Here is a 121,896-nt window from a genome sequence, read left to right as displayed (position 1 = left end):
GAAGTGCCCACAGCGGCGGCGAAGGACCTGTTTGCTGGGGGCTCAGCAAGTCTTCCCACTACCCAGGCTCAGTCTGGGGCACCCAGGGGTCCGAACTGCCTGCACCTTGTAAAATTCTTTCTCGTTTTTTCTTCTCGTTTTTTGTTTGCGAGTGATTATTTGACTTATCTTTCGTATAAGTACATCTTATGTCCACAGGTTCATGAAAGTGCCTGCAATGAATGATCAGAAAATCTGGTGAGAATTTTTAAAAACCAGCTTCACTGAGGCATAATTGCCAGGCAGTGAACTTCATGTGCTTAAAATACACAATTTCGGTATTGATGTAGGGACATACCTGTGAAGCCATCAGCACAGTCACCCTCAAATGTTTCCTAGGGACACTTTTGTAGTCTTTCTGTCCCCGTGCCTCCCCCCCTTCCCCAAGCCACCTCTCATTTGTTTTCAGTCACTCTTTTTTAAAATAAAAAAAAAATTGTTTTAAGGTTTATTTATTTTTGAAAGAGAGAAAGTGACAGAGTATGAGTGGGAAAGGGGCCAGAGAGAGAGAGAGACGCAGAATCCTTAGCAGTCTTCAGGTGCTGAGCTGTCAGCCCAACACGGGCTCGAACTCGTGAACCTTGAGATCATGACCTGAGCCGAAGTTGGACGCTCAAGTGACTGAGCCACCCAGGTGCCCCTCTTTTTTTAAGAAAAAATTTTAATGTTTATCATTGAGAGAGAGACAGAGCACGAGGGGGGAAGGGCAGAGAGAGAGAGGGAGACAGAATCTGAAGCAGACTCTAGGCTCTGAGCGGTCAGCACAGAGCCCGAGGCGGGGCTCGAACTCACCAACCCTGAGATTCTGACCTGAGCCGAAGTCGGAGATTAACCGTCTGAGCCCCCCCGGGGGCCCCTCAATCATCCTGTTTTGACTAAGACAGTGAAGCTGTGGCTTAAACAAAAGTATTCAGCACTATTTGCTCGCAGGCCTTTCAGAAATTGTTCTTAAAGTTTCTGGAACTTTCCTGTCTGGAAAGTACAGGAATTACTGAGCTGCAAGAGGAAGCTTCTCTAGGACAACCAATGAGACGTTAAGCAGTCGTCGTAAAAGGAGTCCATGCACCTTCAGCAGGGTAACTCGGACGGTACAACAATCCCCTCCCCCTCCAGCTCAGGAGGAACATGCTTCCAAGCACTGACGTATGAAGAGTCAGACTGTTATTTGCTGTTAGAATTAGCTAATAGCAGTAAATCTCTGGCACGGATGTTACTGGCCCTTAACATCCTGTGATTTTAGGAAATTCTGTACATAGTTTGGATTTAATTCAACATATTCAGAAATTAAACCTGTCGAATGAGGTTTACTACTCTACCAGGATGTCTGCTGGTTTAGTATCCTTAAAAATATGTATATAATGGATGCAGGTAAATCAGAGTCTAAAAATATACTTAGAATATTGCATATTCAAACCCAAACCTAGATCCACAAAATGCCTATAGTTAAAAGCAGCTGAGGGGCGCCTGGGTGGCTCAGTTGGTTGAGCATGGGACTTTGGCTCAGGTCATGAGCTCACAGTTCATGAGTTCGAGCCCCATGTCAGGCTCTGTGCTGACAACTCAGAGCCTGGAGCCTGCTTCCAATTCTGTGTCTCCCTCTCTTTCTGCCCCTCCCCAACTCATGCTCTGTCTCTCTCTCTCTCTCTCTCTCTCAAAAATAAACATTAAAAAAAAAAGCAGCTGATGGAACAAAATCCAAAGTTATGACAAGGGAGACTCACTGTCACTAAGCTGTGTTGCTTAGACAACTTACAAAAGCATGTGCCCTTAATGCCATTTGAGGACGGGTAAGGAGACACCCTCTCCTCATTTACCGTAAGATTCCTATTGAGGATGGGCCAGAAATGAACATTTCTAAATATTCCAGAAAAGTCCACAGAATTGTTAAAAAGGAACGTCTCTCTTTCTGTAGCTGTGAGTAGTAGGGCACATCAGAATTTTTTTTCTTTAAATTTTTTTAAAAAATATTTATTTTGAGAGAGAGAGAGAGACAGAGTATGAGGGGGGAGGGGCAGAGAGAGAGAAGACACAGAATCTGAAGCAGGTTCCAGGCTCTGAGCTGTCAGCACAGAGCCCGAGTGGGGTTCGAACCCACGAACCACGAGATCTGACCTAAGCTGAAGTCAGATGCTTAACCAACTGAGCCACCCAGGCGCCCCTCATCAGGATTTTCTAATAGCACACAAAGGCAAGTCCATACCCTGGCTCAGATGTTAGAAGAATGGAGGCGGACTGTCAGGCAATCCTTAGCCAGAGCATCGGCGGGCTTTTTACTATATGCTCATCACCAGTCTGGGAATCGTCACAGAAGCCAGAGCTCCCACCCAGGGTCTTCTAAAGTTCCTCCTCTGGTGGATGTACTGTAAGAGACCGTCGACAACTAAGTTTCCGTTATTGTGGCAGATCCCTGCCCACATGTCCCACGGCTCACCCTCGGGGAGGGGGGGGCAGGCCCAAAGACTGGGGTGAGACCTCGAGAGAATACAAAGAACACATCGCGTGAAGAGGGGTGAGAGCACACCCCCACCCTGGAGAAGCTGTTGGAGAAGGTGACCCCGGCGAGTCTCAGCAAAGATACCTCCATTTGACAGAGTCACTTGATGGTAAGTCCGCCGGCTGGATTCTGCCCGAACCTACAGAGCGGCTCCTGAGCAGCAATATCTCCACAATCAGGAGACAAAAGCTTGACCCTGCGGTTCTGTCGCCCCCAGGGGCCACAGAAGTGCCTGCACGATGCTGGCCTGCTCAAATATGGAATAGTGATGTGGTCTCCGTTTGTCACTAAAGCCAAAGCTCGAGAAATCAAGGGTGATCACTCGATGAAACCTTAGGGTCGGACCTTCCAAATCTTGTACCAATCATAGCTGGATGCTGGAAAGCCACGTAAAAGCACAACGATCTCAGGACTTCCACCACACCCACAACAAAGTCTTGGTAGAAGATGCGCAGTCCCTTGCAGGTAAAAATTTGCCTGACGGTCTCCTGGAGTGAAGGGCAGGCGAAAGCTTGGGGGGTGGGGGGTGGGATATGCGGATAGGCCGCACGCAGGGGCACAGCCAGTAGCCCCACCTGAACCCACCACTCCCTCATCCTGATTCAGGTAAGGTTCCATGTTTGGGGAAAACGGTTGCGCATGCTTGCTTTCCACTTTACACGACGAAAAGGGATTGTAAGAGAATACGGTGAGTAACGCACACCCACAAATGGAGTCCTCTGGAGGAAATGGAAAGTTCAGGTCCAGTGATTCAGCAGACGGCCAGCAGGGGGCACACGCCAACACTGTAAAACTCCGTGCGCTGAGCCCCGACGGCCACAAGAGGGCGCGCGAACTCGCCCTTTCTGATCCGCGGAGCGCGCCTGCGCGTTCGGCCAGGGCTTTGGGCGCTCTGACCCCTGGACGGGAGGAAAGTGCTGGGTGTCCACCCCACGCCCGCGGCTGAGCGTGGGGCTCTGTCCCTCGTCCCACACGCCTCGGTGGACGGCTGCTGTTATAAAGCAAGCCTTGATAAACTATGACGCGAGGAAGTATACGATAGGACACACGAGGACACTCCAGAAAAATAAAAGCTTCTGCATTCGCTGTTTTGGAAAAACGTCCCTGGGAGTGTTTGCAAAATGCAGAGGGGGGAGCAGGGCGGACGGCGGTGGCGGGAGTGGGCGAAGTGTCGTGCCTTCCCGTCCCATGTAAGCCCCAAACCCGAGGGGAGCCCAGCGCTCTCAGAGCACGGAACGACGCAGCGCTTGGAAAGGGATTGAAAAATTGCAAAGGCAGAGGATTTAAAAGTCACGTGATTTTAAATTCATCTTATAGCAAAAGAAAATTGATAATAAATGGACCCTCCTGGCTTTAATGGAAACAAACTCATCAATGACTACTTTAAAAGTATACTTCTTAACCTGACCTCGTGTTCACTTGCCACGATTGACATGTTTGAAGATTGCTCATGACCCAGTGACAATCTCAGATGACTTCATTAATTTCAGCTTTTCAGCTTTCTCTCTTGGGGGGGGGGGGCCCATTGTGACCGGTAGTGGTTAGAAATTATGTTACCAAGTCCACTCCCTCATGTGAAAAAGAAATGGGTGAAATTGGTTTTCCAATTGCTTTTTGGAGGTTGAAACATTATCCTTTCAATTTCAATACCAACGATTGCATTGTTCGAGGAGCTGACGTTGAATCTGAGACCCGAGAGGTGTTATGAACATGGGGTGGGAGAACTGTTTGGGTGTCGGTGTGGAAATGAACTGATCACAATAGGGCTCTGTGTAGAGATAACAGCAGCGCTGGATTGTATTTGTGTAGAGGAGGGAGTTAAGGTTCAGTTTGGGATACATTTCATTTTAACTTTCTGTAGATGTAGCACTGCAGGAATGAAATATAGATCTGAGTGTTTAGACCCTGTCACCAGAGAGATAACAATGGAAGAAACTGAAGCAGTTGAAGAAATGCACGAGATTTCCAAGATCCTGTATAGTCGGAGGAGAGCACAGGGTTGGGGACAATCTTGGAATGGTTCAACTAGTTCTTTTGAGACGGGCCTTGCAGCAGACACTGGCAAGAAGTGTTTACGGTAGCTTGAGGACAGTCAGGAGCCTGAGATGTCAAAGGACGCAGGGGAAAAAGAACTCTCTCAAAAGGAGGTCATGGTCCACTTAGTGTTTGTTTCCAGATAACTGTGGATGAAACTGGGCAATAAAAAAGAGGAGAGGTGGGAACTCGTTCTTGAGAAGTGAATTCAGGGGCGCCTGGGTGGCTCAGTGGGTTAAGCGTCCGACTTCGGCTCAGGTCACGATCTTGCGGTCCGTGAGTTCGAGCCCCGTGTGAGTTCGAGCCCCGCGTCGGGCTCTGTGCTGACTGCTCAGAGCCTGGAGCCTGTTTCAGATTCTGTGTCTCCCTCTCTCTCTGACCCTCCCTCGTTCATGCTCTGTCTCTCTCTGTCTCAAAAATAAATAAACGTTAAAAAAAAATTAAAAAAAAAAAAAAAGAGAAGTGAATTCAATGCCCTGGGAGTTCCCATGTGGCCAGAGAACCTGGGACTGTAGGAATAAACCGGAAGGCTATCATGGAAAGAGGGAGGGATCTCAGATCATTGATCAGAGAGGTGAAAACCCGGTATAGACTATAGGGCACCTGGGTAGCTCAGTGGGTTGAGTGTCTGACTTGATTTCGGCTCGGGTCATGGTCTCACGGTTTGTGGGGTTGAGCCCGCATCAGGCTCTGAGCTGGCAGTGCAGAACTTGCCTGGGATTCTCTCTCTCTCTGCCCCTCCCCCATTCATGCGCACTCCCTCTCTCTTAAAATAAATAAACATTAAAAAAAAAAAAAAAAGAAAATTCTGGTGCGCCTGAGTGGCTCAGTCGGTTGAGCGTTGAGCGTCCGACTTCGACTCAGATCATGACCTCATGGTTTGTGAGTTCGAGCCCCGCGTCGGACACTCTGCCAACAGCTCAGCGCCTGGAGCCTGTTTCGGATTCTGTGTCTTCCGTCTCTCTCTGCCCCTTCCCCACTTGTGCTCTGTCTCTCTATCAAAAATAAATAAATCTAAAAAAAAAAAAATTAAAAGAAAAACAAATAAGCATTAAAAAAAAAAAAAAAAAAAAAAAAGAAAGACAAGATGGGTGATCCTGGTTCTTTGTCAGGGTTTGACAATTGGAAGTGAAGGGCGGCAGAATATGTCACCCAAAATATGCTGCTAAACAGCAGGTATAAGACTCTGACACTTACCCCCCCCCCCCCTTTCTTCCTGGAAATAGACGATAAAACCCATGTGAAAGATATCTTCCCTACAGAAGGAGGAACGAGACATTTTTATCACCACAGACTGGGAGTCAAGGCAGAGAGAATTCTTTGCAAACAGACCTTGTTGATAATTTTTATCTTCCCTTAACCTCCCCCTACATTTTAGTTACTTTTCCACAACTGCTTGTCTTTGTTCCACAATTTAACCTAGTTAAACAGCTTTTAGATTTTGCCATTTCTCTGGGTCTTTGTTTTCTTATGAGAGCTCAGGGGCCACGTGAAATTTACATTAAATAAATCCTCATTCCCCCCCACCCCCCTTAATCTGTCTCAATTTAATTCTCAGGTCCAGCCAAAGACTCTAAGAGGGTAGAGGTAAAGTTTTGCCTCGCCTACGGAGGAACACGACGTCCATCTGTCCCTCACAGTGGTCGGTAAAAAGAAAAAAAAAATTCCTTGGTAATAACTTTGATTACCCAGTGAAAGTTTTATCCCATATCTATAAGTTATAATGTCTTTTTGCCTGCAACTAATAAGAAGTGTGTGTTTGAGATACTTCAAGACAGTATAAACACCTTGCTCCTCAGTATAATTTCCCGCTGGTTCCCTAATGTTTAACATTCATGGATGATTCTTGCGTGATCCATTTTTACTATGATGATGGCAAAGCGATAATATTCCAACACTAGTAATTTCCTCAAGTTTACAAGTTGGCCCTTGATGTTGTCCTTTATGAGGGGGTCATTCCACATCTATCTGTGTGTCTATCTATTTTATAATCATCAGTATTAAATTATTTTTTTAAAGTTTCTTTTGAGGGAAAGAGAGAGAGAGAGCGTGAATGCCAGTGGGGGGAGGGACAGGCAGAGAGAGAGAGAGAGAGAGAGAGAGAGAGAGAGAGAATCCCAAGCAGGCTCTGCATTGTCAGTGCGGAGCCTGATGTGGGGCTCGAACTCACCAACCCGTGAGATCATGACCTGAGACTTGAGCTGAAACCAAGAGTCGGATGCTTAACTGACTGAGCCACCCAGGCGCCCCTGTGGATATTGTGCATTTTACAAATTGAAGGTCCGTGGCAAATCTAATGATGCCATTTTTTTCCAACAGCATTTGTTCATCTGGTCGTCTTGGTGTCACATTTTGGTAATTCTTGCAATATTTCAAACCTTTTCATTTATGATATTTTATGGTGATCTGTGAGCAGTGATTTTGCTTTGCTGGAAGCTCAGATGATGGTTAGCATTTTTAGTAATTAAGTATTTTCATATACTTTTAAAAGCTTATTTATTTTGTTTTGAGAGAGAGAGAGAGAGAGCTCGAGTTGGGGAGAGGGAGAGGGAGTGAGAATTCCTACCAGCGCAGAGCCTGATGCAGGGCTTGAACCCATGAACCGTGAGATCATGACCTGAACCAAGGTCAAGAGTCGGATGTCTGCTCAACCAACGCCTCACCCAGGTGGCCGGCAATAAAGTATTTTGAAATTAAGGTATATACGTTGTTTTTTAAGACATTATGCTATTGCACACTTCATAGGCTACATATAATATAAACATACTTGTATAGGCACTGGGAAACCAAAAAAATTCATGTGGCTGACTTTATTGCTGTGTCAGGAACAGAACCCACAATATCTCCAAGGTATGCCTGTACATGTTAATTTCATTTACATGTTATGATTTTTCATAGCCATGAAATTGCCGAATAACAATGCCAAGTACTTAACTAAAATTTCTGTTAAGGGGCACCTGGGTGGCTCTGTCGTTTAAGCGTCCAACTTTGGCTCAGGTCATGATCTTGCGGTTTGTGAGTTCGAGCCCCACGTCGGGCTCTGTGCTGACAGCTCACAGCCTGGAGCCTGCTTCAGATTCTGTATCTCTCTCTCTCTTTGCCCCTCCCCTGCTCATGCTCTCTTTCTCTCTCTCTCTCTCTCAAAAGTAAATAAACATAAAAAAATTAAAAAAAACACTTTTGCTAAATGGGGTGCCTGAGTGGCTCAGTCAGTTAAGCATCCAGCTTCGGCTCAGGTCGTGATTTGTGGGTTTGAGCCCTGTGTCCGGCTCTGTGCTGACAGCTCAGAGCCTGAAGCCTGCTTCGGATTCTGTCTTCCTCCCTCTCTGCCCCTCTCCCACTCATGCTCTGTCTCTCTCAAAAATAAATAAAGCGTAAAAAAAAATTAAAAAAAAATAACGATTGCATTCTTTAAAAATGTTAATGACCTAAAAGACAAAGAAAGGTTGAATCCCTGTTCCAGGTTAAGAGCTAAAGGCATGATGCCTATATACAATATATGATCCTTAACTGGATCCTACGCGGGAGAAAAAATACTACGAAGGACATATTGGTTCCGTTTTTCAAAAGTGCAATACAAGCAGTAGAGTGGATAAAAGTATTACATCCATGTTAAATTTATTGAAGTTGATAACTATACCATGGTTATGTAAAATAATATCCTTATTATTGGGAAATGCACAGTGAAGTGTGCAGAGGTAAGAAAGCATAATGCATGCATTTGCTGTCAAATGATTCAGAAAAAAATATGTATATAGAAAAAGGGTACATGATAACACAAAAAGAATAAAATGTTAAGAATAAGTGTATCGGGGCACCTGGGTGGCTCAGTTGGTTAAGTATCTGACTTCGGCTCAGGTCATGATCTCGCAGTTTGTGAGTTTGAGCCCCACATTGAGCTCTGTGCTGACAGCTCACAGCCTGGAGCCTGCTTCGGATTGTCTCCCTCTCTCTCTGCCCCTCCCCCACTCACCCTGTCTCTCTCTCTCTCTCTCTCTCTCTCTCAAAAATTAAAAAAAAAAAAAACATAAAATAAATAAATAAACGTTAAAAAAATTAAAACAAAAACGTTTGCAAAATGATTTGCCAATGATGCCTCAATGAAGCAGGGGAAATCACAGTTTTCAATTAAAAACATCAAGTCAATTGTTAACATGGTCTATATTAAGGTGTAACAAGATTACACATTTCAAAATAACCGTCTGGCCCTGGGTTAATATCAAGATGTTTTCCCACCAAGGACTTGCCCTTTTGAGTAAGTAAATGCGTGTCCTGAATACGATCCACATAGATGAGGGTGAAGGCTTGAACTACCTCCTCGCCTGTGTGTGGCTTAGGACTTAGGACTTCTGAAGTGCCTCTTTCCAACTGGTCTCCCGGGAAAAGAAGGATGCAAGCCGTGAGGGTCCAGCAACATGCTTTGCAATACCCCATCTTACAAAACCTCGTCCTGGGGATGCTTCAACAATCCTGGGACCTCATACCCGGTCAGAGTGGCTGAAATGAACAAACCAGGAGACTATAGATGCTGGCCAGGATGTGAAGAAAGGGGAACCCTCTTGCACTGTTGGTGGGAATGCAAACTGGTGCAGTGTGGAGGTTCCTCAAAAAATTAAAAATAGAACTACTCTATGACCCAGCAATAGCATTACTAGGGATCTACCCAAAGGATCCAGGAGTGCTGATGCTTAAGGGCACGTGTACCCCAATGTTTATAGCAGCACTTTCAACAATAGCCAAATGATGGAAAGAGCCCAAATGTCCATCAACTGATGAATGGAAAAAGAAGGTGTGGTTTATACATACAATGGAATAGTACTTGGCAATGAGAAAGAAGGAAATCATGCCATCAGCCATAACATGGATGGAACTGGAAGGTACTATCCTGAGTGAAATAAATCAGTCAGAGAAAGACACACATCATATGTTTTCACTGATTTGTGGATCTTGAGAAACTTAACAGAAGAACACGGGGGAAGGGAAAGGGGAAAAAATAGTTACAAACAGAGAGGGAGGGAGGCAAACCATAAGAGACTCTTAAATACAGAGAAAAACTAAGGGTTGATGGGGGGTGGAGGAGAGGGGAAATGGGTGATGGGCATTGAGGAGGGCACTTGTTGGGATGAGCGCTGGGTGTTGTATGTAAGCCAATTTGACAATAAATTATATTGAAGCAAACAAACAAACAATCCTGCACCTGCCGGAGTCTTCAACTGGAGCGCCACCTGGTGGTGATTGGACTCCGTTCCCCCTGGGAAGCTTCCTGCCTTCTAAATTTTTTTTTTTTTTTTTTAACGTTTATTTATTTTTGAGACAGAGAGAGACAGAGCATGAACGGGGGAGGGTCAGAGAGAGGGAGGCACAGAATCCGAAGCTGGCTCCAGGCTCCGAGCGGTCAGCACAGAGCCAGACACGGGGCTCGAACTCACGGACCGGGAGATCATGACCTGAGCCGAAGTCAGCCGCTTAACCGACTGAGCCACCCAGGGGCCCCAGCTTCCCGCCTTCTAGAAGCGACCCTTGCCCAGCCACCTGAGAGCCAGATGCAGGCTCCTTTGGGACACTCTCTCCAGACCCTTTTTTCTCGACCACGACCCCGTCTCCCTTCTGGTCGCGCACTGATAGCTGGCTGATGCTAAGGAGGTGCGAAGTGTGGGCTGCTGCAACGTGTGTGTGTGTGGGGGGGGGGGGGGGTGTCCCAGGGGCAGCCAGGGAGAGGGGAGCTGGTGAGTACTGGGGGGCTGGGTGGTAGCCATCAGCTCCCATGCTGGCTTCCCTTAGCCCCTTCCTTTCTGAATTGGTCGCTGCCTAGAGGAGCTGCACCGGTCTTCATGCTCCCCAACATCTCTGCCGTCCAGATTCTGCAAAAATTCCAAGGCAACCTTGCCATCGACACGCTCCAGGACAAGAGTCTGGATCCAGAGTTTCTCTCTCCCCTTCACTGGGGATGCCTGAATGGTCTCCCTGCCTAGACTTGGGGGCGAGGGATGGGAGTGTCCACGCAGCTGAGAGTCGGCTGGGACTAGAGGAGGTGTCTTTTTGGCTTGGAAGGTGCGGGCGAGGAATTGAGGAATTTTCTCGAGTTCCTAGAAAGTGGGAGGTGCTCCCTTGGGCCCAGCCCTTTCTCACAACTCGGAAAGGTCTGAGGTTGGTGAGGATGTCCTTTGTGTGTTCTCATACCTGTTCTAGGAAGTGGGTGGGGGGGCTCTGCTCCATTTCTCACCCTCTGAGTCTCTCACAGAGCCATTGGCTCTCTCTGGGCCTCCTCAGGGAAGGTCGGCCTCCCCAGGAGATTCTGGTTCAAAGGCCCGGTGGTCAGAAGGCTGAGGGCAGTGGAGGGTCGCTGGCGATAATTGGGTCTGTGTGGCCCCGGGTCTGGATTTCAGGCCACGTGGAAATGGAGACTGGGAGCAGTTCTCATCACAAAGTGACCAGAAAGGTCGCGGCAGCTGTCCCTCACTCCCCTCCCCTCTCCCCACCCCCCTTTTGCTCCCTCACCGTGAGGGGAACTAGCAAACCATACATATTTTAAGGAATGATAGAAAACAAAGTCACTCTATGATTTTTATCTCACGCCGGTGCCTGTTTAGAACGCCCTCCAAAGCGAATACTGAGTTCCATTTATTTCCAATCCAGATTCCTTGGAGCTCAAAAGCAGTTGGCTTAGGTCGTGTCAGGAGAGCATTCCTCTGGCTATTAAATAAGCAGTTCCCGAGTCCCAGGCTGGCTGGAGCTAAGTAAGCACCCTCACTGGGAGGGACCACGGGGCCACAAAATGGATCAAATACTGTGTGGAAATACTCTGCCATCTTTAAAGTTCCCTTTCCTTTCCTTTCCTTTCCTTTCCTTTCCTTTCCTTCCTTTCCTTTCCTTTCCTTTCCTTTCCTTAAAAAAATTAAAAACAAAAATTTTTTAAGTTTATTTATTTTGAGAGAGAGCACGCAAGTCGGGGAGGGACAGAGAAGGAGAGAGGGAAAGAATCCCAATGCAGGACTCGAACTCAACTCACAAACTGTGAGATCCTGACCTGAGCTGAAGTCAGCTGCTTAACGGACTGAGCCACCCAGGCGCCCCTAGAGGAATTAAAAAAAAAAAAAAAAAAGAAAAAAAGAAAAAAATCCAATGTGTTGGGTCAGGTGGGACAAACCTTTGAAAGTAAGTGTAAGGCATTTTCCCCAACTTTGTCTTTCTACTCTTCTGTACCTTTTCTTTCTAGGAAATGATACTTTGCCCAGAAAAAAAATACTCTTGCCTCGGTTTTTCTAGAAGTTTACGCTGATTCTGTTTCCTCAATGTTGGAGGAATAGGTACTTGTTCATCTGCAATAAATGAGCTGAGGGTTAAAACTGATGGCCGAAGATCTGCTTTTATAATACAAAAGGAGATTGTAATGGTCAAATGTTCTCCAACAAGTAGACCTTTTAAAATTTGATTCATAAATGTACGAAAAGAGAATTTTGTTGATTCACATGAGAGACTTGAAGGGCATTGGGAAAATGCTGAGATTAATAAGGTTTGCACGGAACTAATTCTTAGGCTGTAATATCTACAAAAGAGATTCTTTGGGTGTAAAATTCTTGAAAGGAATCTAGGTGTTTCCAAGTTTTTGTTTGCGTTCAATTAAAATGCTAATTATAGGAGATTTAAGTGAACAGAAAGGTGTTTTCTGTCCTAGCCAAGGAGGTACGATCCATTTCAGACGTTCAAGTTAAAACTCATGTTGAGATGCGGGATCTCAAGTACTGATTTCGTGGTTGTTTACTGGCTCACAACAGCAAGGGGACAACACAGGAAAGGGGGAGAAAACATCACTGCAATAAAACCAGTACGAAGCCTGATGAGGGGCTCAAACCCACAACCCACAAGCCCATAGCCTAGGCCCAAGACTTAACCTGCTGAACCACCCAGGCACCCCTAGGGCAGTGGCTTCTAAACTCTGGAAATGGGGTTGAGACCTCCACCTTCAACCTGCCCTCTAGCTGATCAGTCTGAGAAAGGGCGGAGAGCAGGACCAAGCTAGCCACATTCCCAGTTGACTTGCTGAGTCTAATTTCAGTGAGGAAGAGGTAAAAGCAAGTGTTGTTTGTTTAAAAAAAAAAAAAAATTATGTTTCACACCCAGTGCAGAGCCCAATGTGGGGCTTAAACTCATGACCACTGAGATCAAGCCCTGAGCTGAGATCAAGAGTCAAGATGCTTAGCCCACGGAGCCACCCAGGCCTCCCACAATGCCCTCTCTTTAAAGAGAAGTGAAATTGCAGAAAAGGGAATCCCGGATGACAGACAAATCTGAGAAGATACCCCCCATATGTAGGGAAAATGGGAAAACACAGGAAACACTTTGAGAGATTACAGATGCAGAGTACAGAGAAGCATAAGTATCTGTCCACATGGTGCTAATTAGCCACCATATGGAAGGGTGGATGGCATTTATGGGAAAAGTCTAGAACAAAAAAGAACAGAAGCAAAGTGGAAAAACACAGCAGAAAACTTTACTAAAATGGCTGAATGAAACATATTTCTTACAACTATTTTAGTTTCCTCCATTCCTGGGCTAACGTCCTTGTTCTCCGTTTCAGCGTCAAGGTCGTGAGCAATGCGATTTAATGAGAGGTTTTTGATCATAGGTTAGCCAACCTCATAGGTTAAAAAGAACTCATTGAAAGCTTATTTATTTATTTATTTATTTATGGGAGTTGTTTCTTTTCCTATGTTTAAAAACAATTTACATTTCATTTTCTGATAACTAGTTTTGTCCTGTACCGGTTTTCTATTGCTGTTGGCCTTAAAAAAAAAAAAAAAAAAAAAAGCTCTTCTGGTGACAAGTTCTGTGACGGGGCGGTGACGGAGGGGGGGCGAGGTGCACCTGAAAGTGGCCGGGGTGCCCTTCAGGGGAGTCCCCACCGAGCGGCGCCTCCTGCTGTCCCCAGACCAGCCCCCACGAGCTAGGAAAACGACACCGCTCCTCTCCTGAAGCTCAGGTCTCAGGCTTGTCTGCTGCAAGGAATTAAGGAGCGGGATTTGACCGGGAGTCAAGGGGCGGGGGGGGGGGGGGGGGTCGGAATTACAAACACACCTTGTATTTCCTTGCGTTGGAGAGAAAACGGAGAGCCTTGACCCCGACGTGACTTGAACACGCAACCTTCTGATCTGGAGTCAGACGCGCTACCATTGCGCCACGAGGTCACCGGACTCCCGTGACTTTTGATCTTTTAAGACTCTTCCGTCCTACACCTCCCGGTCTCGTACCTGCCGGGTTCCTTTGCCCCCCGGCGGGGAGGGGCCGCAGGGCGGACAGGGCGCAGGCGCGGGCGGAGGGCTGCACCCCGCGAGGCCCGGGGCTCCCCCGCCGCAAGGCCGGTATCCCCGGAGCCGCCGCCGCCGCCGCCACCTGCCGGTCGTGGTGCTTGATCTCCGCCTGGGACAGGCGGCTTCAGGGGCCCCAGAGCGGGCCGGGCTGCCGTCTCCGGGGGCCACCAGAGTTGGGGACCCGGCGGGGGCCCGGTCCCCGGGGGGCCGGGCAGCTGGAAGGAAGCGGCCGCACAACCCGCAACCGGGTCAGCGCCAAGAGGCGAGGGTTGGGAGGACGCTCGTCCCCACGGACAGGAGTAAAGGGAAAAAAAAAAAACCCGAGTGACTTTGGAACTTGGCATAGAGAATGCTCACGAGCCCCTCCCCCGCCCCCAGCTATAAAACGAAGTCTCAGTTTTGAAAATTTGGCTCTTCTAGAAAAGGGTAATAAAACTTGAAACCCATGATTTCTCGGATAGTATTTGGAAGTATTTCTTTCCATTTCCTTCTTCCCGGCTCCGCACAAATGCCCAACGTTTAAAGCTTGGTGACTGTTAAGTGCACCACCGTTTCAGAAAGCTGCACAAAACAAAGGTACGACTTAATGAATCATCATCGCCAAGAGGACACCCTGACCACCGCCAGCCAGGTCAAGAAACAGAAACTGCCCGCCACCCGCAAGGTCTGCGGGTGTCCACAAACGCCCCGTCTCCCCGCGGCAGCAACCACTCTCCGCCTTTATGCTAATCACTTCCCGGCTTTTCTTTACACCCTTTGTCACCCAGGGGCGCCTGGGTGGCTCAGGCGGTTGAGCGTCTGATTGCAGCTCAGGTCACGAGCTCACCATACGTGGGTTTGAGCCCCGCTCAGGGCTCTGTGCTGATGGCTCTGAGCCTGCTTCATTCAGATCCCGTGCCTCCGTCTCTCTCTGCCCCTCCCCTGCTTCTGCTCTCTCTGTCAAAAATAAAGATTAAAAAAAAAAAGTTTTTTATATTGTTATCACCCAAACGCGCATGCGTAAACACTACAGTTTCCTTTGGTTTGATGTTAAAGTCGCTTTTCATCGGCCGGTGGTTCCCCCTCCCTCCCTTTTCCCTTCACAACGTCCCCCCAACCCCAATGAAATGACGTCATGACCTCAGTACCTCCCAGTGTGTCTTATGACTTAGATCATTTACGTAACGTGGTTTCTGCTGTTTCTCCACCGTTGTGCTGTTTCTCTCTTTGTAATTAATAACCACTTGGGGGGGTAGAGGGGTCTGGGTGGCTCAGCCTGTTAAGCCGCGGACTTCAGCGCAGGGTGTGATCTCACGGTTTCGTGAGTTCGAGCCCCAGGACTGGCTCTGTGCTCGCCAGCTCAGATCCTGTAGCCTGCTTTGGATTCTATGTCTCCCTCTCTCTCTGCCCCTCCCCTGCCCATGCTCTGTCTCTCAAAAATGAATAAACGTTAAAAAAAAACCCCACAAAACTATTTGGGGTAAGTGCTCTGAAACCATGCAGAATATCCTCTTCCTCCTCCAACTTGCACCTGCTAATGTTTATCATCCATCTTGACTGCAGCAACAATTACTGTGGTGTTTGCCTCATGGTGATTTTCTATTTCTTTTTTCCTTCTACATTTATCAGCATAATCCTTCCATAAGAAAGAGCTGGTTCTTCTCTCCCATTTACTTAATACATTGTAGACTCCATTACTCTTTTGCATCAATACAGACTCATGGTTTATTTATTTTTTCTAATGTTTATTTTTTGACAGAGAGAGAGAGAGAGCAGGGGAGGGGCAGAGAGAGGGACAGAGAATCTGAAACAGGCTCCTCGCTGTCAGTGCAAAGCCTCACCAGGGGCTCGAGCCCACGACCCATGAGATCATGACCTGGGCCGAAGTTGGTCACTTAACCTACTGAGCCACCCAGGCGCCCGGGGATTCTTTAATCCTATGGGTTCAATCCACAGAATATCATTTCTTATTTTGTTTCCAAAATTATTCCAGCTTTGGTCTTCATGAGCTCCTTCAGGTTGGCTCAGGAGTTTTTTTGTTTGTTTGCTTGAGCACTTCGTTACTTTCCGGCACAAGATAAGCCAAGTTCATCTTGTAGGTTTCCCTTGTGGGTCCTGGAATCAACCATTTCTCCAAGGGGCCCTGGTTCTTGTTGGAGAGTGGTGTTTGAAATCAAGATCTGGGTGTTAGCTGTGCCCACTGAAGTTTGGAGTCGTTTCCCTTTTCCTTATCTGTGACTTCTCTCTTTGACCCTGAGAAGCCCAGCTCTCATTAGTTATAATATATGTACTTGCTGTAAATATATATGCATATGTATGCCTGTGTATTTATGCATGTATGCATATGTGTGTGTTTCAGAATTACTAGAGTGTATACTTGTAAGAAAAGATTCATTGAAAGGATTACCTTCGGGCACCTGGGTGGCTCTGTCCGGTAAGCGTTGATGTCAGCTCAGGTCATGATCTCATAGTTCATGGGTTCAAGCCCAAGATCCGGCTTTGTGCTGCCAGCTCAGAGCCTACAGCTTGCTTTGGATTCTGTGTCTCCATCTCTCTCTGCCTCTCTCCCACTTACGTGCTCTCTCTCTCAAAAATGAATAAACATTAAAAAATTAAAAAAAAAGATATACATACATTTACCATATGACCCAGCGATGTATATTATTTATACAATAAAAATGAAAATATGTTTACACAAAAACTTATACATGAGTGTTCATAGCAGATTTATTCATAGTAGTTCCAAAGTGGAAACAATCCAAATGTTCATCAATGGGTACATAAATAAATAGTGACATATTAATACAATGGGATGCCACTCATCAATAAAGGGGGATGAAATATTGACATACACAACATAAATAAATCTCAAAATTTAAGCTGAGTGAAAGAAAGTAGGCACAGAACAGTATATACAATGTAATTCCACTGGTATAAAATTCTCGTAAAGACAGTTCTCACATATAGTGACAGAAAGCAGATTAATGGTTTCTTGGAGTCAGGTGGGGAGAATTGTCTGGAAAGGGATATAGAACATTTTTGGGGTGATGAAAATGTTATATTTCTTGATTTTAGTGGTAGTTAAAGTGTGTATTTACCCCAACTCATCAAAATGTAAAGTTAAATTTAGTGCAACTTATTATATGTATAATTATGACTCAACAAAGGTGATAAAAACCTCTAGTGGATGCAGTGAAATGGATTCATATAGACAAATTTAGATTGTTAAATGAAAATATTAGCCAAAAAGAAAGGTTGGAAAACATCAATTATCTAAGACTTAAATCTCAAGACGCTAGAAAAAAAACCCAGTGGATTAAACTCAAATAAAATAGAAAGACTCGTGTGTTTAATGGTCATTGATATTTCTCTTTTGTGAAATATTTGCAAGTTTTGCTCACTTGAATTAGGTTGTTTTTAGAAAAGAGCATGAACCACTGAAAAAGAAATCAATTATATAGTAGTTAAGAGGTGACCTTTTGAAAAGATTAATAAAGTGTTAAATCCCTAGAATGCCTAATCAAGAAAACAAAGAGACCTCACAGATTACCAATACTGAGACAGAAAAGAGAATATCACTTTAGATTCTACTGATATTAAAAATATAACAAGCAGATATAAACTATTTAAAGCTAATAATTAGATATTTCAATGAAATGATATGGAGATTAAATAATATTTACCAAAAATGACACAAGAGACAGAAAATATCAATAGTCCTATGTCTATCAAAGGAATTGAACGTATAATCGAAATTTTTTCTACACAGGGACATCTGGGTGGCTCAGTTGGTTAGGCATCTGACTCTTGGTTTTGGCTCAGGTCATGAACTCACGGTTCATGAGTTCAAGCCCTGTGTTGGGCTCCATGCTGACAGTAAACAGCCTGCTTGGGATTCTCTCTCTCCCTCCCTCTCTGCCCCTCCCCTGCTCACTTTGTCTCTCTCTCTCAAATAAATAAACTTAAAAAAAATTTTTTTAAATAAAAATAAAAAAACAAAACTTTCCTAAATAGAAAATTCCTAGCCCAGATGGCTTTACTGATGATTTTTACAGAAAATATTTATGGGAAAAAGAATACCAATACTAATAATGCACAGTCTTACGCAAACTCTTCTGGGGGACAAAAAAGGGAAGTGATTCCCAATTAATTTTATAAAACCAGCATTATTCTGATAGTAATCTCTGACAAAGCTACCACAAGAAAGGAAACATACAAAACAAGGACGTAGACATAAGATCGTATATAAAAACTTAAAAATCTAATTCAATAATATATATATTTTATTTTTTTTAAATGCTTATTTTTGAGCAAGGGAGGGGCAGAGAGAGAGGAAGACACAGAATCCGAAGCAGGCTCCAGGCTCTGAGCTGTCAGCACAGGGCCTGACGCGGGGCTCGAACGCACGGACGGTGAGATCATGGCCTGAGCCGAAGTTGGATGCTTAACAAACTGAGCCACCCAGGTGCCAATAATATATTAAAAAGATAATATACAATGACTAAATGGTATCTCTTCCAGGAATGGAAGATTGCCTTAACATTCAAAAATCAATCCATTGGACAAACTTTGAGAACATTATGCTAAGTGAAATAAGGCCAGTCACGAAAGAACAAAATTTATATGAGGTTCCTAATGTAGTCCAATTCAAAATAATTAAAATAGAACAGTAGTTTCCAGAGACTGAGGGGAGGGGGCACAGAGGATTATTGTGTAATGGGTATTGGGTTTCAGCTTAGAAAGATGAAAAGTTTTGGATACGGATCATGGTGATGGTTGCACAATATGAATGCACTTAATTTCATTGAACTATATACTTAAAAATAGTTGAGGGGCGCCTGGGTGGCTCAGTCGGTTAAGCGGCCGACTTCAGCTCAGGTCACGATCTCGCGGTCCGTGAGTTCGAGCCCCGCATCGGGCTTTGGGCTGATGGCTCAGAGCCCGGAGCCTGCTTCTGATTCTGTGTCTCCCTCTCTCTCTGCCCCTCCCCTGTTCATGCTCTGTCTCTCTCTGTCTCAAAAATAAATAAAACGTTAAAAAAAAATAGTTGAGATGGTAAATTTTATGTTGTGTGCATTTCACAATTTTTTAATTAAAAAAAAAATCAATCCATATAACTCAAGCACATTAACAGAATGAGAAAACCATATAGTCATCTCAATAGATGCAAAATATGTATTTAGTGAAATTTAACCCCTCCCCATGATAACAAATCTCAGCAAACTAAGATTGGAGGAAAATTTTCTTAATCTGATAGAAACTATCTACAAATTTACACCTCATGTCACACCTAATGGTAAAACGTCTAGGGTTTTCTTTTAGATTCTGGGAAAAATGCAGAGATGTCCACAATCACTACTTCTGGAGGCCCTGGCCAGTGCAAAAAAGCAAGAAAAAAAAATGGTATAAAAATTGGAGGGATGAAGTAAAAAATTTTACTTTATTGCAGATGACATTTTGTATACAAAGTCCAATAAGATAAACTTAATTATAATTAACAAGTGAATTTATCAAGGTCACTGGATAGAAGGTCAGTTTGTAATATAATATGTTATAATAATTGTAATTTTTATGTAGTTTTGTTCATTCCTTTGGGTATAATATGAATCTATTACATGTTATATATATTATAATACATATAATATTATATTATATGTATTATATTATTATATATTATATGTTATATTATATATATAATATATTATAATATTATATATGTATATAATGTATATTATAATACATATAATATATATAACATGTAATATATAAAATATTTATATCATTTATACAGTTGCACCTTGAACAATGTGGATGTTAAGGGTATTGCCCCCCCAATCAAAAATCCACATATAACTTTTGACCTCCCAAGAACTTAACTAGTAATAGCCTACTGTTGACCGGAAGCCTTACTGACAACATTAACAGTTGATGAACACATATTTTGTATATTATACTATATACTATATCCTTATAATAAAGTAAGCTAGAGAAAATTAAGTGTTAAGAAAATCATAAGAGAAAATACCTTTACAGAACTAAAATTACTGATACTGTAAGTTTACATGGTCTGTTTACAAGATGAATCATTTGTCAGTACCTGTTAATATTGTCTTATATGATACAAAACACTGTGATGCTATATGCTTTACTAACATATCTCAAAAGCGAAATGTGGAAAAAATGTACATTTATTTACAGGTATTACAAATCATGCACTGAAAAAAAAAAGCAGCAATATGATGGCTTTATTGGTAGCCCAGCATGATTGTTTCATGGTAGCTTAGCCTGTATATTACTGAATAAATTGTTATAAAATTCTTATGACATAGAGTATTACAGTCATATCCATGATACAGTATTGGAAACATTGTTACATTTTTTGGAAAATTACTTCCCTGTGATGATAGGCTGATACACAGGTTCTCCAGCAGGAATGTATTGTTTCAGGATTGATGGCTTTCACAGCCTTTTCTATAACAGCAATGGCATCTTCAGGGGTGTAATCCTTCCAGATTTTTATTCTGTTCTTGGGGGACTCTCCCATAGCTGACAATCCTTTCCATAGAGTACCATGTGCAATAAGCCTTAAAGGTCCTTGTGATCTAGATGTTGCTGTGTTTGGGGGAGAAAAGACCACTTAGACTCCTTCAGTGTTGAACTCATGGGGTTCTGGATGGCCAGGGACATTGTCCAGTATCAAAAGAACTTAAGGGGTGCCTGGGTGGCTCAGTCGGTTAAGCGCTGACTTTGGTTCACGTCATGATCTCATGGTTTGTGAGCCCTGCATTGGGCTCTGTGCTGATAGCTAGGAGCCTGGAGCCTGCTTTGGAGTCTGTGTCTCCCTCTCTCTGCTCCTTCCCCATTTGTGCTCTGTCTCTCAAAAATAAATAAACATTAAAAAAAAAAAAAAAAGAACTTAAAAAAATTTTTAAATGTTTTTATTTTTGAGAGAGATAGAGACAGAGCATGAGCTGGGGAGGGGCAGAGAGAGAGGGAGACACAGAATCTTGGGCGGGTGGCTCAGTCAGTTGAGCATCAGGCTCAGGTCAGGATCTCGCGGTTCGTGAGTTCCAGCCCCCCGTCGGGCTCTGTGCTGACGGCTTGGAGCCTGGAGCCTGCTTCGGATTCTTGTGTCTCCCTCTCTCTCTCTCTCTGCGCCTCCCCAGCATGCACTCTCTCTCTCTCTCTCTCAAAAATAAATAAACATTAAAAAAAAAAAAAAAAAAAAAAGAATCTGAAAAAGGCTCCAGGGTCCAGCTGTCAGCACAGAGCCCAATGCGGGGCTGGAACTCGGGAGCTGTGAGATCATGACCTGAGCTGAAGTTGGACGCTTCACTGACTGAGCCAGCCAGGTGTCCTTCTAAAGAACTTTAAAAGGAAGTTTCCTTAGTTGCAAGGCGTTTCCTGACTTCAGGGACAAAGTACTGTTGGAACCAGTAAAAGAAGTTTTTTTAAAAAAGGGGGGATCCAGACCTTCTTGCTGTACAACCAAAAGAATGGCAGCTGCTAAATAGCTTTTCAAAGGCTAGCAGCTTTGGGGTGTCTGGGTGGCTCAGTTGGTTAAGTATCCGACTTTGGCTCAGGTCATGATCTCAGGTTCGTGAGTTCGAGCCCCCTTTCGGGCTCTGTGCTGACAGCTCAGAGCCTGGAGCCTGCTTCGGATTCTGTGTCTCCTTCTCCCTTTGCCTCTTGCCTGCTCACACTTTCTCTCTCAAAAATAAACAAACATTTAAAAAAACAATAAAGGTTAGCAGTTTATAGGTAAGGGCAGTCCTGATCATGAACCCAACTACATTTGCCCAAAATGTAGTTAGCCTATCCTTTCATGCCTTAAATCCTGGTGCTCGTTTCTCTTCCTAATAATGTGGATTCCCGCCCCCGCAGAATGGGGCACTTCCGTCTTTATTAAAAAGTTTCACTGACATTCTTTCTTCTCAATGATTTCATTAATGGTGTCTAGGAACTCATCTACTGCCTCTTGGTAGGCAGAAGCCACTTCTGTTGACATTTTAAAAGCCAAACCTCTGGAATGATCAAACCATCCACTGTTGGCATTAAATTCTCCAGCTTTAGATCCTTCACCTTCCTTTTTCTTTTAAAGTTGCCATATGGACTTGGCTTTTTCTCAAATCATAGTAGAGTCTATAGGTATGCCTTTCTTTTAACAATTCTACACCCACATAAAAGCTGCATTTTTGGGGTGCCTGGGTGGCTCAGTCGGTTAAGCATCGGACTCTTGATTTTGGCTCAGGTCATGATGTCATGAGTTTCAGCCCTGTATCGGGGTCTGTGCTGACGGCACGGAACTTGCTTGGGATTCTCTCTCTCCCTCTCTCTGCCCTTCCCCTGTGCTCTCTCAAAATATTTTTAAAAAAAAGCTTTATTTTCAGTAGGATAAAAAGGTATTTCACAAAAAGTGCAAAGTTCTCACACCGGCTGGCTTAGGGGCAGTGATGGCTTCATGAAAGTTTCTTTTTTTTTTTTTCTTTTTCTTTCTTTCTTTCTTTCTCTTTTCCTTCCTTCCTTCCTTCCTTCCTTCCTTCCTTCCTTCCTTCCTTCTGAGGATTATACTGGATTCATTTGTCTTGGAATGGCAGGCAACTGCAACTGTGGACCTTAATCACTGGTACGTATCAAGAAATTCAACTTTTTCTTATAATTTCATAACCTTTCTTTGCTTTTGGGGAGCACTGCCACATCATTAGTGGTGCTCCATATGGGTCCCCTGGTATTCCTCCAGGTTTACAGTATTTCACTTAGACATGATGAAAAATATGTGAGAAGTAGGGCAGATGACTTTTTACGGTGATATACAACTTATTGGAGATGAACTGCTCAGTGACGATTAGTGTCACAGGCATTTTAAGTAGATACTCACTACACTGGGCTCAACTCAACAGCAACAGGAAGTGGCTACGAAATTATTACAGTAGTAAAGTATGTACTACAGTTAATTTTACACAGTTCTCATTTGCTGCTGCATCTTTTTGTTGACATTTGCCTTGAATGCAAATGGTGCTATGTATGGTCTGCTTGTGTGCAGAAGTTTTGATAAATTTTAACTTTTTACAATAGATTTGTGTATATTTTATGGTAGTGATACAATAGACTATTATCTACATATATTTTGTACACTTGTACCCTTTTCTTAAATTTTCAATTATTTCTAGGCTACATGGTTCATCTGTGAGTTTTTTAAATTGTTGCAAGTCTCTTAAAAATTTTTCCAATACATTTATTGGGGGAAAAAAAAAACCCATCTATTACATGGACCTGGACAGTTCAAACCCATATTGTTCAAGGACCAACTGTATCTATTTAATAAATATTAGCAAAAATCAGAAAACTAAAATAATAGCATTTATAACATCAAAACCCCAAATACATAGGACTAACTTAATAAAAATGTTCAAAACGTCTGCACTGAAAAAATACAAAAATTGCTGAGATTAAAAGATGTATATAAATGAAAAGCATGCTCACAGACTGGATGTCTCAATATTGTTAAAGTATGCATTCTTCCACAATTATGTATTTGATGTGATACTCATTAAAACCTCAACTTTTTGGTGTGGAGCAATTGAAAAAAAATCATTCAAAATGCATGAAAATGCCAAGGATCTAGAATTGCAGTGGCAACTTTGAACAAGAACAAAATTAGAAGACATACACCACCAGACACCAAGACTTGCTATAAATCTGTTTACACTAAAAACATCTGGTGTTCCTTAGAATGTAACAGAATAACTTAGAAATAGGCCCCCATATAATATAATCATTTGATTTATCATAATAACACTACAACCCAAGGGGGAGGAGAGAATGTCTTTTCAATAAATGATGTTGAATACGTTGTATATTTGTTTGGAAAATATTAATTTGACCTCTACCCCAGACCACACATAAAAATTAACTTCAAATGGATTGTAGACCTAAAAATTAAAAGTAAAATAGTAGAAATGTAGAAGAAAATGTAGGAAAATATCTTTTGTGACCTTGGATTACGAAAAGATTTCTTAAACTAGGCACAAAAAGCAATAAGATTATTTTTTATTAAAATTAAAAACATCTGTTCATTGAAGGACATCATTTGGAGAGTGAAAAGGCAAGCTGGAGATGATGTTTGTGATATAAGTATCTAAAAAGTACCTTGTGGGGCACCTGCGTGGCTCAGTTGGTTGAGTGTCTGTCTTCGGCTCAGGTCATGACCTTGTGGTTTGCAAGTTTGAAGCCCACATTGGGCTCACTGCTGTCAGTCTGTCAGGGCGGAGCCTGCTTCAGATCCTCTGTCCCCTTCGCTCTACTCCTCCCCCACTTGCACTCCCCCCCCCCCAAAAAAAATAAATATTAAAAAAAAAGTTACCTTGCACCCAGAATATAGAAAGAATCCTACAAATGAACAGAGTTCCCAATGTAAAACATGGGCAAAAGTCTTAAAAAAAAAATTTTTTTTAACGTTTATTTTTGAGAGAGACAGCACACGAACAGGGTGGGGTAGAAAGAGGGAGACACAGAATCCAAAGCAGGCTCCAGGCTGCACTCCATTGAGCTGAGTTGAACTCAGACACTTAACCAACTGAGCCACCCAGGTGCCTCCCAAAATGGGCAAAAGTCTCGAACAGGCACTTCTCAAAGGAGGATATTCAAAAAGCACCTAAAAGGAGACTCAACATCATTAGCCATAAAGAAAATGCGAATTCAACCTATAATGAGATACTGCCATACATTAGAACCGGTCTTACCTCTCCATTGAAACTGCTCTTGTATTAAATTTTTTTTTTTTTAACGTTTATTTATTTTTGAGAGAGACAGAGCATGAACGGGGGAGGTTCAGAGAGAGGGAGACACAGAATCTGAAACAGGCTCCAGGCTCTGAGCTGTCAGCACAGAGCCCGACGCAGGGCTCGAACTCACGGACCGCCAGATCATGACCCCAGCCGAAGTCGGCCGCTTAACCGGCTGAGCCACCCAGGCGCCCCGAAACTGCTCTTGTAAAGGTAGCCTGTGCCATCTCTGTCCCCTAACCCTGTGGACACTTTTCAGTTATGTCATTTGAACCTGCTGACGATGCTCCTCTTCTTGAAATGTTTGGCTCTAAAGCAGGGCAGAGGGTTTTATGTGTGGTGAGGGTTAGGAGGTAGAAAGAAGCAGCCGACAGAGTAGGCATCAAGTCATGTCAACTGTTTAACAGCAAGGTTTCTTAAGGACAGTATGTCAAGGTGTAACTCTAAACTTTCCAATCAGAAACCCATACATTACATCCAAAGGAGGTATGTCTCTCGGTAACAATTCATAAATTCCATTATTAAAATTCAATCAGAAATGGTCATTTTAACCAGCGTCAAATCATTTACTTGTAATGGGAGGTAGCTCCTATCATTTATCCAATATCTCCTCCCCAATATTGGATATATACATATTCCAACATTGTGGGAGGAGTACTGGGGTTCTCTTTTCTTCAGCCTCCACTGAAGAATAGCTCATCATGTCTTGTCCTTTTTGGGTATCAGGTCCATGGTTTGTTATGGCCTTCTGATATCAGGGCCATAGCCTTTTGGTTCTCATCTTTGTTCCAGGACTCTTAGTATTTCCAGAACTCCCAAGACTTCCTTTTTTATGGACTCGGGTGTCTGGCTGTTTCCCCTCTCTCTATTCCATCATGGAATGTTCTATGAGGCTGTACATGGAACTTTTCATCACTGTGACCTTTTCTTTGGTGCCATGTTAAAGGTGGAGCTTCTCTTGAGGCTTGCAGTTTTCTGGTTTATAGCCTGAACATAAGTTCCAGATATTCTTGGGTACGTGTCTCATTTGTCTGAAATTACTACCTCTTCTAAATGAAACCGAGAGGGTGGGTGTAATGAGGTGCTGGGTAACTTGTTTGGAATCTATGCAGCATCAGAACAAATTCCCATGCTCTCAGATTCCTGACTGTCCCTACCCTGCCAATATATTAGGGTAATTCTTGGAACATAACAGGTGTCCAGTAAATTACCTTCACAAGTGAAATAGGTGTTTCCTGTTTATGTTAAATATCACATGCTTGTTGGGAAGAAAAGCTTATAAAATACCTATATAGAAGTACTGCATACTCCCCAACTCTAAAACAATCGAACTTTTTGGAGACCATCCTTCATTCATAGTTCTCAGAAGTTCATACAAATACAGTTTTACATAGAATTTTATGCCATACATGCTGCACTTACATTACAAAAAAATTTTTTTCCAGTCCTTTCCCCTACTTCTCTTCTCCCTTCCTTCAAGGTAACCAATAATAACAGCCTCGTATATATTCAGCCAAGTATATATACTTGTTTCCATGCTCATCACATACACATATATACATAAATGGGTATGATCATTTAACAAAAAATGAAGCCCTGTACACATAAAGCTCTGCAATAAAGCAATTAGTTATTAAAAATTGTGGAAATACCTTGAGATCAACTAGTGTAGATATAACTAACTTTAAAAATTACTCTCATGCTGTTCCATAGAATGGCCATATCACACTTTATTCAACCATTCCCCAATTAACGGGCATTCACTTAGTCTCCACTTGGTTTTCTACTTGGCCTCTACAAACAATACTTCAACAAAAATCCTGACTTATGTGTATTCTTATGCACTGATGCTGTTATTTCTGTGGGGAAGATCCCCAAAGTGAGACTGCTAGGTCAAAGTATTTTTATTTTAAAATGTTACTAAAATATTTGAATACATATTGCTTAATTGCTGGTGGAAACAGAAGTTGATATAACCGTTTGTGTTAAGAGTACATGGTTTCCCAAATCCCACTACCAAAAGATCTCTTAATTTTGCCAACTCCATTCAGTGGAGGTGACATCTCATTGGTTGTTTTAATTTGCATTTCCCTGAGTACTACCTTAGGTTCATAATATTTTCAGAGATTAATGGCAATTTGCTCTTCTATGACTAGCCATCTAGTTCAGACAGATTAAAGACTTTAATATAAAATATAAAATTAACAAAATCTTAGAAACAAATTTAGAACACTATGTATAACCGAGGGATTAAGGAGACTCTTTTAACTAAAAGAGTAAATTAATCTAAAAAGGAAAATAAATATCTATGAAAAATTAAAATGTGGCAACTTCTTTTACCATATAAAAAAGCATAAAAACAAATGCTAGATTAAAAAATTTTCACACACACATGACAAAGGATTAATATTTCAAGTATATAAAGAGCACCTCCAGATTTATAAGACAAACCAATAGAAAAATAGGTAAAAAATTATAGGCAATTCATTGAAGATAATTTAAGTGAACAAAGTATGAAATCTGGGTGAAGGCTTTCATTTGTCCATTATTTTTCTCTACTGTGAATTTGCTTGTCACTTCTAAGATTTAATGTGAGTTTTCCACACTTTTATGTTTATAAAGTATCCCTTAAGTGTGTGTTTTCTGGTGAATTGCTCCTGAAAGTTTTCCCACATTCATAAAAGACACGGTTTATAAGATTCTCCTTGTAGAGCTGGCATCTGGATGAATGACTTGTTACTTTTTATATTAACTGAGTTTCTCTCTGATGTGTTCTTTGATGTACAGTAAGGCTTGAGCTACTCCTAAAGGCTTTTCCACATTCATGACATTTATAGGGTTTTTCTCCAGTATGCATCCTCAAATGTACAGTAAAATCTGAGTTGGTTCTGAAGGCTTTTCCACATTCTTCACATTTGTAGGGCCTTTCCCCAGTATGAATTCTCTGATGAAGAGTTAGCTGTGATAGAGTGATACAACCTTTTCCACATTCCTTACACGTATAGGGTTTTTCTCCAGTATGTGTTCTCCAATGCACTGTAAGGTAGGAACCCCTCCTGAAGGCTTTTCCACAGACATCGCATTTATAGGGTTTCTCTCCACTATGGATTTTCTGATGTTCTGTGACGTGTACCATCTGGCTAAATGCTTTCCCACAGTCATTACATTTAAATGGCTTCTCTCCAGTATGTGTTCTCTGATGGGTATTAAAGCCTGAGTTACTTGTGAAAACCTTCCCACACTCATTACATTTATAGGGTTTTTCTCCAGTATGCCTTCTTTGATGTACGGTCAGTTGCGAGGTGTTAGTGAAAGCCTTTTCACATTCATTACATTTATATGGTTTTTCCCCAGTATGGGTCCTTTGATGTACGATAAGGTAGGACTTAGTCCTGAAAGATTTCTCACAATCATAGCATTTATAAGGTTTCACTCCAGTATGGATTTTCTGATGCTCCTTGAGATTTACCATTTTGGTAAATGCCCTCTCACAGTCAGTACATTTATACGGTTTCTCTCCAGTATGAATCCTCTGATGCACAGTTAAGTGTGATTTTATTCTGAAAGACTCCCCACATTCATTACATAGATAAGGTTTTTCTTCAGTATGAATCCGCTGATGTATAATTAGGGATGAAGAACGCATGAAGGCCTTTCCACATTCATTACATTTATAAGGTTTCTCTCCTGTATGCATTCTGTGGTGTACGGTAAGGCATGAATAATTAATGAATGCTTTTCCACATTCGTTGCATTTATAGGGTTTTTCTCCTGTATGAATTCTTTGATGTTCTGTGAAATTTGCTATGCGATTGAATGCTTTCCCACATTCATTACATTCATAAGGTTTTTCCCCAGTATGAGTTCTTATATGTACAATAAGGCTGGAATTACTTCTATAGGCTTTCCCACATTCGTTACATCTAAAGGGTTTCTCTCCAGTATGAATTCTCTGATGAACATTAAAAATTGTGGTATTCTTGAAAGATTTCCCACATTCATTGCATTTATATGGTTTTTCTTCAGTATGGGTCTTCTGATGTACACTAAGATAGGACTTATTCCTAAAGGCTTTCCCACAATCATTGCATTTGTAGGGTTTCTCTCCACTGTGAGTCTCCTGATGTCTTGTGAGTTTTGATTTATCACTGAAAGCTTTCCCACATTCAGTACATTTATAGGGCTTCTCCCCGGTTTGAATTCTCTGGTGTTGATTAAGGCGAGCACACTGGCTAAAAGATTTTCCACAGACATTGCACTGATAAGGTTTCTCCTTAGTATGAATTCTCTGATGTACCATAAGCGATGAAGAAGCAATGAAGGCCTTTCCACATTCGTTACACTTATAGGGTTTTTCTCCAGTATGAATTTTTTTATGTTGACTGAGATATGAAGGCTGGCTGAACATTTTCCCACATTCGTTACATTCATAAGGTTTTTCTTTAGTGTGCGTTCTCTGATGTTGAATGAGTAACGACCTGTAACGAAAGGACTTTTCACAGGTACTACATTTATAGGGTTTTTCTTTATTATTGTATTTTTTTCCTAAAGTAAGTTCTGAAGTAGGCCTTACAGCTTTGCTGCCTTCTGTATCCTTGCAGATTTTCTTTCCTAGATGGGTATCTGTAATCAAATCTAAATTCTCAGTGAAATTTTCATGTGTTTGGCATTTGCTGTGGGGCCCTTCTGTGATAACTCCTGCTTCTGGAAAAACAGATCCAAATCTAAATCCTCTTTGACCAGTGGAAATTTTCTTGTGAGTAACTATTCTTCGACTCAAATGATTTTCCTGACTATTTTGCAATCTCAATATCCTTTCATTCCATTTCCATAATCCTCCCATTCTGGGGTTCCACAGACTGTTCTCTGTGAGTTTATCTATTATGGTCTCTTGTGATACATCTTCAGAAGTATTTTCTGTTGATACAACATTCTTGGCTGCAGGTTTGGTCTCCAGCTCTGGGGGGAAGAAAGATAAAAATCAAATCAAATGACTCCTATTTCCTAAGTTAGGAAGATCTCAGTAAACAGGATAATAAAAGGGAAACCTGAGCTGATAATGAATACAAAGTTTTAACTGCTTCCAAACTGGCCTTATTTTCTAAGGAGGAGATAGGTTTGAGGGAGACTGGTTGAGCCAAGAACCAAAGTAACAAATTCAGAGTTTTTCCCCTACTAAACAAATTCATTTACGGTAACCCCCTAGAATCTAAGCCTCTCAAATACTTCTTTTCTCATTTCCTTTATAGTCAGCATTTATAGAGCATTCTTCATAGTCACGACTACTTCCTTTCTTTCCATTCACTCTACAAACCAGGCAGTTGTTTCCAACCATACTTTCTATTTGTTTTCATTCTTTGTTTGCTAGCTTTTTTGTATGACGGCTTTCTCAAATTTTCATGTGAGATCAGCTTATTCAAGTCTTTGTATGTACTTATTAATCAAATGTTTACGGAAAAAGACACTTTGATTCTTCAAAAAGTAGTCCGAACAGTAAGTTAGTAAAAAATGGTATTTATAGCTATTAATATTCTAAATAGTGATAATAATTATCACCAAGGGTAGTTTTGCAACCTTTTTATATCTTAACAACATTCCTGTATGTCTGTCAAAAATTGGATCAAAACTACTTATACCTTGAGTTTTAAAGTAAAAAACTATCTACAAAAGGTTTTGATCCAGTTTGTTTTTTTAAACATTGAGAAAAAATTGCCTATAAATGAGTTTGCAAATTTATAGAATTTGCAAATTTATAGTTTGCAAATTTATAGAGTTTGCAAATTTATAAATTTTTTTTAAGTTTATTTTGAGAGAGAGCATGAGTGGGGGAGGGGCAGAGAGAGAGGGAGAGCATCCCAAGCAGGTTCTGCACTGTCAGCACAGAGCCCAACGTGGGGCTCAAACTCATGAACTGCAAGTTTATGACCTGAGCTGAAACCAAGAGTCTGACGCTTAACACACTGAGCCATGCAGGCACCCACGTTTAGAAATTTAAAAGAACTATAATAGTAAAATTTTACATTGTATATACAAACAAGTTGTAAGACCACCACCCTGCAGTGTAATCTTTTTCAAAATAGGCCAAGTTTTAAGTTTAGGGCCACCAAAGAGGACAACTCTAGAACCCAGCTCTTTTAAATGTCTAATTGAATTAAGGTAACTGAGAACTGTTAGAACCTTTATCCTGGCAGCCTGCCAAAAGCAAACAATCCTCTATGAAAAAAAGATTACACAATCCAGAACCTCAAATTATTGTTATAGGTTTTCATATCAATGCTTGACAGTGAAAAATAATAGGCATACAAGGAGACAAAAGTCTAATTAGAAAAAAGTCAAGAGAAGAAACAGATCTAGAAGGAATCCAGACAGTTGAGGTCTCAGACATAAACTTACAAAATAATCATGATTAGTATATTCAAGAAAATAAGACAAGACCAGTAATCTCACCAAATAATTGGAAAGTATAAAATAAGAACCAAATGGTGATTCTAGAACTGGAAAATAACTCAAAGGATAGGCTGAAAAACACAGATTTGACACGTGAGTGTTAGCAAAATGGGAAACAGGTCAGTAGAAAATATGCATATTGAGGTACAGAATGATGAAAAACTTGAAAACTTAATTTCAAAAGACATTAGAGACACATGGGATAGAGTGATAAGGTCTATCACAGATGTGAAAGAGTCCCAGAAAGCTCGAAAGAGAAGTGAGAGAGAATGGGATGAAATCAAATTCAAAGAAATAATGCTGAAGCATTTTCCAGAACAGAATCAAAAATATCAAGCCATAGATTTTAGAAGCCAAATGATGTATGGAAACCAATTTGACAATAAACTTCATATATTGAAAAAAAATAAATAAATAAAAGAAAAGAAAAGAAAAGAAAAAAAGAAGCCAAATGAATTCTAAGTGGGAGAAATACAAGGAAAAAATAATGGAAACTAAAAGATTTTGGGGGCACTGGGGTGGCTCAGCCGGTTGAGTGGCTGACTTAGGCTCAGGTCAAGATCTCGCAGTTCCCCGTGTCAGGCTCTGTGCTGACAGCTGGGAGCCTGGAGCCTGCTTCGGATTCTGTGTCTCCCTCTCTCTCTGCCCCTCCCCTGCTCACGCTCTCACGCTCTCTCTCTCTCTCAAAAATGAATAAACATTAAAAAAAAAAAAAAAACCAACTTTAAGAGTTCTATCAAGGAGCGCCAACAGATCAGAGGTTGCAAACTACAGCAAATCTGTCCCACTACATTTTCGTGTGGCTAGTGAGATAAGAATATACATTCTTAAATGGTTGAAAAATATATTAAAAGGATAATATATTGTGGCACATTAAACTATGAATTTCAAATTTCAGGGTCCCTAAATAAAGTTTTAGTGGAATATAACCACATTCTTTGGTTAACATTTTGTCTTTGGAGGCTTTTGCACTTACAATGGCCGAATGGAGTAGTTGCAACAGAGGTATTATGTCTCTACAAAGCCTAAAATATCTACTGTCTTGTCTTTTACAGAAAAAAGTTTACTGACTCCTGAATTAGACAGATGACTGACTTGTCAAGGGAGTCGATGTAAGACAGGAAACAACGGAATGATACCTTCCAAAATGCTGAAAGAATGTAAATGCCAACCTAGAAGTCTATTCTCTAAAAATGAAGACTGAAGATATTTTTAGACAAAAAAGAAAATGGAGGGAGTGTGACACTAGAAGATGTGGGTAAAATAAAATATTAAAGGGTACTCTTTAAACAGAAGAAAAATAATCCTAGATACAAGCTCAGAAATGAAGAGAAATAGGAGGAGAAAATATAGGCAAAAACATAGGCAAATCTAAATGAACACTGACGGAACAGAACATTAATAATGCTCTTATGAGATCTGACATATAGACACAGTTAAAATACATAATTTCAACAACATATAAATCAGGTTAAATGAAATAAGTGGTTGTAAGATTCTTGTGTTGTTTAGGAAGAAGGACAATTTACATTAGACTTCTGAATGAAGGATGCATGCTTTAATCTCAGAGTTAACCACTGCACAACTAATTTTGGAAATTTATAATTACCAAGTAAATAGAAAAATAAGATAATAAATCTAAATGCATGCATGGGGGAAAAAAGAGTACAGAACGTGCAAGACACTTGCACAGTTAGAGGATAGATTTAAACATTATGTAACTGAATTATATGTATAGGAACTAAATACTCCAAGAGATAACAGACTGTCAGATTGGTTAAAAGAAAAATCTAACAATATGCTACTTATCAGAGAAACAAAATACAAGGATATATAACAGATGACCGTGACCAGAATTAAAATGATATACGATAAAACAATAACCAGAAGAAAGATGCTGTAATAATATTAGGATGAGGCAAAACCAGTACAGAGATAAAGACACTTCATGAGGATAAAAGGTCCATTTTAACAGAAGGATGTAGCAGTCATAACTTTGTATTTACCTAATAGGACAGCTCCAAAATACATAAAGCAAAAATTAAAGCAACTAAAATAAGAAACAGACAAGTTTACAGTCTTACTGGGAGACTTTGAAAAACCTTAATAACTGACAGAATAAGCGGACAATCGGTAAGCACATAGATTTTAGCAACATAATATATTTGGTATAACTAAAACTGCACTTAATACCAATAGGCTACACATTTTCTCCAAGTGCACATACAAATGTTTTCAAAAATTGGCCGTGTGGTAACGCAAATTTTAAGAAACTTATAAAGACTGAAATCATCCATAGCATGTTTTCTGACCACAGGAAAAGTTAAGGTAACAAGAATACTCCCTGAACTCCAGAGTTCAGATATCTCGGTGTGTATTCTTTCTTTCATAGCAATTATAGTTCTTTGCATAAGTTCATAACAATCTGTTTTCCTGGGGCACCTGGGTGGTTCAGCTGGTTGAGTGCCTGATTCTTGATTTTGCCTCCGGTCATGATCTCACGGGTTTGTGGGCTCGAGCCCCGCACTGGGTTCCTCGCTGACAGTGTGGAGCCTGCTCGGGATTCTGTCTCTCTCCCTTCCTCTCTGCTCCTCCCCCACTCATTCTTTCTCTCTCAAAATAAATAAATAAACCTAAAAAAAAAAAAAAAAAAAAAAAAAAAAGAATACTAGAAAATCCCAGATGGTACAAGATGAAGAAAAATGCTTCCAAAGAGCACAAGGGACAAAGACATCACAATGGAAATTATCAAACGTTTTGAACTCAATAATTATGAAGCTGCTACATTAAAAAAAAAAAGATGTGATGTAGTCTGCTTTTCTTTTTTTGGTTTGTCAAGAAGAGTTTTCTCTTGTCTTTTAATGGGGTGTGATGCAGTCTAGATTGCCTTAAATAAGCTATAAAAAAAGAGTGGCTGAAGATCAACGATATAAGTACCCAACTCAGGAAGTTAAAAAAGATCAGCAAATGAAATGCTAAAAAGGTTAAAAATAATAAAAGTAATAATAGAGAAATCAAACACACAAAAAAGTTATTTTAAAAGCCAAATAAGATTGGGGCACTTTGGCTTAGGTCATGATCTCCTGGTTCGTGGGTTTGAGTCCCACATCAGGCTCCATACAGACTGAATAAGAAAACAGAGAGATTAAAAAAAAAATCAGTATCAGGAATGAAAAGGGAAACATTACTTCAGATCCACATAGACATTTAAAGGAGAGGACAGTATGCCAATAAATTTAAATTTTAGAGTAAATGGATCAATTCCCAGATCCATATAATTTACTAAAACAGAAAGAAATAGGAAATGTTAATAGTCCTATAGCTACAGAAGGAATAGAAACTATAATTAAACTCCTTCCCTAATAAAAGCATGAGGTCAATGTGGCTTCCCTAGTGACATCTATGTATCTTTTGTTTTTAATTTTAAGCTTTTTTATATGTATCTTTCCCTCTCTTACAACTCTTTCTTATCCTCACTATAAGCTGGTGGCCTCGCTTCATATTTTACTGAGAATTCAGAGCCTATTAAAATCGAATGCCTTGATCTTCTCACCACCATTTGACCTTTTATCTACGCCTGCCTTCTCCATCTTTCCTAGTGTTATAACAGAAAAGGTGGCCTCTCTGCCTATCAGTGGTGAAGCCCTCCTTCCTTTTCCTTTCTTGAGTTTATCCTCTTTAACCTCCTCAGACATGTGAACTCTTCAGTGATCCCACTGGTCTTCCAAAGTCAATTTCTCCCTCTCCATCAGGGTATCTTTCTTATTACTCAGTCATGCCATAAATACTCCCATCTTAAATACAAAACAAGAGTTTTTTCCCTCATTCCACACTTTCCTGTAGCCACTGCCCCATCTCTCTTTCCCTCTTCATGGGGGGAGGGGGAAATCCTTCTCTAAAGAGTCGCCTAAAACTGTCTCCAATGTCTACTTTTCATTCACTCTTTTAAAAATATATAGTATTTTCAACAGTCAACGTTAACGAAAGGAACGGAAGATGATACATGGGTTGGAAGAGCCAATATTGTTAAAATGTCTATACTACCCAAAGCAGTCTACAGACTCAATGTAATCCCTGTCAAAATACCAACAACGTATTTCACAGAACTAGAATAATCCTCAAATTTGTATGGAACCACAGAAGACCAGAAATAGCCAAAGCAATCCTGAAAAAGAACAGAGCTGGGGGTATCTCAATCTCAGATTTCAAAATACATTACGATACAGGAGTAATCAAAACAGTATGTCACTGGCACATAAACAGACCTAGATCAATGGAACAGGATAGAGTCCAGAAATAAACCCATGGTTGTATGGTCAATGAATCTATAACAAAGGAGGCAAGAATATACAATGGGGAAAAGACAGTCTCTTCAACAAACAGTGCTGGGAAAACTGGACAGCTACGTGCAAAAGAACGAAACGGGACCGCTTTCTTACACCATGCACAAAAAATAAATTCAAAATGGATTAAAGACCTAAATGTGAGGCCTGAAGCCGAAACATTCCTAGAAGAAAATATAGGCAGTGATTTCTCTGACATCAGGCATAGAAACATTTTTCTAGATCTGTCTCCTCAGGCAAGGGTATCTAAGCAAAATTAAACTACCAAACTAAATACCAAACTAAAAAGCTTCTGCACAGCAAAGGAAACCACCAACAAAACAGAAAGGCAACTCACTGAATGGAAGAAGATTATTTGCAAATGACGTTATCTGATAAGGGGCTACTATCCAAAATACATAAAGAACTTGTACAACTCAACACCCAAAAGACCAATAATGTAATTTAAAATGGGCAGAAGACATGAAGAGATATTTTTCTAAAGACATCCAGATGGCCAACAGACACATGAAAAAATGCTCCACACCACTACTCATCAGGGAAATGCAAATTAAAACCACAATGAGATACCACTTTACACCTGGCAGAATGGCTAGAATAAAAAACACAATAAACAGCAAATGTTGGTGAGGATGTGAAGAAAAAGGAACCCTCACACACTGTTGGTGAGAATGCAAACCGGTACAGCTAATATGGAAAACAGTGTGGAGGTTCCTCAAAAAAATTAAAAACAGAAATACCATATGATCCAGTAATTCAACTACTAGGTATTTACTCACATAAAACAAAAAAACTAATTTGAAAAGATACACGCACCCCTATGTTTACTGCACCACTATTGACAATAACCAAGATATGGAAGTAGCCCAGGGGTCCATCAATAGATGAATGGATAAAGAAGATGAGGTATATACACCTCATTTGTATATTGTATATAGAATGCAATATTACTCAGTGATCAAAAAAGTGAAATCTTGCCATTTTCAACAATGCGGATGGACCCAGAGGGTATAATGCTAAGTGAAATAAGTCAGAGAAAGACATATACCATATGATTTCGCTCATTGTGTGACGTAAGAAACAAATGAATAAAGAAAAAAAGAGGCAAAAAACTCCCAGACTCCCAGAGAACACACTGGTGGTTGCTAGAGGGTAGGTGAGTGGGATGATGGAGGAAATAGATAAAGGGGGTTACGAATACACTTATCTTCACGAGCACTAAGAGGTGTACAGAATTGCTGAATCATAATACTGTGCACCTGAAATTCATATAAAACTGTATGTTGGGGCGCCTGGGTGACTCAGTCGGTTGAGTGTCCGACTTCGGCTCAGGTCATGATCTCGGTTCATGGGTTCGAGCCCCGCGTCGGGTTCTGGGCTGACGGCTCAGAGCCTGGAGCCTGCTTCCGATTCCGTGTCTCCCTCTCTCTCTGCCCCTCCCCCACTCATGCTGGCTCTCTCTTCCTCTCAAAAATAAAGAAACGTAATTAAAAAAAATTAAAAAAAAACTATATATTATAGTTGAACAAAAAAATACATAATATTGACATATGAAAAGAATACATGTCACACATACGTGAGTTATGCACGGCATCATGATAAAATGAATGTTCAAGTGAACTAGAATCCATTTCTTTTGTTCCATCTCCACTATTACTTTAATCAAAGTTATCACCTCTGCTCATACTATTGTAACAACCTCTTAACTGATTACCTGATTTAATGCCTTCAAGTCCAGTCTGCGCAGAGTTACTTCCTAAAAAGCCCTGATTAAAGTCTGTCAATGCCTTCACACTCTCTGATTAAAATCCAAACTCATTATCGTCACCTACAAAGCCCCGGATGGGCAAGCTGTTGCCTAGCTCTGATACCAGACTCCCTCTCACAGCAGCCTCCTTTTGAGTTCTAGAACACATTTCATTCTTTTCCGTGTCAGGTCCTTTGCCTGGTATGCTTCTCCTTTCCTCTTCCTTTGGCCGGTTGTTTCTGAATCTTCAAGGCTCAGCTTAAAAGCCCCTCTTCAGAAGCCTTCTGCCCACACTCTCTGAGGGAGGTACCCTCATCCCCATCCCAGTCACTCTTTCATATCTCATATCTCACCCAGTTTATCTCATAACTGAAGGTTGTTATAGCTGCTATTTAGCTTGTTTTTATTTATATACTTGTCAACTTCTCAAAATATAATCTTCACGACGGCAGGGACCTGGTCCATCTTACTCATTGTTGTAGGCCTAGTACCTAAGCCAGTACGCAGGAAAGAGATGTCTGATAAATATCAATTAAATATGTGAATAAATACTGTATTTAATTCTCAACTGATACCTAGTTTGTATTTTCAATTAGTTAAGAAACTGGAGGAGAACAGGAGGGTTCCCCCAAAGTTTTGGCAGGCTTGCAGGTTCACCTGCAAGTTAAAGAATGAATAAATAGGTTTAGCTTAAAAGAAATCAGTGGTGGGGGATCTGGTTGGCTCCGTCAGTTCAGCATGAGACTCTTGGTTTCAGCTCAGGTCATGATCTCACGGTCTGTGGGATCTAGTCCTTGTGTCAGGCTCTGTGCTGACAGTGCCTGCTTGGAATTCTCTCTCCCTCATTCTCTGCCCCTCCCCGACTCGTTTCTCTCTCTCTCTCTCTCTCTCAAAATAAATAAACTTTAAAAAAATCAGCAGAGGGGTGTCTGAGTGGCTGAGTAGGTTAAATGTCTGAATTTGGCTCAGGTCATGATCTCGCGGTTCGTGGGTTTGAGCCCCACATGGGGCTCTCTGCTGTCAGCTCAGAGCTTGAAGCCTGCTTTGGATTCTGTGTCTCCTTCTCTCTCTGCCCTTCCCCCACTTGTGCTTTCTCTCTCTCAAAAATAAATAAATAAACATTAAAATCAGGGGTGACCCTTAACAAAGCATTTTTAGGAAGATTAATGAAAGAAGAGAGGTCAGATAATAGTTAAACAAATGAGAAAAATGTAAAGTTGACTGAGAGGATAGAACTGAAAGGGAGGTTTCATGCATGTTTGAGTGAAGGAAGAATTATGAAAATCATGTCCTCAAGACCGCAACATCGGATGGGACAGGAACCAAAAGTAGAGAACAGAGAGAGAGGCAAAAAGAGAGAGCAGGCAAGGTGGGGGAGAGATGATACTCCTCCAAGTATTTCAGATGTTCTGCTCCAGCCATAACCTACTAACTGGCAGTAAATCCGATCCTCCTGGTTCTTTTGAACTCACCTGGATAGGGGGTTCTTGCAATTTCCCTCACTACCACCCACGGTCCTTTGCCATCCTCCAGGTGAGATATCATGTCTGGTTTGGAAACTGCAAGCCCTTGTTAGAGAAGAACGAATAGGATTTGACTGTGTTTAGGAGTAAGAACTATTGCCAAACTCAGTCTCAGCTCTTAATCTTCTGTGCAGAGTGGCTATTACGGTAAGTTCTAGAGATGGACTGTCCAATACACTTTTCAGTACTCTCAGGTGGCCATTTAAATTTGAATTAGTTAAAACTATGTAAAATTTAAAATTCAGTTCTTCAGTTGTACTAGCCAGATTTCAAGCTGTTAGTAGCTTCGAGTGGCTAGTGTGTCCACATTGGACAGCACAGATACAGAACATTGCCATCACAGCAGAACATTCTATCGTACACTGGAGTTATAGAGAATTACAAACATTATCTCAAAGGAGTTCAACACGATGATCCCAGGTTTTCTGGGATGATAGAACATGGGAGTAATCTGAGTTTAGGAAGAAAATGAATGCATTTGTGTCTTTCTTTCTGGAGGTACTGATAACTATAGCCCTCATTTATAAAAGTGACCAGAAAAAACTTTAGTCCTAAATCTGGGGACTGTCAACAATCTCCAAGATTCCAACGAAATGTGTATTTCTTACTTTACAATGGGCAGACCCCTTAGTTAAGCACAAGGGATGGCAAGGCTCCCAGCAACACCCCCACAATATAAGAGTTTAATGCCTAAGCTCTAACCCCAAATTCATTTAAGTACTTTAAAGGTTCTCTATCTTCAGCAAACCCGGTCAAATAAACCCGGTCAGTAAACGAACAAAGATGTTATTCTTACCCAGGGAGACAAGATTCCTGTAATTCTCTAGCATCACGTCCTTGTGCAGGTTCCTCTGGGAAAGGTCCATCAACCTCCACTCTTCTAATGAGAAGTCTATAGCCACATCTTTAAATGTCACAGAATCCTAAAATAAATATACTACGATCACCTGGGGACTATATAAATAAGACCTGTTGGGCAGAATAACACATACAAAACTGGAGGAAACTTCCGGAACTCACGGCCACTAAATGACCACTGAAGTCAACCAGTTCAGCCCTTAAAGGATGAATCTCTCCAGTGACAAGAACTTAAAACCACAAGAGGAGTTTTACTCCTCCCGTGAAAATGTTCTTTTCACACTAATTCAAATCTGGCTTTCTCTAACTCTGAAATATTGGTCTTGCTACATTATCTGGAATCAAACAGCATGGTTTCCTCCTTCTCTAGAAAGTCTTAATATTGATAACAGCTAGTAGTTTCTACCCAAATAATCTTTTCTCCCTCAAAACCCTGGCTTATCTACAGGTATCTACAATATCAGCTCTTTCTCAGTTCCAAATCTATGGAATATGGCTTCATAAAAGATGCAGTTTATCAATCAGATTGCAGATACAGAATATCGTAAGCTCTCACTTTGAGCATGGAAATGGAGAGGACTGGAATAGAGGCTAGACTCTTTTGAATATTTCTTGTTTTTTACATTTTACTTTTGAACCATGTAAATGTATTATTATAAAAGAAAAATTTTCAATTTAAAAAGTCATTCCTAAAAATTAAAAGTAAAATGCAACCAGTTTGAAGTATATGCATTCATCAAAGAGAAATTATTTTAAGTAACTTTAAAACATAGCAATTTTTGTTCATCCTTTGTGAGATATACCCCAAGAAGAAAAAGAACTGCAAAAACTGTACGTTTTCAATAAATAGCCTGATTGTTGGTGGTAATGATGAAAATGGTATTTTGTAACTGCTATGTGTGTAGTGTTTGATAAAACAAATTATTACACTGCTGTCATTGAGAAGAAATAAATTTGGCAGGGGAGAAAGAAGATATAAATGTAATACTGGTGAGATTATACAATAATTCCATAGATCCAAATTTGAATTGGAAGTATCAGTATAAACTCATGAATTATTTTATTTTTTAGGAAAGAGAAATATTTTTCCTAGCTTCATCCCCTGAAAAGTCCTAAAAATAAAAACAATAGCTAATAAAGTAACATTATGCAAGCTAGACTTTACCTCCCACTAAAAGGAATCAGGGCCCGGAACTTTCTGTGATACCAAAATGCAAACAAGCTATCAAACACTACTTGAAGAGTCTCCCCCTAGCTAATAATGGGACAATTTGAACATCAGTAAGAATAATAAATTACAATGGGTTTCAAAAATATACCTTTAAGCTTGTGATTTCATAATAATACTATAAAAATACTCATTGGTCATTTTTGGAGGATGCCTTGAAACTGGCAAATAAAGAGAAAGAATTAACCTTTTGTCCTTTTCCCATGTAAAATATTATAATTTTTATGGTTATCAAGTGTGATCACATTGTTGATGAGGAGAGATTTCTCTTTATGGAAGGATTCCAGCTAATACATGAAAAGAAATAAAAGAATTAGAATATCATCATTTTGTAACCTTTAACGAATTAAAGGGTCATCAGTGGCTGCTAATGTATCAAAGAGGCCTCTCGACCAGGCATAGGTGCCTTCTGGTAGTATACACCAGATACGTGAAATACTATTGTCAAAAACATTTTTAAAAGAGTCAAATTGGAATCTGATAAAGCCTCTAGATCTAACTAACAATACAGGGAACAGATGAACATGTTAAATATCCCCATGGAGACACAATAAATAAAATCCAAATTGTGTGAAATTCTAAATCAATGCTGTCCAAAGAAGTATATTGCAAGTCACATAATGAAATACTATTGTCAAAAACATTTTTAAAAGAGTCAAACTGGAATCTGATAAAGCCTCTAGATCTAACTAACAATACAGGGAACAGATGAACATGTTAAATATCCCCATGGAGACACAATAAATAAAATCCAAATTGTGTGAAATTCTAAATCAATGCTGTCCAAAGAAGTATATTGCAAGTCACATATGTAACGTAAGGTTTTCTAGTAGCCCCGTTAAGAAGAAAACAAGTGAGGGGCGCCTGGGTGGCTCAGCTGGTTAAGTGTCTGACTTTTGGTTTCAGCTCAGGTCACGATCTCACAGTTTGTGAGTTCAAGCCATGCACTGGGGACTCTCTCTCTCTCCCTCTCTCTGCCCCTCCCCTGCTCATGCTCTCTCTTTCTCTCTCTCAGAATAAAGTAAATAGATAAATAACATAAAAGAAAACAAGTGAAATTATTTTAAATAATATATTCAGACTAGTGCACATATAATTTCAATGTGCAATCAATGTAAAAATTATTAATGAGATTCTATCTTTTGTATTAAGTCTTTGAAGTGATGTGCATCTTAAATTGACAGCATATCTCAGTTTGGGTTAGTTACATTTCATGTGCTCAAAAGCCACATGTGGCTAGTGGCTACTGTATTGGACAACACAGTTCTAAAGTAGAAATAACGTGGTTTTTCAATGAATTATTACAAGGGGGAAAAAGGGGGGGGGGGGACCTCTAGCCTAAAAGTGACCTAAGAGACGACATTAAGTAATCATAACATGTGAATCAATTGGGGAAACAAATACCAACTCCACATTTGATATTAAGGCTTTCTGCTGATTTTTTAGCTGTAACCATGATAGTATATGTAACATTAAAACACATCTTTTACAGATATATAATGAGATATTTATAGCTAAATTATATAATGTCTTGTATACGCTTCAAAATAATTAGTGAGAGAGGGTAAGATTACAAATGAAACATGATTATTACCCATGGTCCAATAATTGTTGGGAGGCAGGCAACAGGCGCAAATGGATTCATGTATATGTATAGTGCATAATATTTGTCAGGCACTAATCTAATAAGGGCTTGTTACAGAATGACTGAATCCTCACAATAAGGAAGGTGCTAATAAGAAAAGTGAGGCATGAACTAATATAACACTGTATGTTAACTCTACTGGAATTTAAATTAAGAACTTAATAAAAAATTAAATATATACCTTAGGGAACTAGAAAAGGAAGAGTGAACTAATTTATTTTTTTTAAAGGGACACTTCACCAAGGTAATGACCCTCCTGTTCATTTTTTTAATGTTTCTTCATTTTTGAGAGAGAGAAAGAGAGAAAGACAGAGAGAGAGAGAAGCAGAGCGTGAGCAGGGGAAGGACAGAGAGAGAGGGAGACACAGAATCCAAAGCAGGCTCCAGGCTCCGAGCTGTAAGCACAGAGCCCGATGTGGGGCTCAAACCCACGAACCGTGAGATCACGACCCACGTTGGCGCTCAACCAACTGAGCCACCCAGGTGCCCCAAACTAAAATTTTTTTTAAAGCAGAAGGAAATAATAAATATTAGAATCGAGATAAACCAAACAGAGAATAGAAAAACAATAGAGAAAATCAACTAATGCAAAAGTCAGTTCTTTGAAAAGATAACAATTACAAAGCCCTTAGGTAGACTAAGAAAAAAGAGAAGACTCAAATTACTAAAATCAGGAATGAAAAAGGAGACATTACTACTGACCTTACAGAAATAAAAGGATTATAAAAGAATATACTATGAACAACTGTATGCCAACAAATTAGAAAAATCTAGATAAAATGGGCAGATTCCTAGGAAGACACAAACTACCAAAACTGACTCAAGAAGACATAGAAAATATGAAAATTATAATTAAACTTCCCACGAATAAACACCCAGGTTCAAGTGGCTTCACTGAATTCCACCAGACATTTCAAGAAGAATTAACACCAATCTTTCACTAACTCTTCCAAAAAACACAAGGAAACATTCTCAACTCATTCTGTAAGGCCAGTATTACCAAAATAAGACAAATGTAGAATTTAAGGAAGAGCGAGACAGAATTAATTCAGTCTGATTCAGTTTGAAAACAGCAACAAAGAAAACATAATATATGCCATAGCCAAATGGGATTTATCCCATGTGTACAAAGTTCATTTAATATCTTAAAGTCAATCAAGGTAATACACCATATTAATAGAATAAAGAAAACCCACACAATGATGTTAATAGACCCAACAAAGTATGTGACAAAACCCAACAAACTAGAAATAGAAGCAAACTTCGTCAACATGATAGAGACCATCTATGAAAACCCAACTCAAACATCATACTTAGTAGTGAATGGCCATATGCATTCCCTCTGTGATCATAAACCTCACAAAGATGTCCCCTCTCCTCACTTCTATTCAACATTATACTGTAAGTTTTAGCAAGAAAAACTAGAGAAGAAAAAGAAATATCAGATTGGAAAGGAAGAAGTAAATTTCTATTTGGAAATGACATAATCTCCACTTACAGATGATATTATGTTGCATATAGAAAACCCAACAAAAGTCCACACACGCCCATGCAAAAACAAAAACAAAAACAAAAACAAAAACTAAAACCCTTCTAGAACTAAATAAACTAGTTCAGCAAGGTTCAGGACACAAGATCAATATACGTAAGTCAACCATTTCTATACACTAGCAATGAACATTCCAAAAAAGAAATTAAGAAAAAAATCCATTTAAAATAGCAAAAAGAATAAAACACTTAGGAATGAATTTAACAAAAGATATGCAAGACACGTACACTGAAAATGACAAAATATTACTGAAAGAAACTGAAGAATACCTAAATAAATGGGAAAACATTCCATATTCTTATTATAAAACTTAATATTAAGACTTTAATATTTCCCAAATTGATCAACAGATTCAATACACGTGCTATGAAAATTCTTTTTTTTTAATTAAAAAAAATTTTTTTAATGCTTATTTATTTTTGAGACACAGAGAGCAAGTGGGGAGGGGCAGAGAGAGAGGGAGACACAGAATCTGAAGGAGGTTCCAGGCTCTGAGCTGTCAGCACAGAGCCTGATGCGGGGCTCGAACCCATGGACCATCAGTTCATGACCTAAGCTCAGGTTGGACGCCCAACCGATGAAGCCACCCAGGCGCCCCTGAAAATTCTATTTGCACCTTTTGCAGATATGGAAATGTTAAAAATTATCACTGAAAAACTGGTTTTACTAGAATTAAAGTTAAATAAAACTAAGTTCAGTACTTATCAACAGGATGTAGAATTTAAGAAAGAGCCACACGAAATTGCTCTTCTGTCAGGGATTTCCTGTCAGAAGAACAAAAATAAACCATATGAATTATTCACCAGGTCAAAAATATTGGCACTTTCCTACAGTTCATGACTCAACGTCTGAAACTATTAATATTTTTACCTTAAAAATTTTAAGTCTAAACTATCATATGTTAAAGGGCAATTTTAAGGATGATTGGCCCAGTACTAAATTAAAAAAAAAACAAAACCTATGTAAAAATTATGTGTACGACTGAGTGTCAGAATGTATTTTCTCCTAAAAGCAAAAAGAAAAGCCCAGTTTTACACAAAACATTCTTAGAATAAAACCAACTTTCAAAGTATAATTTAAAAAAACTTCAAAACGTAATTCTAAAAAAAAAGGAGCTGAACTACATAATTAAAAAAAAAAACAAACCACGATTATCTATAAGAGAGGAGGCAAGAATGGGAAAAAGACTGTCTCTTCAAAAAAAATGGTGTTGGGAAAACTGGACAGCTACATATAAAAGAATGAAACTGGACCACTTTCTTATACCATACACAAAAATAAAGAAAAACTGAATTAAAGACCTAAATAAATGTAAGACCTGAAACCATAAAACATAGGGCTTAGCAACAGTTTTCTGGATCTGTCTCCTGAGGCAAGAGAAACCAAAGCAAAAATAAACAACTGGGACTACAGGAAACTAAAAGTGTTTGCATAGCCAAAGAAAAAGGCAACCTGCTGAGGGGCCCTGCCTCGTTCAGTCAGTGGAGCTTGTAACTCTTGACTTCAGATCGTGAGTTCAAGCCCCAGATTGAGCATAGAGTTTACCTGAAAAAATTAAAAAAAGAAAAAAGGCAACCTAATGAATGGGAGAAGGTATCTGCAAATGATTTATCTGATAAGGGGTTAATATCCAAAATCTAAAAAGAATTCACACAACTCAATAACAAAAAAACAAATAATCTAATTAAAAAGGGCATGTGACCTGAATGAACATTTTCCCAAAGAGAACATGTGAATGGTCAACAAAAAAAATGCAAATCAAAATCACAATGAGATACAGCTGTCAAAGTGGCTTTAAAATAAAAAAGACAAGAAATAATAAGAATTGGCAAGGGTGTGGAGAAAAGGAGTCACTTGTGTATACTGTTGGTGGGAATGCAAGCTGGTGTAGCTGCTATGGAAAACAGTGTGGAGGTTCCTCAAAAAATTCAAACTGGAATTACTATATGATCCAGTAATTCCACCGCTGGGTTGTTGCCCAAAGAAAATAAAAACACTCATTCAAAAAGATAAACGCACCCCTATAATTATTGTAGCATTAGTTACAATAGCTGAGATATAGAAGCAACACAAGTGTCTACTGATAGATAAATGGATAAAGAAGATGTGGCATGTACACACGTACACACACACACACACACACACTGAACTACTACTCAGCCATAAGAAAGAAAAAAACAAAAACAAAACCTTGTCATTCCTGACAACATTGATGGACCTAGAGGTTATTATGCTAAGTGAAATAAATCAAAGATAAATACATGATTTCACTTATACGTGGAGTCTAAAAAAGAAAACAAACGAACAAACAAAAAACAGAAACAGACTCCTAAATACAGAGAACAAAATGGTGGTTGTTGGGGGGGGTGGTGTGAGAGGATGGGTGAAATAGGTGAAGAGGATTAAGAGGTACAAACTTCAGGTTATAAAATAAACGACAGAGATGAAAAGTATAGCACAGAGAGTATAGTCGATAACATTGTAATAACTTTGTATGGTAACAGACAGTAACTACGCTTATTGCCACGAGCACGGTGTGATGTACAGAGTTATCCAATCACTATGCTGTACAACTGAAACTAATATAATACTGTATGTCAACTATACTTCAAAAAAAATTTTTTTTAAAACTTAACCCCTGTAATTCTAAAAGTACTGTCAACACATGCCAAAGATTTACTTAAGTCATTAATGAGAGATCAGCTGCCTGACAAACCTGGTTCAAAGGAGACACAAAAACAGCTGTCTACTGATTGCAGAAAAAAGAATGCTGGAATAAGACCGCAAAATTAGTTAGAAACCTGGTGAATGTCCTACAAGGACAATAAAACCATAAGTTTGGGGGTTATTTTTTCTCCAAGGTAAAATAACTTGCAAATTTTCAATGTTCTGGATATTAACCAACAGTAACTAGTACATCAAACAACGTAACTCTCCGGGCTATGTCAGGTGACCCTTACACAGGCTGGTTAGACAATGGTTCAATGAGACACTGAAAGGGCATACATTTACCTTTTGCCTTATTTCTAAGTTTTAGATAACTTTTCTTAACATATTTCATACATTTCTGACTTTGGTATTTTCTGGAAAAATCAGCTGAATTCTATACTCATGAATAAGAAAGTCAGCTTAACAATATAATGAAATAAAAAACCTAAACCAATTTAAACACACCTTAAATACCTCCACTGATGTTCATGTATTCTTGATATTTTTAATGGTGTTGAGTCTCACGATGCAAAGCAAGAGTCAGAGCATGTGATATAGGATACTTTATCGTCAGTAGTTACAATGTGACCTGCCACATTAGGGCTGCCACCAAGGGAAATGAAATCCGTCACACTGATGCGGCCAGCCCTGGGGTTACTACAGCTATCAAGCAAGATGATATTCACTGCAAACTTGCAAGGCACTAGGAACATTAAGAACCAGGCACAGTAAAAGAGGCACTTTATTCCCCTCATGTAACATGTGAGGCATTACCTTTTCCAATTCTGGTTCTTCAGCCTGAAGGTGAAGGTCTTCATCTGGCTCGGAAACTTCAGGATTCTGAAGGGATACAGGATACGATCACTCAGTGATAGGCTGCTGATGACTCACAGCAGAGCCTCAAGTACCAACGGTCCACTGTGGATGTGGCATACATGGGATGATCCCTTTTGTTGTTTGATTTAGGGCTGAAATTAACAGGGTGGCCCCTTTTATTGGTTAATTTAGCGCTGAAATTACCGTCCCATAGTAACATCCAATCATCTTCTTCAACTTTGTTTGAGACAATGACAAACACAAGACTGAGAAAGATACAACCGCATAGTTTTTAATGGAGGCTTCCAACAAAGAACCAATTGTAACAAAAAAATAGATTTATAGTAAGAGGCCTTCAGATCCTACATAATTTTCCCTTTTCATATAGAGTTGAAATGTATTTCTCAGAAAGTATCTATCTTAAGAATAGTATTCAAAACCTACTAACACTATGTACTTTGTACAGCTGAAGATCATTTCAGTGTTGTGGGGGGTCGGGGGAACGTCTTGTAGTTACTCAGGTAGCATTTCAGGGACTTCTCACTACATTATTTTCTTAACCTTATAAGCTGTATCCCTATGAGGGCCTGATTTTATAAATGAGATGGTATTTTACTACCTCTTTCGATTAGTACTTATGATTTTAGGTTTTGTGTGTGCCATTTAAAAAACTATGGGTAATAAAACTACTGAAAGTCCATTGAGAAAAACTGTTATCTTATTTCTCCCCTTCCAAGTTCTTATCTAAAAAATAAAAACATTCAGCTTCCAGAAAATTAATGATGTGAACATCAACCTCTGGCAATTAGGGATGGGTCTGGCCATGTCAATACTAGACAAATACTTCAGATATGCTGATCAAGTGTAACATTTTGGTTTTTATTTATCTTTTCAAGGGTATGTTTTAAGGACTGTTTACACGTTATACATCCTGGCTATAAAGAGTGAAAGGTCACTACTATAGGTTACCGCAGATCACGACTAGACAAACTGTATTTGTTGGTATTACCTTTCTTCGGAATCTATTTCAAAAAGTCACTGCTAAGACACGGCTTGTACCTCACTGACACCCACCTCAAACATACACACATACATATATATACTTAAATGTCTTCAGGGAAGCATTAAAAGATTCAGCTTAAATATCTAATTTCCAGTACTATCTTCCATACTTTCCAGCTGGAATCACTAGCTCACCCCACTGTTCTCTTGCCCTTAAACTCCCTTCTCACCTGAAGTACCCTTATAAATACTTTACAACTTAAATCCCACTTGTGAGTACTACCTAAGTCTAACTGTCCCCATGAGCTTTCTGTGACCAGTTTTGCCCATACTAATGCCCATTTCTTTTCTTACATAGCACTCATCATGTTTATCATACAGCTAAGCATCATTAGCAAAATTCCTAGCAATAGATGCAGGAACTATCATTCACCTAAACAAATTATGTAACTATTTCTTTTGTAGGCCTTACCTCAATGAGACTGTAAGCACCCTACAGCCAAGCTCTGTGTCTTAAACATCTTCTTTCTCTCCATGTCATCTATTAAGCTTGGTCACTTCTTAATGGGTAGAAAAGAGGAGATCACTGAGAGTGGGCACAAGGGGAACGGTCCCTCTTAATTAAGAGGGTGTGGGTGTGTCTGTGTGTACATACTTTCCCCAAAATTTCCTAAGCAATATTTCCAATTTAAAATATTCGATTCTTTTACCCCACAAATAACTGAAATTTCCTGGGAACAATACAAATTTAACATCAAAAGTAAATTTCCTAGACTGTTTATAAAAAAATAGCAAAAGTATTTTTGAAAGATCATGTGTCTTGATATTTGGTTCCATATGTACAGTGAAACTTCTTACAGATTACAAGCTTCACTATGATAAACCCAATTTTCATGGGGGAAACCACCTGATTCAGTTACCAGAAGGGGTCTGGGTGAGATACAGAAGTCACAGAATTCAGGAAAAATAGACATGCTCTTAAACCAAGATGCAGGTCAGGACTAGAGGAAACCCCAACTTACCAGAGGTCCAACAGAAAAAACCACAGCAGCCATAATCTCTTCCTCTGTGTTCCCCTCTCTGCCGAGAGTGGGGTCCTGCAAAGACATGGCTGAGAAAGAGAAATAAGCAATGAAAATCAATCCTGCCTTGGAAATCTCAGAATTACCTAATTGGAATCCTGACGTTACAAGGAAGCATGACTAAAGGACACAAGATTAACCCCCAAGATCAGTGAGAAAAAAAAGATCCTTGCTCCTGGATATTGTGACATTTTAATACCAATAAATGTAGTCACAACTAGTAGGCCAGACATTGTACAAGGATTTTTTAAAATACAAGTGGGATTCATTTCTGGGCTGCAGGGCTGGTTCAATATTCGCAAATCAATCAATGTGATACAGCACATTAACAGAAGAAAGGATAAAAACCATATGATCCTGTCAATAGATCCAGGAAAAGCATTTGACAAAATACAGCATCTTTCTTAATAAAAACCCTCAAGAAAGTCAGGAAAGAAGGAACATACCTTAAAATCGTAAAAGCCATATATGAAAGACCCACAGCTAATATCATCCTTAATGGGGAAAAACTAAGAGCTTTCCCTCTGAGATCACAAACACGAGAGGAATGTCCGCTTTCGCCACTTTTGTTCAACATAGTGTTGGAAGTCCTAGCCTCAGCAATCAGACAACAAAATGAAATAAAAGGCATCCAGATTGGCAAAGGAGTTAAACTTTCACTTTTTGCAGATGACATGATATTCTTCATGCAAAACCCGAAAGACTCCACCCCAAAACTGCTAGAACTAATACATGAATTCAGCAAAGTCACAAGATATAAAATCGATGTACAGAAATCAAGTTGCATTTCTATTTGCCAATAATGAAGCAACAGAAAGAGATATCAAGGAACTGATCTCATTTACAATTGCACCGAGAACCATAAAATACTTAGGAATAAACCTAACCAAAGAGGTAAAAGATCTGTACACTGAAAACTATACAAAGCTTATGCAAGAAACTGAAGACACAAAGAAATGGGAAAACATTCCATGGTCATGGATTGGAAGAACAAATATTGTTAAAATGTTGACACTACCCAAAGCAATCTACACATTCAATGCAATCCCAATCAAAATAGCACCAACATTCTTCTCAGAGCTAGAGCAAACAATCCTAAAATATGTATGAAACCACAGAAGACCCCAAATAGCCAAAGTAATGTTGAAAAAGAAAACTAAAGCTGGAGGCATCACAATCCTGGCTGGACCTCAGCCTGTACTACAAAGGTGAAATCATCAAGACAGTATGGTATTTGGCACAAAAACAGACACATGGGAAAGAACAGACCAATGGAATAGAACAGAGAACCCAGAATTGGACCCACAAATGTATGGCCAACTAATCTTCGACAAAGCATGAAAGAGTATCCAATAGAAAAAAAGTGTCTCTTTAGCAAATGGTGCTGGGAGAACTGGACAGTAACATGCAGAAGAATGAAACTGGACCACTTTCTTGCAATTCAAAATGGATGAAAGACCTAAATGCGAGACAAGAAACCATCAAAATCCTAGAAGAGAAAACAGGCAACAATCTCTTTGCCCTCAGCCGCAGCAACTTCTTAATTGACACATCTCCAAAGGTAAGGGAAATAAAAGCAAATTGAACTACTGGGACCTCATCAAGATAAAAAGCTTCTGCAGAGCAAAGGAAACAATCAACAAAATTAAAGGCAACCAACGGAATGGGAGAAGATATCTGTAAATGACATATCAGATAAAGGGTTAGTATCCAAAATCTATGAAGACTTACCAAACTCAACACCCGAAAAACAAATAATCCAGTGAAGAAATGGGCAAAAGACATGAATAGACACTTCTAAAAAGAAGACATCCAAATGGCCAACTGACACGTGAAAAAATGCTCAACATCACTCGTCATCAGGGAAATGCAAATCAGAATCACATTGAGATACCACCTCACACTAATGAGAGTGGCTACAATTAAAACCTTAGGAAACAACAGACATTGATGAGGATGTGGAGATAGGGGAACCCTCTTGCATTATTGGTGGGAATGCAAACTAGTGCAGCCATTCTGGGAAACAGCATGCAGGTTCCTCAAAAAATTAAAAATAGAATTACCCTACAACCCAGCAATGCACTACTAGGAATTTACCCAAGGATACAGGAGTGATGATTCATAGGGCCACATGTATCCCAGTGTTTATAGCAGCACTATCAACAATAACCAAATTATGGAAAGAGACCACATGTCCATCAACTGATGAATGGATGAAGATGTGGTGTATATATATACACACACACACACAAACACACACACACACACAATGGAATACTACTTGGCAACGAAAAAGAATGAAATCTTGCCATTTGAAACAATGTGGATGAAACTGGAGGGTATTATGCTAAATGAAGTAAGTCAGAGAAAGACAGATATCATATGTTTTCACTCATAGGAGGAGGTTGAGAAACTTAACAGAAGATCATGGGAGAAGGGAAGGAAAAAATAGCTACAAACAGAGAGGGACGTAAACCATAAGAGACTCTTAAATACAGAGAACAACCTGAGGGTTGATGGGGGTTGGGGACCCAGGAGGTGGGGAAAATGGGTGATTGAGGAGGGCATTTTTTGGGATGAGCACTGGGTATTGTAGGTAAATGATGAATCATGGAAATCTACTCCCAAAGCCAAGAGCATGCTGTACACACTGTATGTTAGCTAACTTGACAATAAAAAAATAAAATAAAATAAAATATCTTTTCTTTTAAAAAAATATTTATTTACTTTTTATTGAGTAAACTCTACCCCCAACATTGGGCTTGAACTCATGACCCCGAGATCAAGAGTTGCATGCTGTACTGAGCCAGCCAGGTTCCCCTAAAAATACCTTTTTATTCGAACTTCACATCAACCCAATGGTAATTATATTCCCATTCCACTGTGAATAAAATGAGGCTTAGAAAAACTACACTACTTACCTGAGGCCATATATGACCTCAAATCAGTCTAATTCCAATGCTCACACCTTTTCCACTAAATCAATTTGCTGTGTGATGTGAAAAAAAATAATTCAATCTTCCTTTGCCACAATCATCGACTCATCTAAAAATGAACCACTTTGGGGCACCTGGGTGGCTCAATCGGCCTAAGTGTCCAACACTTGATTTCAGCTCAGGTCATAATCTTGTGGCTCATGAGCTTGAGCCCTGTATCAAGCTCTGCACTGATGGCACAGAGCCTGCTTGGGACTCTCTCTCTGCCCCTCAGCCGTTTGCTCTCTTTGTCTCTCTTGAAATGAATAGATACACTTAAAATTTTTTTTAAAAAGAATACGCATCCAAGAGCTTGTATTCACAAGCGTAGTCTGAAGAACAGCAGCATGAACATTACTGGGGAGGTTGTGAAAGATACAAAATCTGAGGTTCAACTACAGAACCTACTGAATCAGAATGAGCTTTTTCATAAGATCCCTAGTTGATTCATATGCCACACATGAAAGCTGAAGGCAATATGGATCTAAAAAAGATCATGCCAACAAATTAGACAAGCTAGAAGAAACAAGTAATTTCCTAAAACATGTGATCTACTAAGACAGAATCGTGAAGAGTGAGAAAATCTGACAGGCCGATTACTAGTAAGGAGATGGAATCAATAAATCAATAATAAAAAATCTCCCCCAAAAAACAAAGTCCAGTACTAGGTAGGTTCATTGCTGAATTCTATCAAACATTTAAGAAGAATTAATACCAACTGTTCTCAAACTCTTTGAAAAAACAGAGAGGAAAGAATACTTCCAAATTGATTTTACAAGGCTAGCATTACCTGGATTCCAAATCCAGGCAAGGACACAAGAAAAGAAAATTAGAGGTCAATAACCCTGTTGAACACAGATGCAAAATTCCTCAACAAAATAGTAGCAAACTCAATTCAACAATATAGCAAAAGGATCATACACAATGACCAACTGGGATTTATTCCAGTGATGCAAGGATGGTTCAATATCTGCAAGGCAATCAATGTGATACACCACATTAGCAAAATGAAGAATAAAAATCGTATGATCATCTCAACAGACGCAGAAAAAGCATTTGGCAAAATTCAACATCCATTATGATAAAAACTGTCAACAAAGGGGGTATAGAGAGGACATAATGCAACATAATAAAGGCAATATATGACAAGCCCACAGCTAACACACTTAATGGTGAAATGATAAAACTTTTTCTAAGATCAGGAACAGAGCAAGACAAGGATGTCCATTGTCATCATTTACATTCAGCATGATATTGGAAGATCTATACATAAGATTTAACCATAAGACACTAAATGGAAAAATACTCTGTGCTCGTGCATTGGAAGAACCAATATTGTCCAAAGAAATTTACAGATTTAATGCAATCCCTATAAAAATACCAACATTTTTCACAAAACTAGAAATAATACCTAAAATTTCCTTAAATGTTTCTCAAAAATAGTACTGCATTTTCCCAACACACACACACACACACACACACACACACACTCACAATAGTACTACATTTCCCAGCAATTTCACTTCTGGGCATTTACATACAGGAAGCAAAAACACTAATTCAAAAAGATATCCACACCCATGGGTTCACTGTAGCATTAATTACAAAAGCCAAGGAATGGAAGTGTTTGTTGACAGATGAATGGATAATGTGAGACACAGATACACGACTATTATTCATCCATAAAAAAAAAAAGGAAATCTTGCCATTTGTGAAAACATGGATGCACCAAGAGAGCATTATGCTAGGTGAAACAAGTCAGACAGATGTAAACAAGTATGACCTCACTCTTATGTGGAATATAACAAAACAAAACAAAATCTAAACTTGAACTCATAGGTTCAGAAAACAGATTGGTGGTTGCCAGAGGCAGGGATCAACAGTGGCAAGAAGATGGTCAAAAGCTATAAACTTCCACTTATAAAATAAGCAAGTCCTGGAAATGTAATATATATAATGGTGACTAAAGTTCATAATAATACTGTATTGTATATTTTAAGTTGATAAGAGAGTAAATCTTAAAAGATGTGTGGTGATGGACGTTAACTAGATTTGTGGTGATCACTTTGCAATATATACACATATTGAACCATGCTGTATGGCATGTTGTATGCCTGAAACTAATATAATGTTATATGTCAATTACATCTCAATTAAAAAATGAAGTAATAAGTATATTTGTGGATTAAAAAAAGAATGAAAGAAACCTCTCACTACAAATACACACACACACTAAAACAGACCATTATGCCAGGATACATTCCAAAATATTCAAGCCACAATTCACAACAACAACAAAAAGAAAATGAAGACACCTAAATTTGGGACTGGCAGTGCAATTTAAACACACTGTTTGGTATGACAACATATAATAGCATTCATCAAAGCTGGTGGAAAGAAGAAAAATAGCACACATATTAGAATATAATAAAAAGAAAAAGAAACAATGAATATGGTTAACAGAGAAAGGCCACAGGTTTATGATGAGACAGAAAGGTACGAATAATAAAAAGTAAGAGAATACTTATCTACAAATATGACTTAGCTGACCTGTAGCCAATCAAAAAAACAAATACATGCAACCTGATGGCTAGATATATGACCATCCACTAAGCCAGCAGAGACACCTAGGCACCGTTTCCCTTCCCGGCCCCCTTCTTAAATTTTTTTCTTTTTTTAACGTTTTATTTATTTTTGAGACAGGGAGAGACAGAGCATGAACAGGGGAGGGTCAGAAAGAGGGAGACACAGAATCTGAAACAGGCTCCAGGCTCCGTGCTGTCAGCACAGAGCCCGATGCGGGGCTCGAACCCACGGACCGCGAGATCATGACCTGAGCCGAAGTCGGACGCCCAACCAACTGAGCCACCCAGGCGCCCCCCGGCCCCCTTCTTAAATGAGGATGTGACCTTGCTGATGCTGAGTCTGGTTCAAGAACCAGGTGTGCCTGATAAATGAGATTTCCTTACACCCAACGGTACAGATTGTTAATATAAATTCATCCAACATGGTAATAGCAGTTTCATGTATAAAAAAGGGCAGTGACATACCAAGTTCTGAAACCCTACTTTGTGCAAAATGTGTTACCAGCAGTTGCATGGACCCTCAGTTAGGGACTCTGTTATGATTAATAAGCATGCTCAGTGTCCTCCTGTCCTGAATGAACACCTTACTTCACATAAGATTGAGGAGCTTTGGCTTAATAAACAGCAGAACGTTATTAACCTAATCTTAAAGTTTGTGCCAATCAGCTCATCCGAAATGATACTTGCAATAATAACCAATATCTTCTGAAAAACAAGAACTGTATAAAGCATGGCTGTTATAAATTCTAGAGGTGAAATTAAAATAAATATGGAGTATACTGGAACATATTCAAAAGTTATTTTCAAGTATTCAAGGAGCATTTGCTAATATTAATCCTATACTAGACTACTGACAATAAAGAAAATCTCAATCAAAAACAAGAAACTGAATACATGACATTCTCTAACCATGATGTAGTAGAATTACAAACATAAGCCTGAAGGGAGGAAGGAAAAAACTCAATCACCAGGGAATGAAAATCAAATAAACCCTCCTGAATACCTATTAAGTCTAAGAGAGAACTTTAATTGCCAGTGAATTAGAAAGTGAGAGAATAATAGATTAAAAACTCACTGATTCCTGCCAAAACTTTAAAAAGATAAAATTTATATCCCTAAAGACATTCAACTAACATTAAAAAATGCTTTTAATGTTTATTTATATTTTGACAGGGAGAGAGACAGACAGAGACAGAGACAGAGACAGCACGAGCGGGGGAGGGGCAGAGAGATGGAGACAGAATCTGAAGGAGGCTCCAGGCTCCACATTGTCAGCACAGAACCCAACGTGGGGCTCGAACTCACGAATCTTGAGATCATGACCTGAGCTGAAGTTGGATGCTTAGCTGAGTGACCCAGGTGCCCCACAACTAACATGTTTTTATTTTTTTTTTTTTAAAATTTTTTTTTCAACGTTTTTTATTTATTTTTGGGACAGAGAGAGACAGAGCATGAACGGGGGAGGGGCAGAGAGAGAGGGAGACACAGAATCGGAAACAGGCTCCAGGCTCCGAGCCATCAGCCCAGAGCCTGACGCGGGGCTCGAACTCACAGACCGCGAGATCGTGACCTGGTTGAAGTCGGACGCTTAACCGACTGCGCCACCCAGGCGCCCCTAACATGTTTTTAAAGAATAAAAATATTAAACATCTAACTAAATAAGAAAAATAATTTACAAGCAAACCATAAGGAAGAAATAATAAGGAAACTAATAAATTAGAAAACAAAACAGCTGAGAACGGAAGGAGGTGATTCTCTAAATAATGAACATATAAGCCACTGGCTAAAGAAGAAAAAATACCAATAAACCAAAAATAGAAACAAGAAAGGGGCTATAACATATAAATCATCTTAAAATTGTAGGTCAATAAAAATAAAATTTTCCAAAGAACAATTTTTGTTAAAAAATATTCTAAGACTGACTCAAGCAGCAGAAAACTTAGGTAGGCCAATGCAGTAGCGACTGCTAATTGCCTTTCAACATCCAGTCTCCCCTTCTCCTTGACAAAGGTTTGAAATCTCAGCTGGCCACAAGGCCACCCAACTACAGACATTTCCCAGCCACCTTGCAGGCAGGTGTGCCCAGGTCACTAAATTATAACAAACGGGATTTGAATAAAAGGGTTGATATCACATCTTTTTTTTTTTTTTAAAAGAGTTTTAGTTTATTTTTTTAAAGTTTACTTATTTATCTTGAGAGAGAGAGAGCATACGTGTGTCAGCAGGGGAGGGGCAGAGGGAGAAGGAGAGCGAGAATCCCAAGCAGGCTCTGCACTACCAGCACGGAGCCCAGCAAGGAGCCCAACATGGACCCCAATGAGGAACACAATGAAGGGCTCGAACACCCGAACTGTGAGATCATGACTTGAGCCGAAATCAAGAGTCTGACGCTTAACCAAATGAGCCACCCAAGTGCCCCCAGGTGACATCACATCTTTCCCAGGGAGCTGTCTGTCCTCCAGTTCTTTGTTTCCTACCCCCCCACCCCCTGCAAAAGGCTTGCAATGCAACAGTATGAAAGTGAGCCAGCTTCTACCATAGGAAAGACAACAGCCCCTAGGAGGTGCTGAAGCAAAAAGAGGAATGGAACCTGGGTTTCTAGATGACCTAATGCCATAGAGCTGCCTACCCCTACCCACCCTTATCACTGCCAGTCACCTGAAAACTCAGACTTTTATGAGAAAGAAATAGTCTTTCTTGGGGTGCCTGGGTGGCTCAGTCAGTTGAACATCTTACTCTTGATGTAACAAAAAAAATTTTTTTTTAACATTTATTATTAAGAGACAGAGAGACACAGAGCGTGAGCAGGGGAGGGGTAGAGAGAGGAGGAGACATAGAATCCGAAGCAGGCTCTAGGCTATGAGCTGTCAGCACGGAGCCCGACGTGGGGTTCGAACTCACAAACTGTGAGATCATGACCTGAGCCGACGTCGATCACCTGACCAACTGAGCCACCCAGGCGCCCCTGACTCTTGATTTTTATAGTTAAGTCTCAGAGTTAATAAAAGTGCTTTTCCCATACTTCAGTGTTTCTCTACCTTATTTTAGGTCATGGGTTCCTTTGCAAATCTAATGAAAATGATTTTTTCCCCAGAAAACTCCTACATATAATTAGAAAACTCCCACATCTTAAATCTGAGGATACAAAAAGCTCATTAAAAAGGAAATTCTGGGGGCACCTGGGTGGCTCAGTTGGTTGAGCATCTCACTCTTGATTTCAGTTCAGGTCATGATCTCAAGATTCGCAGGACTGAGCCCCGAATAAGGCTCTGTGCTCCCAGTGCCTGGGATTCTTCCTCTCCCTCTCTGCCCCTCCCCTGCTCATGCTCTCTCTCCAGGTAAGAGAAGAAAAACAAGGAAATTCTGGGACGCCTGGCTGGTTCAGTCGGTAGAGTGTGTGACTCTTGATCACAGGGTCGAGAGTTCAAGCCCCACCTTGGGTGTAGAGATCACTGAAATAAAATCTTAAAAAAAAAAAAAGGAAATTCCTCAGCTCCATCCAAGATCTGATCACCACCTCTAGGTATGAGACACAGAAATCTACATTCTCAACAAGCACCTCAAACATTTACCTTGATAAATATTGTTCTAAAGCAAACTAATTCCTCAACCCCAAATTAAATACTCTTCTTTTTAAAAATTTTTTTCAACGTTTGTTTATTTATTTAGAGAGACAGAGCATGAGTGGGGAGGGGCAGAGCGAGAGAGAGGGAGACACAGAATTCCAAGCAGGCTCCAGGCTTTGAGTTGTCAGCTCAGAGCCCGATGCAGGCCTCTGCGGGGCTCAAATTCACGAATAGTGAGATCATGACCCGAGCCTGAAGTAGGATGCAAAACCAACTGAGCCACCCAGGCATCCCATCAATTTTTAAAGATTAATGAACTCCTCCTTGGCAATATGCCATATAGATAATGCTAGTCAAATACGTTTAATACCAAACTGGGCAATAAGCATCTGTTTAAATTTTATAATCAGAATAGCCAACGCTATTTAATCGAGATCAGCTTGATCTCTATCGTGTACAAAACGCATAGAGAAAAAGACAGCAAGTCAACAAACGGAAGCCCACTGTGACCTCGGAGACCTGGGCCTGTGATGTTTACACTCCTACTTTTCTACACTTTCCAAGTAGACAATAAGAAGTATTTGCATATACATAGGAGTTTGGTGTAGTAATAAAGTTCCAGAGTGTCCACCTCCCCCCGGTTCTAACCTTGGTTTAGCTACTGGAGAAATGTGTCCATTGGCAAAATCATTTGAGCACACGTTATTAGCGAATGAGGCTTACCGCCCTGTTTCTCCTTTCACCTCGGCCATTATGCAGAAGATATCTAATCCAGGCCAACATTTCTCCATAGTCGTAATCGCCTAGATATTTTTTTTTCTGGATAGTGTCCCTGTCTGTCTTCCCAAGCACCGCGGAAGTATCAAAGACGTGAAAAATGTCACTTGCTGTTGGTCCTCAGCTAGCTTTGTTATTTTAAAATAACGAAGGGGGGGGGCACCTGGGTGGCTCAGTCGGTTAAGCGTCTGACTTCAGCTCAGGTCATGATCTCGCGGTTCGTGAGTTCGAGCCCCATGTCGGGCTCTGTGCTGACAGCTCGGAGCCTGGAGCCTGCTTCGGATTCTGGGTCTCCCTCTGTCTCTGCCCCTCCCCTGCTCACGCTCCATCTCTCTCTCTCTCTCTCTCAAAAATAAATAAACATTAAAAAAAATAAATAAATAAAATAAAATAAAATAACGAAGGGGTCCATGGTCTTGTTGAGAACTTCAGCGCCACGGACCAATCCAGCATTTCCCAGCCAAAGCAATAATGCCATTATCAGGTCTGGGAGAGACAGGTGATTTGAAAGTGATTACGTGAAATGCCATAAAATGAGACGGGGCGGGGAAGCTGCCTCGGTTACCGAAAGGACAGGAGTTCATCCACCTGTCAGGCCATCAGGTGTGAAATCGTTCCATCCCTGCGGGTTCAGAAGCCAGGACGGAGACTGTCCTTCCTCCAGCCTCGCCCTTTTTCCCTAAGTGCCCATCCGGGGTCCCCCCACTTCCTCCATCAAAGGCGCGGGACTGGGAAGAGGCGGAAGGTCAGGTCAGAGGCCAGCAGGCCCTAGTCGAGCCCTACTAAGCCTACGGCCGCGCCCCGTGCTCCCCAACCCCAGCGCCACGCCCGCCGCCGAGGGCACCCCCAGCCCCGGAGCCAAGCGTGGGGGAGACCGCGCCGACAGCCAGGCAGGAGGCCCAGCCCCAGTCGCCTCTCGGGTGGGCGTGTCGGCTCAGGGACGGGCTCTGGAGGGAACGGCCCCGCCCCGGACGCCGCCAGGAGCCCAGCGCCGAGGGAGGGGCGGCGGGGAACCGGGGCCCGGCGCCCGGGGCAACGAGTACCTGGCTGCCGAACTGAGGACAACTGAGGGCACTCGCAGAGCAGGGCGGGAACGCTTCCAGCAATGGCGCCGGCTTGGCGGGGCCGGCCGCCAGGCAAGACAATGCGCCTGCGCGGCCGGGGCGCCAGAACTCCAACGCCCAGAATCCTCAGCGCCAGAGCTTTTTTTTTTTTTTTTTTTTTTTTTTTTTTTTTTCCATTTTTTTCCCCCTCCCCCCTTTTCTCTCTTGTCTGCGTTTAAGCGGGAATGGGCTGTGTTTGTCGACAATTTGGGTGACCTAAAAAAAAATCCAATCAAATCGAACAAACTTGTATTGAGAGGCCGCGACTACCTGTCAAGCGCTACCATCAGGTACGAGCGACGCAAAAAAGAATGACGCCAGCTCTTGCCACTGACCATTTCAGGGTGGCTGAAGGCCTAGTCATTGATAGAAGATACGGGCCTTTTGTCAATTAGCGAAAACCTCGGATGCCGGCGGAGTTGGTGAGCGCGTGTGTACCCTTTTGCTTGTCTTTCAAGTTCTTGACTGAAGAAGCGATGATGCCTTCCTTATAATCTCTGGCTCTTTGAACTAGAGCTTCCTTCCTCAGCGCATCCAAATCGTAATAGTAAAATAATAAAAACAGAAGTTTAACTAATATTGAGATTGATGTTAATCTAAATAGACATTTATTTTTCCAAGTTTTTATATTGAGGTTATTATATCTCAGATTATAATATATATAGTATAAGGCATGTTTTCCTTTGCCTCAATTCCGTGGTGTTAATGCTCGGAGGCCATATTTTCTATAGTGAAACAGACTCCAATGGGGCTGTAGAGCAGTTTCCCTCAATGACACCGTTTCCTTCCTAACCCGCCCCTACGCTCTGTGACTTGGATTCTCTGCTGCTTTGTTTGTGTGTGAGGCCCACCAGGGTGAGCCCCTGCCTATGGGGATCTGCAGGGACATATAAATCTCCGTGAAGCAACCCTGTAAAGGGGGGCTCTTGGGATCGCAAAGAGCCAATGGACACCTTTGGAGGAAACATGACATAACCCGGGGACTCTTGAACTGTGAAAGGAAAAAAAATATAAGCGGGAGATCAAACTACTAGAGATAATAAATATGATAGCTGAAATGAAAAAAAAAAAAAAATTGGATGAAGAGCAGATTCGACACTGCAAAAGAGAAGAATCAGGCATTCAAAGGCATAAAAATAGAAACTGCCCAGAATGAAACACAGAGAAAATAGAGAATGAATGGAGCACTGGAGAGTTATAGTGTAATTAGAATCCTAGAAGGAAAGGAGAGAGTGAGGGATGACTGAATATGTTTGTTTCCCCCCTTTTTTTAATTTAAATTTTAGTTAGAATAATGACTAGATACTTTCAAAGTTTGATGAAAATTATAACCCCACACATCCAAGAAGCTCAGTGAAATTCAAAGATGTGAAAAAATCACACCAAGGCACATCATAATCAAATTGTTACAAACCACTAATAAAGGAGAATCTTAAAAACAGAGGAGAAAAGGTCTGTATTTACTGGGTTCTAAGATAATTACTTTTCACCAGGAAAAAAAAAAAAAAAGAAAGAAAAGAAAAGGAAGAAAGAAAAAAAGCAAGCAAGCCAGAGGACAATGGAGCACTTTTAAAGTACTGAAAGAAAGAAGAGGGGTACCTGGGTGGCTCAGTCCATTAACTTCTGACTTCGTGGTTCATGAGTTTGAGCCCTGGGTCAGGCTTGGTGCTGATAGCCTAGAGGCTGGAGCCTGCTTCAGATTCTGTGTCTCTCCCTCTCTCTGCCTCTCCCCAACTCGTTCTCTCTCTCTCTCAAAAATAAATAAAAACATTAAAAAAAAGGAAAAAGAAAAAAAAAAACCCTGTCAGCCCAGAAATTTATACCCATTAAAATAGTGTCATATATGAAGGTGAACAGATAATGGGCTGAGATGGAATAGGCATGCTTCTCCCTGTATCCCCCATTAATTATAGCTAAAAACCCTTGATATTGTACAGATAAGACAAATATAAGAAGACTCTGAAATTTGGACCAAAGGCAGGCCAGCTAGGGATCGTGCAACGTGAAAAAAGACACAGTGGTAACTTTTCTACATTTTTGTTTTGCCTCATATACTCTGGCCTGGGTGCTTGGAGAAGCTGGCAACACAATATGCCAGTGGGTGCAGATTAAAAAAAGGCTCCGAGAAGAGCCGGTCTCTCTCCAGCCAAAGGACCAAGAAAAGGATAGTCTAGAATGACAGAAAACCTTTAAGAAAATAACCTCTACTCCAGCCAAACACCACAGAAAAAACCGTGGACCCATCTCATCCCCAACAGCAAAGATTGCAATGAGGGACTCTTCTGTCCCTGCAAGGATAATGTCAGAGAAGACAGTATGGGGAGCTGGGACTTTCATCTGCACCCGGCTGGTAGTATTGAGCCTCCCCACACACAGTGTCAGTGACAGCTATGTGGTAGGTAAGAGAATGCCTCTTCCATCCTCAACGAGGTGTTGTTAATGGTGGTGGTCTAATAGGGGGCCTGAAATTCTACCTCTGCCCAGCAGTAACAAATTCCCCTCCCCAGAGCTGTCAAAAGAAGCTGAGTATCTTGGACTTCCATTCCCACCTAATGCTAACAGCTCAGTGGTGAACTTTCTTCTCCCACCAGAGTGATGTCAGGAGAAGCCTGCTAAATCACAAGATTCACATAAAAATCCAGAGTATCATAGTACTCAAAAGTGTCTCCAAATTTGACTAAAGACATAAGTCTCCAGATTCAAGAATCTAAGAAAATGCCAGCAGGATAAACACAAAGATATGCAGTCTAATAAGACAGCTAATAATCAAACTTCTGAGAACTAAAAAAGATGAAGAAAAATCCTGGGAGCAGCAAGAGAAAAAGGATACCATATCAGCAACAGAAAAATAATTCAAATGATAGTGGACTTCTTATCAGGAAACATGGAGGCCAGAAGTAGGTGAAACGTTTCTCAAGTGCTGAAAGAAAATAGCTGTAAGTCCAGAATCTGAGTTTAATCAGTGACCATGCAGCAAAAATTCTTCCCATCATGTTTCTCCCTTCGTACTGCAATTTAAAGGTACATTGGAACAAGAAAACATATTGTTAGATATAAAATGTGATAGCATTCTTCCTGAAGATGAACCAAAAACTATTTGATGACGACACTCAATAATTTAAAGCAGAGAAACTGGAAGAGAAGCTAAAAGTGAAAGAATGAGAAGCATCATGGGTTAAAATAGATGATCTAGAAAAAAAAAAAATTCCCAGTATGTAGTAGATAGTCAAGCAAGTGCCTTCTGGTCGCAATGGCGACAGACGGTCTTTATTTGAAGATGTGCAGACACTAAGTGCATGAAGAGGTTTGCCAGGCACAGAAGGATCAGAAGGACTGTCCTCTCTTGCACCTTGGCAGTGGCAGAGCTGCTCAGAATACGCATAGCTGAGAAAACCTCGGATGCTCGTTTCAGAGACGATGAGCTGGGTTCCCAGGAGGGGCATTAGTTTTTCATGGTGGAACCCATCAGGGCATGGGGATGCATTTTTTTCCTGGATTCTGTAGAAAATACTTACGTTTCTTGTGCCATACAAATCCATTCCACTTGAAAGTCAAAGCTTTCTCCATCCCAGTTCCAGGAAGTACAAATGTCTGCAGTAGCTCAAGATTGGGCATTCAAACGATAGTGAATTATCAGATTCCATTTTCATAAATATTTCATCACATTTTTTGGGTGGTGGTGTCATCATAACCCCAGCGTATTCATAACCAAAAATATTTCACATAATTAGAGCTATAGAAAAGCAACCTGGTCATCATCTACACGTTCCACCAAAATGGGATTTTTGGCCACTTAAAATAGGTGGTTCTATGATATCAATATTTTTCAAAGGTACATTTTAAAAAGTACTACACATATAAGACTTTACAACCTTAAAGTTCTTTCCAGGTGATTGTTACCAGCATTAAAAAAAAATGATAGAAATCGTTCTTAGCTTTTGCATTCTAACATGACTCATTGGAAAAAGTGACATGGCAATTGTCACTGTTCTTTTCTAGGGCATTTCCTTACTTTTGTTAGTGATTTACATGTATACATGTTCACCTTCTTTTATGTATATCCAAAGTCTTGTTTCCAAGTCTTTTGTATAGCACCAGGATTTCAAAAATAGAGTGGGAGAAATTTATTCTAAAAATATTGTTCTGTACTTTGACTGGAATTGGGATTAAAAATTATGTGTGTGTTTTTAATGTTTTTTATTATTTATTTATTTTTAAGACAGAGAGAGACAGAGTATGAGCAGGGGAGGGGCAGAGAGAGGGAGGCACAGAATCTGAAGCAGGCTCCAGGATCCGAGCTGTCAGCACAGAGCCCGATGTGGGGCTTGAACCCACAGACTGTGAGATCATGACCTGAGCCAAAGTCAGATGCTTAACCAACTGAGCCACCCAGGCACCCCTAAAAATTGTGTTTTTAGGAGTGCCTGGGTGGCTCAGATGGTGAAGTGTCAGACTTTTGACTCCAGCTCAGGTCATGATCTCAGGATTGTGAGATTGAGCCCCACGTCAAGCCCCACATTGGGCTCAACACAGAACCTGCTTGAGATTCTCTCTCTCTCTCCCTCTGCCTCTCTCCCCCACTCTCTCTAAATAAATAAATGTTTAAAAATTATATTTATATATATTTTTTAAAGTTTATTTTGAGAGAGAGACAGAGCAGGGGAGGGGCAGAGAGAGAGGGAGAGAGAGAATCCCAAGAAGACTCCATGCTGCCAGCATGCTGCCCGATATGGGGCTTGAACCTACAAACTGTGAGACCATGACCTGAGGCAAGGTCAAGAGTCAGACACTTAACTGACTGAGCCACCCAGTCAACCAACCATGTTTTTATATTTTTATTTGAAGATTTTTTTTCTTACTCAGCTTTGTTGTTGTCAAACTTAATGAACAAGACTCTTGAACATAATAAAAAATAGTGTCTAACCATTCCACATTTTTGTAGAGGGTTAGAATGAGATCATTTTAAGTTAAATTAGTTCTTGGCCAGGGCGCCTGGGTGGCTCAGTCGGTTAAGCATCTGACTTCAGCTCAGGTCACAATCTCGCGGTCCGTGAGTTCGAGCCCTGCGACCGGCTCTGGGCTGATGGCTCAGAGCCTGGAGCCTGCTTCCGATTCTGCGTCTCCCTCTCTCTCTGCCCCTCCCCTGTTCATGCTCTGTCTCTGTCTCAAAAATAAATAAACGTTAAAAAAAATTAAAAAAAAATAAATTAGTTCTTGGCCTAATGCAAACTACAGCTGCCTTTAGGCATAATGTAACAAAAAAAATCTTGTATGTGCTGGGCATTACCACGATGTTCAGTTATTGACTTAATATGGTTCTTAAGACCTTAGAGAAAGCAATACTAAAGATGATTTTATTTATTTATTTTTTAATGTTTATTTTTGAGAGAGAGAGAGAAACAGAGCATGAGTGGGGGAGTGGCAGAGAGAGAGGGGGAGACACAGAATCTGAAGCAGGCTGCAGGCTCTGAGCTGTCAGCACAGAGCCTGATGTGGGGCTCAAACTCACAAACTGCGAGATCATGACCTGAGCTAAAGTCAGATACCTAACCAACTGAGCCACCCAGGTGCCCCAAGATTCACTTATTCTTAACATCTTATTCTTTTTGTGTTATCTGTACCCTCTCTCTATATACATATTTTTTTTCTGAATCATTTGAGAGCAAATTGCATGCATTATGCTTTTTTACCTCTGCACACTTCACTGTGCATTTCCCAATAATAAGGATATTATTTTACATAACCATGGTATAGTTATCAACTTCAATAAATTTAACATGGATGTAATACTTTTATCCACTCTACTGCTTGTATTGCACTTTTGAAAAACGGAACCAATATGTCCTTCGTAGTATTTTTTCTCCTGCGTAGGATCCAGTTAAGGATAATATATTGTATATAGTCATCACGTCTTTAGTTCTTAACCTGGAACAGGGATTCAACCTTTCTTTGTCTTTTATGTCAGTAACATTTTAATTTTTTTTTTTTTTTTAACATTTATTTACTTTTGAGACAGAGAGAAACAGAGCATGAACGGGGGAGGGTCACAGAGAGAGAGAGGGAGACACAGAATTTGAAACAGGCTCCAGGCTCTGAGCAGTCAGCACAGAGCCCGATGCGGGGCTCGAACTCACAGATCGTGAGATCATGACCTGAGCCGAAGTCGGATGCTTAACCGACTGAGCCACCCAGTTGCCCCTATGTCAGTAACATTTTTAAAGAATGCAATCTTTAAAAAATTTTTTTTAACCTTTATTTATTTTTGAGATACAGACAGAGCATGAGTGGGAGAGGGGCAGAGTGGGAGGGAGACAGAATCTGAAGCAGGCTCCAGGCTCTGAGCTGTCACCACAGAGCCCAACATGGGGCTTGAACGCACAAACCATGAGATCATGACCTGAGCTGAAGTTGGGCACTTAACTGGCTAAGCCACCCAGGTGCCCCAATCTTTTGTTGCCAATAGTCCTCATTTTGAGGTTTGTTGAATGTTTCCTCATGATTGGATTCCAGTTATGCATTCTCTAATATTACATAAATTATGTTGTGTCCCCATGGTATCACATCTGAGGCACACAATTGCCATCTGCCACTTGTTCAATATATTAATTTTGATCATGTAATCAGGGTGCTTCCCATATAGTAGTATAAAATTATTAGTATATAATTTTTTTCCTTGCAATTGCCAATTGTAACAAGCAATTTATGGAGAAGATACTTTAATACTATGCAAATATCCTGTTCCTCATCACACTTTCCCCTTTTGGATTTACCATCCATTAATGATTCTTGTCTGACCAATCTTGATTGTCATGGCTGCAAAATGATGATTTTCCAGTTTCACATTTACCAGTTTGCATTGGGCATTCTACTGCAAGCAAGGGCCTCTGCTCTCCCTTGTTTATTTACCTCTTTCTTCCTTCCTCCCTCCCTTCTTTCCTTTCTTCCTTCCTTCCTATCTGAGAGAGAGAGAGAGAGAGAGAGAGAGAGAGAGCAAGTGGAGGAGGGGCAGAGACAGAGGGAAAGAGAGAGAATCCCAAGCAGGCTCTACACAGTCAGCCCAGAGCCTGATGCAGGCTCACCAACTGTGAGATCATGACCTGAACCAAAATCAAGAGTCAGATGCTTAACCTATTGGGCCACCCAGGCGCCCCTATTTACTTACTTCTTATCAATGTGAATGCAAGCACTATTTTTTCCCGACGGTTCAATAATTCATTACTGTCTTGTTTTGGTACTCAATTTGCCCCAGACTTGGTTAGTGAGGGCCACACCAAGCTGGCTCCTTTGCCTTTCTGACCTACTCTCACCATTTTTTGAGTCCTACTTTATTTTCTGGAATAAGATGTTCCAGACTCTTCTTGTAACTACCTTCCTTCAGACTTGGAATCAGCCATTTCTCTGAGGAACCCTGGTTCTTTTTTTTTTTTTTTTTTTTTTCTTTTTCGTGGAGAATGGTATCAAATCAAGCTCTGAGCTCACTGCAACTTGGGTGTCATTGTTTCTAGCCCCTTTCAGTGGACAGAGCTAAGATATATATGTATGTATACATCTATATATAACAATATATTTTCCCATGTTAAGAAGGTATAAAAGGGATGTGTAGCTAAGGAGGCCAAATGTGGATGTTTGTGAATTTTGCTTATCTGATAAATTGCTTGTGTATAACAGAGAGTTCTCAATCATCTATTTCCTAGGTAATTTGGTTAGCAAAGTTGTGATTAATGTAAGTGGTTAAAAGACTATATTGGAATAATAATGGCAACAAAACTGTGCAGGAAAATAGTTAACATGGCAAGTGCAAGACTGCTATTTTTAGAAAGTCCTGCTGACAAGGTAGACCCTTGGCTGGCGTCTGGGGCTTCTGACTTGGGAATGGTTCCCACCGTTCCCAGAGCTGATAAGAGTGGTCGCTGTGCCTAAACTATGTGTATAAACACTGTGGTTTATGCTGAACACCTGTTTTCCTTCTAGGAGTCTGTAGTTTTGGTACGTGCTAGACAGAGGGTGCCAATAAAAACGAAGGGTACTGGGGCACATGGGTCGCTCAGTTGGTTAAGCGTCTGACTCCTGATTTCGACTCGGGTCATGATCTCTTGGTTTGTGGGATCAAGCCCCCGTTGGGCTCCATGCTGACAGCACAGAGCCTGCTTGGGACTCTCTTTCTCCCTCTGTTCCTCCCCCCCACACACTCTCACTCTCAAAATATAAATAAACTTAAAAAATATTTTAAAAAACCACCTTGGGTACTGAGATTCTAGTGAACTCCCTTGGTAAACGATATTTCACATGTTATCACGACTCACTGCAGGGGGTATTGGGCATGTCCTGTGTGACTCTAGTGCCAAGAGAACTCTTGGAAGCTTATACCTTGTTTTCTCCAGACTTTGTCCCACGCACCTTTTCCCTTTACCAATTTTGCTTTGTGTCCTTTTACTGTAATAAATCACAGCCACGAGTATGGCAATATGCTGAACCCTGTTAATCCTTCTAGCCAATCATTGAGGATGGGGGTCATGTTGGGGACCCCCCCCCCCGAGACATATATAAAAGAGAATGGGATGTTGCTTCTGTTTTTCAAGAGAAAAAGTAATTTTTCCTTTTAAAAAAATGTTTAATGCTTATTTATTTTTGAGAGAGAGAGAGGGAGAGAGAGTGAGTGGGAGAGGGGCAGAGAGGGAGACAGAATCCAAAGCAGGATCCGGGCTCTGACCTGTCAGTACAGAGCCTGACTCGAACCCACGAACCGCAAGCACATGACCTAGCCGAAGTCAGAAGCTTAAATGACTGAGCCACCCAGCTGCCCCACAAATACTTTTTTCTTAGAGTCTGGTTGTTCTAGGATGTGAAAAGATAGTAAGAGACAAAATTAGAGTGGATACAGTAAGTTTTAGAAGGTCTGAGGAAAAGTGAACTTTGTTTGTTGTACTTTATAATGGCTGCAAATATTGAAAAGAAGCAATAAAACATGTTAAAATTTTGACAAAAACTGGCTTGATTTTGATGGGTTTATTCATTATATGTTTGCAAAATCTTTGATTCTATTTTTTTAAGTAAACTCTACCCCCAATGTGGGACTCAAAGTTATGACCCCGAGATCAAGAGTCACATGCTCCATTGACCGAACCAGCCAGGTGCCCCCAAAATCTTTAACTCTAAATATTATATTTATATAACATCAGAGTTTGGCTATATCCTTGTGTCAGTGATAGTCCGCTCTTAACAAGAGGAGGTGAAAAATCATTCTTAACTTTCTGCATAATCTGTCCACGTACTACAGATTCAGTCTCTCACCAGAATTATGTTTTGTGCTTTGTGCTAACTTTGTCATACTCTTGATTAAAAAAAAAATAAACAGGCCCCAAATAGTCCCTTACCTAGGAGCCTGTGATATGGCACCCACAAAAGGAGAAATGCGAGAAATAGTTAGGTTTGTTTGGTATGTTTCATATTTATTAATTAGCTGAGAATTATTGTTGACAGCTGCTCAGCTTATGGGAAGAGATACCAAATAAAAGAGAATATAAGCCTTCTTGAGACTAACTTGATACAAATATATTATTAAGGTAAGTATATTTCAGAGGTTGTACACTTTATTTATGGTTGAAGTCCCTGGAGATGGTCCTCATGGCCCTTAATATGTTCTTAACCTCTGGGGAAACACTGATCAACTCCTTGAAAGACTCATGTATTATACACCAAGAAAGGATTTTATTCTCCTCTATTGAGATATTGTTGGTTACTGTAATAAATTAAGCAGGGCTAGCCAGTCTGATTCTGAATAAGTGGTTTATGTTTTCCTTTCTTCCTTGTCTGAAGGTTCTTCTATAAGCTACAAGCCAGGAACGGAGTCTTTAAAAAAAGAAGGAAGATGTAAACATTCGGTGGAAATAACCTCACCGGATATCAGCTATCGCTGCTTCAAAGAACAGACTCATGGGTGGGTGCACACTTCCAAGCCAAAGCTGACATTGCTTAGAGAACTGTCAGATTTCCGGGATTCTGTTTTTTTGGTTTTTTTTTTGTCTGGAAGCAGATTACTTCATGAGATCAGACTGTTAACCGATGATTCAGTGGAGGACAAAGAGTTAATTGAGGAGGAATGAATGACCTGTTAGATGAAATATACTTGTGATTATCTGTTTAGAGCATTTTGGTAATTTAAAAAATATTCTATCTGATAGACATATGAGGAAGCCCTTTCTCTTCTTGATCTGTCTCTAACGCTCAATTTAGTAGACTGCCTTTGCAAATGGAAATAAAATATCCCTTAAAGTGTGAAAATTTAAAGCTTAAATGGGATTTTGTTCTCATTATCACTCAGAATTAAGGAGCATATACTTTTATGGAGTCTATTTTCTTTTCATAACAATGCAGTTATTTGTATAGAGTAACAACAAAAAGCATTTGTCCTCCTTTTTACCAAGATAAAACTGAACAAATCAATTATGTAAATACAGCTTTGGAGTTATATTTAAGAATCTATCCTGCTCAGCCATGAGCAGTCCACCATTAAGGAAGAATGTTTTATTTCATATATAGAATCAATTACCTAGAGAAGCCGTCTAGGAAATGTCTATGGTACCTATGCTATGGCTTTCAAGATCCCAGCCCTACAAATCAAAAAGAAGGTCACTCTCCAGTAGAACAGGAGCTGTAACAGATCTGGGGAACCGCAAAAGGAGAGAAATTCATCCATATTTACAGGTATTACAGGTGGAACTTGGTGGAGATGAATCCATTGGGTTTAGTTTTCTCGCCCTGGAACAGAAGAACAAATAAAAGCAATCTTTAAAAAATCTCCAGGGGCACCTGGGTGGCTCAGTCGGTTAAGCATCTGACTTCGCCTCAGGTCATGATCTCAAGGTTTGCGGGTTCGAGCCCCGCGTTGGGCTCGGTGCTGACAGCTCAGAGCCTGGACCCTGCTCCCGATTCTGTCTCCCTCTCTCTCTGCCTTTCCCTTACTCACTCTGTCTCTCTTTCTCTCTCAAAAATAAACAAACATTTAAAAACATTAGAAAAATCTCTAGAATGATGGAAACCATTGAAGATGGAACCCAAAATTCCTTATAAAGTCTCCAGTGAGAAATGTGTTTTCTGGCCTTAGTTGCTCAGAACCAGACGGCCTGAGACTTGCTGGCATCATAACAAAGTGCCCTATAGCTGTACCATGTAAATGAAACCAAGTAACAAAACCACAATGAATCTGTTTTTTTTTTTTTTTTAATAAAAAAAAATCTGTAGAGAACATCTATGAACACAGGGCAGACTGTTAAGAAAATTTTATCCAAAACTTGGAAACAAGGCAAAAGTCTGGTTACATGTGAACATCAAAATGCAACTTTATCTGAAAAGCCCATTTAAAGGTGATTTGGCTCTTCAGGGGGCGCCTGGATGGCTCAGTTGGTTGAATGTCTGACTTTGGCTCAGGTCATGATCTTGAGGTTGGTGAGATCAAGCCGCACATTGGGCTCACTGCTGTCAGTGCAGAGCCCGCTTCAGATCCTCTGTCCCCCTTTCTCTCTGTCCCTCACCTGCTCATGCTCTCTCTCTCTCAAAAATAAACAAACATTAAAAAAAGAAAAGGCTATCTGACTCCTTGGGGTAGTATAACTTTGTTTGACTTACTATTTACTATTGATTAGGGCCTAACTCTGTGAAGCCATTTGCTGCCCTGTTAAAAACTAAAGCAAAACCCTGGATAAGTTGCAAAGGATTTCTACTTGGTAGAAAAGATGACCTCAGAGTTTGTGGTTTTATTGCCCTGTACGACACTGGCCAGCTTTGTATCTCATTTAGCAAGCTTATCCCAGCATGCTTTCCTTCACTGACCGTTTATGCACAGTCTCTGGTATCCATCTTTGAACCAGCATTATTTGCCAGGTAGTTCCCTCATTAATGAGTCCAATAAATCTTCGTCATGGGCTTACTATAGAACAGTCATACTTTTAACTTAAAAACAAAAATTTAACATATCCTGTCTCCCAGGAGGAAGAAAAGAGCAAAATGTAATGCTTCTATTTCTGTACTGGATAACGTACACCGGTTTTGTTCCAAGAGTGGGATAATAAAAATACAAATAATGTCTAAAGGAGTGTGTGTGTATCTGTATCTTTAAGAGCCCTTAATCATAGCTTTGAAACCTAGACGAGCAATGGAAGAACATGAATAACCCTACTCAGAAGGGTGGGACAGGGAGAAAGGTTAATCTAGAGTCACTGTCTCTTTCCCACATTACCGCTGCACAACCTCTGAACTTGCTCCTGGCCATCAATTTCACCTCTCTCCAGTGCATTCGCCACACCACAGTCATGGGTATCTCTCACATATGAACTCTCACTTGCTAAACATAGCAACTGAGAGCCTCTTCCCTCCCTTCCATATCCATACTCCAGAATCAACTCGAAATGAACTTACAAGACCCTTCAAGATCTGCCTGTTGATGATCATTACATCCTCAGTTACCGCCAGTGCTACTCTTCGTCTCTAAGCTCTAGGCACAACGTGCTAAACCACACATAGTTCCTGAAATACGCCATTCTCCATCTCACACATGGCTCCCTCTGCCTGCAATGTCATGCCTTCCCACTTAACTTCTTCAGCATGTGATTCCCTTTCCTTGAGATTCAGCTGCGGTGACATCTTCCTGGCTTTTTGGATGCCAACTTCTCCGACCAAGAAAGGCTGGGTCTCTTACACACGTCTGTATGACAGCTCTTATCACACCACATTCTGATCGCTTGTTGACTTGGCCAAGTCTCTTAGCTAAAAGCAGAGTCTGTGTCTGACTCCTCATTTTATCCCTGACACCTAGCACATACTAGGCCTAGCATATAGTACCTGGCACCTAGAACAGTTGCTCCAAAGTCCTTGCTGAACAATCCTGGGTGTAGATATTGGGAGCAATGGTAAAAGATAGGAGACCAAAGGCTCAATGAACATGGGGAAGTGAGCAGGGAGTCAGAGATGGCAGCAAAAGGTAAGAAATGGTACATAGTCAGAGGCTCAGAGAAGGTGTTTACATATGAGGGGTGATGAGGAAGGCTTAAAACACACAAGGATGCCATGCCACCTTCTACTAATCCTACGACGAGTGGAGAGCAGGAGAGTGGGCTTCCTTTCCAGGAAAGTGTTGCAAAGGAGATAGTTTTTCCTGGTCCTCACTTGAGGTTGGATTGGGGTACATGACCTGTTCAGGGAAATAAAACGTGAGTGGAAATGAAATGTGTCAGTGCAAGACCCTTTAGATCCTTCCTCTCCTTCTAGCATGGCAAAAGCAGTGTTTGAGATGATGGCTGCTTCATCAGCTTGGCTTTCTGAATGATTATAATGAGGAGAACCTTCCTGCCAGCCCACACTGAATAGGTCACACAAGCAAGCATCGAGAATGGGTGTTCTAGTGAGTAGGCGAAAACAATGATACTGCTGTGGTTTGCTAACCTCACAATCCAGTTATACGATGGGGAGGGGGGGAATCGGGGAGAGCTTTCTCTGATCTCAGTGCAGGGGGACAATATCACATACCACATCCTCTCTCTCTCTTCTTAGCATTCCTACTGCTTGAGAGTGTCTGGAAGTAGATGTAGTCAGTCTCTACCCCCACCAGGTAAACCTTAGATTTCCCTCTCCCTCAGTTGTGCCTGTCACATACGATAGAATGGGACTTAAGCTGAGTTGTTACATATACATGGCTCTAAACATAAAAGGAGATGTAATTAAGGACTTACAAACTAAGAGGCTAAAATCCACTTACATCTGTCCTTTTCTGTGGGGGCATGAAAAATTTTTGTTTCAACATTTATGTCCACGTGTACATGAGGTCCTTTGAAATAAGATCCCTGGAGGTAAAAAGCCAAGTTCTTCCACCCTTCTGAGATGCCATAAATTTGAGGGAAACTACAGATCCCGAAGAGGACAAATCCATGTTCACACTACTTGTTTTCTCGCTCTACCTCCTTCCAGGTCTATAGTAGGCATAATGCCCTCATCCTGTACTTAGTAAGTTAAGCCCATGTCCCTGGACTGGGTGGGCCTAGATCCTGAGATAGTGGATTTTATTTTCTGCTCAGCACACATTCCCTTCTCCCCTTCTGGTAACAGGGACCTTGTGGGAAACCCATGCTACCATTTTGGATAAGGCTAAATTCCACCCTACCTCGCCCCATGTCAGAATACCCAATTCTTTTGGCCATAGTGATTGGTTCAATGGGTTCGTGATCCAAGCCATTCAACCATAATCTACCTTGCAACTTTGAATGGCCCCACAGACAATAAAATATTTTCTTTGGCATCAACAGCTGCCAGGGTAACTCAAGCCAAAAGCTGCCAATGGCCATCTCTGCCGTTCTGTCTGCCTGAGAATGAAACGAATCTGGAGCACGATCTGATGACATCTTTGAACCCCTGGATGCAGTCATATCTTATGTCTAGCCCTTAAACTCATTAATCATGGTAGCCCTTCTGTTTATGCTTGCTTGAAATGGGTTTTCACTGATTAGAGTCCTGGATAGTTCAGTAGGTTTAAGTCACTATAACATGAGTTGCATGGGTCAATAAAATTGGGAATTGAGTTCCACTCCATGTAAAATAACCACATTTTTGCTATGGCAAAAGTAACATATCACCTCGGGAACATAACTATTGATGAGCAAAGACTCTTTGCCAACCCACGATAGACAGATAGGACAAGTTAGCATTAAAAATTGGCACTCTGGGGGTGCCTGGGTGGCTCAGGTCCATGCAGACAGCTCGGAGCCTGGAGCCTGCTTTGGATTCTCTGTCTTCCTCTGTCTGTCCCTCCCCTGCTTGTGCTCTCTCTCAAAAATAAATAAACGTTAAAAAAAAAAAAAAAAAAGAACTGGCACTCTGGGGGCACCTGGGCAGCTCAGTCGGTTAAGCATCTGACTCTTGATTTCAGCTAAGGTCATGATCATCAAGCCCCAAGTAGGTCTCTGTACTGACACCATGGAGCCTGCTTGGGATTCTATCTCAAAATAATAAACATTAAAAAAAAAAAACAGAATTAGCAGGGCACTTGGGTGCCTCGGTTGGTTGGGCATCTGACTTCGGTTCAGGTCACAATCTCACAGTTTGTGGGTTCGAGCCCCACATCGGGCTGTGTGCTGACAGCTCAGAGCCTGGAGCCTGCTTCGGATTCTGTGTCTCCCTCTCTCTCTGCTCCTCCTCCACTCGTGCTCTGTCTCTGTCTCTCAAAAATAAACAAACATTAAAAAAAAAAACAACAACAAAAAACCAGAATTGGCACTCTGGTGAGAAGTCCATGCTTACTGTATATATATCAGAGCCTGACATCAAAGAATAGACCATTTTCATAACAATGTAACTCTGCAACACGTTTATAGCTTACAAAGCATTTTCACATATTCAACACTCACAGAAATCCTATGAAGTCAATGTTGTAAATATTCTTAGGTTTTGGCCTTTTTTTATCAGTGTGTTACTGATCTTTGAAGAACAGCTCTTTTGGGGACACAGATGGAGACTTGTTCATACTGAAGGTTGCTACCAATTGCAGTGGACCTGTTTGTTTTACCATCCTTGGATTTCTCTTAGGGAAGCAGCCCTTTCCCACCGCAGTGCAAGTTGAGTGGGATGGGCCTTACCCTCCCCTGCTCCGCGGTTTTACAGGGACTCGGCCTGCTCAATGACAAGATTGCAATTCAAAGCAGCAAATGGCTCGGTGATCAATCAGCATGATCTCAAGCAAAGCCGAGAAGTAGCCTTGTGGATTTTGCTGGAGCTATTTAGAAGTATTCCTCTTGGGACTGCAAATGTTTTGAACCATACTAACTTGGGATTTCCAGTAGATGTATTTGTCATCACCGGAGAAGATAGAATATAGTCCACACAGAAAAAAAAAAAAAAAAAAAAAAAAAAACAGAGCAGAGATGGGAGTCTTTGACCAAGCAATGCCTGAGTCTCTGGTTTCAACCCTTCAATTCCCCAGACACGGGAACTTTTCTGACATGGTAGTAACGTTTATGGGTGAATTGGCAGGAGTGGGGGAGAGTAAAGTATGCACGTTTTATGTACAGTCTACTCAATCTAAGGGCAGACTATCTGTTTTATGGACTAACAGAGGCTACCACTGTGAAAAATGTAAAGAACAATTCAATGAAAACATCTGATTTTTTGAGGGCGTTAATTGGAACTAGAAGGTAATCCACAGATGTCATTTTATACGTATTACCAGAGGGGCACACGCTTTCCCCTTGCCAATAAAGCCTATGGTGAGAGATAGCTCATGTGGTTCTGGATTCCAAGACTGCCCTGTTGGGGCCTAAAAAGAATCAGGTAAAGGAAAGGACAAAGCAGGAACAAAGAGCTTCCTGTTGAGTCCTGTTGCAATATTAAAAAGTAAAAACTCACCTAGGAAAACAAAGTTATTAGAAACTTTCAATAGACAATTGAACTGGTTAATTGCCAACGAATTTGAGTACTGTTTGGTGTTCTTATAAAGTACTATTGTTTTTATTCTTTGGGTGGTTACACTCTCCTCCCAAAAGCCAGACATAGTTTAAGATCGGTCTATCTGATCTTGTCTAGTTGTAACTGTACTTTCTATAGGTACTCTTGCTAAATGAGTGGTCCCTTTTTTCTCCATTACCCCCTGCTAAGTGAGTGGAGCCTGCACTTGGCTTGAGGACTCAACACCAGTTGGTAGAAACGACCTTTCTCTACTCTTTAACCTTCTTGCAGATCCATGGGCCGTGGAGGGAATTCCCCCATCCCCTGTCTGACAAGTGGTGGAGCCCAGATGAACAATTAGAAGTGTGATCGGTTTCCTGAAGGATTTTACGGTAGGTCTTTCTTTGCCTCTTAAAATATGCTTAAATTAGGAAAACTTAGAAGCAATTTACAAAAGTTTCTGACAATATATGTATATATATAAACAACATCTTTATTGACAGTGGACTGGTAAGAGCAGTCAATTTGGTTTTATACGTAACCAAAAACACTTGAAAAATGGAACATTAAAACTTCCAACAATCACACTGGAGTACAAACAACACAGGTCGAACATCGAGCATAAACAGAACAAATACTGAAATGTAAAGGATCAGAGTTCTCAGCAAAACGAACTTAGAGCATGTCTCTCAATGCTGTTGAAACTGTAAATAGATTACAAACTTGAGTCTTTGGAACTGTCAGATAGTTCCCAATAGAGTGGTATGCAGAAGGGAAAAAAGCAGATTCCCCAAGGTCTCAAGGAGGCTCTGTAGGCAGCAGCACCAGATGGAAGGAAGAATAGAGAAGCCCCTTCTCTATGATGAGCTAGACAGTAGGATGGTCACAGTTCTTGACCGGTAAACAAGAGGTGTCAGATACATTCATTCTTAAGTAATTTCTGCTTGATTGATGCTTAGCCACTTATTATATAGACTGAGTTTTTATCTCCCCAAATTTATCTTGAAACCTAATCCCCAGAGTGATAGTATTAGGAGGTGGGGTCTTTGGAAGGTCATGAGGGCAGAATTCTTCTGAATAGGGTTAGTGCCCTTAGAAAAGAGGCCCCAGAGAGCCCTCTTGCCCTTTTACCAGAAAACACAGCAAAAAGATGGTTGTCCCAGAACCAGGAAGGAGGCCCTCGCTGGACATTGAACGTGCTGAGGCCTTGATCTTGGACTTCCCAGTCTCCAGGACTGTGAGAATGTTGTTTATAAGCCACTCAGTCTACGGCGAGTTATTTGGTTAGCAGCCCAAATGGACTGACATTTCATTAAAAAAAATAAAAAGTAAATATATATATACACATATATATACATATGCGTATATATACGCACATATATATACATACGTGTGTATATATATATATATTTACAAACATACATATACATATAGAGGTTTTCCACATAATTTATCATGTGCCAGGTCTTTTACATGCATTCTTATCTAATCCTCACAATCTTATGAGAGAAGGACGACTTATTCCCATTTTACAGATAAAGACACTGAGACTCAGTAAGGTCACATAAATGCTAAGTGAAGGTGGCAGAATTCAATCCCAACTTTGAAAATCCCATGTGGGTCTTATTTTGTTAGTCAAATTTAGGCCCCCAAATTAGGACCTTATTTTCACTCAAGTGTTGGGCACGCTGAGAAATATTAGGCATTTTAGGCTTGTGGGGGACATACAATCTCTACGGCAACTGCTTGACTCTGCTGTTGTAGCACCAACAAACATAAACAAACGAGTGTGGTCAAGATCCAACTAAGCCTTGTGTTTGGAGAAATAGGCAGAAGGCTGGACTTGGTCCACGGGTCCAGGCCACACTCTGTCAGTTCCTACTTTAGACCATGAATATGGAGCACTGAGGTGGTGAAAAGATTAAGCGCCTTTCCCTTGTTCCTGTGCCAGCCCCCTATTCTGACCTCTCAGACCTTGAGCCTTCCCATGAGCCTCCACCCTTTTTTTTTTTTAATTTTTTTTTTTAACGTTTTTTAATTTATTTTTGAGACAGGGAGAGACAGAGCATGAACAGGGGAGGGTCAGAGAGAGGGAGACACAGAATCGGAAACAGGGAGCCTCCACCCTTTCAACGTATCTTTTGTTCTTTCCAAAACCTCTTTCCAGCCCTTTCGGCCCCGTATCCTATTGTTTTGATTTTCATTGCTGCTGGATTCAACTCCTTCATCCTTAACCATCTTGTTTGCTCTCCACTATCACTTCTTTAAACTCTATTCCTCTACCTTTTTTCAATAATACAACAAAGGTTTACAGAGAAGGAATTACAGTAACAAGGATAGGGTGGAGAAGGCAAGAGCACGGACTGGTTGCTGAAATGTTCATAAAGGATAGAATTTAGAAGAGAAAAGAAATCTGTCACTACTTTCCTTCTACCTTTTCTATGATTTTCTTGTCATACAATAGAGTAACAATAAAAACTGACATTTGCATAGCGTTTGGCTAAATATTTATTTCAACTTTTGCTTTTCCAATCCCACTGCTGGTTTTTGGTCACCCAAGTAACTTATGTTATCATTGTGGTTTCATGTCTTTTCTACCTTCTTTAAAAAAATTTTTTTTTAATGTATGTTTATTTTTGAGACAATGCGAGAGACAGAGTGCAAGCAGCAGAGGGGCAGACAGAGGGAGACACAGAATCCGAAGCGGGCTCCAGGCTCTGAGCTGTCAGCCCAGAGCCCGACGCGGGGCTCGAACTCACGAACCGTGAGATCGTGACCTGAGCCGAAGTCGGACGCTTAACCGACTGAGCCACTCAGGCACCCCTCTACCTTCTTTGGGGCTCTGGGATGTAGCAAAGACCAACACACATATCGGGAGAACAGTAATAACAACAAAAAGTGTGGACAGACTTTTAAGAGCCAGAGAAATGGCAACCTCTTCTTCATGGAGGGAGGCTGCTTATCCTCCAATGAGTCACTGCCTTGTGAACTAATTTCCATATCTGACAGGAAGGTGTGTCCTTGTGTCTCACAGTTGCTTCAATTATTCTTCTTGACTGGGACCCTAAATATAATAACACATCGAACTCATCAACTTTTCAGACCCTCAACATCCCAGGGGCCTTTTCTCAATGCGACATAGTTTACAGAAAGCAGAATAATGTAAAGAAATGAAATCTTCACGTGAGTATAAAAACAAACAAACAAACAAACAAACAAACAAACAAACCAGGATTCCTTCAATGCCAAAGATGAGAAAAGAGGCATTTGACTGAAAACTACAGTTAAGAGGTTGACCCATTCTCAACTTCAGGGTAATTCCAAGGAAGTAGAAAAAGAAGATCTACACAGTAGAGGGCAACAATTATCTAAACTGATGACCAGCATAATCTTAAATGAATGTGACTTGGAACCTGCTGTAAATATTCTATTTATGTGCATCAAATGAGACAGTAGCCTTTGGGGCAAGGAGAGGATCCAAAGCATATTTCAACTTTTAACCTTTAAGTTTTATAGCTAATATAAAAGAAATGACCCTCTCTGGAGAAATGACACTACCTGTATTATCTGGAGATCTACTTTGGATCCAAAGAGGAACAACTCTGTGCCTTCCTGATGATAAAGATATGGGTCCTCTGCCTAAGTTAACAAACAAGAATTTCCGTACAGAATGAGAAGCTATAAACAGGGCTTTGATGTGACAAAGAGAGGGAGGACCCAGATCTCACCACAATTATATTGCTATCCACTCCCAAGGATTTCTTGAATTTCCACAAAAGGGTATTTGGTGGGGGTGGGGGGGGGGAAGGGGATCAAAATTTGAGATCCCTAGCTAGAAGCTTTCATACTGATTCAATCAGTAGATAGAAGGAACATTCTGCTTATGGCTCAAAACTACGTATTATGCAAGTAAAATCAGATGCATACACGATTGGTCCTCCAGCAGCATTTTATGGGTATTCCACCTAAATGCTCAGGTATTTAACACAGTGATAAAACCAACTTACATTTCTTCACATTCAGTAATTTTTCAGAGTTGCTCTTCAGTATGAATTCTTTGATGTCTGATGAGGGATGAACTGCACTTAAAGCTTTTCCCACATTCGTCACATCTGTAAGGCTTCTCTCCAGTATGAGTTCTCTGGTGTTGAATAAGAGCTGATGAATGAATGAAGGCTTTCCCACATTCATTACATTTGTACGGTTTCTTTCCAATATGAATTCTTTGATGTTTAGCAAAATTTGAGCTCCGGCTGAAGGTTTTCCCACATTCGTTACACTCATAGGGTTTCTCTCCAGTATGGATTCTCTGATGCTGAACAAGATGTGTGCTCTGACTAAAGGTTTTTCCACATTCGCTACATTCATATGGCTTTTCTCCAGTATGAACTCTCTGATGTTTAGTAAGGGATGAGCAGTGGCTAAAGGCTTTCCCACATTCCTGACATTTGTAGGGTTTCTCTCCAGTATGAGTTCTTTGATGTTTAATAAGAGCTGAGGAATGAATGAAAGCTTTATCACATTCATTACATTCATACGGCTTCACTCCAGTATGAATCAACTGATGCTGTACCAGATGTGTACTTCGATTAAAACCTTTTCCGCATTCATTGCATTCATATGGTCTCTCCCCAATGTGAATTCTCTGATGTATCGCGAGGGATGAGCTTTCTGTGAAGGCCTTCTTGCATTCACTGCATTCAAAGAGAATTCTGGTATGAGTTCTCTGATGTTTAGTTAAATTAGCTCTGTGGCTAAAAGATTTCCCACATTCATTACAGCTATAGGGTTTCTCTCCAGTATGGACTCTCTGGTGTCGAATAAGCACCGAATGGTAAGTGAAGAGCTCCCCGCAGTCGTTACATTTATGAGGTTTTTTCTCTTTACAGGTTCTTTGCTTTTTCATTAGGTTTGATTTCGGTTTCAACCTCTTTCCAAGTGTATGGAAGGCATAGGATCCTTTGGGAACTCTGTCTTGAGTGAGAAGAACAGACTTCTGACCAAAGTTTTTCCAATATACGTCATGCTCATGAGCTCCTTCTTCGGGGAGTGAATTCACATGGGTGAACATTTCTCTCAAGGGTCTCTCCTGATTTCCTTGCTGATTCTCTAACCAATTTTCACATTCAAGAGTTGTTTCCAAGCTGGAGTCATAGACACCGTTTCCTGTCAGTCTGTCTATTACTGTGGCTTGGCATGATTCTTCTTTGGAAATATCTTGCGCTGAAGTTGAATCTTTGCCCTCGGGTTTAGCCTCCAGGTCTGAAAGAAATTGGAAATGCAAATTTCCTTCGTTTTCAGTGCTCAACAAAAAGCAGTTCTGTAATAGCTAATGAAGATGAAACGCATGCTTTCGAGGAGTAGGTGGATTTGACTTTCATAAGATGATTTGCAAAGAGAAGCAAATGAAAGGAAACAAATGCACAGACGTGGAGAGAATGAGGAGACCTTATCCAGGACAGTCAAAAGGGGATAAAGATGACCAGAAATACAGGAGAAGGAGAGATTCAGATATGGAGCAATAATACATCACTGGATGAGCAGGTACTGAGCACACTAGATCAGCAGAGGGGAGAAAAATTCTTACTGAACATCGACTTCTGTAATAAATACACGGTTATCACTTCAGTGTAGAGGACGGTCATGACGCCTAGGTTTCCAGACACCCAGTCCTACTCGTGTCCAAATACGCGTCCCATTTCCAGTCTAATCTTCCCTAACAACGCTTTTATAATACACCTCTGATCAAAAATCTATGATCGCCCAAAGATATAATGGCAAATATATGAAATTATACTTACACAAGACTCCTCATTATAACACTAGTTGAGACAGCAAAAGACTGGTAAATCTTAATATCCTACCTATACAACAGAGAACTCATTAAACACATGATGATGTAGACATACAACTGGAAAATCTTAATATTCTACTGTAGAGAACTCATTAAATACACTATGATGTAGGCATAAAATGGAGTACTAGGCAACTCTTTTAAAAAGTCAGAAAGGTTTCCATATATAGGTATGAAGTTCTCTCCAGGATAGAGTAAATAATTTTTAAAAAAACCCAGCAGGCTGCAAGTAAGGTGTATAGTTTCCTACTTTTTGTGTAGGAGAAAAGGGGGGGTGGGGGAGGGAGATACAAATATACATACATATTTAGCTATATCTTCAAAAACCAAGGACAGATTAATGAAATACTAGTAAAAATGGTTGCCTATGGGGAAAGTATCAGAATAGAAGAGGGCAGGGATGGAAGCTAGATCTCTTTATTTTATTTTATTTTTTAATGTGTATTTATTTTTGAGACAGAGAGAGACAGAGCATGAACGGGGGAGGGGCAGAAAGAGAGGGAGACACAGAATCGGAAGCAGGCTCCAGGCTCTGAGCCATCAGCCCAGAGCCCGACGCGGGGCTCGAACTCACGGACCGTGAGATCGTGACCTGAGCTGAAGTTGGAGGCTTAACCGACTGAGCCACCCAGGCACCCCTAGATCTCTTTAAACATATTAGAATTTTTATATCCAATGTAAAACTACTTCATAAAACTAAAATAATTTAAAGAGTGTGCGTCAAAGGAATAGATTGGTCAATCAAACAGGAGAGCAACTTCCGAAAGAGTCAAGGATGTGCGGCTAAAAACAATACAAAGGTGATATTTCAGTCAGTCAGTAAAAGGTAATTTGTTTTCCAACAAATGGTGCTATGACAACTGATTAAACATTTAGAAGAAAATTAAGTTAAGGGCGCCTGGGTGGATCAGGTGGTTAAGTGTCCGACTTTGGCTCAGGTCGTGATCTCACGGCTCGTGGGTTTGAGCCCGGCATCAGGTTCTGTGCTGACAGCTCAGAGCCTGAAGCCTGCTTCAGATTCTGTCTCCCTCTCTCTCTGCCCCTCCTCCCCTGCTTACGCTTTCTCTCTCAAAAAGAAACATTAAAAAAATTTTTTTTTAAGTTATGGTTTAAAAAATAATTGTATAATGTAATGTCTCAATACTCAGAAGATCTGCATAACTCAATGAACCACTATTTTCGAAAAGATCAGATTTTAACAAGAGTACGAAAAATTCATGGATCTGATTTCAGATAGTACATTGTATCTCACCTTTAAGAAACTACTGCTTGTCCAGTTTCAGTGTGGATCAGAACAGACACACTTATCTGAAAACACCTATAAAATACTCCTCTCTTTTCCAACTATATATTGGAGTGAGGCTGGATTTCTTTCACACAAATCAACCAGAACAACATATCACAACAAACTGCATTCAGAAGCAGGAAAATACAGATTTACAAAAATGTAAAAGTGTGTTTTCAGTACTTTTTTTTTCAGCAAATAGTTGTTTTCATAAAAATTATATCATTTGCATTAACATGTAATGGGTTTATAATTGCTTTTTTTTTTTTTTTAAGTTTATTTTTATTTTTGAGACAGAGAGAGACCAGAGCATGAACGGGGGAGGGTCAGAGAGAGCGGGAGACACAGAATCGGAAGCAGGTTCCAGGCTCTGAGCCATAAGCCCAGAGCCCGACGCTGGGCCCGAACTCACGGACCGCGAGATCGTGACCTGAGCCGAAGTCGGACGCTCAACCGACTGAGCCACCCAGGCGCCCCTATAATTGCTTTTTTACATATAATTTTTTTTAGTATTTATTTTTGAGAGAGACAGAGCGCGAGTGGGGGAGGGACAGGAAGAGAGGGAGACACACAATCTGAAGCAGGCTCCAGGCTCCGAGCTGTCAGCACAGAGCCCGATGCGGGGCTCGAACTCACGAACTGTGAGATCATGACCTGAGCTGAGTCGGATGCTTAACCAACAGAGCCACCCAGGCGTCCCTTTTTTTTTTTATTTTAGAGACAGAGACAGAGACAGAGAGAGAGAGTGAGTGCACATGAGTGGGGGAGAGGGGCAGAGGGAGAGAGAGAATCTTAAACAGGCTCCATGCTCGGCACGGAGCCCTACATGGGGCTCAATCCCATGACCCTGGAAAATCAAGAGCTAGTCAACTGACTGAGCCCCCCAGGTGCCCGTGTAATTGTTATTTTTTTTCCTATTATTTTTTTAATGTTTATTTATTTACTTTTGATAGAGATAGAGTGTGTGTGTGTGGGGGGGAGGGGTTGCAGACAGAGAAGGAGATACAGAATCTTAAGGAGGCTCCAGGCTCCGAGCTATCAGCACAGAGCCTGATGTGGGGCTCAAACCCAAAAACCGTGAGATCGTGACCTGAGCTAAAGTCAGACGCTTAACCCACTGAGCCACCGAAGTGCCCCTATTTTTTTTCCCTAAAGTTTATTTATTTTGAGAGAGACAGAGACAGTGTGAGTGGGGGAGGGGCAGAGAGAGAGCGAGAGAGAGAGAGAATCCCAAGCAGGCTCTGCCCTGCCTGCTGCGCAGGGCCTGATGCGGGACTTGAACTCACGAAACTGTGAGATCATGACCTAAGCCAAAACCAAGAGTCGAACGCTTAACTGACTGAGCCACCCAGGCGTCCCCTATTTTTGTTATTTTTAAATGAATAACTTAATAGTTTAAATTGCTTTCAGTTTCATTTCTAATACAGGAAGTATTGGTAAATATAAACCACATAAACAAAAGCTCGTGAGGGTCGTCAATAATCTTAAACTGGATCCTTTGACGCCAGAGTACCTAACTAAGAACTGCTAAGAGTACAGAAACAGGGAGAGTATGTGTGAGATAAGGTTGGAATGATGACGAAAAGCCAGACTTTACAAGACTTTGTCGACCTCAAGGAATTTGATTGTTTTCTAAGAGCAACAGGAAGACACTTCAATGTTTCAAGCAAAAAGATGACACCATCAGATTTGTATTTTGAAAACATCACTCTCACTGTAATATAAAGAATGGTGGAAATCTATGGGGGCAAAGGTAGAACTGAGATTATCTGGGTAGTCCAGGCAAACAAAAGGGAGACGGAGGGATGCTAAGAATGAAGAAATATTTACAATAAAATTAGATCAATGCAGTGACAAATTGGAAAAGGAGAGAGAGGGAAGGGTAGAAGGGTTCACAGATTTCTGGCTTGTGCAATTTGATAAGACAGCGGGTGTCGTTAAGACAATGATTGGAAAAGGATTCTCCTGGGTGGATGGAGAATTTGGGCATATAACAGGCAACCAGTTTCAAACGTGCTGTATTGAGGCGTCTTAAACATAAGCAAATAAAGACATCAAATAGTTACACAAATGTTTAGAACAGTTGGCCCAAGGAGAGGTCTAGGCTGGAAATACAAATTTGGGATTCATCTAGATAGTGATATCATTTGGTTGTGGGAGAAAATAGAGGCTGCAAACAGGTGGCCAGTGGGACAAATCTGACCCTCAGACTTACTGTATTTGGCCCACCCTATTTATACAGATTTTTTTAAGTTTTATGTATTTATTTTTAGAGAGAGTGGGAGGAAGGGGCAGAGAGAAGGACAGAGAGACAGAGAGAATCCCAAGCAGGCTCCAGACTGTCAGCACAGACCCTAACAAGAGGGGATTGAACTCACGAACTGCAAGATCATGACTTGAGTCAAAATCAAGATGGGGCGCCTGGGTGGCGCAGTCGGTTAAGCGTCCGACTTCAGCCAGGTCACGATCTCGCGGTCCGTGAGTTCGAGCCCCGCGTCAGGCTCTGGGCTGATGGCTCGGAGCCTGGAGCCTGTTTCCGATTCTGTGTCTCCCTCTCTCTCTGCCCCTCCCCCGTTCATGCTCTGTCTCTCTCTGTCCCAAAAATAAAAAAAAAAAAAACAAAAAAAAAAAAAACAAAACGTTGAAAAAAAAAATCAAGAGTTGGATTGACTTCAAATTCTTTTTAAATGTTTTTATTTATTTTTGAGAGAGAGAGAGCGCACAAACATGGGAAGGACAGAGAGAGAGAGAGGGAGTCACAGAATCTGAAGCAGGCTCCAGGCTCCGAGCTGTCAGCACAGAGCCCAAAATGGGGCTCATACGTGTAAACCACAAGATCATGACCTGAGCTAAAGTCGAACACCTAACCGACTGAACCACCTAGACGCCCCAAGAGTTCGATAGACTTTTTTTTAATGTTTTATTTACTTTTGAGAGAGAGAGAGCGAGCACAAGTGAGCGGGGGAGGGGCAGAGAGGTAGACACAGAATTCCAAACAGGCTCCAGGCTCTGACCTGTCAACACAGAGCCCAACGTGGGGCTCGAACTCAAAAACCCTGAGATCATGACCTGAGCTGAAGTCAGATGTTTAACCAACTGAGCCACCTAGGTGCCCCAAGAGTTGATCTTTTTTTTTAATGTTTTATTTACTTTTGAGAGAGAGTGAGAGAGAGAGAGAGAGAGAGAGCAGGGGAGGGGCAGAGAGAGAGGGAGACACAGAATCTGAAGAAGGGTCTAGGCTCTGAGCTGTCAGCACAGAGCTTGACTCAGGGCTCGAACTCCCAAATCGCGAGATCATGAACCGAAGTCGGACGCTTAACCAACTGAGCCACCCACGTTCCCCAAGACTTGGATTGATTTTAACCAACTGAGCCACCCAAGCACGCCAGAGAGAGATCTTTCCAAGCACTAATCAAAAATTGGAAAATTTAGGAGCACCTGGGTGGCTCAGTCAGTTAAACATCTGACTTCAGCTTGGGTCGTGATCTCAAGGCTCGTAGGTTCGAGCCCCTCATCAGGCTCTGTGCTGACAGTTCAGAGCCTGGAGCCTGCTTTGCATTCTGTGTCTCCCCCTCTCTCTCTCTGCCCCTCCCCTGCTTATTCCATCTCAAAGATAAATAAACTTAAAAAAAACTGGAATATTTAGAAGATTGTAATACATTAAATTTGTACATTAAAAAGCACCCAAAACTGAAGAACAAAACCTAGAAAAAACGTCTGACAAGGATTAAATGCCTCATGTATGAAGAGTTCTTGTAGCTCATTTAGAAAATGGCAAGATCTCCTGTAAAAAAAGGGAGAAGGGTTACAAATAAGCAAGTCTCAAAAAGTGATATGCCTACATGGGGAAAAGATGAATCTATAATCACAGGGGAAGATTTTAGAACTCTCAGTATTCCAAAGAATAAGAGGATTTAAAAAAGGATATTAAGACAAGATTTCCTTTTGGAGATATACACACTATCAAGTATAATTAAAATAATTATTGTGATAATTAAAACATATTATTGCAGCATGGACAGATAAGTAAGACCAGAGATCCTAGAAACAGACCCAAGTATATATGGGACCAGAGTTTACCAGAGTTAGGGTTACAAATCTGTGACAAAATATAGATTTTTCAATAAAAAGATGCTGAATTATCAGTTTTAAACATGGGAAAAGATAAAAGTAGCTCCTTATTCACACAGTATGCAAACCCCGAGTATCTACCTGCAAGATAAAACTTGAACATTTTAGAATAAAGTATAGATTATCTTCCTGGCGCTGGAATAAGAATTCAGAAAAAGCATAAAGTATATAAAAAAAAAAAAAAAAGATAGGGCACCTGGGTGGCTCAGTTGGTTAAGTGCCTGAGGCTTGATTTCGGCTTAGGTTACGATCTCGTGGTTTGTGAGTTTGAGCTCCACGGCTGGCTCCGTGCTGACAGCGTGGAGCCTGCTTGGGATTCCCTTTCTCTCCCTCACTCTCTGCACCCCTCCCTCAAAATAAATAAATAAACTTAAAAAAAAGATAAATCTGTTAACATTAAAATTTTAAAATTCTGCACGCATAAGACACCATAAAATAGAATAAGCCGCAGAGAAAAAGAACCAATATTTTTTTTCTCACTGATTCATAATGGTACCTGTCATATATCAGTATCTAAAATATGTAAAGAACTCCAACAAATCAAGAAAAAGGTGTGAATGGCCCAATTTCAAAAAAAAAAAAAAATAAGGCAAAGAATGTAAGTAGGTAATTTACAAAAGAGGAAACCTGAGTAGCTAATGAAACATACGAATTACTAAAACTCGTAACCAGAGAACCATAAATTAAAAAACATGAAATTTCATTTCACACCCATCAGACTGACACAAATTACTACATCTGATAGCATCACCTGTTGGCCTGGATGAAGGTAGGACCTTGGCAGTTCCTAACGAAGCCAAACATGTGATACTTGAAGATTCAGTCCATCTTATCCTGGTTACGTACCTAAACCAAATCTCAAGACGAATATAAAGACTCAATAAAAGGATGATCATTGCAACTCTCTTGTTAACAGCAGAGAAATTAAACTGTTCAGTTCACGTACACAATGGACTTACTCCACAGCAGTTCAAATGAACACAATTCACATGTATTAACATAGGTACTATCAAAATACAGTGTGAAGCTGTAAGAGAATTGGATTACAAAATAAAAAGTACAACATAATACTATGCACACATAATTATTACTATTTTTTTTTTTTTTTAATCTTAGGGAGAGAGAGAGTGTGTGAGCAGGGGAGAGGGACAGAGTAGGAGAGAGGAAACACTCAACAGAGCCTGACACGGGGCTGGATCCCATGACTCTGGGATCGTGACCTAAACCAAAGTCAAGACTGAGACACTTAACTGACTGAGCCACCCAGGCACCCCTACAATTGTTCTTTGACGTGTATATGTATATATGTGAGTAACTACACACACACACACACACACACACACACACACACACACACACTAGAATGATTCACCCCAACTAGTTACTTCTAGGGACAGAGCGAATAAAAGGACTTTAAATCTGTCCCATTTTTTACTTCTTAAAAAGATATCACACACCTGTAAGAATGGCTAAAATGAAGCAGACGGACAATATTAAGTGCTGGTGAGGATGTGGGGCAGCTCACATCCTCTGCTAGTGGGAGGGTAACTATAATTAAGACAATGACTTTGGAAGCCTATTTGGTGCCATCTACCAAAATACCGGCCCCAGGATCCAACAATTCTACCTGTGTGTTTGTCCAACAGAAATGCATATACCGACATACCTTGTTTCATTCCACTTAATTGTGCTTCGCAGATACTGCCTTGTGTTTTGCTTTTTACAGATGGAAGGTTTGTACCAACCCTGCATCAAATAAGTACATCAACGCCATTTTTCCAGCAGCATTTGCCCACTTGGTGCCGCTGGGTCACATTTTGGTAATTCTTGCGGTATTTCAAACTTTCTCTTTAGTGTTGTATTTGTTATGGCGATCTGCGATCAGTGATTACGGTTTCCTGAAGGCTCATATGACAGGAGTTTTAGACAACATTTTTTAATTAAGGTATGCGTGTTGTTTGGTTTTTAGACATAATGCTATTGTACCCTGTAGCGTAATATAAACATAGCTTTTACATGCAACGGGAAACCAAAAAATTCATTTCACTTCCTCTACTGCAACACTTGCTTTACTCTGGTGGTCTGGAACCAAACCCACAGTATCTCCAAGACATGCCTGCATGGGTTCACCGGAAGACATGTAAAAGAATTTACAGGGCAGTCTTCATTTAGCCCCAACCTGGAAACTACCCACACGCCCATCTCAAGAGAACGGATAAACTGGTATATTGACATAATGAAAGATGGCACAACAAAGAGAATGAACTATAAGTACATGCGAGAACATGGATGTATCTCACGGTCGTGTTCACCGAAGAAAGCCGGACATTGGAATATACAATAGGATTCTGTCTAAATGAAGTTCAAGAACAAGTTCTATGGTGTTAGAAGTTGGGATAAGGTCACCCTTGGAAGGAATGAAGGGACAAGGGTGCTTCCGGGCTGGTGAGGTTGCTTCTTCATCTGGGCAGTAGTCACATGAATGTGTTCATTTGCGAAAATTCAAAGAACTGTACAGTTATATTTTTATTTTGCATTGCAAAATAAAGAAACAAAGGCCAAAGAAGCAAAGTATTGGCATATGTCTGGTTTTGACCGTGAACACGTGTGTTATTTTATTTTCTCAACTGTTATATTATTTAAAAAGCTGTATAATTTAAAATAAGATATTAAAAAAACAAAAGCGCGTAGGTATTGCCAGTATTCTTTTTTAAGCACAGAAAAGTGTCACTTTTTCGGTGTCCTGTGGCGTTACTGTTTCTGAAGACTCCCATACATCTGACTCACCTGAATAGCTGCTTTTGGGGGCTTTTCTCTCAAGCATCAGTGGTTCTTTTCCGCTCTCCAAATTGTAGTTCTCAGATTTGGAAACTGGAAGCCCTGCTCACAGAAAGAAAGAGAGAGAGAACGAGAGGAAGGAAGGAAGGAAAGAAGGGAAAGGGAAAGGGAAAGGGAAAGGGAAAGGGAAAGGGAAAGAGAAAGGAAAGGGAAAGGAAAGGGAAAGAAAGAACAACAACAAAAAGAAACAGGACTTAACTATTTGTGATGGGCACAAAGGTCTATTCTAGAGCACAGTCCCAACCCCTTGATCTACAAAGATAGGATATTAAAAGAAGATCAGAAATAAGGGAGGATGGACCTTGAATGGAACTCAAAATATCTGCAGCAAGAGTCTGGGTCTCGTAAGGAGTTTACATGCACTGGAAAAGGCAAATGTATCTGCCGGTCAAAAAGAAGAGAATTTCTCAGGGCACCTGGCTGGCTGGCTGGCTCAGTGGGGAAAGCACATGACTCTTGATCTGAGGGTCATGAGTTCAAGCCCCACGTTGGGTGTAGCGCTTACTTAAAAAAGAAGAAGACAATTTCTCTTTATTTTTCTATTGAGGAAGTTCCAGAGAGACACCGCAGGTGAGTCCTTAGCTTAGGGAAGAGGTAGAGAAAGTGGGACCTCAGTGGCAGCACCAAAAAGTTGTGCCCTGTGGCGACTAGAGTTTTTGTCTCCTTTTTAATAGTTTTCCCCTTTCTTCCTTCTTCATTTATCAGAACCCACTTTCTTAGGGAATTTATTACACAAGCGCAAAATTAATTCAAGGCAAAAAGTATTAAATTAGAAAATGATGGCAACAAATTATTGATACAAATAGAACTTCTGAATGTTCATGTGTAAATATCACTGGGAGACGATAACATAGTTCCTTCTACCCCCGAAAGAACACATACATGGGGGAGTACCCATTCGCACATTCCCACACCCACACACCCTTCACGGAAGTGAGCGTGAGATCCACACTGGCCAGAGAGTAATTTCTCTCTCTGAGAGACTTATGCCACCTTAGAGCTGCCGATGGCCATCTTTGCCGCATGGGGAGAGCCTGAGAATAAAGCTAATATAGGGCAAAGCCAAGCCACGTGATTAAAACAAAATAAAGGAGATATCTGACAATATTTATAATTTCCTGAACCAACATTCTTATGCCCTTTAAGTTAGTGTGAAATAGGTTCCTGTCATTTGAATCCAAAGAATTTTGATACAAAACAAGCACAGACATTTCACCAAGAACCAAGGGCAGAAACAGATTTTCTCTGGGCCCAAAGGGATCAATACTTCATGATTTCTGAATGCAAAAGTGAATGCTTTGTTAAGCGAGTTCACTTTCAATAAAGTAATGACGTCCCCAAAGCAGATTCGAGTCACAATGAGAACCCATCCTTACAAAGCGACACCAGGTTCCTATAGTTGTCCAGCATCACCTCCCTTTGGGCAGGATCCAGCTTCCCCCACTCCTCTGGGGTAAAGTCCATGGCCACATCCTTGAATGTCACTGATGCCTAAGACACAAACATACTTTTGTTCACATCTTTCACTCAACAGACTCAATTTCACCCCCCAATTTCTGATGGCCCCAGAGTAGATGTGTAAAATACATGCGTGAGGGAAACGGTTGTGATAAATGACAAGCCTTGTCATGTATTCAAATTCGGAATACTCCAAAGTCACTGGGTATCACCTATGTCCAGGATTCAATATGAGAACCGAAAGAAGACAGACTGTGGTTTGTCCATTGAGACCACAGTTCTTCTGGGAAATGAAGAGCTGAAACATGAACCAGTGAGTCAACAATGCAATTTGGCAGAGTAAACAAAAAAAGAGCAGAGGAAAAATGATGCATGTCTGCATAATTCTCCTGGTGAGTCCTCAGTAAAAACTCAAAGAATTAACCTAGCCAATCAGAAGATGAATTGAAATGCAAAACTTGCAAAGGAAGAAGTTATGGAATGAAAAGATTGGCAAAAGGCACCAAATCCTGGTAGGCATGGAATTCAAGGCAAAAAGCATTAAATTGGAAACTACCAGCAACAAACTGAAGGCACAGATATAACTTATAAACGTTGTAAATATCATAGGATTAAGTTTATATAACACAAAATATATAAAAGCTGTAATAAATTATTATAAGTGAGATAAATGTTAACTTTCAGAGAATCTGAATGGAGAGTATATGAAAACTCTTTTTACAACATTTCTTTAAGTCTAAAATTATTTCAAAATAACATTTCCAAAGTGGAAATGATCTGAGATTTAAATAACAAGAATTAAAAAAAAAATAACAAGAATCGTCCTTGAAAAATAAAATGAAATATAAAAAAATCATTAAGTAGCCACTAAACAGACAAGATATTATGAGTAAAAAATGAACCTGGTCCTATAATCTGCATATATATAGCTGAAATGACACTCAACGGGAATTAATTTCCAGATTGAAAGAAAAAAAAAAAAACCAGAAAAATGCCAACTATTGCACAAAAGGCAGGAAACAATACAAAAGAACAAAGCATAGCAAACAGAATTATAAAAATCACGTGGTAAAAATCTGAAACATAACAAGTAATTAATACGAATTAGTTAATTTACCTCATAAAAAGGTGGGGTTTTTTTGTTTTTGTTGTTTTTAAATGTTGCATCCTCTTGACAGAAAGGGCTCTCAAAAAAAAAAAAAAAAAAAAAAATCCAAAGTTGGGATGAGAGGGAAGTGAAATATACACCACACTGTTATCCTCAGCAGGGAGAAGTGGGGGACTGAATCGGGGAAAGTAATATTACCTTTATCTTTATAAATGTCTGTGCTGTTCACCTGGTTACAGCGAGCAAGAATTAAAACTTTAATCTTTTAAGAAATCTAGTAAGTTAAAGACAAAAAATAGCCCAGGAAAATTCTAGTAAGAAAGTTGCAAAGTTGGCATCAAGCAAAATCTAATGCATTGCAAAAGACATATTTTAAAAAAAAAATTCCATAAAAGGTTTAATCCACCCGGAAGCGATAACAATCCTGAATCCATTATCAAAGTGTGGAAATATATAAAGCGCTCACCTTTCCCTTGGTACCTATACCCCGATTCTCCTCTGGCTGCTATGCTTGGCTACTTTTAGTATAGTTCAGGTGGTATTAATTCCATCCCTGACTCATGGGTGGGACATATATTTATAAGGGTATGTGCAGGTATATCCCCTAGGTCTAACCAGTTGGAAAATTACCATCAGATCTGGCCAATGATGCCAGAATGTGCCTAGTGCCCATTAAAGAGTTAATTCCAGGACTTGTTGGAACGAGTAGGAGAGAAAATGCCTTTTTTTTCTCTGGTCTTCAACACGGGAAGATGTAAGCCTAAATATGTTAGGAGCCAGCACTAGGAAAAAAAGTCTGCTTGACAGCGAAACCCAATGAGAGAGGGAAAAAAAGGTCACTGAAATGGATAGAGTAAGTTCTAATAATACTGTTTGAACTGTATACCAAGCTTGGATGTTTCACTTATGTTAGTCAATAACTCTTTTTGCTTAAGCCAGTTTTGAGTTTTCATGAGCTGCATCTTAAAACTTCTTTTTTTATTTTTTTATTTAAAAAAAATTTTTTTTTTTTTCATCTTAAAACTTCTTGACTAATACACGCTTTGAGATTCATGTAAGGCAGTGGAGAAACCAAGGGAGACAAGCAAGTATATAGAAGGATCGTGAGAAGGGGTGCTCAGCCTGAAGAGCGTGTGACTCTTGATCTCGGGGTAGTGAGTTCGAGACCCATGTTTGGTGTAGAGATTGCTTAGATAAATAAAAAACTAAAAAACTTTAAGGAAAAAAAAAAAAGGATCCTGAGAAGTCACTTTTCAAACAGTACGAATGTGCCAGTGTCTACTTTTTTGCTTCGGATTATAGTAGCAAAAAGAAAGGCTAATTGAGGTATGCCACACACATCATGGGGAGCTCTGTCTTCTCCCCAACTTTTCAAAATACAAATAGTTAAGAGACTAATACACTGTTTGCCCACACAGTCCAACCACCACTCGAATCAACAATTCTTAGTATTTTCCCTTGGGAAGGGGGGCGGATCGGGAAGTAAGCTGCAGACGTAACACTTCACCTCTAAAATACTTCAACATTCATCAATTTGGAGGTCTGGATTCTAATTCTTTAAATTAAGCCTTCAGGGGCGCCTGGGTGGCTCAGTCGGTTAAGTGTCCGACTTCAGCTCAGGTCATGATCACGCGGTCTATGAGTTCAAGCCCTGCATCAGGCTCTGTGCTGACGGCCCAGAGCCTGGAGCCTGTTTCAGATTCTGTGTCTCCCTCTCTCTCTGACCCTCCCCCGTTCATGCTGTCTCTCTCTGTCTCAAAAATAAATAAACGTTAAAAAAAATTAAAAAAAAAAATAAATTAAGCCTTCAGGGGGTGCCTGGGTGGCTCAGTCCGTTGAGCAACCGACCTTGACTCAGGTCATGATCTCACGGTGGGGCTCTGTGCTGTCAGCTCAGAGCCTGGAGCCTGCTTGGAATTCTCTGTCTCCCTCTCTCTCTCTCTCTGCCCCTACCCCGCTCACACTTTGTCTCTCTCTCTCTCTCAGATATAAATAAACGTTTAAAAATAAAATAAGTTCCCTAAGTTACCAAGCACAGAAAGAGCATAAACAGTCCAAGAAGGACAATGCTCCTCCTATGCCTGTTGAATGACAACAAATACTAGCTGGAGAGGGTACTCGGGGTAACTAGAAGACATTTTCTACGGAGTGCATTAGATACCCAAGCAAGTCTCTTAGAACTGGAACCCAGGTCTCTACTCGAGCTCTAGCGGACAACAAAAGCCCACCCTAAAAACAAGGGGGTACGTGTGTACTCTGAGAAATCAGGCGGCGTTTTCAATAATCGGTAGGGACTCCCACTCACCTGGGATCTAGCTGTGAGTCGCAGAGCTGCCACTTCCCCCTCTTCTGTGCTCCGCTCTTGGGAAAGGGGAGCATCCTGGGAAGACAGAGCTAAGGGCAAGAAAGCAGTGATGATGGGGCCTGGATCCATCTTGTGACTCCGATCAGCCAAATTCCCCCCCACCCCCACCATACGAATGAAGCTCCCTACCAGCACCGTAACAGAAGGGAGCCCCAAACAACCCAGGATCCCAGCGTCACGGCCAATGTCCAGAAGCATTGCTACAATTATAACACATTCTGGAAGATGGCACTCTCTGATCTGGAAAGCAAAATAAGTCCGTTTGATCCCTGAGCCGAACGTCCCTATCAGAAAAACAGACTCAACCGGTTTTCAAAAAGCATCCTGCAAGCTTACTTGAAAACCGGAGACTGCTGCATCCCATCTCCAAATAATTATCGTTTAGTTGAGTCTGCGGTGAGATCTAGAAATCTAACAAGCACCCGGGCATGTAATTCTGATGTAGGAAGCCAAACTTCAACAAAGACCGTTCTGGTAGCACTGGAAGTCAGTCACGGACTTCTAGGCCTGTTTTCTCCTGTATAACACAAAAATCCCTTGCTTTTTGAAATCATAGGGCTGTTGTCCAGACAAAAAGGCATAAAAGGTATGGGAAATACTTTTGCCAAGCAGAAAGCTAAGTTCTCAGACCGATGATTGAGGGTAGGATGGCATAATCATCTGGGAAGAAGAAGGTGGGAGAAGAAGGTGGGAGAAAAAGTAATCGAGGCTATGTTCACGCCTTAGAAGCTAACATTCCGCTCGGACTTTGGGGGTGGCTTTGAAGGGTCCATTGTGCGCCCAGCTGGAGAGGAAAGGGGGATGGATCCCACACCAAGCCCTCCCTGCTCACTCAAAGAGGCCATCCGTCCCCCAGACAAAGGAGACGGACAGCACTCTCAACCAAGAGCCACCTCCTGTAAGGCCAACTGATTTCCCTTCAGGAGGAAGGAATTTGGCCCTTCCACAACACAAGTTCAAATACTTCTGCAACTCTCACCTCTCTTCTCGTGCACATCGGTCTCCATGATCACCACCTGCTCCCGGTTCCGATCTCCCCCGCCAGTTCAGACTTCTCCGGGCCGAACAGTGAGAAGCCTCCGTGGCCTCGTCGTCCTCCCTCCTGCCTTCCCTCGGGGGGCTCCGCTGAAAGGTTTCGATCTAGTCGGGTCGGGTTTCTTCCTCACTCTCGAGCCTGGCTCGGTACCGCGAGGCTGGAACCTGGAAACCCGGGGAGAGCATCCCTGAGGCTGGGTGCCAGGTGCCTGTCCCTGCAGCTCGCAGCTGTCCCTGGGGGCACCGAGCGGCTGCACGGGTCCAGCCAAGGTAGCAGGCGCGCAGACAAACCCCGCCGCGCTCCGGCCTCTCCCCGAAGCCCCGCGACTGCCCCGCGCCCCGCCCGTCGCGCCCCCGCCCGCACCGCGCTCGCACCCGCGTCCCGGGGAGGCGGCACCGCGGGAGGCATTCGGGCCGGAGCGCGAAGGGATGGGGCTCATGATCCTCCCTCGAGGCCCCTTCCACAAACGCGCACTCCAGCCCCGACTCGGCACGAAAGGATGCCCCAGGGGCCACCATCTAGGCTGGGCGGAGAAGAGCGGCAGGCGAGCGTCCAACTCACCTCCCATCCCGGGCCTGACAAAGGCTACGAACTTCTTGGGCCAGCTCGGAGTCGCGCATGCGTAAGAAGGAGCGGGGGGGGGGGGGGGGGGGCAAGGCTGGCAGGCCTCAGCCAGCCCCGGAACTACGAATCCCAGAAGCCTCTGGGCGCTGCCGGACTCCTTTTCTCAGCAGGTGGGAGCACACGTGGCGCGGCTGGGAGACTCGAAGGAGCTGTGGTCTCCTTTCCTCTCGCGAGAGTATCGGGCAGCAACGCTCGTGTCGGATTCACCCCGGGGAGAGCGCGGAAGCCGAGAGACTGAGCCGCGTCCGCGGGTACCCGAGCTTTGTCTCCTCGTGGGACCGCCGCGCAGTGCTTAGGGCCGCTGAGGACTTCAACCCTGACGACTCAGCTGTCAGATTATATGAGGGCATGTGGCTTTCCCCGTATTTTTGTCCTCCCAAACTCCTCCTTTGCCTTCAAACAATGTGAAAAGTGTATTTTGGGGAACAGCGGGTTGTATCCCCAAACCGCTGTTCGTGCATCCATAGACGGCTTGTGATGCAGAACACTGACTTCTGTGAGATAGATGAGTTGAAAAGACTCGGCCAGTTTCAACAAGTGGGAGCAGCAGATTCTTTGCAGCCATAACAATTAATTGAAATTTATCAAAAGAGGTTGTTTGCCCAAGGGAGGGTGGTTAGTCTTTGACTGTATTCTTTCACTAACCTCTAACTAACCAAACTCTAAAGCCTCTAAACTGCCTTTCCTCATCTCGACGAATGACTTTCGTTCGTCGTTTGCCCACAAACCCCTCTGCAAAAGCCAGAACCAGAATATGCTCAACTCTTCTTTTTCACGGTCTATCTCCAAGTCCCTAACTCAAGTTTTCTTTCCCACCAGTGTATTCTGCTCACTTGCTGGTCAGGGATCATTCTAAAGCAAGAATATAACGTTACTTTACTGCCAAAATCTTTTGAAATGGTTTTCAAAAACTTTGGGGAAACATGATTTTTAGTCCCCACAAGAAGGCACCCCTTCTCTGGCCCCCGTTATCCGGCGTAGCTCCCATCATTCACACCCTTGTGTAATCCGTCTTGAGTGTGGGTAGGACCGGTGACTCACTGTTAAACAATTGCACATGACAAAGGTGACGTGATTCTAATGCTTCTTGCTAGGAGACTCCTTGCTGGCTTTGATATAAAAAGGATTGATGTTGGGGGGGGGACCCACATGACAAGGAACTGTGGGTGGCCAGCAAGAACCCAAACGCTGCCAACAACCCCCTGGTGCTTGGAAGTGGATCATTTCTAGGATAGTCTTCACACGAGAACCTAGCCCTGGCTGACACCTTAATAGCTGGCTGCTGAGGACCCAGTTAAGCTGTGCTCAGACCTCACCTGAAGACAGTATGAGATGATAAATGCATGCTGTTTTGAGCCACTAAATGTATAGCAATGTTGTCATGCAAAGAAAAGCTAACTAATACAGCATCCTAACTTAAATGTCTCGCTCCTTTCCCCAAACCCAACCTGGATATCCTGTGGCAGGAGGGAGGTTGTTGGATTGAGAGACTACTGAAAAATTGATTGGAAGACTAATGGCTACAGTTGGTCCTAGGGTGTGTGTGTGTGTGTGTGTGTGTGTGTGTGTGTGTGTAGGTGGGGACAGAATGGCAGCAGCAGTGGAAGACAGATGCCAAAAGGAGACTGCAGGTAGGTGCTATAGGGAGTGGGGCTGCTTTTTAGTTTTTTTTTTGTTTTTTGTTTTTTGTTTTCTGGTCCTTTCCATCTACTCTCACATTGAGCTGGGTAATTCCTTGCCTACTCCTTCACCATTTCACAGGGTAGCCTTAGAGCTGGGCTGGGAGAAGAGTGGATACTGATAGATGCAAGTATATTCATCTCAAAGGATTTTATTCAGCTTTCTCCCAGCCCGACACACACACACACACACACACACACACACACACACACACACACAGTGAGCCAGCTGATTATTGTAAAAAAAGAGGTAGAGCTAGGTCCTCTGAGGGATAAGGTAATCTGTTAGGGAGAGGGTGGTATATGGGGAGTGATCTTGCCCAAATGTTACCGCAATAGATTCTCTGCTTTAAAAATAACTCAAATCCCCCTAAGTGCCCCTTGCCATCTCCACAGACAAACATATGATCTACAGCTTGTGCCCTTCCTGGTAAGTTGAAGAGGATAAAGGAAACACTCCAGGGCTTGGTTCTCTTCCCTCCCTGTTATTATCGGCTTATAACCTGTTGGGCCCACGGGGGGAGGGGGGGGGAGATATCTGAAGAATTTTATTGCTATAGAAAGAAAATAAACTGATCAATTTATAACATATAAAGCAGAAATCAAGTGTTGGATGCTTAACCGACAACCACCCAGGTGCCCCAATAAGCAGCAATTTTAATAAGCAAAGGAACTTATATACCAGCTTGTCTTGAGTGCTGCAAGACAAGTTATCTCTGCACCCACCCACCAGAATCTTTAAAGTTTATAAAGAGGCCTTAACTGGGTTCAGTCACATATTCAGTCCACATGGTCTCAATAACACATTACTCTCTAAAGGCTGCATCCCCAAAATGACACTTACTGTGGCAATGGTGGGCAGAATATATATTTCCAAGGACAAGGGAGGGGGCAAGGAGCCTCCCATTGTTTGGGTCTAACTCACAGCTCGACTGGCAGTCACTCTTGATTATCTCTTCCACAATAAATAACAAGAAACTCTAAAAACTCCCAGAGACAAAACAGATCACCTACAAAACAAAGTTCGATGCTAAATCCCCAGTGTCAAAAACAGCACCTGGAATTGTGTGGCCCTTCAGTAAATAATAATTGCATAAATAAATCTGATTGTTCAATCGTAGTACTGACTGAAGAAGAAAGTATAATGGTGTTTTCAAATTGGAAAATATAAAACTTAGAATTTTAGTTAAGTACCATGTAATTGAGGCAAAATAAAGATGCTCTTATGCATACAGGACCTTGGAAATATTCTTGGATGAAGTATTTCTGCAAGAAGAAAAAATTCAAGCAAATGCTTCAAGATATAAATAAAGAGAAATAATTAGCCAAGAGTTTATCATCATCTTGGAAAGAATTTAGTAAAGAGTTTATCATTATCTTAACCAAGGAACAGAGGTAGTAAGACAGGGTGACACCAACTACGTGTACCCAACGATCCAGTACTAAAATTTTAATACCATTGGGGATGAGGGTGGGAAGTAGAAATGCAAAAGTGAGGTAATTAAGTTACTTGTCTTGATTAGAGGGAGAATACACATATTCACAAGCTTAATAAATGGATGGAGTTGGGGGAAAAACATAGGTGTGAGTTTTAATAAGTTAGGTACAAGTACCATGAGAGTAAAAGTAGATGTAACATTCAAACCAGAAGAAAATAATTGATTATTTAATGGAAACCCAGACAAGAGGAAAACAAGAAACAACAATAAAGTATGATCAAGGGAAAACATTGAATAAGACTTATTATAGAATTTATCACAATAAATGTAAATGAGTCACACCCATCCGTCAAAAGGCAGAGAATCTCTGAATTAAAAACAAACAAAAACCTAACATGAACCCCAAGATGCAGCAATATATTTTTTACAAAAGATACACTGGAAACTAAACAACAGAGAAGTATTAAAAACAAAGTGATGGCAAAGGATATACCAGGCAAAGAACTAAAAGAATACCTAGATAAAATGTTATTATTAATAAAATTAGACTCAAGGTAAAAACAACATAATGGACAAAAGAGGGACCTTATATACTTATAAAGCTCACGAGAAGTATAATCTATTGTATTGGCCTAGATTTCTACTCTTTCCATTGTTCTTTCTTCTTTTCTGATGCTCCGTGAGTCCTTCCTTTATCATGTCTTTTTTTGTTGTTGTTTTTGTTGTTGTTGTTAGAAATTCTCTTAGCCATTCTTTAAGGGTAGGTCTGCTAAGTGACAAATTCTCATTGTTACCATTCATCTGAGAATGTCTGGAATGCCTCTTCATTCCTGAAGGATAGTTTCTTTGGGTATTCAACTCATGGTTGGCAATTCTTTCCCTTCAAATTGACACACTTGAAAATGTACCATTTCCTTCTGGCTTTTATGGTTTCAAATATGAGAAACCTGCTGTCATTCAGTGGTGTGCCCCTATAGGTAATGTGACATTTCTCTGCTGCTTTCAAGATTTCTTCTGTGCATTTAGTTTGCAGAATTCTAATTATGATGTGTCTTGTTCAAGATTTATTTATGTTTATTTATTTGGGATTTGTTCAGCTCCTTGAATCTGTAAATTTATGTCTTTTACCAGGTTTTGGAACTTGTCTGCCATTATTTCCTTAACTACTCTTTCAGCTTCACTCTGTCTTTCCTCTTCTTTGGGGACTCATGTTAACATTGCTTAATCTTTTGTCATTATCCCAACAGGTCCCTGAGGCTCTGTTCATTTTTTTTTTTTTTCAGTGTATTTTTCTGTTTTTCAGATTGAGTTCATTCTATTGATCTGTACCTAAGTTCATAGATCCTATCATCTCTCATCTCCACTCTACTATTGAGCCTATCCAGTGAGGTTTTTATTTCAGTATTTGTATTTTTTAGTTTTATAATGTTCATTTGTTTCTGTATAACCTCTTTTCTTTGCTACGATTTAAAATTTTTAAATTTGTTTTGAGAGAATTTGTAAATTCTTACTGAAACATTTTTTTCAAATGATGGCTCCTTTAAATCCCTGTTGGATGAATCAAACATCTGATTCTTCTCAGCGCTGACATTGTCAACTGTCTCTTCTCCTTCAGGTTGTGATTGTCCTGGTTCTTGGTATGATGAGTGATTTTGTATTGATTCCTGGATATTCTGTCGATTACATTAGGAGACTCTGGGTCCTATTTAAATCTTCTGTTTTAGACCGCTGTCACCCTGTTTAGGTTTAGCATACAAGTCTCGGCCTACTTTTGTGGGCTGTGATTTCAATAAGCATTTAACATTCAGAGCCTTTGTGATACTATTTCGGTCTGCTTGGTTTATCGGATCCGGCTGGGGCTCCCGCTGGTCCTTGCTGGTGCTGCCCGAGTGGGTAGAAAGAGCTTCCGCAGGCTGGGCTAAGGTGAGGAAAGGGGTCTCCAGCTCACGGGGGAAAAGAGTGCTTCCTAGTTTGGGCCCTTCATGTGGTGGCATTCCCCTGCTGGTCCAACCACCTGGTGTCTCCAGATGTGAGTGTGGACGTGTGTTGGGTGTGAAGGTGGAGATTCCCAGGGCTGGCTGGGACAGAGAGTGCTTTCTGGGCCAGCTGATTGTCTTGGTCAGATCCCCCAGGATGTGCAGATTAAAGCCTGTTTTCTCTCTGTGCATGAGAGGGGTCTCAGGCTTGGGGGAACATGGAAGCTTCTCAATCAGTTGTAGTGGTGGGATCCCCCTTGTCAGTGCCATTTCTTCTAAGTGACACTTCCCTCCTACTTCAGCTCTAGGCGGGGGAGGGGAGTTTCAGGTCCAAGGGACAAAGAGGCTTCCTGGCTGTGTGATTGTGACAGGCCTCCCCCCTCCCCACTTGCAGGTGTTCCCCATACAGCTGGTGTTCTGGATGGGTGAGGAGGGTCAGGCTTATAGGCAAAGAGAATGCTTTCCCTGGTTCTTATTGTCAGTGGGCCTTCCAATAAGTTCCCTCTCCAGTGCTATCAGGCTCCTCTGGTATTGTAGGTAGGGCCTCTATTTGATCTGGGAGAAGAATGAGCCTACCCGGGCCACCTTCTCATGCTAGGTTTGGGTTGTGAGTTGCTCTGCCACGGTGGGGTTCCTCTAGTCCTGAGGTCTGTCTCTCTACCCAGTCCATCCTCCTCTTTCTACCTATCAGAGCTCTCGTTTGTTATTTCTAGCACTTATAATGAACTCAGCAGGAAGGATCAGGGAGAAATCAGTCTACGTATCCTCTTGTCTGAACCCATTATATACCTATAAAAAATGAATGAGAGATCAAGTAGATAGAATGACTGACAGAAAAGTCAGTAATGGTAGTAGGAAAGTTTTACATAACCCCTGAGAAAGTATACACCGAGCAGACAAGAGGAAGGAGAGCTATAGAAGTTTTAATAACAGGATTAAGAAGCCCAAGATAATAGATTTACAGCAACTTGTCATGCAACAAACAGATACACATTCTATTCTAGCATACATGCATTATTCAGAAAAACTAACTATATGCTCAAATACAGAAGATGCCTCAATGAAATTAGGTATCAGGGATGCCTGGGTGGCTCAGTCAGTTAAGCATCTGGCTCTTTTTTTTTTTTTTTTTTTTAATATATATATTTTTAAGTTTATTTGCTTTGAGAGAGACAGAGATAGCGTGAGTGGGGGAGGGGCAGAGAGAGAGAGAATCCCAAGCAGGCTCTGCACCATCAGCATGGAGCCGGATGCGGGGTTCAAACTCAGGAAATCGTGAGATCATGACCTGAGCCAAAACCAAGAGTCAGATGCTTAACCAACTGAGCCACCCAGCTGCCCCAAGCACCTGACTCTTGATCTCAACTCAGGTTTTGATCTCAGACTCGTGAGTTCAAGCCCTGATTTGGGCTCCATGCTGGGTGTGGAGTCTCCTTAAAAAAAAAAATTCAAAATAAATAAATAAACAAAATGAGTATCATATCTATGTCACTACATATATTATAGATAATTGAAATAGAATGCAAGACACATATGTAATTGAAAATTTTCTAATAGTCATATTTTTTAAGGTTTTTTTAAGAGGCAAAATGCATTAAATAAATATACTTATTTAATTCAATATATCCAGGGGCACCTGGGTGGCTCAATGGGTTGAGCATCCGACTTCAACTCAGGTCATGGTCTCGCGGTTCATGAATTCATGCCCCACATTGGGCTCGCTACTGTCGGCCTGTCAGCGGAGAGCCTGCTTTGGATCATCTGTCCCCACCTCTCTCTGCCCTTTCCCCACTTATGCTCTCTCTCTCAAAACATAAATAAAAAAAATTTTTTTAAATAATTCAACATATCCACTATATTTAACTTTTAATCAGTATCAAACTTATTAATAAGACACTTCACATTTTTGTCCTAAGTCTTCTAAATCTGTTGTGTATTGTATGCTGAGAGCACGCCTCAATTTGGATTAAGCACATTTTAAGTTCTCCGTACCCACATGTGGCTGTTGGCTATCATATTGGATAGCACAGATCCATCTTCTTTGTATGTGATAAAATAGAAATAAAAATTGAAAAGGGAGCTAAAAATTCTCTACATCTGAATATTAAGAGCAAAATAAAATATACTACTAATAAATTTTGGGTTAAAGAGAAAATAATGAAAAAAAAATAAAGAAATACATAGAACTGAATCACACTGAAAATTTTCATTCAAATATTGGAGGACATAACTAGAAGGATACTTGAAAGGATACACATATAATTTTTTTAGAGATTTTTTTAAAGTAATCTCTATACCCAACGTGGGGTTTGAACTCACAAACCTGAGACCAAGAGTTGCAAGCTCTACCAACTGAGTCAGTCAGGAACCCCCAGAGATACACATATAATTTTCAACACATTTTAGAAAACTTAAAAACAAGTGGGCTAAGGAGTGTGTTCAAGGAGCTAAAAAGAAGGATGGATTAAGCCAAAGAAATAAGAAATACAGAAATAATAAAGAGTTAAAATAAATGAACTACTAGACCCCAAAACCAGTAGTGAAAATTATCAAAACCTAAAGCTGGTAGGGTGCCTACCTGACTCAGTTCAAAGAGTGTGCAACTCTTGACCTCAGGGTTGTGAATTATGGCCCCATGTTGGCTGTAGCGATTACTTAAAAAACAATTAATTAATAAAAAAAAAAAACCCTAAAACTGGTTTGGTGAATACATTAATAAGTTACACAAAACTCCAGAGAGAACGATGAATCTAAAAAAAGAAAGCGGGGGTGCCTGGGTGGTTCAATCTGTTAAACGTCCAGCTCTATTTCAGCTGAGTCATGATCTCATTGTGAGACTGAGCCCTGTGTAGGGCTGAGAGCTGACAATGCGGAGCCTGCTTGGGATTCTCTCTCTGCCCCTCCCCCGGTTTTGTGCACATGCTCTGTCTCTCTAAATAAACAAACAAACTTTAAAAAAAGGAATAAAAAAGAAAGCAGACAGATGAAATTAAGCAGCAGAAATAGAGACACAACAGAAATTATTAAACGATACATTTGAAAACATAAAGTAGATAAATTTAGGAAAGTATAAAATGAAAAAATATCAGTACACAATTAAATTGGAAACTTTAGGAAATCAATTACCATGAAAGAAATTGAAATAAGAGACCATACTGCAAATTCTACCCAACTCTCAAGGAACAAATCTCTATCTTGTACAAGATGTTCTAAAAACAGGAAAATAAAGAGACAAAGCTGCCGTATTTGTTTTAGTGACTCAGGATCACCTTCGTTCTTAAAATGGATAAGGACACTATGTGGAACACAAAAATTATAAACTAATTCAACTTTTCGATAGAGATGCAAAAATCCTATATCTATGGTATCTTAAGGCAAATGAATTTGGCTGGTACCATGATCAAATAGAGTTTAACATCAGGAAGTCTAGCTATGCCATTTGCTACATTAATGGACTCTAAAGGATAAGAATAAAATGATTACATGATTAAATAAAACGATGAAATCAACAGAAGCCGAAACTTCATTTGGTGAAGTTCATTATCTATAAATGATTAGGTTAAAAACTCAGATAAGCTTCCTTAACTTGGTAAAATCTATTTACCAAAAGCCCAGAGCAAATGTGAATTTAACACAGATGCTCCGGAGTAGTCCCTTCAGCCTGGGAGGGAATGAGAGGAGAATGTTAGCACTGTTGATGTTAAATATAGAAGAGGGAGTACAGTACTCTCCAGTATAGGAAGGGGGGGGGGGGAAGGGGGAGAGGGGCTGGTTAGGATGCGGGAAGAGACAAAATTTGAATGGCAATTACTTATATACGTAGAAGTTGAAATCACAGACCCTAGAGCCAGACTGCCAGGTTTTAAATTTAAAATCTTGACTCTGCTGCATACTGTCTGACCTCAGGCACATTACTTAACCTCTCTATACCTCATTTCTCTTTTTGTAAAGTGAGGACAATAAATAATACGTACTTCCCTGATGGTTGTGAAGATAAATGAGTTATACAGGTGAGGGTTAAATGGGTTCATATGTATTTTATTTAGTTCTTTGCGGATGATGTAGTAGGATACGAATATCTACAGAGAAAACCTGAAAGAAGCAACAAATCCTTAAAACCGTAAAAAATCGGTTAGCCAAGTTTCTAGATTCAGTTGGTTTACTGATACCAGTAACAACATTCCTCTACACCAACTGTCACAGAAAGTAACATACCGGTCACAGAATGTCAAGCTGGGTAGTAGGTACACGGGCATGTTTTACTATTATTTGAAGCAGTATGCATTCGTGTGCATGTGTCATATTTATATCATAAGCTTTTAAAAGGGAGTTCTTGGGGCACCTGGGTGGCTCAGTCGGTTAAGCATCCGACTTCGGCTCAGGTCATGATCTCACAGTCTGTGGGTTCAAGCCCCGCGTCGGGCTCTGTGCTGACAGCTCAGAGCCTGGAGCCTGCTTCCGATTCTGTGTCTCCCTCTCTCTCTGTCCCTCCCCTGCTCATGCTCTGTCTCTCTCTGTCGCAAAAATAAATAAAAACATTAAAAAAAATTTTTTTTAAAGGGAGTTCTTTTTTCTCCTATTTTCTAACAACCTAAAAATAATTTGTGGAAGTCAGGGGTTCTGTCATTTAGATAAATCTTTGCTCTACAAAATTTGCTTTCCCAATGCATTATACATTTATATTACATTTATTTGGTGGGGGGGGGGTAATTAATGAATTTGCAGAAGAAAGAGATCATGATGCCAATATATCCATCTATATAAACCTATGTGTGTATATAATATAAATATTAAAATCTACCAAAAGTGTCAGATCTTACACCATGAAGATATGCTATTATACCATCTTACAATTGATAATCCCGAATTGCTGCTCTTGCCTTCTGTTCTTGTATTCCCTCCTTCAAGGTCACCCCAGGCATTTCTGGGAGTGCACAGTGAGGTTCTAGAAGCTACATGGGCATAAACCAGACTTGGGGGTTCACCTCATTCTCCTGTTCATGCTCTGGCTCCCCTGGAGAACATTCACGGCCTGCTCAAATGTTGAAGGAGACTCATTATTGCCAGTCGTAAAGAAAACCACGGACCATTCTACTATTCTACCTCTTGGTACTCCCAAGTTGCCAATCTTCACAGTGTTTAGAAGGTACTAAGTTCATGAAGACGTGGGGAAGGATGGCTTTTTCTTTGCCGGTCAGCTGGATGTGGAGGGGTTCTCCTGCTGATTGATTTTATATAAAGCCTCTCAACGAGACAGGTTTTCTTTTTTTTTTTAAGATAGAGAAATCTTTTTTTTCCCCATATATATTTATTTTGAGAAAGAAAGAGAGTGCATGAGCATAAGCTGGGAAGGGGGGGGCGGAGAGAGAGAGAGAGAGAGAGAGAGAGAGAGAGAGAGAGACCCAAGCAGGCTCCCTGCCAGCACAGAGCCTGATGCAGGGGTTGATCTCATGCCTGTGAAATCTTCACCTGCTCTGAAATTAAGAGTCAGATGCCTAACTGATTAAGCCACCCAGGTGCCCCAGAACGGTATTTTGACTCCTGGCCTTTACCATCTAATCGCTAGATCCCGGGGACCATTCTATCCCACTGCATTTTATTCAGGTTCCTCTCTTCCCAAAGTTTTTTCCTTCCCTTTACTGTTGGAAAATAAAATTTCCCACACAAATCAATTTAGCTAATATTTACTGAACATTTTTTACATGCCAGGAATCATGCTAAGAGCTCTGTCTTATTGCATTCATTCCTAATAACAAACGGCTAAGTTGGATGCTATTATCTCCGTCTTACAGATGAGAAAACCCAGACGTAGAAAGATTTATTAATGGTAGCGGCCCACATTCAAATGCAAGCTTTCAGATTCTACAACCCCGGCTCTTAAAGACTCAGTAGTGCCTCTATTCCCAAAAATAGTCTCTGGGAGGCAGCTGAAGGGGACTCTACATGAGCTATAGCTCAACCAGACCCAGTGCTTTGATATTTTAATAGTCTATATAATTATATCTTCATCAGAAAATGATAATCTCTTCTCATTTAGGCAGAACATAGTGAACATATCACAGGATTTGTGGATTAAATGGTACCTGGTTCTTGGCTTGAATGTCTTTTTCCACTGGTGTGACTTTGGACTATTTACTGTAACTCCCTGAGCCTCCACTTTTTTTGGTCTTTAAAAGGAGATGATGAGGGGCCCCTGGGTGGCTCAGTCAGTTAAGTGTCTGACTCTTGATTTCATGATCTCATGGTTCTGGAGTCCGAGCCCCATAACGGGCTGTCTTGTAGCATGGAGCCAGCTTCAGATCCCCTGTCCCCCTGTCCCTCTGCCTCTCCCTTGCTTGTGCTCTCTCTCAAAAATAAACATTAAAAAAAAAAAAAAGGAAATATTTCCTATCTTTATTTTTTAAAATTTTGTAATGTTTATTTATTTTTGAGAGAAAGAGAGACAGAGTACTAGTGAGGAAGGGGCAGAGAGAGACGGAGACACAGAATCCGAAGCAGGCTCCAGGCTCTGAGCTGTCAGCACGGAGCCCGATACCGGCTCGAATCCACAAACTGTGAGCTCTTGACCTGAGCCAAATCAGGCACTTAACCGACTGAGCTACCCAGGCACCTCAGCCCTATCTTTGAAATGGGAACGTTCCGGGGCACCCAGCTGGCTTGGTTGGAAGAGCATGTGACTCTTGATCTCAGGGTTGTGAGTTTGGGCCCCATATAGGATGTAGAGATTATTCAAATAAATAAAACTTAAAAAAAAAAAAAGGAACATTCTTCTTAGAGTAAATAAGATAATACATATATATATATACATATATATATATATATATATGTATATATATATAAAGCAATAAGATAATATATATATATATAAAGCATGGTGAACTGAGCACTTGGAAAGCAGCCATTAAGTATTAATTTCTTTCTTCTTTTCCTATCTGGGAAATAAGTAAACCGTAAGCTACTATACGTCACTATATTTCTTCCAGATAGATTTCTTTTGTAAAATAGGACTCAGGATGATGAAGATAGTCTTACCCAAGACTCTGTATGTTGTTCCTAATAAAACAATTTTTGGCTGTAAACTACCAGTGAAAATTAAAAAAAAAAAAACCAAACAATTCCATGCTATGCTAGTTGCAACTTGCAATACGGATTGTTTTTCCTCCTGGGGTGTGTATGCACAGGTGCTCTGTAGAACACAAAAATAATCTACAATGAAATACAATACTTCCCTTTGGGAAAATACTAAAAGCTGCTGCCGAGGGCTCTATAATTTATGTAATGATTTTTGTGTAGCTGTATTAAAATATATTATATTTTCTTAATAATATTTGTACCATGACCATATTTGAAATATTTTTCTTTTTGAGAAGGGAGAGACCAGGACAGATTCTTCCTACACGTAATGCACTCTAGTGTTTTTCTTCTTTTGTGTTCTATATCACTCTAAAAAGGCTGGCGGGGTGGCACTAAACTGATTACAAGAACCCTTAGTGGTATGAACTCTGCATTTTATTCTGCAATGGGAAGCCAACTAAAAATTCTCCGAGTATCGGAGAGAGATGATCAGACCTGCTTTATTTTTTAACTTAATGTATACTTCATTTATACTTTTTGAGAGGGAGAGGAAGAGAGAGAATCTTCAGCAGCCTCCATGCCCAGCGTGGAGCCCAACATGGGGCTCGATCTCATGACCGTGAGATCATGACCTGAGCTGAAATCAAGAGTCAGATGCTTCACCGACTGAACCACCCAGGCACTCCCAAATATCATTTAAAAGAATTTTTTTAACATTTATTTATTTTTGAAAGACAGAGAGAGAGAGAGAGAGAGCACACTAGTGGGTGAGAGGGAGACACAGAATTTGAAGCAGGCTCCAGACTCTGAGCTGTCAGCACAGAGCCCAACATGGGGCTTGAACCCACAAACTGTGAGATCATGACCTGAACCAAAGTCGGACGCTTAACCGAATGAACCACCCAGGTGCACCACCACCCCCCCCACCAAGTATCATTTTTAAATGTTTGATATAATGCCTACTTCTCAAATTCTAAGAATAAAAACAAACATGTCTTAGCCTGTTTTGCTGTAACAGGATACAACAGGTCACTTACGGACAATAGAAATTGATTTCTCATGGTTCTGGAGGCTGGAAGTTCATGATCAGGATGCTGGTGTGGTTGAGTTCTGGTGACAGTCCTCTTCCAGGCTGCAGACTGTGGACTTCTTGCTGTGTCCTCACAGGGTGGAAGGGGCCAATGTTGTACGATGCCGGTCACAAGCTCAACAAAAATACCTAGGTGTTAACCTTATAAAGAATGCCCAGGACAATACAGATATTTCTTAAGTGTCTACTTCAGATACAACATTGGTCAAAACGGAGGAGCTTCCCTTTGGAGAGGAGAGAGGAAGGTAGTAAACAGATAACCATAAATGTATGTCAAGTAGAGATAAGTATCATTAAGAAAGTATAACGGCGGGGGCGGGGTCACCTGGGTGGCTCAGTTGGTTGAGCGACCGACTTGATTTCAGCTCAGGTCATGAGCTCAAAGTTTGTGAGTCCCAGCCCCGAGTCGGGCTCTGTGCTGGTGGCAGGGAGCCTACTTGGGATTCTCTCTCTCTGCCCCTCCCCCACGCAGGCTTTTTCTCTCTCTCTCTCTCAAAATAAATAAACTTAAAAAAAAAAAGGAATTATAAAGGTAGATCAGGGAGATAGTGAATGAGATTCTAGGGCTCCCCTTTAACTGGTGTTAAAGGGGACGTTCAAACAGGATTTGCAAAAGGTGAGGGAGTGGGAGCTATGTGGGTATCTGGGGCTAAGTGTGGCATGTTAATGAATAGCCAGGAGGCTGGCGTGCATTGAGGACGGGGGTGGAGGGTAAAGTAGTGATAAGAGACACGGGAGAGAGATGTGAGGTTGGAGATTGGATCACGACAGCAATAATTTGAAACTTTATTGATATGACCCACAGAACACACACACACACACACACACACACGCACACACACACCATCATAATCAAATACGCACGTACACAGAACACTGCATCGAACAAGACATATTCTCACTACACGTAATGGACTCTAGTGTTTTTCTTCTTTTGTGTTCTATATCACTCTCTAAAAATGCTGGTGGTGTGGCACTAAACTGATTACAAGAACCCTTAGTAGTATGAACTTTGGATTTTATTCTGCAACGGGAAGCCGACTAAAAATTCTCTGAGTATAGGAGAGATATGATCAAACCCGCTTTATTTTTTAACTTAATTTATACTGTTAAAATTTATGGAAATTTCAAACACACGAAAGTTGAGGCAATAGCTTAATAAGCCCTCATTTATCTGTCATCCACTGTCAACAATTTTCAACAATTTTCCATTCTTGTTGCATCCATTAGCTTACACATTTAAAACGGACCATTAGACAACCGGGGGCTTTGGGATTTGGGGGTGGAGATAGTGTGGGGATGGGAGAGTCCAGCTGGTAGAGTGTTCCGTGGGATCTCCCTACTGAATCCCAAATTGTAGGGGTGCCTGGGTTGCTCAGTTGGTAAAGCATCTGGCTCTTGGTTTTGGCACAGGTCATGATCTCACGGTTCATGGGTTTGAGCCCCACGTCCGGCTCTGTGCTGACAGTGCTGAGCCTGCTTGGGATTCTCTCTTTCTCTCTCTCTCTCTCTCTGCCCTTCCCCTACTCTCTCCCTGTCTTTCTCTCAAAGTAAACCAACATTAAAAAAACAACCCTCCCCCAAAATAATAGAGGCCTCAGCATTTCTTCTGAAATCCCAGCACAAGTATGTCATGGTTTGCTTTTTTTACAGGATTTTTGTGGATTCCCACTGTATTCTGGGTAGAAAAGAGCTTAGAAAGACAGAATCCAGGGCATAGATATGAAGACCGAATAGGCTGTATTTACATAGAGATTCTCCTCCTCTTTGGAAGTGGGGTGGGTGGTAAAGGCGGTGGTAAGCCTGCGGGTTTGTTCTAGAAGTTGGAGTATTCACCTTCTCAGCATCTTCTGCTTCTGGAAGTGACAACGAAGACACCAACAGCTCAACCAGCTTCAGTCTTGTCCCAGTAGCACCGAGTAGAAGCACATTCTGATGGGCCTATCATGGAGAGGTTGGCTGTAGAATTTACCCCCAAGAAACTAAATTAACTGCATCTGTATACATATCAAATCAATCAACCAACGGATCCAGAGGACTGTCATGCCTATGAAAGTGGCTAGCAAACAGGAACTAACGGGGACAATGCTGCACATCTCTGGACAGGGACATGTAAACGTCATGGTGCTAAGAACAGCCTTACACGTTAGATTTGTTCCTCGCCCGGGGAGGGTCCCATTTCTCCACGTATCAGAATACTACACTTGGGTGACAGGAACCCTAAAGGCCGTCAAACGACCGCGTGCTCTGGGCTGAGGATGTGGGAGCGTCGGAACCACTGAAGATCTGGCCACAGAATGTGAGAGCACGGGGTATCCGCCCGGATTCCGGTAATGACGCGGAACCTCACGCGTGGGACTGCTGTGTCGGGTTTTCTGAAGCAGGGCTGCAGCTCCACTCATTCTATGACAAGTGACCAAAGGGACCAGCCCACCGGACGAGACCTCTGCTCTCCGGATGCACCCCGCCCCGCCCCCAAATACTCTCGACAGTCATAGATGGCTTAGTAGACGCCCCCAATGGTTCCTGTCCACTTTTCCCGGGGCCGCCAACGTTAACCTCCTTTCTTAGGGCCGTGCGACGTTTCGTCTCTGAGCGCAGAACACGCGGGAGCCGGGGAGGCCAGGGCCGAGGCAGGGCGTCCCAGCACGGGGCAGGGAGGGACTACATTTCCCAGAAGCCTCCGCGCACACTTCCGCTTCCGGCTCCTTTGTCTGGACGGGCTTTACTCGCGGCAACTCTGTCCTAGCGGTGCTCCCTTAAAGTGACCTGCTCGGTGTCTGGACCGGGGCGGGGGGGAGCAGACGCTGGACGCGGGTGTGTGTGTGTCCAGCAGTGGGTTGTCAGGCGTTGGGGGGGGGGGCGGGGGTCTCACCGCGTCCCACTGGGGTTCTCCCAGGGCCTGCTGACCTGACCATAATCCCTTCTTCTGGAGTCGGGGTGCCGTCTGTCTGGGCTCGGCCACCTCGACCCTGCCCCTCTGCTCTGGCTTTTGTGTGTACGTGACGGTGGTGTGTACGTGTGCTTAACGTCTGGGATACCTCAGGTCCTTTGTTGGGAAACGGGCTGCGCGCCCGCATCGCCTGAAGCGCTTGGCTGGAAGGCGAGGCAGGTAGGGCCCAAGGCTCTCCGTGCTGCCAGGTCGGAGACCAACGCGCGCCTGCCCTTGTGCCTTTGCAACCCACGGCGTGGTGGAACCATTGCGTAGACTCAGTATTGACGTGAGACGCTGTGGACGTAAGGGATCTGTGTGTCTACAGCTCGAGAAAGCGGTTATTGCATAGTGATGGAACCGTAAGCATACCGAACGTCGCATCCCCCGTGTCGTATCCGTCAAGTGAAGTTTACTGTTCCTACCTTTTAAGTGGTGATTGTGAAGGTTAGATGGAAATTTGATATGGGACAGTTGAGACAGCGCCAGGCACTAAGTAAGGGCTGGATCAGTAGTAGCCATTATTAATAGTCGGTATCCCCCTTCCCACTTGTACATAAAAAGAAACAGAAACCCAGGGAGGAAAAGTTACTTGCTCTGGGTCACCGAGCCAGCTGGTACATAGTAGAAATGAGAACCCGGGTGCCTTCACTCCCGGTGGGCCGCTTGCCATCATGGCCTGCACTTGTATGTCCTAAAGGCACGTTGGTAACGGTATCTTCACTCGTCTGTGATGATCTATGTTCCTGGGTGTCTGTCTCTGCAGGGCCCTGGGGTAAAAGTTACATTGAGACTCCCCTGTGAATAGGGCTTCCTGAAGCCTGAGTGACGGCTGAACTTCTTGGCTTTAGTCTTCGCTCAAAATAGACTGCTTCAGACTCCCTGATTACTGTGACGAGGGGGGGGGGGGGGGTCTCAGAGCATGAAAAAGAAGAATTCAGTCCAGAATCTCTTGCCGGAGTTTCTGGGAGAATGTTGGTAAATCCCCAGGAGGACGCATGGAGGATTTGGGTGAGGTCGCTCTACGGAGATGGTGGTGTGGAGGCTGTGGTTCAGGAGCAGCAGATCCGCAAACCCCAGAACAGAGGTAAGATCTGCAAGGGAGACAGGCTTCTGCTGTTAGCTGGGCCCCTTCAGGGTGCGCACATAACCTCATTTTGGTTTGTCTTTACAGCAGCCTTGTAAAATGTGTGTGGGCAGGTCTGACACCCGTCATCAACTTCCCCATTTGTAACAAGTGATTTATGGAAAGCGTCCGGTACATGGTGAGTGCCGTGAGTAGTAGTAATTTTACTAACATCATTCCCTTTTTACCTGAAGCTCCAAAGGGTAAGACCTCTCACCCTCCGTCCTCTTTCTGTTATACCAGATGCCTCTCCGAAGGAGGACAAGGGGGCGTGCCAGACTCCTTGGATGGAGAGAAGGAAATGGGCAGGGAGAGGCTGATGAGTTGATTTGGCATTCTAGCACTTGGGGGAGCTCAGGGGCTTGTGTCTACAGGGCCCATTGCCCGCTCTGGTAGGACTCCTTTCAGACTCTCTGAAGTATTCTCTCTTAAGGAGGGAGATACAAAGGGATGGCCCAGGTTAGAAGGGGATTCTGCGGTCTATCTGTGGTCTGGTTTTCTCAGACATCCTGCCTGCAACCCCTCTGGTTTCTCAAGGCCCTGAAACTTTTTTTTTTTTAAATGTTTATTTATTTTTGAGAAATAGAGAGAGAGAAGAGTGCAAGCGAGGGAGGGGCAGAGAGAGGGAGACACAGAATCCAGAGCAGACCCCAGGCTCCGAGCTGTCAGCACAGAACCCGACGTGGGGCTTGAATTCACGAACTGTGGGATCACGACCTGAGCCGAAGTCGGACGCCTAACCCCCTGGAGCCACCCAGGTGCCCCTCAAGGCCCTGAAACTTACCGGTTCCTGTCTCTACCCTATCTTTCAGCGTTCAGCACAGGGAGGGGACAGGCATCTTGTGGGGAAGTCGGGGTTTGGGGTATGACCAAATACATTGATTGTGCCTTCTGTTTTCATGAAACAAAGGCTAGAAAGAAAATCCCATAAAATTTTGGTTAGTGGTGATATGCAGAAAATAGTAATAAGAATTAACTGACAAATGACCTTTACTGAATGCTTACTGATTTGAACCCTTTATATACGTTAATGCACAATGCTTCACGGCGGATACTATTATTATTCCCATTTTTCACATGAGGAAACTGAAGCACAGAAGAAACCTGCCTGTAGCTGTGCAGAGCCCAGGATTTAAAGCTGGCAGGCGGCCTCCAGAGGCAGTGTTCTAGTGAGAAAACATTTAGGGGCGGGCATACTTCTTTTTTTCTTTTTTTTTTAAATCATGAAACTCTAAACTGTTTTTGATAAGGGCTTAAAATTCCTATTTCTTCCCCAAACAAATCCACAAGGGGCTTTACGTATTCCTTTCCGGTGGTGGTGGAGGGTGAGAGCTGAATAATAAACTGTAGAGTATTAGGACAACCGAATTATATATGGAGTAAAATAAATGGTGTGCAACCGTCCTATCCAGAGACAAGCTTAAAGAAGTGCTCAAAGTTAATATTATTGGTTTTCTCCCAGTAGGCAAAAAATCAAAATGGGGAAGGCAGTCGCGAACAGGAAGGTGCTTGATGGGCATGGGGTCCGACAAAGAAGTTAGGGGATCATTAATTCATTCCCAACACTTTGGGCCTGTTGCCGTCTGGTATACTATGTTGGGTGCTCGGGATGCAGGGGAGGCTGAGATGACAGACGACGATTTAGTGGGTCACCTGTGCGATGGAACGAACCTAGGATGGCTGTAGACTTGGTGGGGGCCTGGAACACTCACGATCTGGCAGCTGATTCTTCCGGTGCCCTTGACCGCCAGCTTGGGTACCGTTGCCCTTTTCCTCTGCGGCCCCTTTTTCTTGTTCTGTGAAGTTGGAAAGTTTCTCTGTTCATGAATAAAGGAGGCAGGAGATCTGTAAGCTAGCTTCCTGCCAAGCCTAACAGTATGTGCTTTTTTTGGTGTGTGTCACGGGGATCCTCATTCTCCGGGAACAGGCTCAGGTATGTCCTGAACCCAGTTAATGATCATACCGTTCCCTAAGTTCACATTCAGTCCACTCTCTAAGGTTATCTGGGAAGCCTCATAATGTGGGTGTCTGCGGGAATCCTTCAAACCATGTGACAGGCCAAGGTCAGAGGTACTTTTTGTCAGAAGAAGCTATTTCCAAAATAACAGGTCTGAGATACATATTAATAAATGGGATCCTGGGGCACCTGGGTGGCTCAGTCCATTAAGCGTCTGACTCTTAGTTTCGGCCCAGGTCATGATCTCCTGGTCCGTGGGTTCGAGTCCCTTGTCCGGCTCTTCACTGTCAGTGCGGAGCCTGCTTGGGATTCTCTCCCCACCCCCCCCGCCCCCCCAAATAAATGAGTAAAGTTAAAAAAATAAACTGTATTACTTTTTCATACTTTCCTTCCAGTTCTGCCATCTTGGGACTCTGCCCTTTTCTAAAAGAGGTCTCTTGAGGAGAATATGGCTGCTGTTGGGGCAACAACGTCTCAGGTGAGTCGGGGGTTTTCCTGTCCTCCCTGAAACTTCATTTTAATTCCTGAAGCAAATAAGTTTCTCTCTCTTCACATGAAGCTCGTCAGCCCTGTCCGCATCAGTAGTTTTAAAAGATAGAATCAAGAGGGTGGGATGGACCGCCAACGACGTGGTCTCTCCCATCAGTTGGCAATAGAGGGCATGGGGAGGGAGAGGTCTGGGAGCATGGTTGGGTGAGAGTCAGGCCTCCTTTTGTCCCCTTGAGGCATTTGGCTTAGATCAGCAAAGACCCATGAAATATCTATGGTATCCACCTGCTTAGAATGTTCTCTGTGGGGTAAAAAGACATGAACACAAATCTGTGTGGCACAGATCAGTAAATTTATGGAGAGCCTCCTCCAAGTGCTTTAGGGAAAATGTATGATTTCAGAGGAGAGTGAGCAAGTGTGTCTGGCTAAGAGAGATTGGGGAAGGCTTTATTCATTCAGTCGGCACTTTTAAGCCCTTTTAGGGAGCCCCCGGCTAATAGAAGCAGTGAGATTTGAAATAGGCCCTGAAGGATGAGTAGATTTTTGAGAAGAAATATTTGGGAAGTCAGTGACATAGGCAGCTTAGAACTGAGGAGATGTACTGCTTCCTTTGAGACAGGAAGAAAGGAAGTCCATTGAAATCATGGATATAAAAACTTAAAGAACTTAAGAAGCTTCTGATCTGTTTGCCATGTACTGATAATCACACCCAAAGTTCTTTCCTAGATTTAATTCTCAAGCTTGGTATACTTCTGTTTCTTACTTACTGTGTCTCTTTTAAAAAAAAAATTTTTTTTAATGTTTTTATTTATTTTTGAGAGACAGAGGATGAGCAGGGGAGGGGGAGAGAGAGAGAGAGAGAGAGAGAGAGAGAGAGAGAGAGAGGGAAATAGAGAAATAGAGAGAGAGAGAGGGAGACACAGAATCCAAAGCAGGCTCCAGACTCTGAGCTGTCAGCACAGAGCCCGACAAGGGGCTTGAAGTCATGGGCCGGGAGATCATGACCTCATGACCTCATGACCTGAGGCGAAGTCAGACCCTTAACCAGCTGAGCCACCCAAGTGCCCCTACTGTGTCTCTTTCTTAATGAAGATAACCTTAAGGCTTGCTGAACAATAGGCTTGAATGGGAACACCCTATCCTTAACTCAATCTTTTTTATTGGGTTAAGTTACTTTGTTTAGCTGAGAAGTTTTAATGGGCCTTTGTCGCTCAAAGCCTTTCTGAGATTTACTTCCTCTTGTATGAGGTGTAGAAACAGTTTGCTTTTCCAACCATGTGAAGCCCCCAATTTTGGGACTCCATTTTATTTTAGCTTGAAAGTCAGTAAATTCCTTCCAGAGCGCAAGTCTTTGTTTTCTTTGCCCATTACATCCAGAAGCCTCCTGCACAAACTAGCATTCTGGCTCTTTCCTACTTCTTCCCCCAGAGCTACAGGCTCAGTGAACTTTTGGTGTTGCTTTCATGGCTCTTAATTACTTTGCCAGTGTGTATCAAGAGTCTACATCATTCCAGCCTTAAATACCCATTTCTTTCAAACTCGCTGCCTTAATGTCAGCCAACGCCCCGGTATATTTGAGGTTTTTGTTATGACACCTTCCGCTTCAAGGTGCTAGTTTCTGAATTAATTAGGATTGGCTAACTTGTAACTGGTGTCACCAATAGACCCCAAATGTATAAGGGCTGCGGTAAGATAGAAGTTTCTTTCTTGTTCTTGTTTCTTTCATCGGTTTCTTTCATCAACCATGACTGGGTCAGTGGGTTGATAGTGTGGCCATTCAGGGCCATGAGCTGCCCGAAGCTCTGATATCTCTACCACATGGCTCCCAAATTCACTTTTGGGTTCATCCATACTAGCCAGCCAGAAGGGGAGAACAGCATGGAGGAATGTATGAGTCAGGCCTGCGTGTGGTGCGTTCTCTTGTCTTGAACTCAGTCACATGGCCCCATCTAACTGCAAAGGAGATTGGGAACGTTTGTCTACCTAGAAAGGTGAGGAGGGGAAGTGTAGCTAGCAGTTTCTGCCACTCTCCTCAGACATTTACATTATTTAGAGCTATTGTGCTATCGTAAGTTATAAATAGATAAGAATCTGTTTATAACCCTTTTGTCATGTCTCTGACCATTTTATTATAATAGATTTTTTCTTTCATGTTTATTTATTTTTGAGAGAGACAGAGACAGAATGCGAGTGGGTTAGGGGCAGAGAGAGAGGAAGACACAGAATCTGAGGCAGGCTCCGAGCTGTCAGCACAGAGCCCGATGTGGGGCTCGAACCCACAAGCTGTGAGATCATGCCCTGAGCCGAAGTCGGACGCCCAACCAACTGAGCCACCCAGGCGCCCCTATAATTGATTTCTAGTTATACGATTGGCATGTCAAAAGGGTATATACATTTTAAGACTCCGTAACCTACAAGTCAGTGTGCTTTTGACACTGTGAACATGGTTGGATCCATTTCCTCTCCATTTCTCTCAGCCTCCCCTAATTCTGCCTTATTCATCCATCCCTTCAGAACCACTTGCCGGTGTTTCAAGACTTTGTGTCATTCAAGGATGTGGCTGTGAACTTCACTGAGGAAGAATGGAGAGAACTAGACCCTGTGCAGAGAGTCTTGTACAGGGATGTAATGCTGGAGAACTACAGGAACCTGGTCTCCTTGGGTAAGGTTGGGTCCTCACCTCAGGTAGGCCTTTTGGGATGCCCTTGCTTTCTAAAGAGTCCCTTGCTCCTGTTAGGGGAAGATCACAAAGGAGGCTTTGGTTAACTTTTCCCTCCAGTTTCCAGAGCAGATCCTTAAACTGTTTCTCACCCCACGTTGGTTGAAAATATTTAATTGCTTTTGGCAATTAGTTATTTTGTTTTCTGCTCTTAAAAATACAAGAGTAGGGTTGGAAATGGGGTGGTCCTCGGTCTTTGAAACCGATCATCACATTCCGTTTCTTTTCCTTGAGTAGGGTTTCCATTTTCTAAACCTGATATCATCTCCCAGTTGGAACAAGCAGTAAATCCATGGATGCAGGAGGGAGAGGTACTAAGAAGCAGCTGCACACGTAAGTGGAAACAAGGCAGACAGCATCATTTGAAATATGAGTTAGGGGTTCTTCCCCAAATTCTCTGGCCTATAGAAAATGTTGAGGCCTCCTCAAGTCTCATCTTCATTTGGACATGATCAGAGTCTTGTTAGCCTAACTCTACTTCTTCCCAGACTCAAAGAATGGTGTACTTCCTCCTTAAAGTTATAGCCCTGACACTCGATGCAGAGATCACTGTTGTGCCTCACTCCAGGCATTGTATGAGGTCATTCCCTTTTCCTGTCTAGTTGCTGGAGTCTCTCCTTCATTTACTTTGTTTTCATTGCACCTGGTTTTTGTCCTCCCTAAAAAGTATGAAGGGTATGAAGGAGTTTGAATGTAAGTTTAAGGAATGTGATCTTACATCCAATTTTAAGGTTGTAAAATTGATAGAATTTGCTGAGTATATGTGGGAGGTGAGGGAGAAACAGACAAAGATGATTTCCAGGTTTCTGGCTTGGTGATATAGGTGGATGGAAGTTCTTTTCCCTGAGATGGAAAACGCATGAGAAATGGCAAGTTTGGGGATGGGTGTGGAAGATAAGTTCTGTTTATTCTGAGCTGTTTGAAGAGTCAATGGTAGGTCTACACCAGTAGTTCTGAAAGACTGGCAGTTTTGCCCCCAGGTGACATGTCTGAAGACTGGGAGGGTGCTATGGGCATCTAGTGAGTAGAGGCCAAAGATGCTTCTAAATATCCTATAATGCACAAGACAACCTCTCACACAAAGACTCGTCTTGCCAAAATGCCGGTAGTGCTGCAGTTGAGAAACTCTGGCCTAAATAGGGGTGTCTGGAAAGTAGATAAATATAAGAAAGAGATGTCAAATGGATTTTGGTGAAGGAAAGAGATCATAACTGGTTGTACAGATTTGAGAATCATCTGAGAATAATAGATGGTAATTGAAGTCGCGGGAGTGGATGAAATATGAAAATAGAGAAATAGAGCATGAAAAACTGAAAGAGAACCTAGAAGCCCAATGAACATACACATTTAAGTATCTGCTATCTGTCTGTCTATGTATACATCTATATCACTTGTGTAATTTTTCAAAAATAAACACAGGAGGAAAATGGTATCAAAATAATAAAATGGTAACAATTTTTAATAATGGGCGATGGCAGTAAAGATATGTCATACAAATTTTATCAATGTAAATGAAGGAAATAAAATCCAAAAAGGGTACTAAGACAGGGTGGCCAGAGTAGGAGGAAACCAGGTCAGATTTTGTCACTGAAGTCAACAGAAAAGAACATTTCAAGGAGAGGAGGTGCTCATAGCGTTATGAGATCAAGAGAAGAAGACCTGAAGAGTGTCCATTGGACTTAATAGGTCATTCCTTCT

At 41.4% G+C, this 121,896-nt stretch overlaps 3 protein-coding genes, 1 long non-coding RNA gene, 1 other non-coding gene and 1 pseudogene across 18 annotated transcripts in view; 2 read left to right on the top strand and 4 right to left on the bottom strand.

Annotated features, from left to right (window-relative positions):
* Window positions 1-2,246: 2,246 nt before the first annotated feature.
* On the bottom strand, window positions 2,247-3,404 carry LOC132677312 (mesoderm-specific transcript homolog protein pseudogene; annotated as a pseudogene).
* Window positions 3,405-13,680: 10,276 nt separating this feature from the next.
* On the bottom strand, window positions 13,681-13,752 carry TRNAW-CCA (transfer RNA tryptophan (anticodon CCA)). Its single transcript has one exon. It is a non-coding gene; the product is annotated as a tRNA-Trp (tRNA).
* A 10,142-nt stretch (window positions 13,753-23,894) lies between these two features.
* Window positions 23,895-60,616, bottom strand: ZNF624 (zinc finger protein 624). 7 transcript variants are annotated; one of them, XM_060647211.3, is made up of 7 exons: window positions 60,534-60,555; window positions 49,528-49,616; window positions 48,978-49,065; window positions 47,462-47,527; window positions 39,495-39,621; window positions 38,648-38,743; window positions 23,895-29,597 (listed from the first exon to the last, which is right to left on the bottom strand). In XM_060647211.3, exons 5-7 carry the CDS (start codon window positions 39,562-39,564, stop codon window positions 27,382-27,384), a joined length of 2,382 nt encoding a protein of 793 aa, XP_060503194.2. In that variant the 5' UTR covers window positions 39,565-39,621; window positions 47,462-47,527; window positions 48,978-49,065; window positions 49,528-49,616; window positions 60,534-60,555; the 3' UTR covers window positions 23,895-27,381. The 7 variants fall into 7 exon arrangements, with proteins under 7 accessions (XP_060503194.2, XP_060503188.2, XP_060503190.2 ...); XM_060647205.3 differs by lacking the exon at window positions 48,978-49,065 and having other exon boundaries at window positions 60,534-60,616; XM_060647207.3 differs by lacking the exons at window positions 48,978-49,065; window positions 60,534-60,555 and adding an exon at window positions 59,437-59,786.
* A 111-nt stretch (window positions 60,617-60,727) lies between these two features.
* On the top strand, window positions 60,728-70,874 carry LOC132688283 (uncharacterized). Of its 2 annotated transcripts, none has more exons than XR_009614466.3 (2): window positions 60,728-60,883; window positions 70,410-70,874. It is a non-coding gene; the product is annotated as an uncharacterized LOC132688283 (long non-coding RNA). The 2 variants fall into 2 exon arrangements; XR_009614465.3 differs by having other exon boundaries at window positions 60,728-61,015.
* Window positions 70,022-97,586, bottom strand: ZNF286A (zinc finger protein 286A). Of its 4 annotated transcripts, XM_060647221.3 has the most exons (7): window positions 97,468-97,586; window positions 97,037-97,257; window positions 95,998-96,086; window positions 92,503-92,617; window positions 91,076-91,168; window positions 81,026-82,280; window positions 70,022-71,351 (listed from the first exon to the last, which is right to left on the bottom strand). In XM_060647221.3, the coding sequence occupies exons 2-6, from the start codon at window positions 97,062-97,064 to the stop codon at window positions 81,049-81,051; spliced, it is 1,557 nt and encodes a 518-aa protein (XP_060503204.3). In that variant the 5' UTR covers window positions 97,065-97,257; window positions 97,468-97,586; the 3' UTR covers window positions 70,022-71,351; window positions 81,026-81,048. The 4 variants fall into 4 exon arrangements, with proteins under 4 accessions (XP_060503204.3, XP_078293816.2, XP_078293818.2 ...); XM_078437690.2 differs by lacking the exon at window positions 70,022-71,351 and having other exon boundaries at window positions 77,494-82,280; XM_078437692.2 differs by lacking the exons at window positions 70,022-71,351; window positions 91,076-91,168; window positions 92,503-92,617; window positions 95,998-96,086 and having other exon boundaries at window positions 77,494-82,280.
* A 15,661-nt stretch (window positions 97,587-113,247) lies between these two features.
* Window positions 113,248-121,896, top strand: part of LOC132688280 (uncharacterized) — a 26,570-nt gene continuing 17,921 nt past the window's right edge. For 2 of the 4 annotated variants that reach the window (XR_013552083.2, XM_078437689.2), the window contains exons 1-5: window positions 113,248-114,994; window positions 115,082-115,172; window positions 117,386-117,468; window positions 119,994-120,141; window positions 120,436-120,531. Coding sequence is in view for 1 of the 4 variants with exons in the window: in XM_078437689.2 (XP_078293815.1) it covers window positions 117,439-117,468; window positions 119,994-120,141; window positions 120,436-120,531 (274 nt within the window). In the remaining 3 variants the exon portion in view is untranslated. Of the gene's footprint in view, window positions 114,995-115,081; window positions 115,173-115,276; window positions 115,426-117,385; window positions 117,469-119,993; window positions 120,165-120,435; window positions 120,532-121,896 lie in introns of those variants that run through there. The other 2 variants (XR_013552084.2, XR_013552086.2) reach the window with 2 other exon arrangements.

Source organism: Panthera onca, chromosome E1 (genome assembly GCF_046562875.1).
Source record: "Panthera onca isolate mPanOnc1 chromosome E1, mPanOnc1 haplotype 2, whole genome shotgun sequence".
NCBI classification, from domain to species: Eukaryota; Metazoa; Chordata; class Mammalia; order Carnivora; family Felidae; genus Panthera; species Panthera onca.
Note: the sequence above shows the minus strand (reverse complement) of the source record. Positions and strands in the feature narration are given on the sequence as shown.

Coding starts and splice junctions, on each gene's coding strand:
- ZNF624 (XM_060647205.3), bottom strand. CDS start 49,614: ATGTCTTTGCAGGACCCCACTCTCGGCAGAGAGGGGAACACAGAGGAA. Junction 47,528..49,527: donor TTTTTTCTGTTGGACCTCTG/GTAAGTTGGGGT, acceptor GTATCCCTTCAG/AATCCTGAAGTTTCCGAGCC. Junction 39,622..47,461: donor AAGAACCAGAATTGGAAAAG/GTAATGCCTCAC, acceptor TATTTATTTTAG/GATTCTGTGACATTTAAAGA.
- ZNF286A (XM_060647221.3), bottom strand. CDS start 97,064: ATGGAGACCGATGTGCACGAGAAGAGAG. Junction 91,169..92,502: donor TAGGAACCTGGTGTCGCTTT/GTAAGGATGGGT, acceptor TTCTGTGAGCAG/GGCTTCCAGTTTCCAAATCT. Junction 82,281..91,075: donor CCCCAAAAGCAGCTATTCAG/GTGAGTCAGATG, acceptor AATTTCTTTCAG/ACCTGGAGGCTAAACCCGAG.